This window comes from Lygodium microphyllum, chromosome 12 (genome assembly GCF_053477565.2).
Source record: "Lygodium microphyllum isolate KBCC chromosome 12, Lygodium_microphyllum_v1.1.10, whole genome shotgun sequence".
Classification (NCBI taxonomy): Eukaryota; Viridiplantae; Streptophyta; class Polypodiopsida; order Schizaeales; family Lygodiaceae; genus Lygodium; species Lygodium microphyllum.
This window is the reverse complement of record NC_141146.1, coordinates 153,514,793-153,639,885: the sequence shown is the minus strand read 5'-3', so window position 1 is coordinate 153,639,885 and position 125,093 is coordinate 153,514,793. Positions and strand designations below refer to the sequence as shown.

The window sequence follows — 125,093 nt, the reverse complement described above, 5'->3', positions numbered from 1 at the left end:
ATTTAAACTTCCAAAAAGTGTAGTTTGTACCATCTAACTTGCCTTCGTTAAAGGTTGGTGGAAGAATCCTCAATGTTTGAATTGTTGTAGTAGTAGCACCACCTGATACTCCAATACCACTACTTCATGCAACAGATGATATTTCTTCTCTTCGTTGTTGACGCCCTTGCCTCTCATGTACTCTTCACTCCTAATAGCCCCCTAGGTTCTAATACCATGTTTTAATTACATGGCACAGCGGACAAAATCTGAGCAAGGAGTAGAGAACACACAATAAATATATAAAAAAAAGAGACTAATTTAATTTCAAATGAACTAGTACAAATATGGCTCTATCCACCCATACACTTCCACTGGGAAACTTAGATGGCGATCTAGATAGATGATAGGCAAAGAGCTTAAGGGTGGCTAGAAGAACTCTGACTAGGTGAAAGATAGATTGATGATGGCTATTGAGGGGTCTTTCTTTTATAGCATGGGGAAAGGTAGTCTGGTTGGCATGTCTGACTATATTATGAACCTATTCCCTTTACCACATACAAGTCAAGACCCATCCCGTACTCACACATGACTTCTCCTCATAATGGAAGCTTTACTTAGAGCAACATGGATCATTGGTGGCACCTTACAAGGATGAGACATTTAGCATATCTAACACATGCATCATAATCAATAATGTTAGGGGACTTTATACCAACAATAATAGCCAAGTGAGTCTCAAAGATGGCTAGAATCGAGCGTTTGTCTGTGGTGACAAGACACTGATTGCGATCCTCCATGCAGCTAATAGTATCTTTTTGTTGCTTGGACTCAAGAGCTTGTTTGGTCCATTATTAAGGCTATCCCACTTGTCCTTCAGTTGAAGTTTGGTAGCTATTGCTTGTGTTTGGGTTCATCTGTTGAGTCAAGATATCCATCAGAGGATGATTTTGAGCCTTGCTATTAGGGGTCAAGTGTCACTATCGTGGGAAACATGGCCAATTAGTGGGTCACTACCTTTATTAGGATGCTACTCCTTCTTTTGAGTAGATGTTGCAAAATCTTCATTCACCATTAAAGTAGGGTGCTATTATAGGGGGGATCCATCGAAGCCTTGGTAGGGAAATCCCTTGCAAAGTGTCTCCTCCCTTATAGATATAGCATGAGTCCAGAAAGGGAGAAAACTGGACACTAAAGATGATCTCATAACCTTGAAGTTCTTGATGGCACATAATCTTGATAAGTAGGGGCATAGAGGACCTTGTCGAGTGTCACAGCAATGCCAATGGTGAATGCTGAATTGACTAGGTTTTTTTGCTGATCTTTGTTGTTTTTGAGGGTTGAATGGTTGATTTTTTATGGATTTTGTGTGATGATTGGTTTTTTTGAAAGCGTTTGAAAGTGTTTTGGATGAGGTTGATTATGTTTTGGAAGCTCATGATGATTTTCAGTAGAGATATGAGGCTCTGTGAGGTTCTAATACCTTTTGTATGGTCCTGTTTTCTTTTGTTGAGCTTCTGATTAACTTCTATTTTGTTCTATTTTTCTTCTATATGAAGCATGGAGTAATGATTGATGGAAGTTGAGAATGTTTGAAAGCTCATTGAATGGTTTTTGATAGTTTGGAATGGTTTTAGTATGAGTTATATGGTTCTAATGTTTTCTATTGACCTTCTGTAACCCTTTGTAGAGCTCTGTAGAGCCTCTGTTTCTATTTTGTTCTGTTCTGTATGCTTCTATAAGTGTTATGTGGAATGTATGTGTGACTTTGGGAAATTTTTCTAGCCTTGAAAAAAGGTGAATGTAAGTTCAAAAGAGCTCAAGAAAGTGGAAGAAGCAGTTGTCGAAGATTGGAGTGAAGTGACAGTAATGAGCTATGAAGAGTAATGACATGGATTCTATGAAGATGATGGTTGATTCTATCAAATCTGTGGGAGATATCTACTATGATGTTGCATGAAGATTTATTCTTTTTCTTTGTTGTGATCATGTAAAGAACATAAAAATGCTTGTTGATGAATACAAGATAGATTTTATTGCACTAGAAAAACATTTTCCTTGGTGTCTCTCTTGGGGCTCCATGTTTTTGGTGTGCAATTGGGGAAAACTGCCATCAATAAGCATCAGAAGAGGCTAAAAATGAAGGAAATGGCATTGCCAAGAAGAGAAGAATTCAATGGATGTTTGCAAAGTTCCTTCTACCACTGAAGAATTGGAGATTCTCATTGCCAAAGCTACTTTCCACAAGAATTTCATCCCACAATGGTGAAAACATGTCACCATCATGATGCAGGCTCTATGTGGTGGACTATTTTCTCTTTCAGTTGAAGCAATAGAGATGTGCATCTTGGTGGCAAATTGTTTGGGAACAAACTGAAGTACAAAAATAGAGAGAATGACCATCCATGGAAGATTTGGAATTTATTGATAAGTTTCCAAACATCATCAAGTGGGAGATTGTGAAGAAGATTCAGGAGTTGTGGTTAGTGGAGGTTCACGAAATCAAGAAAGAAAAGAGTTGGAATTTGTTTGTGGATGCTCAATAGCAGGACATATGGGATGCATGGTGCACTGACAATCTCCTGTTTATCCAATTAGCAACCCACTGGAAGTTGGTGGATAGAGTATTCTTCACAACATACACTATTGAAACCTCAGAAGCTGGCATTACTATGATGATAACACAACAACGATCCTCAGAAGAATGAGTTTTGATACCTTCAGAACAGTATATCTCCCCCTCTGTAGTGGGTTGAAGGTTGAATTCAAAGATGTAGAAAAGAAGGAAGTAGAAGAAATATTGGCCAGAGAGTCCTACAAAGACTGAAGCCGTCGTTGATTCTTCTCTATTGAGTACAGACCAATTGGTTGGAGCCAATTCCCTGATGAATGATGCAATCACAAGAGGCAAGCACTAGAATGAGTCCAGAGGTACATGAGACGAGAGAAGTGAAAAATCAAGGCCAAGAACGAGCTTGCACAATAGAAGCCTCCTTTGACTCCTTAAAAGTACTCTTTATAGAAGTCCCCATGGCAACTCAAGGTCCCCTTCCTAGTCAAATCCATCCTGGAAATATTGATGACATGCCAACAAATGTAGTTCCATGGCAACTCAAGGTCCCCTTCCTAGTCGAATCCATCCTGGAAATATTGATGACATGCCAACAAATGTAGTTTCATTGCCAATTTTTAAGGGAGAGTAAAATGAAGATCCCGATCTTCATGTAGCAGAGTTTATGGTAGCATGTATGGCTAACAATACCAGAATCCCTGAGCATTGGTTAGCAATATTCCTACTACTTTCAAAAGCGTGGCATTTCAATGGTACGAGAGATAAGAAGCATAAACTTTTGGCACATGGGATCCTGAAGTTGGCCTTTCTCACTAAATTCAAGCGTAAAGGTTTTGAAGAGTGGATGCGAGAGGAGTTCATGAACCTAAGTCGGTCCTCTGGAGAAAGAGTAGAAGTTATGTCTTGCGAATGGAATCCATCTTAAAGAGATGGACCAACCATCATTTGGATGAAGGCATCCAGAAGGGAGTGTTCCTCAGAGGCCTACAACCAAAAGTTTGCAAGTTCATCAAATTGAGGAGACCAATTAATCTGCAAGTTGCCGTGGAAGGTGCAAGATTGTATGATGAAGTTGAAACAAGGTTATCAATGACTTCAGGAAGAGGAGTCTTACCTCCTCCCATGCCAGAAATGGTATATCCACTAAATGCAGTCCCAGGAATAGTTCCCTACCCCTACCTCCAGATGCAAACAATGCCGCAATACAATGTACCTAATCCACAGTGGCCACAGATGACAATGCCATCAAATGATGGTTCAACCACAACAACATTGGCCTGAAATAGTTTCTCCAATGGCGACTCAACAATAGTAGAATCCTACCCACTGGAATCAACAAACCCAAGTCTCAACAGGAGCTTTGAATCAGAACCAGAACAAAGTACCCTCTGAGGCAACCCAACTAGTATATGCAATAATCACAGAAGCTTTCCAAAACCCTACCACAAGTACTCCTAGAGGTGAAAATCTGAAGGATTATCTATCCAATTCAGTTACAAATATCAAGAAAGAGCTTATGGATGTGATTACATAACAATTATAGGCACTGAAGGTGAATATTACCAATGTATCCACTCCTGCAGGGAGAGATGATGTGATGCATTCTAATACATGGTGTGGAAAGTGCCATCAAGTAAGACATTTAGCCACCACTGAATGTACCCGAAAACCAACCATTCTTGGAGCCTTTTATTCATATTATTTAAGGAAGAACCATATAGAGGATATCTGCTCTCTGAAAGAGATGAACGAAAGAAGAAAGAAAGATGAAGATGCAAGATTCAACTTGTTGAAATTCAAAATGACAATGTAGGACATTGGACAAAAGCCTAGGGAGTTTGGCCCTAATTTTGGTCCAAGAAGGTTTCCCTCTTAAAGTTACAGAGGATGACAGTCTGGTGGTGGCCAAAGATCAAAAGTGGAGTGTTACAGATGTGGAGAAAAGGGTCATATCTCACCAAATTGTCCAAACCCTAGAAGGTCTGTGGACTACAAGCTCTTATGTAGTCAATGCAAAGGAGAAGGCCACACTGCAAAAGATTGTCCAAGTCCAGCTCCTGTGAAATCTACTTTTGATAAGTAACAAAGGACCCAATAACCTGCTTCCAATTTTGTGGAATTGGAAGTGGACACAATAACGTGGGCAAAGAAAGGAGAAACCATAATTCCAAAAGAGAACATTCCTTTTGGCAAGACTGTGAAGTTCAACCTTCCTTGGGAAAAGTAGAACAATGCAATCCAAAATCAAGAAGTACAGAGCACTACAGAACCACAGAGAGCCACAAAGACAATTGTAGAGACAGGACCAAAGGTTTAGGAAATAGAGGATGTCAAAGTACCTTCTCATGAAGAGGAAGCACAAATGTTACCACTCCTAGAAGAAAAAGGGAAGATAAAAGTAGGTGTGGCTCCATTTCCTAGCCGATTGGAAAAGTCAGTGGATCCTATCAAAGAATATGATTTGGTCAAAGACCTAGATACTTTCAAACCAAACTTAACATTCCTACAATTGCTGATGTTATCTCCTAGTTGTCAAAAGAAATTCAAAATCATATTGATAAGAAGAAGAGGCCCAAGAATTGTTCCCTTCGTGGCAACCAAGTCCAACAGAGCCTCAGAACCTTTAAAGGAAGTATATGTGGCTAACATCTTCCTGGATTGTGGAAACCCAGAGATTGTTGTATGGATAGAAGGATGATTTATTGCAGATGCATTGATTGATGGAGACTTATCAGTAAATGTAATGATGGATGTGACAATGAAGGGTCTAGGCTTGCAAGAAATGCAACCTACACAGCGGCTTATCAGATTGGCAGACCAAAGCAGAATCAAACAGTTGGGCATTCTCCTGTACGTAAAGACAACTCTCACAAGAAGGAACTATTGGCTAATATATTTGGTGGTCAAACCAAACTCCTACGGGACCTCATACCCTCTGTTGTTGGAAAGACCTTGGCTTTTTGAAGCAAAAGCAAGGATGGACTGGTTCAAAGGAACCTTATCCCTAGCAAAGGACCCAATAAAGTGGTATTGAAGTTGTATGGATCACAAGTAGGCAATGGATCCACATCCATTAAAGTTGTAATAGACTCCTCCAATGAAGTAATGGATGGTACATCAAGAGACGAAGAGGCTATCAAATAGATCTTTCCTAAGAAAATAGAGGCACAGTCCCTAACAGTGGGCAATGTAAGCCAACTACCGAAGGAAGCAAAGTCTTTGTCCATGGGATAATACCTCCTGCTTGAACCCGAATTGACTTCTGAAATCACCTCTGATAGTGAGATAGAAGCATGGATGTACTGTTCTCCTTGTTACATGGCAGTCGCAGAGATAGAGCTAGAGATAGAGACATACACAAAGACAGAAGCAGAAGCAAAAGTAGAAGACATAACAGAGAGATTGTTTTTCTCTCACAGAGCACCCCACATATATAGAAACAGAATCTGAAGAGGATGAAGGTGATAATGTAGAAGAAGATTATGAAAGTGAGCTAGAATGATCTATCCTACTCACATAAGTTAAAGATGATGATGAAGTTCCTGAAGTCTCAGAAGCAAGAGATCCCTTTCTGTTTGACAGAATGATTATGGTACCTTTTGGATTGATTAATGAGTCATGCCATAATCAAAGCCTTTATAAGAAATGGATTAAGAAGAATAGGCCTTCCTTTAGCAATGGATCTTGTCATCCAAAGTTACTTTTTCTCAGGGAAGATGATGAGATGATACACCTTACCAACAACCCCCAGCTTTGCAGTTCAAATAGAACATAGAAGGTTCCTGTTATGTGACATTCTTGGATGCATCTTCAGAAGACGAATCCTTGATCCAAGAAGTAACTCATCCCCAACCCAAACCCAAAACCTCAATGATACCCTTTCAACCTCCTAAAGAGCAAGCTAAACCTCCATTAAAAGAGAACAATAGTTCTAGTGCATCATCAGAAGATGAGACTACTCCCTTGAAGGAGTCGGATCTCTACCTTAAAGCAGTTCGTGGGACATTTATCTGTGAAATGGAAGGTGAAAAGCAATTGACGTTCATGGATGCAGAAGGTACTGAACGTCACGTGAAGGTGGGTCTAAATCTTCCCGAAAAAGAACTACTGGTCTTGCAAGACCTACTAAAGGAGAACTTAGACGTGTTTGCATGGTTGTACAAAGATCTAAAGGGGAATGATCCCATAGTATGCCAACACCACATTGACCTAGAGCCTAATGCCAAACCTATGAGGCAAAGACAGAGGCATATGAATCCAAATTATTCTGCCCTACTAAATGCCGAATTATTGAAATTCCTTGAAGCTGAGTTTATTTATGGAGTGGCTAACGGTGAATGGGTTTCACCCATTGTGGTAGTATCCAAGAAGAATGGGAAACTGTGAATATGTGTGGACTTCTGAAAGTTGAATTTCAAGATGAAGAAGGATCGTTTCCCTATCCCTTTCAAAGATCAACTGTTGGACACAGTGGCAGCCCATGAGCTCTATTCTCTCTTGGATGGATTCAGCGGATATAATCAAGCCCAAATTGCAGAAGAATATCAATCCAAAACAGCCTTCACAACAGAATGGGGAACCTATGCTTACAGAGAGTGATGCCATTTGGGCTCTGTAACGCTCCTGCTACTTCCCAACGAGTAATGATGGCTGCCTTCTAGAACCATCTACATGATTTCATTGAGGTGTATCTCAATGAATTCTGTGTCTGTAGCCTAATCCGTGAGCATTGGGGACACCTATATTAGTGTTTTGAAAGATGTCAAGAGTATTGGATTTCTCTCAACCTCAACAAATGTGTCTTTGGCATCTCATCAGGAGTTCTTCTAGGTAACATTTTCTTTGCACAAGGGATAGCAACAAATTTGCTAAGATTGAGAAGAATGCTGCCTTAATAGCCCCAACCAACCTTAAACAATTGAGGGGATTTGTTGGCCATGTGGACTATTACAGAAGATTCATTGCAAACTTTGCGACGAAGGAAACCCCTTTACATAAACTCCTCAAAAAAGATGCTGAGTTTACATGGACCAATGATTGTGATGCGGTGTTCAATACCTTGAAGTAGTGTTTGATTGAAGGACCCATCATGTAACCTCCTAATTGGACAAAGGAGTTCCATGTGCACATTGATGCATCAATTGAAAGCCTAGGTGAGGTCCTCTCTAAGTTAGATCAACCAATCTATTATGCCAAAAGAGCCCCTCTAAGTTAGATAAATCAATCTATTATGTAAGTCGGAAAGTAACCGATAGAGAGTGAAACTACATAGTGACGGAGCTTGAGTGTCTAGCAATGGTGTTTGCTTTGGAGAAGTTGCGACATTATTTGTTGTCGGTGCATTTTAAATTCTATGTGGACCACAAAGCCCTATTCTTCCTGATGAACAAGACTGACGTGAAGGGAAAAATGATGAGATGGCTCCTTTTGTTTCAAGAGTTTGACTTTGAAGTGGTTATCAAACCTAGTCGCTCTCATGTCCTGGAAAATCATCTATCACGAATCCCTCAAAGTAATGATGAAGAAGAGCAAGATGATCCCGACCTTCCTGATGATTCCTCGTTTCTAGTCGAAATAGTTATCCCATGGTACATTGATATAGCCAACCTCCTGGCAACCCAATAGTATCCCCCAGATATCTCGAGCCATGAGAAGAAGAATCTTATGTTGGAATCAGCCCCCTACACCCTATTAGGAGGAGCTCTACACAAGAAAGGCAAAGACGAAGTCTTGCGAAGATGTGTTATAGGAGAAGAGATTTGCATAATATTGAAAGTATATCATGATGAGCCCTGTGGTGGACACTTCGCGGGAGAGGCGATAGCCAAAAAAGGCCCTACTGCAGGATATTGGTGGCCGACCCTCCATAAGGATGCCTATGATTACTGTAAACAGTGTGATGCTTGTTAGTGAATGGAAAAGCCTACCAAATCCAGTGCCATGCTCATGCAACCCATTCTTTCTCTAAACTATTCAAGAAGTGGAAAATTGATTTCATGGGCCCCATTGATTTGCCAACCAGAAGGAAACATGATAGATATATCTTGGTCTATATAGACTATGTAACAAAGTGGTGTGAAGCTAAAACTCTGAAGCGGGATGATGGCAATAGCATAGCCCTGTTCCTATATGAGAATACCATCACCCATTTCTCGGTAGTCCCCTAGAACTCGTTAGTGACTGAGGTACTCATTTCCTCAACAAGATCATGGAAGAGTTGACATAACTATACAAGATCCATCATCGTAATTCTCCACCCTATTAGCCCAGAGCCAATGGCCAAGTCAAAGTTACCAATCGCATCCTCTGCTTGATTCTGACAAGAATGATAGTGGCACATCGTCATGATTGGGATGATCGACTTATAGAGGCCCTTTAGGCATATAGAACCTCCCATAAAGTGGCTATAGAGGACAAACTCCTTTCCAGTTGTTGTATGGAATAGAAGTTGTCTTTCCTGTTGAACTTGAGCTACCCTCTCTATGCATGGCCATCAAAGAATGCTTGGGAGGTAACGAGTCCCTACAACACCATCTTTGGCACTTGGAGTGTCTCGATGAGATTCACAGGATGGCCCTATAGTGCATGGAAGCCACGCAAGCTCGCAAAAAGGTCTTGTTGAGATGACAAGCTCAACACATGCAGACATTGATGATGGACCTCCTGGTTAGATGGGTCCACACGTCTACACTTAGCACATCGGTGGTCATTATGACTCTCACATGGCCACTGACTCATTACTTATTATATTCAGGTTGTTACACCTATTTACAGCTGGCATAGTTATAGCGCCAGTCGACTAGTGTAGTTGGTTATGCATTGTTTGACTTAGTAGGCCACTTTCCTTTATGTTGTATCTTATCTATACTTTGTGTATATTGTAAAGTGCATGGAAGAAGAAAAAAAACCAGCAAGAAAACGTTTTGGCATCCATCTCTCTTCTTGTCTCTTGAGTGAGCTTCTCCTTGTGCATTCTATGTATGTTCGATGCAGCATCTTGAGCAACTCCCCCCACCACGCGATTCTTGACATGGTATCAGAGCCGTGCCACTGAGAGAGGCTGATTTCGAGGGCCGAAGTGAAGGAGAAGAAGCAAGGTTCGAGCAAGCAAGGCATGGGTAAGAAGCTCTCCCATCCTTCCACTCTTTCTCTTGGATAGTGCCTGTGCAGGCACCGGAAGCAGGGCAGAGTAAAAATCTCAGATTGCAGTGAGATTTGGTGTGCGCGAAGAGCGCTGTGTATTCTGCAGATAAGCCCTTTGGAGCTTGCCCGCAGTTATTTTGGGCATCTGAGGCCGTTTCAGGGCCCGTTTTAGAGCCGCAAGGTTGCGGACAGCATTTTCAGGGTACACTGTGACTTCGACTGTATTGACGTAAAGTGGGTGCGCAGGTTACAGATTTCAGATCTGTAAGTTCAAAGGTGTTTACCAGCAAGTAAACACAAGGTTTATCTGCAAACAGGTTGTAGATTGCATGTATTGTTGAGCAAATAGTGAAAAAGGTTGTCTGGTGTATTGCTGTGCACTACAGGTCGAGGGTTGCAGAAGATTTGCTTGTTGTTTGGTATTAGTTTTGTGATAATGGCAGAGAACAGTGGAAGCCCCATCATTGAGAAGCTCGACAAGAACAACTACCCATCGTGGAAGTTCCGTGTCACAAACTTCCTTATTGGAAAAGGCCTCTACGAGTTTGTTTCAGGTGAAGAAAAGGAGCCGGAGGTGAGTGATCCTTCAACTGCAGAAGAGACAAAGACACGGAAGGAATGGAATGCAAAAGACAAGAATGTTATGTATTGGCTGTCAGCAATAATTGACAATAATATGCTGGGACATATCAGAAATGCAGAGAATTCATATGCATCTTGGACCATACTTGAAAGTATGTTTTCTGTAAATACAAAGGCACGAAAGATTCAACTCAAGCAAGAGTTGAATACATTAAAGAAAGGGAAGATGTCTATCAATGAGTATGCACTGAAGGTAAGAAGCATTGCAGATGCATTGGCAGCGATTGATGCAATGCCCGATGATGATGATTTGGTGTCGTCTACCTTGGGTGGACTTAACAATGAAAAGGCTTGGAAGTCTTTTGTAACTTTCGTATATGTCAAAAAGCCATTTCCAGATTTCGATGAGTTGGTCTCTCTTATGATTATTGAAGAGATCAACATGCAGAATGAGACATCTGAAAGAAGTGGTGAACAGGTCCAAGCTTTCTACTCCAGTTCAGGAAGGGGACATGGCAAGTTCTCTTCAAAAGGTCGTGGTACAGGACGCGGTAGTGACAACCAGTAAAATAGATTGAATCAACAATTTGGCGATATGCAGGTTTCAGGAGGTCGTGGTAACTTTAGAGGCAGGGGGCTTTAGAGGAAGAGGTGGATGGCAGAACAGAGGTTCTAACAACTCTGATATTGTGTGTCACTACTGTGGCAAAACAGGTCATATTGCAGCCCAATGTTAAGCTAAGAAAGATGATATTTGCAGTGGTAAGTTGCAGCAAGGAAACTATACATCGTCTTCACGACAGAATGAAGACAAAAATGAACTTTTGTTTGTTATGCAGCATATGCTGAATGCTGTTACAGGAAAGGGAACACATGAAGATGTTTGGTATGTTGGTTCATGTGTATCCAATCATATGACCAGCCATGCAAAATGGTTTGGAGAGATGCAGGATTTGCAAAATGCAGGTTATGTCCAGACGGGTGATGATTCATGCCATCCAATTTCACATATTGGAAAAGTTTCCTTGTCCTTGCATGATGGTAAGACAAAGAATCTTTCAGATGTATTACATGTGCCATCTATTATAAAGAACTTGGTGTCAGTGGATCAGATGGTAGAGCAAGGGCTGCAAGTTAGATTTAATGCAAAGGGCTGCTTTATAGAAGACTTCAATTACAAGTGCAGGTTAGTTGCAAAGGGAAGTAGAGTTGGGCGTATGTTTACTCTGGATGTTGGAATTCCTACTATGAATGCTGCTATGTATGCTAAAGGAAAAGGTGTTGTTGCAAATATTGAAATTTGGCACAAACGCATTGACATGCAAATGTACAAAGGCTGAAATTAATGCAGTCCAAAGGGTTGGTTACAGGTTTGCCTACATTTAGAGTTGCAGAATTTCATAAGGTATGCGAAGCATGTCAGTTTGGTAAGCAGGCAAGACAACCCTTTTCACATGATAGAGATGTAAGCAGAAATATCCTTGATGTTGTGCATACAGACATTTGGAGGCCTGCACAAATGTATCTCTTGGAGACAGTTCATACTTTGTCACATTTATTGATGATTGTTCTAGAAAGCTGTGGGTATATTTTATGAAGGAAAAGAGTGAAGCGTTTGAGCACTTAAGAACTTTCAAGGCTGCAGTTAAAAGAGAAATAGGCTTGAAAGTAAAGTGCTTGAGGTTAGATGGAGGGGGAGAGTACCTATCAAATGAGTTTAGTGATTTTCTGAGGTCTCATGGGATAAAGAGACAGTTCACATGCAGGTATACCCCACAGCAAAATGGGATTGCAGAAAGGAAAAACATGCATATTGTAGAAGTTGCACGTGCCTTAATGGCTGAAAAGAATATGCCTAAGCATTTTTTGTCTGAGGCTATTCATACTGCTGTTTATATTATGAACAGAACTCCCACAGCTGCAGTTCATGGTATGACCCCCGAAGAATGTTTTACAGGTAAGAAGCTTGATGTCTCACACTTGAAAGTGTTTGGCTGCATTGCGTATGTTCATGTGCCAGATGAGTTGCGGAAGAAACTGGATCCAAAGGCTAAAAAGTGTGTCTTTATTGGATACTCTTTAGAGCAAAAAGGGTATCGATGTTATAACCCTGTCACATGTAAGTTCAAAGTGAGCAGGGATGTCATCTTTGATGAAATGAGCAGTTAGTATGCATCTAGTGGTGATGCATTAGATAATGATGATGATCATGACACTCATGTGCAGGCTAAAAAGCAAGAATCACGGACTCTTAGTGGACCAGAGACATCGTCTGGTAGTTCTTGGTCTAGGAGACTAAGGAGTAGCTCTACATCTTCAGGTGCATCTACTAGCACTACATGTAAAGACAAAGGAAAGAGTAAAGTGTCAGAAGGCATTGATGCAGTTCTTGATGGAGACTCCAGTGGCTTAGAGAGCTTGGATGATGAGCTTGGCATTCCTTCAGTGAGGACTCCAGGTGTGCAAAGAGCACGCGTTAATGCAAAGACTCCATTGAGTGATCCAGTGGTACGCAGGTCTAGCAGGGTGAGATACCCTGTTAAAAGATTTGGTTTTGAAGATTATGTAGCTCACCATTATGCTTATATGGTGAAACTAGTTGAGGATGTTGAGCCCACATGTTTTGAGGAGGCTATTGGTCATGCTCATTGGGATGCAGCAATGGATGAGGAGATGGCTACATTGGAGGCCAATAAGACTTGGGATCTAGTATCATTGCCGAAGGGCAAGAAAGCCATTGGATGTAAATGGGTTTATAAGATTAAGCACAATGCAGATGGTTCTATTAGTAGGTACAAAGCTAGGCTGGTTGCAAAAGGCTATGCCCAAACACATGGCATAGATTATGATGAAACCTTCAGTCCAGTTGCTAGAATGGCAACTGACAGATGTGTGATTACTTTGGCAGCAGCCAAAGGTTGGAGATTGTAGCAAATGGATGTGAGGAATGCCTTCTTGCATGGTGATTTGTAGGAAGAAGTGTATATGGATCAGCCAGCAGGTTATGAGGATTTAGAGCATCCCACGTATGTGTGCAGATTGAAGAAGGCACTCTATGGGCTCAAGCAAGCACCTATAGCATGGTCTAACAAGATCAGAGAGTATCTTGTCAATATTGGCTTTTATGTTTCTGATGTTGATCACTCACTTTATGTGAGAAAGGGAGATGCAGGTTTGGTCATCATAGTCATCTATGTGGATGACTTGATTATTACATGTGATAGTGATAGTGGGATTGCTGAAGTTAAGGATTTTTTGAAGAAGAAGTTTGAGATGAAGGATTTGGGTGAGCTAAGGTACTTCCTTGGCGTTGAGGTGATCAGATGTGATGATGGTATATGGCTGTCCCAAAGACAGTATGTCTTGGATATGTTTTCCAAGTATGGTATGACAGCATGTAAAGTTGAGTGCTGATGTTGGATCAGAATGTAAAGTTGAGTGCTGATGTTGGGGATGAGATAGAAGACCCTACTATGTTCAGGAGGATAGTGGGGAGTTTGATCTACATGACCATTACAAGGCTAGACTTAAGCTACGTTGTTGGTCTTGTGAGTCAGTTTATGGAAGTACCTAGAAAGCCACATTTGGATGCAGTCAGACGCATATTGAGATATGTGAAGTCCACATTACATTATGGACTTTTCTATGAGGCAGGTACAGATGTACAGGTATTTGGATACACAGATGCAGATTGGGCTGGTAGTATGTGTGATAGAAGATCTACCAACGGGTACATGTTCTCTCTTGGTAGTGCAGCAGTTGCTTGGAGCAGCAAAAAGCAATCTACAGTTGCTTTGTCGAGTATAGAGGCTGAGTATAGAGGTGTTGCTGTTGCAGCATGTGAGGTAATATGGCTACAAAAGTTAATGGCTGATTTGGATGTGCAGGTGGAAGGTCTAGTTGTCATTTATTGTGACAACATGAGTAGTATACAGTTGGCTAGGAACCCTGTGTTCCATGTCCGGACAAAACATATTGAGGTACACTACCACTTTATGAGAGAGAAGGTACTAGCAGGTGAGATTGACTTGGTGTATATCAGCACACAGGATCAGATAGCTGACATCTTCACGAAGGCATTGGGTACAGAGAAGCTTCAAAAGTTTCAGAGATGCAGTTGAGCTTGCAGGGGAGTGTTGAGATGACAAGCTCAACACATGCGGACATTGATGATGGACCGCCTGGTTAGATGGGTCCACACGTCTACACTTAGCACATCGGTGGTCATTATGACTCTCACATGGCCACTGACTCATTACTTATTATATTCAGGTTGTTACACCTATTTACAGCTGGCATAGTTATAGCGCCAGTTGACTAGTGTAGTCGGTTATGCATTGTTTGACTTAGTAGGCCACTTTCCTTTATGTTGTATCTTATCTATAGTTTGTGTATATTGTAAAGTGTGTGGAAGAATAAGAAAAAACCAGCAAGAAAACGTTTTGGCATCCATCTCTCTTCTTGTCTCTTGAGTGAGCTTCTCCTTGTGCATTCTGTGTGTATTCAGCGCAGCATCTTGAGCAACTCCCCCCACCACGCGATTCTTGACAGGTCTATCATGACAGCTTCATCAAGTAGAAAGAGTTCAAGGAAGGCGACTTAGTCCTCACTTATGATTCCTAGTTTGGCAAGTTTCCATCAAGCTTCAACAATGTTGGATGGGCCCTTATAAGGTACTTGCCGTAAATCCTAATGGCTCAGTCTAAGTCCAGATAGTTGATGCTTCAGATGATCCCTTCCTTATTAATGGCTATCATCTTAAGAAGTATTACCCTCCTTGGGGATCCTGACCCTCACCATCAATAGCTTTTTCATTCCTTGCACAATGGCCGATACGGCTTTACCTAATGCTCCTGCTAATCCTCTTGTTGCTGACCTTGATGATACGGTTTCATTCTGATAGCCCCTTGCAGCCACCCTCTCCTCCTCCTTGGCTTTCCTTCCTCCTCATATATCAAAGGTGGCGAGGATGGTTCTGATACATGGCGATCTTGCCATTCAACACTTCAAAGACAATACGAAAAAGAAGAAAAAAATAAAAATAAAAATATATCGGTCATGGGAGAAAATGACTTCGGTCCGTGTCATGTCGACCTGTTCTTCGAGAAAAGGTGAATACACCCTCGGAGTAGGGTAAAAGAAAAGAAAAGAAAAGAAAAAGATAAAACTATTCTGGAAGAAAAGGAAGCAATTCCATATCACAACACGTCTTGCTCCAAGAAAAGGTGGCACACACCCTTGGATGGGAAGCTGGCTATGGAAAAGGTGGTAACACCCCGTAGTCTAGGATCGCCAAATCTCTAGCCGAACTCTTACACAAGTAATTTTCGAGCCACCTCCCTTGGTGCATTGAATCCTATAACCTCATCAGTACTTCTGATTCCTACAACAGACTAAGTTTCCAACATGCAATCCAAGCGCCAAACTTGTAGGCTACCTCCCTGGGTAGCCCTCTTCGTCAACCAATCCATGTTGACACTATCAACCAGGAAGCTGATCTTCATCGACAAACTAAGAGCATCATGAGCTTTCATCCTAACGAGATGGGGATGTGAGTATGGGCTACCCTCTATATTCATCAACAGAGCGTGAGATAGAGGGTGGGGTGAGTGACCAGTCCTTGCTCTTTATATCCAGCAGAAAGGTGAGATGTGTGAATGGAGAGTTGCACGCACGGGATGGGCCTCTCAATGCATAAAGAACAAAATTATTCCTATGCACAACACTATAAGGCTCTCTAGCCATTGTTCTTGCACCGTATGCCAGCACATGGCAGGATGCACAGTGCACCATCAATTGCACACAAGGCATACACCCTCTGCACAAGTGAAAGCGAGGATAACATCAATGGGGTTCAGGAATAGGCTATCCTCCTATATCTATCAACAGAGCATGAGACAAAGGGGGGACTGAGCGTCATTTCCCTATGCACACACGGGATGGGTTTTTGCCATCACCACATGACATGTCACTCTGTTATGAGCACTGCACTATCAGGCTCCTTGGCCTGCCTTCTTACACCTATGCTAGACGGGTTGGAACACACTATTGCACCATTAACCGTGCACATTGGCATACTCCCTCTGAATAATTTTCCCCTTGTTCCATTCTAAATTGGGTGTAAGTTATGGGTTTCCATGATTATTCATTGAGAAATGAGAGAGTTGGGGCAAGCGACTATTCTTTCATCCTCCTCCATGAGCGATAGAGAATTGAATGTTAAATCCTTCATCATCACCGAGACGGACTTCACCGACACACAGAGCTACCTCGCTGGGTGCTGTTGCATGGTCCCTCCCATGTTGGACGTGTGCTGTAAATATGCTCTAGTACCTTCTGCATACGACTATGATATCATGGGTGTCATCAACAATCACCATCAATTATCTACAAAATCGGGCCAAGTGTTTCTAACCCTATTTCTTTTTCTGTTTTCAAGTGATGGTAATGTTTAAGTGTGGGGATGTCGGTGTCCAGTCTAATGTCTAGTCCTAGGTCCTCGTTTATTTGTACACCCTACTCGGTAAGGTCTTAAGTGTGGGGATACGTCCGTGTGCATCTACGATACATACCCTCATGCATATCCTGATTCTGATCATGCATCTATCACCCCACTCACCCATCCTCTCTCATCCCACTCTCGAGGACGTTCCTTCCCACCCATCCTCTCTCACCCCACTCTCAAGGACGTTCCTTCCCCGTTTCTCTTTATCCTTTGTTTTGTTGTTTTTCTAGGTGAACGTACCCTACGTTCACCAGAACCCACATCCAATCTTATAGCCTTGTTAGTCCCTTCGAATGGTACACCTTTTCTTTTTGCAGCCCTTGTTGCAATCAACAATTCCAAAGTTATTAATTTTTGACGAATTTTACGTCACCTTGACATGTTTCTATGTGAACATGGCCTTTTGCTTCGAAACACCCAATGAAGTGACAACCGTAAGTTATACCTTCCACCTGACAATCTTCCTTTTTACCGCCAGTCATTCCAAGGCATGGTTTGTCCGTGATTAATTTTTGCAAGTTTTCGTCTTTTTTTCATGCATATTTTCATTCTTTTTCCATGCGAACATGCCTTATTCTCCTTTGAACTTTCTTCAACTTTGATAGCCTTGTTCGACCCCTCTTCTTGCCCATTATTCCTTTTTAGTTTGCCCTATTTCGACCTTTGGATTTTTCGTTATTAATTTTTATATGTGTTTTCGGGCCTTATTTTATCATTTTTTCCATGTGAAAGCCTCTTCATGACCTCGAAAATGCATTTTGACCTAATTGCCCTGTCCTTCACACTTTTCTTGACATTTGTTCCTTTTATTGCCCTTGTTCCGATGTCCGAATTTTCCACAATAAATTTTTGAGTCTAGTTGTGGGTGCGTTGTGCTTGTTTTTTCCATCTAAATGCGCTTTACCTCCCTTAGAACCAGGTTTTCCCATATCCATCACGTCTGACACCTCCCCTCGTATTAAATTTTATGTCATGTTTCGGGTGTATTTTTATGCGTTTCTCCACGTGATCGGATCCTATCCCCGTCGGAACCACGTTCTGAAGTGATAACCCGATTCGACACATCGTCTTGCACACTTTTCCTTCTTTCCATAATTCATTCCAACGGACAGATTTTTTGGTATTAATTTTTGTGTGTTTAACATGCCTCTTTTTTCTTCTTTCGCACGTGAACATCTGTGTTTTCGATTTTTGACGTGTGTCTATGTGTCCGTCACATCGTCCTTTATTCGTGGGTGCACCCCGCCTACATTTTGATCCTGACACTGCAAATGTTTTATCCCTGTGCCCGCATTCATGTGTTGGACAAGAGGGCAAATGCCCTATGCTTTTTATTTATTTATTTATTTTAAAAACCCCTTTCCCCCTACCCGTTCCCGTTCCCGTTCCCATTCTCACCCCTCCCTCTTATTCTCCTTTATATAGATAAATTAAACTTATTTAAAAAACAACAAAAAACCCCCTCTCCCGCTCGTAACCACCCCACCCTTCCCTCCTCTCTCTCCTCTCTCTTCTTCTTTCTTCTCTCTCTCTCTTTCTCTCTCTTCCTTGTTTCTCTCTCCCCGACTCACCCCCTTCTCTCTTCTCCCTCTTTCTCTCACCTCCCCCCTCTCTACGTACCCTCCCCCATTGCCCCTCCCTCTCCCCCACAACGCTCCCTCACCCTCCCTCTCTCCCATTGCCCCTCCCTCTCCCTCACAGCATCCCGCCTCCCCTTCTCTCCCCCTCTCCCTCCCGCCGTCCCTCTCCCTCCCCTGCCCCTTTCTGTCGTCCCTCTACCTCCCGCCATCCCTCTCCCTCCTCCGCCCCTCCTCTCCTCCACCAGGCCACCCCCCCTTAAGCCCCCCTTCCCCCCACCCATAAACCCCCCCCAAGGCGCCCCCCCCCCCCCCCCCCCTCCCCAAGCCCCCTTTCCACCCCACCCCCTTGAGCCCCCCTTCCCCAAACCCATAAACCCCCACCCCCACAAAACTCCCCCTAGGCCCCTCTTCCCACCCTTCCCACCCTCTCGCCCTTCAACCCCGTAGACACATCCCCCTCTTCCTTAGCCCCTTTTCCCACCATCCTCCTAAACAACAATCCTCCCACAACTGATCCTCCTTACCATCATTAAAAATTTTCCAACCCACCGCTTGCAGGAGTTCACGGGCATTGCGGGTGTGTTTGTGCCGTGTACGAGAGCTGTCAAAGAGTGTTCATGTGCGAGGACACACGTCTGGATTTTTCAGTGTGGTGGTGTGTGCTTAGTTTTTCCCACACAGTTGTTCATATGCAAACTCGAGTACTTATTTTTTATTTCAAAACTCGAGGAAACACACTAAAAACACTAAAAATTTCATAAAAACTCAATTTAAAAATAAAAAAATAGTTGAAAATTTTCTTTCACAAATTGGAAAATTTTTGGGATTATTCTCTTGGTTGAAATGCAAAGAATTATAAAAAATTAAAATCCATTGAATATTCAATAAAATCCATTAAAAATCAATGAAAATCACAAATAATTTTAGAAAATTTTCAAAAAATACCAACAACTCATTCGAATATTTTTGGAATGTTCCATAAGCTGAAAATGCTTTGCCAAATGGTCAAACTATTATTTTAAGGCAAAAATGCTAATTAAATGTCTATATTCATAGAAAAATTATTTTATATTTTGAAAAATACTGAATAAATTTGAAAACATTGTTGAAATTTGATGATCCAATTTTCATCCATGGTTGATTGCTAAAACCTCACCATTTAAATTTTTAATTTATTCATGTGACCAATTCACCTTTATTTAAAAAAATCAATCAACAACAACCAAACGAACCAAATACACCTATACTAACCTTAACTTGATATTTGAAAAAAAAAAGGGTGTTGATTTTGGTTTTTGAATGCTTACTCTACCATATCTAAAAATGAACCAGTCGTCACAAGTGCATGCACTAAATAAAAAGTGCTAAATACACACTTAATTTTTAATCAATGAATTTGCATTTAGAGACCTCAGTCTGGATAACGGAGTCCGTGTTTCATTTAATGCACTGCTTCACTCTAATAATTTGTAATTAACCTTTTAAGAAGGAACCACCGTTTTCTTTTTAAGGTTTAACACCTAATAGAAATTCCTTGATTCTTAAATAATTTCTCAAATTAATGAACCATTCATTAAACTAATTTCCATCACTGCACTTTTTCTCCTTTTCAATAAATGTGCTTCGTGGGGTGGACATGTGCACTCCTTTGCGTTGTTTCTATTGTCAAATCTAATTATAGAAGTTCTGGTCATGTTATGTGTGGGTTGTTGTTGTATTATGGTTCGGTTGCTATGTCACGATCGCAGGTACAATTTGTAGTTTTCTTTTCTGCTTGATATGGGGATCTAGGGTGTCTAATTGTGTTGCATAGCATCATGAAGCTTTCGATCGCACGTGTATAGAGGTCATGTCAAATTTTTTCTAAGATGTGGATTGCTTGGGGTCGTCAGTCGATCAGTTACGTCTGTGTGTATCTATTCTAGTCGATCTTATTTATGGTTATTCTATTTTTTTGCAGGCATTCATTACGATTGTCTGTGTGTGGTGTGTGTAATCCATCTGAATGGTGCCTCGTGCTCCTCCTCCAGTCCAGTACATCCCATTGGTGTCTCACGACTATTCTTTACTACTGGAGTCCAAACTTACTAGCAAAGCAAGCTTAACCAAGTTCATCGCACTCTCATTGCCACTTATCTTGGAGGATACTAATACTTGTGATCAGTTTCTAGCCTCTTATAGTAAGAGGTCTGGTCATCAGAGGAATATTTGTCCAACTGATGCCTAAAATTTTGGGCAAGGCTCTGTCTTTACCCTATCAGGGAGACTCTTTCCCTACTACTAGACAATTATTCTTGAATGAGGATATCCTTAAATTGTTGTAGAAGTAGACACAAGATGTGCTGGATCCCAAGAAGGTTCTTACCACTTCTAGCATCAATGTCTCCATGATCTCCAATCCTCTGTGGAAGCAGCTATGCCAATTTCTCCAGGACAAGTTTATGCTTGCCAAGACACCCTCTAACTACCTTTCAAAGGAGTTATTTACAGCTTCCAAAATTATGTTGAAAGACATAACTATTGATTGGAGTTCCTACCTTTTGTCCAAGATGGATCAACACTTTGTAAGAGCCACAAGGGGTAATGTAACTACTGCTACATTTGGTTCCTACGTTTTTGTCTTTTTGACATATGTTGCCCCTTCAAAAGAAGTTCCTACGTTGATAGTTGATCCACTAGATGCTCCTCCCCCTACTGAACACTCTGATGTTGTCATTGAGGATCTTGATCCTATCCCTCCTGTGATAGTTCAGAAGAAACACTTAAAACGAGTGGCTAAATCAGCCCCAGGTCCTCCTCCAGTCTCCATTCCTATTCAATCTAGCAGTCAACTACCAGCTTTCCTTACAATGTCGAATCTTTTCAGAGCACTAGATGGAGAGCACTACCAGATTGTCGAAGGAATCTTGAGAGCTTCAGGCTTTGACAGCTGCCTAGATGGAGGAGCTTAAATTAGCACTACCTCTATAGAACAAAGTAGCATTCGAATTCAACAACGTAATGATCAACTGGTTCAGTCATGTTCTTCTTCACTGAGCCCTACTGTACATCTAGTTCCTTCTTTGTCCCCTGCTGACTTGGCAGTTCTCCAAAGATAAGCCATGTTATGTCCTTTATTCTAGGCTAAAGTGGAAAGGCTTTAGTCCAGGATGGACTTATAATGATCTTCATTTGAGCAATTTCAAGAGTATGTTCCTCCAAATCACTCATTTTTTGTGCCTCAACGATGGATCTACATCTTCTAGAGTATGGTTGGATTGGAGCCTTGTCTTTTGATTTGCTGATAGAAGTAGTCCGCATGGTCTTTGAAGACTTTGTTGTGAAATACACGGGATCTAGAGCATGGCAGATGCGGAAGCTATGGAGGTTGAAAGAGGAAAAAGAAACTCATGAAGACATTGACCCTAACTAGGTTAAATTGTTACACAAGTGAATTAGGTTTCAAGATTGAGACTTGGACTCATAAACACAATCTTGTGTATTGACATTGACATGACACTTTACTGGAAAGAAAAGAGTACTATCATTGCGTTAGAAAAAGAGTGCAAGTACAATGCTTTATAGGAATTGAGTGGTGGAACTTTCTCCTAGTGTGCATATGGGATTCTGGTCCTGAGCCCTCACTACTTCTCACAAAGGAACTAAAGTAGGTGTGATTGCAAATATATCAACACCTCTCCTCAATCACAACCAAAAGTACAAAGTGTGTAAAGGCTTTAGTGAAAGCAACACCTGCAAAGTGTGGGCACACCATAAAGGGTACCACAAACATGATGGACATCTAGAGGCTGTAGCAGGGACCTCACAAAGTGTATAGAGGCTGTAGTGCAAGGATAACTAAGGAGTTTACAAATTTATATTTGAGGCCAGGGCCAGGAAATACAAAACTAAAAAAGTCTATCTGAATAGAAGGACCGATGAGATTTGTCCTTCTCCTAGTGGTCTTCTTCTTCCTTTGCTCCATTTTCTTCTTCTTCTTTGTCTGCAACTAGATAGGCCTTTTGGGACCTCTTTCTGGGATGGCAAAACTTCTCGGTGTGTCCGATCCTTCTACAGAAATCACAGAAGAGCTGATCCTTCTTGCTGTTGTACCTGTTGCCAACATATAATGCATGCTCATCTCTAGAGATACTTGGTTCTTCCTTAGTTTTTAGCTTCTTTTCCTCCTTTAATAGTGATGCCTCGATATCAACAAGTTCAGGATTTGGCATGTTGATTAAAGTTGTTGATACATTATTATATTCAGGAGGCAAACTCTTAAGTAGAACACTGATGCAAATATCTTCTTCCATTTGAATGTTGATTCCTGCAAGTTGGGTTAGAAGTCCTTCAATGTAATTTAGATGTGTGGCAAGTGATGTGCTAAACTTCATTTCAAGCCTGAAAAACTCAATCAGGAGACCATACTTTGATGATTTAGACTGTGCACCAAACAAGGTGTCAAGTCTCTTCCATGTATCCTGTGAGGTCTCACAGTTATTCACATGGTGGATATAGCTGTCGTCTAGCTCCAATTTGATAATGGCTTGAGCCTTATCATCGTTCTTTTACCAAGTGACAGCAAGATCCACATCACGAGGCTTCTTTTCTTTTCTAGTGGTAATGGCCCAGAGGCCCTTCTTCATCAGGATTAGTTTTTTATGTAGGTCTGCCAGGTATGAAACCCGACTCCTTTGAAACGGGCAGTTGGAGAATCTTTGCCCATGTTCGACTTGAGAGACCAGTAGCAAATCAGCTTCAAATGACTGAGAATAACCAGCAATGAGTTGATCTTTGTATGTGTCAAAAGACACAAGCAATGGCAGTGAAGTATCAAAAGATACTAGTTTGAAATTTAATGTTTGTTGCTTGAGTTTGACTTGATGATCTTCAAAAACTCTTCATAGCTTCCCCTCCTTGCTGATTTGATAGTTGAATACTTGCTGAAAACTTTAGATTAGAGTGGCCTTGGCTTGGTTTAAGTGGCAGGAGAGAGAAAATGAAGGAAAAATGAACTTGAAGGTAAGTGGCTATGGCTGTCCTGCCAAAACAGGAACCAATGACTAGTAAATGAGCTCCCACGAGCTCCACATGTCGAATCTGCTCAAACCCTTTGAGATGGAGGACCCTCACTAATGGGTCTAACTCCCCCTAAGAGGATTTATACTCATTGTTTCAAGTTGAGAGATCTAAGCCTTCAAAGTGGTCGCTATAAAAACTGCGCCCAGATTTGGAAAAATGCAAATGCCGAGCATGGTGTGTATCAATCTCCTTAATTTTTGTGCCAAAAGTTGCACCTTGACCTGAAGAACAACTCTTGAGAGAAGAAAGCTCGAAGAGATATGGCCTGGTTGATGAGATATGGCTGCTCCAACAGAGGTAGATAGGTATTGTCCACAAACACAGTGATGGCAACAACTCTGAAAAGAGGCAATGTTGAAGCTATAGTTGCCCAATCTCAATGATTAAGGTGCCAAGGAGGAGCTCTAGAAGTAGAGAAACACTTCTTTAGAAGGAAGTTCAAAGAGATTTGGCCTGTGGAGAGAGATATGAAAACTTCAAGCTGACAGGGTGGTGCTGGCTATGGCTGCCACGGAAGCTTCATTGAAGGTAGGAATGCAAATGAAGTTGGAGATAGGGTCCAATACTCAAACTGAGCTGAGAAGAGATGGAAAGGAACTGAGAGGAGTGAAAGGAGATTTGGGCCATGCTCAACTGATCTTTGATACCATGTGAAATATGTGGGATCTAGAGCATGGCAGATGCGAAAGCTATGGAGGTTGAAAGAGGAAAAAGAAACTCATGAAGACATTGACCCTGACTAGGACAAATTGTTACACAAGTGAATTAGGTTCCAAGATTGAGACTTGGGCTCATAAACACAATCTTGTGTATTGACAGTGATATGACACTTTACTGGAAAGAAAAGAGTACTATCATTGCATTAGAAAAAGAGTGCGAGTACAATGCTTTATAGGAATTGAGTGGTGGTACTTTCTCCTAGTGTGCATATGGGATTCTAATCCTGAGCCCCACTGCTTCTCACAAAGGGACTAAAGTACATGTGATTGCAAATATCTCAACATCTATGACTTCGGACACAATGCTGATGTCTTATATGTATTTGAGAGGTGATGTGTTGATTTCATATGATGTAGATATAGCTTGGTATGTGGGGGATGTGGTATTACAAGCTGCCTTGTATGTCAAACATTTGGAGTTGTTGATTGATGAAATGTTCCAGTGTTATTCAGTGGCTGCTTGCCTTGACACTTTATGGTATCCAATGATTGATTCTGTAATCCTGAACCGAAGACAAAACAAAGCCAGTAATCTTGTGGTACAAAACACTAACCAACTAAAGGTAGATCTTTTAGCTTATCTTTCCAAGAAACCCCTATTTGATACTTCATTCTTTGATGCCTATCATCACCGATCTGCTTTAGGTCCATCCGTTCCTAGCCTATCCTATTATCAACAAATGGCCCATCAACATGATGCTTATTTTTCCCTTTATAAATCCAACTCAATAGTTATTTTACCTCTCCTTTTCCAACCTCAGGGTGCTCCTCAAATTCCAATATTTACTTATTGTTCTTTCATTGAAGATCGAGTATTTTTCCCTTCTTTGTCTTATCCTTTCCCATCTATACCTATTCTTTCTACTTTTCCTACCTATCAGTTAACACCTTTCTTAGCCAATACGCCTAAATTCTTAGCTAATCCTTCTTTAACTCACTCCTCATTTTATGATTTTGCCTACCCATCTCTTCACCCTCTTTTACAAGTTCCTCTTCCATCTCCTACCACTTCTATTCCTTAGCCCCCTCGGTTAAAGGATATGAAGGGTTTGATCAAAAGATTCCAAGATAAAGAGGATGGAGCTCAACTGATTCTCTTACTGGACCACAACTTAATTGACCATTAATTCTAGGGGAGTGGACAAATACTAGTCAAGCCTATCAAAATTATCTCCATTTTGCAAAACAATATTCACAATCTCCAGATCCTTCAGTGAGATTGACAGCTGATTTTGCTTGGTATCTAGCATATATGCATAGGCATTCCCATACTGATCAAAAGGCCATTCCAAAGTTATGTATGAATGTCAATGTGAATATTGACTCCCAACAACTGGATATCCTATATTTCCATGCCCTTTGTCTACTTAGTAAATACCTTGTTTTGCTAGAAAAAAGGATATGCTGCCTTCAATTCTTTCAGAATCCTCCAAAAACTTTTGTAGATGAAACCTTGTCCATGGATCATTTTAATAATCATCAAGCCTTCAAGAGAGATCATCTTTACTGAAACCTCTAGATGTATCTTTTGTGCTTCTTAATGATATCTCTCTCTTTTGGAGGTGCCGTTCAGATGGTTGTTTTGTGTTTGTACTATGTTAATTTCTATGTGATGAGTTCGTGGTGGTTGACTATTGGATTTGTTCGAGAGCTCTCTTTTGGACTATTTATTGTGATGGTGATGGTAGATGGAAAGCTTAAGATGAAAAGCTACATAAACTTTTATATCCTTTATGAATTTGTTTTGATTTGTTGTTGTGTATAAGATATGTTATTGGATAAATGTGTTTTCCTTTTGTTGCATGCTTTCTCAGAAACAGATTATAAGTTGGGGTCGTAGTTGCGTGGATTATTGAAGAATGATAAAGAAAATCGAGTTGAGCTCTTTAGTAAACTTATATTCCATTTTTCTTAGGTCGTGAGAGCGCTTCCTTATTAAGTGTGGGGATATGTTGAATGTTGAATTGACTAGGTTTTTTTTGTTGATCTTTGGGCTGAATGGTTGATTTTTGATGGATTTTGTGTTATGACTTGTTGTTTTGGAAGTGTTTGAAAGTATTTTGGATGAGTTTGATTATGTTTTGGAAGCTCATGATGATTTTCAGTAGAGATATAAGGCTTTATGAGGTTCTAAAAGCTTCTATATGGTCATGTTTTCTTCTGTTTGCTTTTGTTTAGCTTCTGATTTGTTCTGTTTTTCTTCTGTATGAAGCATGGAGTAATGATTAATAGAAGTTGAGAATGTTTGAAAGCTCATTGAATGATTTTTAATAGTTTGGAATGGTTTTAGTATGAGTTATGTAGTTTTGATATTTCCTGTTGAGCTTTTGTAACCCTCTATAGAGCTCTATAGTAGAGCTTCTATAGAGCCTCTATTTCTATTTTGTTTTGTTCTGTATGCTTCTGTAAGTGTTCTATAGAATGTATGTGTGACTTTGGGAAAGTTTTCTAGCCTTGGAAAAATGTGAATGTAAGTTCAAAAGAGCTCAAGAAAGTGGAAGAAGCAGTTGTTGAAGACTCAAGAGAAGAGGAGTGAAGTGACAATAATGAGCTATGAAGAGTCACTGTAGTGGCTCTTGTGACATTTCATATCAAACACACCTTTTGGAAGGAGCATCCATGACCTAAGGAGGATTATTGAGAGTCATTATTGAGTAGTGTAGTGAGGAGATGATGTATTATTGATGGATAGAGAAAGAGAGAGTCAAAGATAGCCAATTCTATACAAAAAAATGTATCTATCTATGAGAGATTGTGTTGTTGCATACTTATTTAAAAAGTTATTTATTAGAACTTAATAATTAATTATAAAATAAAAATATAAAATAATTAGTTAAAATTACAAATTTAGTTAGTTGTAAAATTATAAAATTTAAATATATAAAGATAATTATGAAAATAGTTTATTGTAGAGAGGGGAAGAGGGTGAAAGAGAGAGAGAGTAGAGGGAGAGAAAAAGAGGAGATAGAAAGAACTAGGTACTCCATACCTAAATTCTCATAATGCTTCGTATTGGTGTTCTTATGGTGCTTCGCATTGAGGTTTGAAAGCATGTTCCATATGGTAAGAGGGTTAATGGGAGGTTGATATAAGGAACATAATCCAAATTTCAAAAGCTTTGGCAACTTAGATTGATACAATGTTGAATACACGAAAAAGCAATATATGGGGACGTAGCACTCACCAATTTATAGGGAGTGCAGGATTAACATTAACAAGATTAATACCAAATTGTATCTCCAGAGAAATCTTATTATTATCTCTAAAAGTTTCCCAAAGACAAACACATTTAATGGTGATTTCTATTAATATTGAGCCTATCATTACATACTAAGCCTAAAACAACACATAAAATTTGATAACTTACAAATATTGAGAACTCCTCCTCCTCCTCCTGCTCCTCCTCCTCCTCCCTCCCCCCCCCCCCCCCCCCCCTCCCCCCATTAAGGTCTAAATTCGTTTGCAATGCTACCTAATTTCCTTGATGAGGAGTGCTTGAGATTCTAGCAAAGAAAGTAAAATCAAGGCAAAAATAGTCTCGAACTTGATTTTTATTCTCTAGATGCATATGAAGATTGCCACTTAGAATGTGTATGGAGAGAAAGTAAAATCAAGGCATATACTTACTCAAACTCGAGGCATACTCATTCCATGTGCTAATGCATAACTCCTTGATCTGCATACCTATTTGCATTTGGTTCCAAACTCTTCAACTTCTCAATCATGCGATCCATACCTTCCTAGATCTTCCCAATGCATGGATCCATGCCATCTGCAAGCCTCAACATGTGTATAATCAGATCAACCATTTGGTTGGTGCGATTCATCCCATCCCAAAAGTCTCTATCAGAGACAAATGTGTTACATAACACAATAGTAGCAGTTGCAGCCCCAATCCAATTTTCATACTCATCATTAGCATATAGCTCCCTAGTTGCACATTTGCAATAGTGCAATTGACCAAGCATAAGAAAGTTATATGCAAATTGTGCATCCGAGTATTTGAGAAGTTCTTTGTCACTTCTCTTGCAAAACTCAGCATGCAAGTACTGATGATTACATATAAATGTGATAATCTTATTGCATTTCCCAACAAGAGATGCAATCCATGGCAAGTCCCCAATATCCTTCATCAAATTATTCAGGCGATGCGCCATGCATGGACTAAAGGTAATATGTGGATACATTGCCATTAATGGTGTACCCTCAACTAGATATCATCGTAAGAAATGGCAAAAATGGGTACTTCACATCATATTCAATGAGATTGCAAGATAGAACAAAAAGAGACTTTGGTATTGCTATATTAGTGCGAGCAAGTACACACATGAACACACCTTGTGAGATGTGTTTGAAAGGTGTATGCCAATCTTGTGTTATGTGCTGAAAACCCATGTGCTATGTGAGACTGGAAAGAGTGTGTTGAAAGTTGGTCACAATGTTGAAGGTTTAAAGGCTTGCTAAGAAATGAAGAGAAATATGACTAAGTCGGTGAGATTTTGATACCAAAGAAGACGAGAAAGGAGAGGATCATGAATGAACAAGGAAGGCAATGTATCAAGCAAGCATATACAAGCATTCTTCCACAAGAGATTAGATATGTGCGCATGGGATTTCATAAGAGCTTAGATGCGTTTGACCACATCATGCTCATATGATATAAAATACTTGGAATTCTGTGTTCACATGACACTAGACGCATGCAAATTTTGGCAAATACATATATTAGGCCAAAGAAAAGCTACACTTTATCCTACACTAGCACCAATACTATTGGTATATTTATTATAATTGAATTACAATCACTTTTTTCAACAAGTATTCTAGACAATTTGAAATGTTGGTATTTTTTGTGCTTTTTTAAAATGACTTAATGATAGAGCCTTCAACCCAAGGTCTTTCAAATTTTGAAAAGCTCAATTTGAGAAACTTCTATTTCATAGTATTTACAAGATTGATGTAAGCCCAAAAAGGCTCACCTAATTGAACACAAATCACTTCAAAGGAGGTCTTTCGACTTCTTGATCTCTTCTTCATCATCAATAGCCTATCATGAATTTATGAGAGAGAGTTGTTCCTTTCCAAGCTCAACATTGAGGAAATCAAGTGGAAGACTAGCTATGCTACCAAGGGACCACACTCTCCTTGACTTACAATCTACATATGTTACATGAAAGGAAAACAATAGTTTCTAATGCTCAAAAACACCTTTGAGATGTTCCTCTATAGTTCTCCAAGCAATAAAAGGAGGTTAGAGTTCTATCATTACCTTAGGTTGTTGGAGATCTTATTGATTTACCTTAAGAGAGCTTATGATGGACCTCTAGATGTCGAATATATCAACTTGACTTTGAAGTGAGACCAACTAAGCCCATACATATTGGAGCAAATCTCTCTCTCTCTCTCTCTCTCTCTCTCTCTCTCTCTCTCTCTCTCTCTCTCTCTCTCTCTCTCTCTCTCTCTCTCTCTCTCTCTCTCTCTCTCTCTCTCTCTCTCTCTCTCTCTCTCACACATCCCCATAAAGAATGCATGTTTGTACCTTAATCCATGAATAAGGTTTGATGACTCTAAACCTTATCAAAAGTTTAAAAATTTTCACATAGAAAGTACTAAATTCCATACTATCCCACCTACATTTTCTCATTTATAATATTCATTTTTCATCCATGCTAGATGTTTATTGATGTGCCATTGAATTGGTTTTCAAAAACTTGTATTGTTGTATCTAAGTTCTTAGATCTCTCTATTTTTTTCTCAAAATAAGCATGTATTAAGCTAAATCAAGATAGCTTTAGAATTCCAAAAATTTGTTCATAGGATATTCTTAATATTCCTCTCTTTAGCCTATGGGTTAAAAGAGTAGTTAAGTTGGTAGCTATTTAAGGCACACTACATAAGAATAGCAAGATGTGAAACCTATCAATGATTCCTAGTTTGGATCCCCATAAAAATATTGTAGAATATTTCTTAAGAGTAGATTCCTAGAATCATGAATATTTAGAACATTCCTAGAAGGAACATTCTTGAAAAATCCTCAAGGAAATATGCTAGAAGATTTCTTAGAAACAATTTCTACCCTTTGCACCTCTAAAAAGTGATTCGTTCACCCAATCAATAATCATCATCTAGAAAGCTCTAAGCTCTTCATCCAGAATCTAATTTGATCTCCATTTTAGCTTCATTATAGAAGCATACAAGTGGATAGAACCATCATTTTGTAACACTGATTGCAAATAAAGAGATCTTAACTCTTCTCTAACACATCATCCACACTCTATTCTTTCTCATATTTTGTTCATTGCACTAGCATACTTTACGTGATAACAAGTCAACAAGGCTATAATAATTGAGGAGTAGAAGGAAGATTAGTATACTTTATGTGATATCAAGTCAATAAGGCTATAAGAATTGAGGAGTACAAGGGAGATAAGGGTTGCAACTTCAAAAGGATTGATGTCTACATTAAGAGGAGTTTTGGCATATTAAGCATTTTTGGTGCTCAAGAAGCAATATTGCTACACAAATGATTCTAACATTGAGGATTTGTCCAATATTCAACAAAGGCAAGTTAGATGGTACAATTATGCTCTATGAAAGTTCAAAATTACAATTATTATTTTATGATTACGAGCTTTTACACAGTTGTAGGGATTGATCAAAACCATAGTCTATACCCAACCCATCCAATTGGAGTTAATGGTTCCTCTAAATATTGATCTATTATGAGCTTCAAAATAGAAAAATGTAAAGTTATTTATGTACCTAGTATGACAAGCACTTTTAGTAGTGTTTTGATCTTTATTTGTCATATCACAAAGATATCACAAACTTGAAACATACTAAAGAAAGAATCATTATGAAATGTCAAATCAAATGAGGATCCAAAACCTGAAATACCAACTAGTAGTAGAGAAGCTTATTAAAGAAGGGATAGAAAAAGTAATCATCATCAAAATAAATATTCATAAGCAAGGACTATAGAGTTCTATGCAGCCCCTTAGTTGGTAGTGATGTAAAATGCCTTACGGAAGACACAAGTATTATTTTCTTTGTCTTTCCTATTGAAAACTGTGATTTCCAAAAGTTTTTGAATGTATTGTTTGTTCTAGGGATCAAGAGGAATCTAGTATCAATTGCTTCTATAACTCATCTTGGTCATGAAGTGAGATTCACAAATATAGCTATTCTAGAAATTCTCGACAATATTAGCAAAGCTTGTTGGCAAAGTAGAACAAAGAGCAACTTGTATGATCTACTCTTACAACCATTGGTGGAGTGGACACAAGAACAACTTGGTTGTAAAGGTTTTCTCACATTTGCAGTATTAAAGAAGATGCACAAGCAAGGTATGATTTCTCACATACTTACACCTTAAACTTGTAGGATGGGCAAGCAACACAAAAATGCATTTCCACAACAAAGAAAGTACAAATGACCTTTTAGAATTGGTGCATGCTAACTTATGTGGTAAAATGCCTACATAAGCCTTGGAGGGATCTTCATATTTTATGTTGATTGTCAACAACTACAATAAGATGTGGGTGTGCTTTCTTGGTTGTTAGTCTCAATCTTTTGGTAAGTTTAAAGAATAGCTAGAAATTGTTGAAAATGAAACAAGAGTATGAATAAATTCAAAACATATGGTGGTCAACTCAAAGCAATTCAAGACATTTGCAAGAGCAAAGAAATCAAGCCTCAACTTACAACACCTCATATATCTCAATAGAACAATGTTGTTAAACATCAAAATTGAGCCATTTTAGGACAAGGCTACTAATACAACAGTTTACATTTTAGATCAAATCTACACAAAGGCTCTAAGAAAAGGCATTGCATAAGCCTACAATAATAAGAAACAAGTTAACTAAAATACGAAATGTATCTTGTTAGGCTATATTAATAAGAAAAATCTTATAAATTTCATGGCCAAGAGATAAAAAAGACCATAGAGAACTATAATGTGATGTTCAAGGAGTTGTCACATGCAATAAAGACCAAAGTAAATCCCCTTCACTTTATCATTAGCAAAGTAGTATACTATGAATGCATCCTAAGATCTCTCCCTACGAATCATCATCTTTTAGATGATGAAGAGAGAGTTTATCAACCTACCATCACATCCCTACTAAAGCCATCAAACCCACCATCACACAACTCGAAAAACCGTTGCATTGATGGATGAAGTAGCTTTATCATAAAAATAGTACTATGTTTATGGCTCTTGAGGAAAATGTAGATGGTCCAAGGCAAGGTCTTGGAGAATAAAGGAGCAAATGAAGGATTCTTCTCACATAGTCAATAGAGCCTTAATGGCTAAGATTATGTAAATAATACAAGCCAACTAACTTTAAAAAGTAACTTATAGATCCAACACACTTAGTATAACACCATAATGAAGTATATCACTTGGGAGCTAGTGGTTATCGAAAGGAATATTGTTGGCAACCAAGTTTGTGAGCAAGGTAAAGTACAAGGATGATTGTACCTTGCAAAAATAAAAGGTTGGATTGGTTATATAAGGATCTTTACAAGTTGAAGGATTTTACTTTCAAGACTCTTTTGCTCCAATTGACCATTAGGAAAAATAGACTTTCCTTCATACAACTCTTTTAGATTAAGAGTTAATGAGTTTTGTATTCCAAAAGATTTGAAGTGGACCAATGGGATAGGGGCTGGTGATCACATTTTATCCACTTTCTTTTTTCCCCTAGAGTCACCAAAGTAGCCCTCCCCCCTCTAAGCGCTTTGTAGCTATACCATGGTATTGCTATACTGAACACACCTATATAAGGAGTAGTAGTGACTCTGAGCCTTGCTTTGTTTCCACTCTACATGTGACTCCCTATACCCAGTGGTGAACCCTCTTATGTGCACTATCACGAGGGTATAGTCTTGGGATGTGCCTATGTTGTACCATTTCTTTGATTGATTAATACAAGAGCATACCTTGATCTCACATATCATGTTACCTTTCTATGCTGTGTTGAGTGAGTGAACGAGTGCAAGTACATCACCTGTGGTATCAAAGCAACTCTTCCTCGAAGTGAAGGAGTGCTCACGAAAGTAAGAGAGGAGATTCGGTGCCCCAAAGAAATCGTGCCGAAACGACCCACATCATGTCACCCCACATTGCGACCCTCCACGTCACGTCATCCATGTCGCCCCTCAACCTTGTCATGACGACCCTTGGTACGGTGACCTCGATACCAACCAACATCTGAAGAGATGACGTGGCTTCCCCGCGGAACGACCATCACCTACCACAGGAGACTAAATGCAACTTCTCGCATCAACAAACCCGAAAGCCAAGGTACAGCTTTCCACGATCACACCGAGGATGACAAGGAGAATGCACCCATCCCAACAATGGAAGAGAGCAAGAAGAGCAAAGGACAAGAATGGAGAGTAACTTAAGAGGAGAAGGTAGTCGAACTAGAGAGGCTATTCGAGAGCATATCGTCGGGCCTATTGGGCTCAATTTGGAGGAACACGTAGATAAAAGAAGAAGAAGAGGAAAGGAGAAGAAAACTAAAAGTGAAGCATGGTGACAAAGAGTAGGTGTTATAGCAACAAGAAGAGAAGAGAATACAGTGGAAGCATGAAGCAAGAATAAGAACAAAAGACACAACCATAGGAAGAGGAGAAGAGCGACAATTCAAAAGATGACTACGGCAAGTTCAAAATGCCCTAACCCAACAAGTACAAAGGAGAGAGAGACAGATTGGTTCTGAATAAATCAATCATCGAGGTAGACAGATACTTGAAGTGCGCCAAGATCACCAAAGACAAGATGGAAGAAGTGGTAGAAATCTACTTAAAAAAAGGCATTACTAGTTGGTATCTACTGCTTCGAGCAAGAGTGAGGACGCACCATCGTTTCATGGAAAGAACTCCAAGAGGAACTCAATGACTATTTCGTTCCAAAGATGGAGAAATTCAAAGTTAGAGATGACTGGAGAAACCTCAAACACACACAAGGGAAGATGAAGGAGCATGTCAGCAAATATAGGCAACTCATGCTAGAGTTACCCAACATGGACACTGACATTAAGCTACATGGATTCCTATTTGGCATGCAAGAATGGACCAGAAGAGATGTAGAGAGACATGAGTAAACCACTTCAATTGAGACCATAAGGATGGCCGAAAGATTAGTGGACTAGAAGGGAGGAGGATACCAACCTCAACAACTCCTGGACCTCGAGATCCAATACCCTTAGAAGCCCATTCCTAGAGACGTGGAGTCAAACCTTAAGCATAACCCCAACCATGTCACAATATGCCTTAGTACCAAGAGAAGTTGGCCGATGGGGGTAACCACTACAGACCAACTCCGAGTGCATCATATGGGCTCGTGGAATCAAATACATCATGGTGGAGACCCCAAGGCTCAACCACATGGATTAGGTGTTTCAAGTGCGAGGGGCCCCACTCTCAAAATAGATGCCCCATGGACAGCACAACCTCATCAAGTGGGTCTAGAGTGGTAGCCACCACTAGTGCATATGGAGGAGCGGAGCCACAACCCCTCAAGTCACTAGTAGTCATACTTACATCAAGAGGCATCAACATAGATGTGATCATGCTATGTGAAAAAAAATATCCATATAACAATCATACAAATCATATTAATTACCATGTGCTCTATTCATTAAACAACTTCAAATGGTATAAGAATCAAAGGAGAAGATTATTAATAAATATCTTTGATTCTCATGTGAAATATGACGTAAAATTATAGTTTGTCCTGCAAAACATTAATGCCTTCAACTCAACTCTAGAAATTTTCAAGTTGGAAAGCTAATCTTCGAGTCTATTAAGTATGACCACAACTTGATAAGATTAAACTAGATCATTACTTTGATGTAGACAAAACAATTTCCTTAATAAAATTGATGCATGCACAAAAAAATAAGAACTAACAGATATGTGCTCTCTCTTAAGCCATAAGGACCTCTCTTTTGCTTATCTTTTCAAGCCAAATGCTAATATATATATATGTGTGTGTGTGTGTGTGTGTGTGTGTGTGTGCTCTCATATCAAAAATAAAAAAGGAAACAACACATTATTTCCTCTCAACCAATTTTTTTTCATTGAACACTTCTATTTAACCTTCTCTCCATATTGTTGAATCAAGAATAGCACATATTTTGCCTCTGGACATTTCTAAACGGAATATATTGCTCACAAATTGCCTACTAAGTCTTACACCTAGAATCCCACAAAAAACAAACCTCACATTTATTCAAATCAATTAGGTTTTTAGTATCCTTGTACCTATTTCTCATGTATCATTTGGATGTATTCTAAGAAAAGCACATTGTTAAGTATAAGTGCTCAATTTTCTATCCATGCTTTTGCCTCTACATCAAATTAAAGCAAGATTGTTTTAGGTTTCCAAAAGCTACCACTCAATGAGGCTTCATAGCGTGATTGAATGGAAAAGATAACAAAAATCCTATTTCTAGAATCAACAAGGCTCTCAACAATCTTTTGATAGACAAAGGGATGAAATATTTTAGACAATTTAGATTGAGAGGAAACCAAATGAAAATTGGTGCTCATGAGAAAGGAATGTTTATTCCCGTAATCTAATCATGATAAACAAAAAAAAACCTTGGAAATTTAAGGCAAAATTGTACCCAAATGGTCAAGATTGGAAAATAGGCCCTCGAAGAATTTTCACCTTTATTAGTGTGAGAAAATCAATTGTCAATATAGAATAGTCGATTGATGATCAAGGGAAAATTTTTGAAAGTATTCCCAAACTAGTTACGAGGATTTGTCAATATGAAATTTCATGAAAAATGTATGGTTTCAAATTGAATATGTTGCTTAGTTGTGTGAAGAAATGTAATGCTTGATGACGCTTTATTTTTAGCAAGACGTTTTACTAGAGATGAATATTTTGAACCCCAAATCATGTAAAAATAAAGAGCACCAAGCCTTGATTGCTCTTCCTTGAAAACTCTTTCACAATTGAAAGGCATTACTAGGGCAACATGATGTAAATTTACAGTTGGTCAAATCGATCCTTGATTATACTACATCCATATGAACTACAAGCATTGAACAACCACATTACAATCAACACCCCAAGTCAATATGATTGTGATAGGTGTAAAATCCAAGAGATAACTGCTGCATAGTGTAATGGGAAACTTATGCATGCACCAAGTCATTAGATTTGTAATAGGCAAAAAATGAATGACTAAATTCTCTAATGGAAATTTTAATGAGCATATCAAAACCAACACAAAAATCAATCAAACATAACTAATTTCAAGGCTACCAAAAATCTAACCACATTAACACCAACATAATTCTTTTGACGTTTGTATCAAACAACATTCAAAGATGGATTATTGTTCTTAAAATATCATGGAGAAGCTTCTAAAGAGCAAATTAAGAACTAATTGCTTTATTCAAAGAATACAACTTGTGATAAAAAATGTTTATAATTGCTAGTTTTTTTTCTAGTGTTGGTTAGACTTTCTTAAATTGATTTCATTTGGAGCTTATTACTAAAGAGTACACAATCCGATTGTCAAGGGTACAAAAGTGTTTCGTTTTGCTAGTCTTAGCCCCTCCTTAGAAGTGAATTTCATCAAAGTATTTTAACTATATCAAGTCAATGTGCTCTAACTTTTATTTAGTGTAACACAATACTACTTCATAGAGGCAACTATTGATAATATCAAAATGACCTCCATAAAGCATGTCTTTTTGAGAGCATAGTTCTATTGAAAGTAGAGGAAAAGAGAACTGAGATTGATGTCTAAGTTGATGATGGCAATGTGGCGTACGAGCTTCCACCAATACCAGACAATGTGTCCAATGAAAGGTATGGAGCAAAAGTACGATGGCCATTGCTGGACAAAGCCCGCGTCAACATCGATGGCATTTCTTTGATATTGTTCGCCGAAGCAAATGTGTCAAAGAACTAGAGTGTCCCAATTGCAATTGTGCTAGCAAATTGATTTTTGGCTCCCCAAACAAGGTGGCATGGATAGGTATAAGATTCTTTATTCGCTCCAGTATCATTAAAATGATTGTAGAGTTGCATGACATGGTTCTAGAACCCTATTGTAAGTAAATCATACTAATCAAATCCCAATACATGCCATGCAAGTAAACTCAATACAAGCATATAGACTTTCAAAATGTCAACTGATGGTCTCGAAAGCCTTGGATGCTTCTATTGTAAAAACCCCCCCATCCTACTCTCCAAGTGCGAGTGTGTAGTGTATTATGTGATGTTAGTAAGGCCAATGTCAAGACTATTCATCGATCAAGGCACACATATCCATGAGGTGCAAAGAGACATGTGCAGGCGAATGTCAAAGAGGTGCGAAAGACCGTAGAGGAAATGGTAGAGGGCTAGTGATGAGTGCCTTGGTTCGTAAGCAATGTGTCTCCATGTCGAACACTGAACTCTTGACAATGCTTAAGGAACTCCAACCACTCATTCAAAGGAACACGTAACATATTATTCCATTTACAACACATTCCAAAATATCATTAAAAAGCCATGCATATGAAGATCAATATTCTGTGCATGCATGTTCAAACACATGGTCCGCGTAGCACTTGCTGAGAGCGATCAAGGAATGGAATCTTGTAATCTAAAGTTAATGCAATGTTGTGTATACAAATTTTTCCATGTCAGTCTATTTCCTGGGCAAGCTTTTGACAATGATAGTAGGTGCTTTATATTCAAAATGTCAACCACTGGGCCAGCGTCAAGGATTGACTTAGTGAATTCTATATGAAGGAATGGCATTGGACACCTACGCAATAGCTCGATATGCTTCGACCACGTGCATCGCATTAATGATTGGACCACCATGGCAGCACATGTGTATAACCCAATGTAGTTTCTCTTAAACGATTCTACCGTCACAACACAAACTTAACATAGTTCTCCTTACTCTTGCCGTGTTTCTATAGTGTACAGGAGTTGATGAATCTAGTAATATGTGAGATGAAGGAATAGGATATATATGCACAAGCTCTTTTTTGGACAAAGATGCATAAACTCATAAAGAAGTGCACGCACCGAAGCGCTAATTTTCGAGGATTCATGGTAGTCAAGACAACCACCAACTAGAGGGCCATCCACACAGTATTCAATGGTGGTCCAAACAATGTAATGCAAGAAAGGGAGAGATCTTGCTTATTTCATTGGAAACAAAGTCTCCAAATACACACATTGGAGTATGTGCACAAGACTTTCTAAGATGGGTATAAGTGCTTGCCACATGTGGAGGTGTGCAACCACGAGAAATAATGCAACAATGCAATATCCGTTCATTCAGGCTTGGTGGGCCTCAAGGAACGTTACCAATTACAATATACCAACAATGGATTATTAGCTTAGTTGGTGGCATATCATATATCCCCATTGGAGGCAACACTTTGTCGAGGTAAAACTAGTTCCTAATAGTAGGATGTGACGTGTGCTGCATTTGTTTTCTCACACCCCATACCTTCTTATACTGTATTTTTGTCCAAGTCGTGGAGGACATTACTCATATGCCAATCACAAACCTAGTAGAGCCAATGCATGCAAATTGATTGGCAGGGAGGGATTCAAGGGATCTATCAGCTTGTACGATGCACGTATCAGTGATTTGGTCAATGCTCTATTATAGAGCACAAAATGGCATGCATTCATTGGCAGAAAGTTTCACAGTGCAGGACCTAGTGCACAGAAGCTTTTGAGTTGACTACAATAAGGAATTAGTGCAGGAGGAACTAAATTGCATCGTTCTATTTTTCGAGGGGACAATGTGACTGTAGCAAGAAAATGCAAGGTTAATGAGCACCTCACAGGCTAAAGTATGTGACTAAAAACATACATAGAAAAAAGTATACAAGAAAACTAAACTTTGAGGACCCTTCGCCTTCCAACCAATCAAGGGCAGTATCACCAAATTATTCAAAGGAAATGGTGGTGGAGAAAGTCCATAACACCATTTGGGCTATCAGAAGGATTCCAACTCGCAGTTGTGTACAATATTAAGAATGGTTGGGAGTTAGAGAGAGAGAATACAACACATGGGATACTTGCACCTTCATTTTGGGGCATCATGGAGAGGTCCAACTCAAGAGGAGAAGCTACCAATCAACATGGATATGGCACCAGTTCATGTGATTTGTAATGACAGTGTGGATTATACATGGAACATGTGTTCTTCCATTCATCACACATAGCCCAAGGTTTCACAAGTATGGCCAGTGGTAGGAGGCACAAATTTGACCACAAAAGAAATCCACGTATTGGAGAGTGGCGGATTTGTTTTACAAAAGGCATCACAAGAGGAGGATGCTAATAAGAGCTTGTGTAGATATCGAAGAGGTGTTTCATAGGCTATGGGGAAAAGGATAGACTCGGCATTGGCTCTAGATGTAACTTTGAAGGGCAACACAGCGGTGAAACCCTTGAAGCATGAGGTTTCAGACTAGAGACACCTAACTCAATTGTCATGTAAGAGTGTTATGATGTGCACATTGCAAAGAATCCAACATGTAATTACCAAGATTTCATGGACCATATCGCAGAAGGAAATGTGTGTATTTGGCATGCAAGCACCTATACTATATATACCTTCGAGTGTTTAAAATGGATGCAAATGCCAACATGTTTATACGCCAACCCACACTCACTAAAGAAAACATGCACATTGTGTTTGGAAACAAAACTTTTCCAACGCCACCTATACTATGATAAGTAACACAATGCCAACACTACCTCTCAGCACAACCGCATTTTATTTTGCCAAGAAAGTTTTGTTATACAATCCAGTTGGATGGCTTGTGTCAAAATTTTGACAAGCCTTTGGTGACCTTGTCTCTCTTAATTTTGTCAAGCAAAAGCACTTTTTCCAAAGTTAACACAATATAAATGTATATTTGGATTGCTTGTATGAATTGTTTTGTATCAAATATGTTGGGGGAAGGGGGAAAAGGAAGAGAGCAAAGAAAGGGGGGGAAGGGAAAAAAGGGAGAGAGGGGAGGGAGGGGAGGGAATTATCAAGTCATCGCAATTAAAGTTTTAAGAATATAGTGGCCGCACAAGCCTTTACATTGTGTGTGTGTGTGTGTGTGTGTGTGTGACGTATTTAGGATTTTAAAAAAGTGTTTATCATAACACATGCCAGAATCTGATGTGAGGCATTATTATACAATGTGGATTGGTCGCATGCATGAGAGAGATGGAGATAAACATGGCGAGTAAGTGAGTGACTGAGATTTATATATGTATATATATAGGTGAGGGAGAGAATGTAGAGTGAGGGAGAAATTGCATATACAACCCTAAACTAAGTAAAAACATGAAGCAATTTGTGTGAAAGACATAGAGAGAGAGAGAGAGGTGTGGGCCGTGGTGTTCCGTTTGAAGGTGATCACATGAATGAATCCACGTTATGTACTAGAGAGAGAAATCGTTTACACAAGATGAAGTGCTATTTGATCAAGTGAATATACACGAGATGAATATACACCTAGAAAGAAACTGAGAATGAAACGAGAGAGAAATAGAGGTACACAAAGTGAACGTAGTGGTGGCAATCATGGAGGTGGTGAGGGTAATGGTAGTGGTGGTGGAGGTGGTGACAATGGTGGCGGCAAAGATGGTAATGGTGGTGGAGGTAGCCGTCGTGGTGGTGGCGACAGTGGCGGCAAAGACGACGATGGTGGTACTGGAGAAAGCCATGGTGGTAGTGGTGTTGATGGTGGAAGTCGTGGTGATGGTGGTGGTGGTGGTGGTCAAAAAAATCTAGGGGTGGAATAACTGGACTATGTGGAACAAGGAATGGAGGTTGCCCAAAAAAGCTCGCTCAAAAAGGTCACTTCTTGCCCTTCCCCCACCTCACATCCACAATGGCTCTCTACATAATAGTTTACATACATTGAACTTGAGCAAATCATTGGAGAAATGTACAAGGGACTTAGCAAAAGCCATACATAGATCAACCATGTATGCATTCCCATGCAACGTGTCCCAATATAGACCCCCACTCTCTACTACTCCCCAAAATAGTTGGTATGATGATGAGTGCAGAATTACTATGGCTAGTTTACAGAGAGAAGTCGAGCTAGGCACTCCGATACATGGATATTCTTCAAACAACTTGTGCAAAAGAAGTGAGACTACTTGCATGGTAAAAGAAAAAGCAAAGATATATTATTTATTTTTGGAACAAGATAGCAAGAGTATATGAAAGATGTTTCGTGAAAGAAAACCCCCCATACAGATTACATCACAAAATGCTTGGCTTGACTACACAAGATAGTTGTATGATCTACAAGGACAATCACCTATGCAACCCCTACACACCTGTAGGTCAACACAATGGTCCTTCCTCACCTTGAAAATGGTTAGGGATACAATTTATAGATTACAAAATGGGAGGGCACAACATGAGGATGGGCTAGTGACAAACATTTACACATGCTTGCAACATACTAGAATCCATACTAGCATATATGTTCAATAGAGCAATATGTGAAGACTTCAATACGAGCTCGTCAAACAATACTATAATTCCACTCTTTTAAGGGTGGTGATCCTTTGCTCCCTAGCAACTACAAGACTATCATGATTAACCATACTTTGGCCAAGATATATGGATCTATATTGGAACATCAACTCTATGAGTGGGCTGAGATGCAAGGCAAGAGAGCACAAGGACAAGCAAGTTTCAAACACAGATGTACCACATTTAGACCATATACTCGCACTAAGAGCCATTATTGAGGATCGAGCTTGAGACAAGTGGATTAATTGCTGCTTTGTAGATTTCTGCAAAGCCTTTGATACTGTGCCATAGGAATGTGATAAGAATGCTTGCTTTCACTCACATTGTTTGGTTTATATATAGATGAAGTGTCTGATTACATTGACCAAGAGGTAGAATCTAAACTAGCCTTGCAAGGGTACTGATATTTGTATATAAAACTAATATTATTATATACAAATGACATTGTTCTTATTTCGGATACTAGAGGGGTTGTAGCGCTAGTTAGATACTTTATGCATCTTTTGTAGAGACAAAGACTTCATAGTAAACCTTGAAAAGAACAAAACCATGGTCTTTAATACTTCAGCAACATGGGTAACTAGATCTATATACCAGTTCACATTTGGAGGAGAAATACTAGAACATGTGAGGGAAAATGTTTCTCTAGGAGTCACCTTCTCTAGCCTATGATTTATGTTGAGAGAGGCATCACAGGCACATCTGACACGAGGCTATACATTAGGGGCACTCAAGAGTCAATGTTCTCACATATAGTTCCAAGAGACTCGCACCAAAACATGGTTGTTTGACACTCCTCACACCTACACTTCTATATAGAGCAGAGGTATAGGGTTGTTGTTTGTACCATATGTGTCAGCCCAATCATTGATCAAGCCAAAACATAAAGAGATTATTATGATGGCTGGGATAGCATGGAAAGGCCATTGATCATGATGATAGCACATATGATTAGGAGTAAGCCCTCCCACCCACATCCCAACGTCAAAGCAAAGTTGGAGGTAGCACCTATAGTCACGAAGTTACTCTTCAAGCCAGTGACCTTTTGGCACTAATTATGGGATCTCCCACATCATAGATACTCCAGGGATTGGCACTAACTTCATCTAGACAACTAGTAACAAAGGGCAAGAACTGTTGATTTTCAATCAAGATGAGCCTATATGGTTCAAATATCCACCTTTTGCCTATAGCCTTGACTACCATATACTTTGTCAGAGCCAATTACAACTGAACCAGCTAATTAGAGCCGATATCTTTAGGACTACGACAAGGAGGACATGGATCCACCCACCACTCCCTCTAGGATCGAGAATGGAGTTCTACCGGAGTCACTTCTTGTCTCTTTGATGATAGATTGAATATTTGGCCAACATAAATGGATACCTATCTCTCCCACAGCATACAAACCACTATCAAACAGATTCGCATCTCTCATAGACTGCAATAGAGACAAATAGATAGACAAATACTCCAACAAAGGGTAGGAGTTGCCAACTTTGTGGTTGAGAGCTCGAGACAGAGGAGCATTACATAAGCAAATGTACTATATACTATGACATATGAGGATAATATCATTGCATCTTCCGTGATAGTTTGGACCTCTTCTTCATGTCATGGAGTACCGAGGACCAAATATGCCTGGATCTTTTCCTCCCAGAGCTCCATAGGCGCCACGTGACACTACTGTGAGTCAGGAGGCTAGCTCACCCAGAGGGACCTACACAAAGAGTAACGACAAATTTTTTTCATAGATCCAACCGTATTGACAGTACTAGCCCTAAAAATCAAGAGCCACCCTGCCAAACATCTATTCCACACCATGGAGTCAAATTCGATAAGAGCCATTTCACTTCGTCGAGCACGACCCCCTCGCCTACTAGAACCATGTTTGAGGATACCACACCACATTGAATATAGCCATTTCACTTCATTGAGCACGGCAACCCCATCTACCAAGACCATATCCGAGGAGGCCGCCAGTAAAATCAGAGCCATTATCATGAGACCGAAGAAGATTCACCATTAAGCACACCAGTGGAGTAATTAGGGACCAGATCATAGCTAAGATCATGGGCAAACTTTGAGGTCAACCACAACCTACAATCTCCACTATATTTTCAAGTACATAGTTCTGTCAGATTTGGGTTTCCTTTTCTTTCTATCGATGGGACAACGCTAGACATGGTTCTACTCTAGTATAGTCCCATCATAAAGTTATTCTTAGCATTCTTTCATAGGCCACTTACTTATTTTAATGTTATCTTTACCTTACTAATGAGATGACATTAGACATGGATATACTTTGGATTTTGTCTCATAGGCCACATTGACCTTATGTGGACATTAATATTTCTTTCTTTCTTTCTTTACAAAGTGAATTTTCTAGATACAACATACTTGAAACTTTAGTACATAGAAAAGTTGAAAATATTCACAATAAATATAATTTTATTGTGTAAACAATTGTGTTTGTAATCTATGAAGAGCAAAAATATTTCAAACCTCGAGTGTGTAAAGCCTTCTTAATTTTTCAATTACCAAGTAAACATACACTTACAAACCAATTGTAATGAATTCAATCATTTTGCCTATCTACAAGAGTTGGAGAGCATGGTTAATAACCTTTTTTTTCCGACGCTTCTTTTTACAAATTTCTTAACAATGTATGTGGTTACAATCGAAGAACAACATGCAATATAATATTAGGCATGTTGAACCCAAACAAGACCCAATTAGGAAACTTTCTCACCCTATGGTACATAAAACTTCAAAACTTTTACTAACCAATATCATGGAACCAATTGTGTTATAACAATTGAGTATTACTTAAAGGGACACCTGTAACTGTAATCTCTTGTCCTGGCAAATGATATCCTATACCAAGATCCTCAAGTTGTTGCTTAAAATACAAAATCATATTGCTTCTCCGTTGGAACCTCTCTCCTCCATCCTATCAAATATATTATAAAACCACAATTTCTTATGGGTTTTGTCTATTTGAATTGTTTAAAACTTATAATGATCTAATTTTCAAGCATTGGTCAATCGTGTATAGTTATATTTAAATACAATGTTTTGCTATCTTTATCTTTTATTCATTTTGTGGTAAGTTACTATCCACACAAACACAAGCAAAGGGCTTGGGAGGAGTTTATCTTCTAGATCAAGGGACAAGATGCTTGGTTCACAGCATTGAGTTTGGTAGATCTATGGGCTCTCTTCAATTCTCTAGAAGATATTGTTAGAAGATTAGTCAGTTCATATGTGAGTGTGCTTGTACTATGGGGTGGACACATTATTATTGTGTGTTTCTTTTTTTTGGAATTTGATTTATGAGTTTTTGCTCATTAATTTATGGCTGACCTGATTATTTTAATGGCACATTAGCTAGCCAACTTTTCCTAATGTTTGGCCTATTTATAAGCTGATTGCTCTCCTCCATTCATTCATTACTTTTGCAAGTCCTATTGGAGAGAGGGAGCCAATATTAGTGCCCACACAACCAGTGACTCATTGTTTCACACGACTATCTCATCTTGGTATATGGATTCCATTTCTCGAGGACACTTCTGAGTTCTCTCTTTGCAGTGTTCTTGTGTTCTTCTATTTCTCTCTCTCTTCTGTTATGCAGTCAATTACAGCAGCCTTCTACGCTTCCATCACTGCACCCACTTTGGACATGGTATCAAACATGTTAGGTCCTGGAATGTTGTTCTCTACTGTTGCAAGTCTGCCAACTATTGCTGTTCAGTCTTCTAGGTACTTTCTGCCTGTTTTCAGCCTTCAGCCCTCTACATTTTTATCTTGCAGTCTACAGTTAGGGTTATTGCATTCTGTATGACTGCATTTTATGCTAACTCAGTCTGCATTTTTGTGATCTGCATCTGCATTTTCTGTAGCTAATGCTCTTGCAGGCTGCGTGACAATATTTGTAGGCCTTCTCTGGCTGTTTTTCACCTATCTAACCTCATTTCCCCTATTTTCAGCAATTTTTTTGTGATCAGCTCCTCTCTACAGTGTGTGTGAACTTGTGCAAGTGCAGTCTATACTGTGTTCTGGCTGTACTCTCTCTGCACTTCTCTTGTTTGCTTTTTTTTTTCTCATCCTATCCTCTCCAAGTGGCATCTCCTTGCTGCTCTACTGATTATAAACTTCACGGCCTTGACTCCTAACATGGAGTGCTGTTAAGAAAGTATTGCTTGTACAAAAGCTTTTATGGTATGTGGTTTCAAGAACTATTGTGCTGCCTTAAACTCTAACTCCTCTTGCAAATGATTGGAAATGTGACAACTATGAGGAAGATGTGCTTACATGGGATTTAGATGATGCTCTGCGTATTCGACTCTTATCCAATGCATTTCTAAAGAGGTCCTTCTAGGAATTACCTCTTGCGGGACATTTCAGAGGTGTGGGAAAAGTTGCAGATGCTCTATGAGACTCCATCGACCATGCCTAGAGTGACCCTCTTAGCTCTAGTAGGTGAGGTTCGAGCCGAAGGATACTATCTAGCCTGTCTTACTTCGTGTTACACATGTATATGCTTCCATCGCTGCACCCACTTATGACAGATACATGGCAGGACAACTGGAAGCTTTCCTAGGACAGATAGGTTCTATGTAAATGATTGGAGTTGTGGGGCAGAGGAGGCTTAGTTGGCATTATCCTTGCCCCTACTCTTTTAGATAATTCTCAATATAACTAAGTGTCAATATCCCCAAGAATGTATACCACAATGATGATTGTAGAAGCCCATTGCATAGCTAGGCTATTCTCGGATAGTCAAGTAGCAAGAGATTGAGACCTATGAGGCTTAAGTTTGTGGTACATTTACAAATGTAGTATCGTAATGAGTTATTCAAAAGATGAGATGCATACAACATGGAAGTACAAATTGTTGAACAAAATGTCAAATAAGAGAACTACTCTAATCTAATCTAGATCTAGAGCTGAAAAGTAAATTTGTTTCAATCTGACTCAGAATTCTAGATCTGAATCTAACTAAAGAGACAAAATTGCGGGCTCTGAACTATAAGCATCCAGCTATCTCATCTAGTGTCAGGCCACCCCTTTACAGTAATGTATAGTGGCCATTGGATGGCATTGCTGCTGCTGCTCTAAGTCGTCTATGCTTGAGGATTTGGGTGGGCTTATCCTGTGTCAGATGATAATCGATCTAATCTAGTAATAAAACAGCTGGTGAACTCGTCTCCCTGGGAGCCAATGGGTATCTCATGCAACATAGAGAAGTAGCTCGTTGTATGATACCCCCTCATGAGGGTGGTCTATCCAAAGCTTTCAAATGTGGGGGAGGAGGGTGTGGTAGTCACTGATGGAGGGGTGGGTATGTTAGCAATGGCTGCAATGAAAAAAATCTCCGAGGGGTCTTTGGCCAAGTGGACTCGAGGGTGGTAAAAGCATGTCTCAATCTCTTAGAATTGTCTCTCTGTGTCTTCTCAGCTCCAATAAGAATGAACCTAGATACCTGTGGTCCTCCTATTTGACTTATCTATCAATTCCACATGTGAACACTACTTAATGTATGCTAGCCCAAATACACCTTAGTGTGTGTACGTTAAACCCTCTCAGTGCGTGCAAATTCAGGGTTAGCTTTTGGCAGAATCCCCAGGCCTATAAAATAAAGCCCTACCTTACTATCAATATCAATCATCTATCACATCAATCTACTTAATAGTTTGTTGTGTACTTACAAGACCTCTCTCTCTCTCTCTCTCTCTCTCTCTCTCTCTCTCTCTCTCTCTCAATGGAGTTTAATCCACTTTTCCTGCTACTTCTCACCTCATGGGTTTCACCAACCAACATTATTCCATGACCACCGTGATAGGCCAAAGCCCTCATGGAAGAGACAATAGTATCTCTGCGTAATCTCATAATAAGTGGGGCAGCAGCAGATATAGTCCTACTTTGTTCAGTTTCTAGCCCACAATACTTGGAATACGGTCCTCTATTGCAATGGCCTTATATCTCTGAGTCTTTATCTTAAGCCAGTATGCTGGAATGCAGATCTAGATGATGGCACATCTAAGGCCATGTGATACTCGTAAAGCATGTGACAAATTCATCTTGAAAGAGGTTTGGGGAGTGTGCCTAACACTGTCACCTTGTGCCCAGCTAGTGTGCAGGGCTCCACAATATTCTCTCAATATCCAGCTTGACAATATCCATTTTGATCATTTGATTCACTTCTTACTTGCTGAGTTCAAGGTTTGGATAATCTAGACTCGGGTGGGAGCTTATCAATACTCATTCCATGTACACCTATCCTTGGGCACCTTTGAGGCTACTAAGATAATTATGCCTAGGGCCTTCACAAAAGCAGGTCATGATGGAAATTGACTATTATGGAAGAATGGATTACTAAAACACCATTCAAATGCAAGGTCTTTATTTAGAGAATGCTGATTGGTGGATTGCCTCTTGCTTTAGCCCCCTCTAAAAGGCAATTCTCCTATTCAACTACTGTGGAGGCTTCCTGGCACAAGTTTATCTCCTATCCATTAGCCAAGCAGCTCTAGTCTCTTCTATCAAAGATTTGGCGAAAAGTAGTGGTACCTTTTATGTGCCCCTCTCATTCGGTTTCGGCAAGGCGAAATTTTGTACTGCATTGCCACACATGGAGATAATGTTCCATTTACTTAGATTCAGGGGTTGTTGGCATAACTAGGTTACCCATATTACCTTTATTTTTTATTCCAAATCTGGTGTTCAAAGTCACATTGCCAGATATTGAGAGAGAGAGAGAGAGAGAGAGAGAGAGAGAGAGAGAGAGTGTGTGTGTGTGTGTGTGTGTGTGTGTGAATCATTTGTGCCTCCTAGTGGCATGTGCTTAATTCCTCAAGGCTTGTTAAGATCACCTAATCTTTTCTCCTTTCTCATTTGATTGCATCCTGGTAGGAGATCTTACGTTTTTCAATTTGGTGCCCTCCTAAGATTCACAACGACACAAATTCGTTGCAAAGAGAAGTCTTGGCCTCCTCCAGGTTGTTAGATTGGCCGGACAAAGATTTGCACAGACTCAAGCTTAATCAGATGGCTCGTTTGGGGTTGCAGACAATTTTTTACGGTGTTATTCCTGGGTAGTCCCGACTTTACTCTTTTCGGCGTATTCGTCAACACTTTCGGGTACCCCAAGGATATTGTGACATCTGGTCATCCATATAGGTTGAACTTCAAAGGTTCTCTCCTTTACCAATGCTACAACCATTGTATCCATAGCGTGACTAGAATTTTGTGATAGCTGATGATTTCGAGAAGACGTCTGCTAACCAGATATATCATCAAATGGTGGAGGCCAACAGATGGGTCACTACAAAGGTGAATAAATTATGGCATATTAGGGATGCCAAAAAGAAGTGGCAGGAAAGATTCCTTCAGCTTTGGAAGTCTAAGGTTCCCTATCACAGAAAAGTCTTCTTGTGGAGACTGCTAATTGGTGGTCTTCCAACTGGAGAGGTGTTGCGTGCTCGAAAGATCTCTGCTGGTCGTTGTGTATTCTGCACTACATGTGATGAAACATTGCTTCATCTTTTTGCCTCGTATCCAATTGCGCAACAGATCTGGTGTTTTATTTCTCACATGTGGCTCTCGGTGACTCAACTACGGATAACAGCCCATTCATGGATTATGGGAAAGCTGCCCTCCATGCCTTCTTTGCATTCTAATCATTCCTGCCTGTTCCAATTCCTAAGATGGACTGCCTTGTGGCATATTTGGCGTACTCGGAATGCCTTTATTTTTATTCGGTCTCGAGTATCCATGATCATGTGGCCCATATTCGAGGTTTAGTGCTACGGCAGATTTCTTCTATGATATCAGCTGACCTGGTTCTTCCTAACATTGCTGCCCCCTAGCTGGCTATTGTTTGCTCTACACCAACAATGTGATTTTCTCTGTCGGTTAAAGTCTTGATAGTCTTTCGTCTCTTTCTTTGATGACCTGATGGTCTGTTGTAATAGAATGTAAGAGATTTAGTGAGAATGCTGACCAGATGGTGTGATGTATATATTTTTGGAGAGAGAGTACTAAGCTGACCTGATGGTCTCATGTAAAATATTTAATACTTAATTCAATTATCTTCACAAAAAAAGAGAGAGAAAGTGTGTGTGTGTGTGTGTGTGTGTGTGTGTGTGAGAGATGAGAGATTTATCCATTTTAGTTTTTGCAAATAAAATATGACCAAATATATACTAGAAAAGTGTATGAAGCGATGCGTAAAGATATATAAACCATGAAACGACATTTACCTGGTAGTTGAGCCGGTGTCTCAGCCAGATTGCCATAAACATTTTGTTGGAGTCTTGAATTCTGTCACAAACAATTTTGAAATCTGGATACCAAAATTGTGGCAGGCTTTCAATATATCTTTGCATCCTCTCTTTCAGCTGTCCAAGCTTTTCCACAGGTGTATTCATATGGATTTGGAATTCAATAGCATCTCCTTGATCAGGACTGCGATAGTAGTTGGAGATTGCTTTCATAGATAGAAGCGAGTTTGGAAAATATACTTTTTCATTCGCAGGTCTGAACTTGGAAAAGTAATAATAAAAGTAAGTAACTTCTAGCTTCGATCACAATGGCATATGCGTACAATTTACTTCTGATTGTTAGTTAAAAAATAGCATTTTTCTAGCATGCATTACATGCAGAGCTCATCAGGGATGAGGGTTATTACTTAGTGCCATAGTTGTCGGCACCGTATTTGGATGCGCTCAACAATTCTCCACCACCACACTATGATAGATTAAAAATTAGAGCAATTTAAGGCACAGAAATCTTTCAAGAAGCAGCCATCTGAGGACATGGGCACATTCTGCAACAACTTTACAAAGTCCCTCCTCATGTACCCCGTTTCTCTGACTATCACTGCCATTGTGTCAAAGGTTTGAACAATTTATATAATTCTACCACCTCTAATGTGGAGACAGGTGAGCACCATATAAGTTCAGTGGGTCTCCAAATTTCTTATTAAGAAGGAACAAGTGGTGATGTCCAACAAAATCACCATCTGGAGGTTCAATAGCAATCATGATGGCAGGCTTGCCTATATTTGGATGATCGAGGTGAATAGTGCCATATCATGTGGGATTCAAAATTCATCCTGGACAAAAAAATATTATAGGATGTGTGGCTCTCTGGTAAGAGCTGTACTTACAAGCACATAGTCTGAGGACTGAGATGAGATCAGCTATTCTCCAGCACATCAAACTAATGGATTACAAACTGCACTAATCCTAAGACTGGGAGTCCTTCAAGCAAAGCTAGGACAAGATATGGATACCAAGTCTACAAAGTTTCCAACCTATGTACCCTTTTTCTCTTTCTACTGTGATGACATTGTGTTGAAGTTATGTGTACACCCCACATCATTCTATCACCACTGATGTGAACCACACTTGTATCTACGTTGGAGCCGGCAAAGGAGTTGGGCTACCACTTATGAGAAGTGTGAGAAATGAAAGAAGGCTGAAAGTGTAGCAAAGGATAGTGTAGAGCATGTCTTCTTCACAAAAGAAACTACTGATGAGGGGAGAGAGCCGATTCAGATAAGAACTCACATCTCAGGTGCAAAAAAACAAAAGAGTCACAAGCATCATAAATGTCCTTAGTGAAGGCAAAAGGGCAAAGTTTAACAGATAAATAAGTTAAGGAAAGCAACAGTAACTCAATATCAGTTTCAAACAGTGACCAAGATGGTGACACATCAGAATTCTTGGGGTTCAAGATCCACAGTTGTGGCCTCCTTATGCTTTGGGTTGAGTTTGAGTGTTGCCACAGTTTGCGATAAATGATCATTAGCTTTGGTCTACGATGAGTCTTCTTTGCAAAGGACTCACAAGGGATGGGGAACCACTAAAGTGCAGTTGATTGGAGTTGTTGTAGCATAGCCCTTGTCCAATAGAGATTTCCCTTATCATGGACTTCTTGGGTGGTAACCTACTAGTTCATAGGACGTAGAAAGAATACAAGGAAACATGTGGAATATGCAAATATTCAAGTTGTTCACTCTTTTGAGGGTGTGCCCAGCAGGGAAGACGACCGGATTTTGATTGTGCTAACCATGGGGAGTGTCCGGAACTGGAAATCTCTAGCCCACACTTGCTAGCACCTATTTAGACCTGACTCAACAAGATGCAAAAGTAGTTTTAAGTTGCATTTTTTCTACTTGGGCTTCTTGTGGCATCAGGCACAGGACCTGCCTAGATAGTCAAGCATACAGAAGCCATCTGGGTAGAAGTGCAAGCTATTGAAAGACCTCAGGCTCCATGTGCATTACCCCCGCTTTGCAAAGCCAAGGAGCAGGTGGGGAGTGCTTCAGCATCTCTAAGAGAAAAGTTCACCCCTTGCATGCTGCTTCTTTGGTGTCCAGGCTTGGGGACAACTGAATCCACAAGTGAAGAGCCACTTGAGGAGTCACTGTTGACAATGGAAGCGTTACCCACTAGGCAAGTGGATCCTACCAAAGGTACCAAGCTGGGTAGAGCCATTTCCTACAAATGATTGCCAGGGAGGTAGAAGAAAGCTTGACCTCCCAGATAAGGCAACCAAGGAGTGACAGCAAGGGAGGTAAAATGTAGCCTAGAGAAATATGATGGCATCGACAAGGATGAGGAAAGTTAAAGCCAACACTAGGGTAGGACAGGCTGAAAGGGGCCAACACAAAAGTGCAAAGCTGGAAAAAATTTAGCAAGACAAAGAACCCAAGAGAGCTGGGCCACAAGAAGAAACGTGGGAGGAGTAATTTGCCGGAGGCTGAAAGGAAGGGAAGGAGTGACAACTATGCAGAGGACAGGTAGTGATCAAGAGTCTGGGTGGCAGCAGACAGGATGTGAGGCATCCAACAAGGCTGGAAAGAGTAGAAAGCGTGAGAAAGAAGTCGAAGCAAGGAGAGCTAACTGATGGGAGGAATTAGAAACCACCCTCCTTTCCCAGCCCGTATCAGCACCCCTTCTTCTAGCCCCAGCAAGCTTCCTCTAGATAGGTACAATAAAATGTATTTTTCTTGTCTAACTGGAGATAGTGTGACCTTGTTTGTGGCCTCCCCAGCATTGTGCACTTCTCCATGTGACTTTCATCAGAAAATTGTAGTTTACCACTACACATGAAAGGACTACATTGGTATCTCATGACACTAAGAAATATTATAAACACTCCACCAGCGGAGAGAGCTGGCAAGGGACATGAGAGCAGGAGGAATATCATGGTTGAGACTGGCAGGGCTGCTGGCACGGGAGAGAAGGCAGACTAGAAGATACTGACAGAAGGGGGGAGGGGAGCAATGTGGCAGAAGCTTAAAAAAGGGAAGGGGAGGGTAAAAATGGACTGGCCCTGATGGAAGCAGGTTCAACAGGTCAGGGAGAGGCATTCGCAACAGGTCTAGCTCAAAATTCACATCCTGGTTCCTTAATCTTGGCTCATAGCAGCAGGCCTATATCTGCATCTTAAGGAACATGGAAATCCAACTCTTTGAGCGAGAGCCCATAATGATGATCTAGTAGTCAATGATCCACGTTACACTTAGGTCTCATTTCTTCTACCATATCACGGCTAAAGACCCTGTTGTCAGAATCAACAAAATCACTGAGTCAGCTGATGTCACGATATTAAATGCATGGTCATCCATATACTTTACTCTTTTACCAGATTAGAGTAAGCAGTGGAGAACCATGCAGCAGCTGCCAAGTGATTATCATCTCTCCATGCAAACCTACAAATAGCATCCTGAGAATGCTCTGCAAAATCTCAAATATTGCACTCACAAATGCAATGCCGCTTGTTCTCATTCACCTCAAGAGCAATACAGATGATTTTAAAGCTTGACAAGAATTAAAACCTCCAAGACAAAGAGTTCTCTCATGAAAGGTGTTTGACTAAACCCTTCAAGAGTCAAAGCACAGAAGTGGCATTTGAAGGGTCACATTTTGGCGAGCTATTTCATTTACAGCTACTTTGGCATGAGATATTAAATAAGACAAGGTGTTTCATTTGTGCATGCATTATATGTTGTTAGGTAATGAATCCAAAAGGAAAGTAATCATACCCCAAGAAAATGGTGTTAAGAACATTCATCTCCTGCAATGACAGCAACAACAAGCAGTCAGTGTGACTAATACTAATGATAATTTCCATTCACCCAGCATCTTGGACACATGAAACAAGCATACTGACCTCCACCAGCATATTTTGCCCATCAACTAAAACTCTGTCTCCCACATCAAAGGGGTGAGTGACGAACAAAAATATAAGGGATTCAAACGTAGTTCTTGCAGCATTCCCAAAGACAAAGACTGAGGGAATAAACACAGATGAGAAAAAGACAAGAAGCTTTGAGGTTTCCACTCCAAAGACAAGGACAAACACTATCACAAGAGCCAGGGATAGAATCTGCCAAATAAAAATGCCAGGTAAGAAACATCAAGCATGGAGGAAAGGCAAGTCCATTGATCATGCATGTCAATAATCTTACAACATTCAAGACTTTGTGTAGCTTTGCAACAACAGTTCTGTTGTCATTCAAGGTCAAAGCGAGAGCCCGCCGTTCTTTATAAACAGCCACAACCCACTTTGTGAGTGCTCTTTTGGTTATCTCTCCTGGTTCATTGGTTTCAAAAAGACCAAAGGCACGAGCTGCTTGATCTTCAGATAGAAAGTAAAGAAAATTTTTCATCATCAGAGATTTCTGTCCAGGCCTTGCCATGTTATAGAATATCTGAAAGAACCACCAGCCCTTCAATGATACTGGCTGATAAATGGGGGCACAACAAGACATTATAAACAATTGTTGTGTGTGTTACATTTTTGTGTGTGTTATATATTTGTGCTTCTGTGTGTGCACGAGTGTATATATGTGTCTGTGTCTGTGTGTCGCTCGTTTCTGTAAATCTAAATTGCTTGTGATGACAAAACAGCATTAGCATTACTATCCATTGGGCTGAAATCTCATGCTTCAGCAAGTCTGAACAGGTGATGCAAAAATGCATTAAAATTTAGATTTTTGGAAATTGTTCACCTAGGCTCTTCATGTGAATTTTCAAATTGCCCAATCCATTGTAGCAGCCTACAATTAGTTCTATCTTCCACTCATTAACATCCAAGCTGATTCATTATCATGAGTTGGCAAGAGAAGCTATATTATTGTTGAAATTCATGTGCTTAAAACAACCTTGGTCTATATACTTGTTGTTGGGCTAAAGGCCAATGAGCAGGCACCCCTTGTATATATACACAATGTACAAACATATATAAGTGGAGATAACACAGAATAAGGGTATCATTCATTTGGTACCTACATCATTCTCTTGCATTCTCTCTCTCAATCCTCTTTTACTAAGCTTCTACCTCGGATCCACCATTGCTTCCCTCTCAATTGGTATCGTAGCGGAGTTCAATGTTCGTGGGAGCTCCTACTAGGATCAAGGATCGCAATGAGTGAAGCTTTGTCACGAAAGTCGAGGATTGAAGCTTCTTCGACATTGGTGATTGCTATCCACAACTTGATAGGGGTACTATTCTAATCACTGAGCTCTACATCTACAATAAGCAAGTGCTTCAGCTTGAGGGAGGCTTGATTTGGGGGCTCCCATAGCCCCATTTGGTTACATTTAAGCAGCCATTAGTGGCTGGAATTGATGTAAAACAGCTTGGCATTAGATGCTTGGAAAGAGTTTTCAGATGCTTAGAGAGATTCAGCAACAGTGAAGCTTTCCAAGAGAAGAGACCTCAACATTGTCCTCTAATTTTTCTCCTCTCAAATATATGTGCAACAGAGGAGAAAGTGAGAATACCTTTGAAGCATTCAATTTGGGAGCCATTCTACCCATTTTAAGTAAATACAAAGCATGTTGCAGAGTCATGGACAGCTATGGCAATTTGATAGCACTATTCAATATTTTGGCTGTAACTTTTGCATTTGATATTGGATTGAGGTATTCTACAGCTCAAAATGAAAAGCATGATGAGAGCTACACATCTATGTGATCACACAGTTGATTCTACGTAGATTTCATCTCTTCGTGTTACACAAAACAAAACCATTTTAGTTTAGACGACAATTTTGGACAGTACCTTAAAATTTGCTCATTACAAATATCCAACCATTTGAGGTGATTAAGGTTTTGTTTTGAAGCTTACTGAGCAGGGAATAAGCAGATAAGGTGCTATTCTACCTTCAATATCAGTTTTTGTCTATTGATGCTACTTTAGCCATTGTTTGGTTTTGTAGGATACTTGTATTGTAGCCACTTGGTCTCTTTTGAGCTTGCAATTGAGCATACCTTGGACATTTAGTGTGCAAGACATATTGTTGTCATCATGGTTTCTTCATCAACTCCAAAAAATGCATTGTTTAATATTAAAAAGCTTAATGGTATGAGCTTTTCATATTGGAATGAGCAAATCTACAATGTATTGATCCAAAAGAAGAAGGTAACCCATCAAATGCAATGGGGTTAAGCTTGAGGGCATGGATGTAAATGTATGGGAGAAATTGGATGAGCTAGTACACTCTACTATTATGTTAATACTCTCAAAGTCCGTGTATGTTAATGTGAAAAGTACTGAAGGTGCATATGGTATATGGAAAAAGCTTGGTGACTTATATGAAAAAGAAAGTGCAGCCTCGCATATTTATTGGCTGGAAAAACTCATTGATCTCCGCATGGAAAAGGGGGGTTCGATGTCTAATTGCCTCAATGACTTTAACACTATTTTCAATCAATTAAATTCTGTGAAGATTGACTTTCATGATTTGGTGAAGGTCATATTCTTACTAGTCACCTTGCTTGAGAGTTAGGATACTTTCAAGATAGCCATTAGTAACTCCGTATCTATAGGTGGTCTTATGAGTTGTAATGTTGAGAGCAATTTGCTCATTAAGAAGATAAACACAAAGAACAATGTAGGATCAAAGTACTCCAGTGCACTTATAGTGAAAGAAACGTCAAATGCTAGGGAAAACTCTCATGAGAGAGACAAGTCAAAAAGTCAATTAAAAAACGGATGTGGAATGCTTCTTTTGTAACAATAAAAGATACATTAAAAAGAAGTACTACAACTCAAAGAATAAGTAAAAGGGCGAAAAAAGCAAATCAGGATGATGGGAAAAAGAAAGAGAGAAGCAAGGCTGAGATAAATATATACAGCAATGATGGAGCAACTAACTTTGAAGATGGAGAAAATAGAATTGTTTCTTCAATCTACAAATTATTCACTGTAGTCAAGTCTTGAAAAGCTTTTAGAACATGACAATACAAAACAAGGGCTAAAAACTACCTGGAAAGACATACAAGATGCAATGTCTATGCTTGTGAAAAGACAAAGACGGAGCAATGTTGACTATTGCAAGAATCACTTTGGTTCCGCAAAAGATGGAGAAACTAAGTAAATATCCAATTACATATGAGTTATAGTCTGAAAACAGACCCAACTATGATCGGTTGCATTTTCTACTGTGAGGCATTCATACATATACCTAAGGATAAGCGGAGTAAGCTTGATCCTAAGTCCAAGAAATACAAGTATGGAGTTAGTGCAGATGGATGTAAAGTGCTTTCTTGCATTGGGACTTGCATGAGGATATTTAGATGTAGCAACTTGAGGGATTTGTTGTGAAAGGCAAGGAACAATCAGTGTGTAAACTGCATAAGAGCTTATATAGTTAAAAATAGACTCCCATGGAATGGTGTTATATTGATGCCTTTATGCGGTCTTAAAGGAGAGAGAGACCAATTACTACCTATACACTAGGAAGGCTACGGATGGTAGCCTTATGATTGTGATTCTTTATGTGGATGCCATGTTGATTTTTGGGAGGTCAGTCATCGATGTGGATGCTTTAAAGAAAAGGTTGCATGAGCAATGGAGAGAACCAAGAGATTGCACCACCTATGAAAGTGAAAACAAAACCTATAGTAGATCTCTTAGAATCTATACTCCCTACAAAATCAGCATCTATATATCCAAGAACAAATGCACCATTACATAGGCAATGTCTAGACGTATAGCAATCATGCCGTACATCAAGCCACCAACTACGGAGGCATATGGAAGCTTGGGCATTTCAGCTTTCTTACTCATTTGACTTGGGGCTTTTGCCTTGGCTAAGTTTCAAATGTGGAGGCAATTAAACATTAATAGCCTTTCCTCTCTTCATATTGAAATGCTCCAATACCTTCCTAATGTATTCCCTCAGACAAATAGAGTATCTGCATGTTATTCCTTCATCATGGATAATATATCATGCTAATGCTCTCTAGTATTTATCAAAATCTGTCTTGGCGAAGGAAACTTTTTTGAATTTTATGGAAAAACAAGCTTCCTTTAGATTGAGACTTTTCCTCTAGAGATGTTTGGTGGCTCTGCTAACCTCTAGGGTAATTCTTGCAAGGAGAGAGATTGTTTGTTCATCTTAGGAATGCTGCAATCCACCTATGGAAACAATCTCTCACATTTCATGGTTTTTCCTATCAGCCCATGGCTTTCTAGATAGATTGTTGACATATCTCAGAAATGGTTTCCCATTCCACAGATTCAGTAAAAATTTCTGGATGTTTGGGATCTTGCCTTCTATTTTGAGGAGCTCTTTTCACTTCTTTGATTAGGTGAATTTCTTGGCTCTCTGGACCATTTGAGGTCATATGGTCTTCGGTGGCTCTGCTATTGATCTTCTTGCATTTTTAGGGGATCTTTACAATAATTTTTGTGTGGCTACCTTAGACTCCATGATATTGATCATGATTAGTACTTTCTTTCCTCAATGTCTTTGATATCAAGCTATCTTCAAACTAACATTTTCTTCTTTGCACATTACTATAAAATAGTCCAAATATTTAACCCAAAAAAAGCACATGTATGTTAGGTTAAGCTCTTCCCCAAGTAGCCATGAAATGTCTCCAATTGAAGAGTAATGTTGATGCCTGTCATATACAAGTTGGTGACAAAAATGATAATCAATAGAATTAAAAGTTATTTTCATTACCGATTACAAATGAAATAGCCACCAACCCCTTACACAAATATCTACATCATTTGACAGCTCAAGCTGATTTAGATGGATTAATATTGCATGATGGTTCATTACCTTGTGCTCATGCTAACGATTCCTTCTTCACGCCACAAATGGTATAGATGTTAGGACTTTAATCATGTTGGAATCTTGGGAGAAATGCTAGAAATTGTGGAACTCACACAGGGAAAAAAACTCAAGAACGAGTGTATCTTGATAAAGTGAGAAAAAGACCATGGTATATGGCCTTGTTTATATAGGCCAAACAAGACACTAACTAGCTTGACCTTTATTGATGCACCCAAAATTACTCAAATAGTGTGATATACATGCACACTAAAAAGACGTGTTAACACAAAGGAAAACATTTGTGATCATTTTCCCCTTGAATCAAGGGTCACCAAATGCGTGATATGAAACATAAACGTATCCTAGCAAGGTCTTACATTTTCTAGAACAATGTCTAATCTTGTATTACATACAAATGCATTAGAGTGGACCAGCTGCTTCTTCTTTTTTCAAGATAAGAAATTTCTATTGATAACACCATAGCAAAAAGCCCAAGGCAAAATACAAACTAGAAGTAACTCTGTGAAGAGTAACTGAGTACATCACAAATACAACGGTAGTATGAACAACCAATCCAGTGGGTTGTAATGCCAAACCATATGAGGGGTAGTATGGAAGAAAGTGCCTAAATTCCATGTGCACAAAAAAGCCTCTCTTCTCTTCCTTATCCTCCCAAAGCCGCCCTTTATTCTCCCCCACCTCCCGTGAAGAGTATGAATGATCTTTGTCCTAATTATTGATAGAGTCTCTGCTGTGAATACATCCAGAAGGTCAACAGCGTAGCTGTATCTCACAGTCCAAATGTGGGCTATCATACTAGCAATCAACTCCGATTTGTGGTAGTGTCCCCCTTGAACATTCTCATAGCTACACGCTAGGCCTCTATCAGTGACTAAAACTAGCCTTCCTTCTTGAAGAGGGTCATAATTCCTTGATTAAGCACTAATTACAGCAAGCATAAAATTCACATCAACTGACAATGCACACTTTACCACTTTAATCTTGGATATAGGACATCCCATTGGCCCCAAAACTAACAACCTTTGCGGTATTTCTTTATCTTGTATTGCAAATGAAAGGAGTACAACTGAGATCCTCCGATCTCCTCCGCTAATCCAAGTGCCTCTTGCTGTCAAAACTGACCAATAAGCCTCCAAACCAATTTGCCCCTTGGTTTGCTTGGAGATTGGCCTTCACTCTACTCCTTGAAAAACAAATTCAAACTCAAATCTGATATTGGCTCACTAGCCTCTTGAATCTCCTTGAAATTCCTTAATTTCAATCGATGGAATTTGAACCCTAAGCTCTCAATTTTGAGCACGCATCCCGAGATGGCTGTCAGATCCTAATTTCTGCTGTAAATTAAGGTTTACAGTCGAGATTGACTAAAATTTCTTTCTCTGATGGCTCAAGCTGCTAGAAAATGCTAAGATAACTTGAGAAGTGGCTGGGGGATAATAGAGAATATTGTAGAGAGAGCAATTTCAGAGTTTCATCGCGAGAAACATTGAAAAACTGCTGATGCCCTGCTCAAACAGCCATGGAAGCCATCACCTACACCTTAGGACCACCGAAAAGACTGGTGCTTCATCTTATATGCTGACATCTGCACCAAAATAACCTTGGTCTGCTGTCACTTGTGCCTGGAGGGCTCCAAACTGTTGTCACATATAGTAGACTGATCCTTGGTGGCTGCAAATCACATTAGCAGCCTCTCTTTGCTCTCTAATAATCTCATTCTCTCTCACAATGGCTAGAATAAACTTCCACCAACCCCTAAAAACGTTTTTCCTACTTGCATGGGCAAGTTTTGCTAAGTGGTAGTCTTTTAATCCCATTTTTCAATATTATCTAGCTTATTAAATTAACTTTTAGAATATTCTAGTACTCAAAAAATAAATTTCATAGGCCAATAATTAAAATGGCTAGGTCAATTTATCTTCCAAGTATCCCTAAGCAATTATTGACCCTTACATCGACATTAATTAATTAATTACTCCCTAGTCTCTAATAATCACTAACATTAGTGGCCAATAAATTGATCTAGGCCCAAATCTGGCATCAAGTGCCACCTAGTATCTGTCACACATAACTTATTACAACTTTTGCCTTTAGTACCCACTACATCCTTAGGGTCCTTGGCCAATAACCATGAAATAACTACTATATGCATCACATGTGCTAAACAAGCTTACACATTTGACTAATAACTTAATCAAATGTTATCAACAAAATTAGAGCATCTCAAAATTTTACGTCCCCGTAACAAACCTTCCCCTTGAAATTCCTACAATTATCCTCGATTGCAATGCATTGTGCCAAAGAAAAAGCATACTGCACTAGATTTCCATAAGGCATCACAATCACAACGTTGGCCACTATTATCCAACCAAGCTATATGTCCCAAACCTATAGAAAATTTTCAGCTAGCATCTACAAAACATAAAACTGAAAACCAGTCCAACATTGTTGCTAGAAACTCATTGGATGCATCACAACTCATGTTTCCCAATTGTTCTGACTTCAAAACCATAGTAAAGCATATTCTCAACATAAAACATGACTGAAACTATCAATGGCATTTATAACATGCTATTGTCCATGGAACCAACTGTAAACCATTGAAACTGAGAATAAATTGATCACTTGCTGATTTGAGAACTGATTACAAACTGCTGCAAATGTGATCCCAAATTGATTGCAAAAACTAATCAACAATTGATGCAAAAAACTCATGCAAAACTGATCCTAAAAGTGACCATAAACGGTTCTCGATCTAATCAAAAACTAAGCTAAACTGATTAGAAATTTATCTTAAAACTAAGGCAGAAGCTCATGCCCAACTAATCCCAAATTAATGCAAAAGTATAGTCTCAAAGCCATTGTAACAACCATACTCATTTGCATACATCTCACAATGATTAGTATACTGAGTAGTGACCTCATGATAGACATACGAGATCACTACATACGAGAGTCGTCAACAAGTGGAGGAGTGGAAGTGCTACCTTCCCCTTGAGCATCATGCAATGTTTCCGACCCCTCCTTTGTTGAACCTGACTAAGCTGAACTGAGATTGAATGTAACTGAAAAGGCATCTAGGTAAAGCTACAACTAAGGATGGTCTGCCAAGTCATCCACTTTGTATCTATTGGTGAAACAATGCTGAAGCTTCACCTCTAACTTTACTTGCCTCAAAACCTCCACTAGGTTGTAGACCTTTCTTCCCCTTAAGCATTGTGATGCTTTATACTTTTACATTGTTGCAATTTCAACTTAACTAATATGCAACATTGCATCCAATTAATTAGCCCCTCATGTGTACCTGACATGCTAGGAGCACTAAATCCATTAGAAAACATTCTTGTTTGCATACTTTGGACCATTGCAATGTGACTATGCATGGGAAGTTGCATACTACCAACCATACCAAGATACATTTTCCTATACATTGCATGCATTACTAGCAATATTTTTCCCCATGACCAATACAATACGAAACACTTGCATGACCAACATTAATACCAAGAGTCGCAAACACAATGGACTCCATATATACATTACCAAACTTGCCACTTTGTGTCCCAGCATCGTGCCAACATTGTTATACGTGGGGTTATGCATATTATCAGCCATATTCACATACATTGGGCCTTGCACATCACGCATTGGTTGTTGCATATCATAAGGAGTTGTGCCCTAGATCCCCTTATACAGTCCTTGACCCACCATAGCATGGAAACTAGTGCCACTATCAAAGTAACCTAGGTGCCCCATGATTGCATGCATGCCTTGATGTCCAAAAAGCATTGAATTGGCACTTTCAAGTTGCCCTTGCATATGCATCAATTGCCCCGCTCGCATCATTTGCTTATGCTCACTATCCACAGTTGGAACATCATGCTATTGTATTGGCTCTTCCGTCGGTGCATCTTGCTACCCCGAAGCTCTCGAATATGATTTCCTCTTCTTGCCTTTGCTGCCCTCCTTTAAGGGTTCAAAAAGCACATAAACTAAGAATCATCTACTAATTGCATAAATATTTCAGCTGCTCTTTAAACTGGTCATCAAATTCCTCTTTCTTTTGCTAATATTGTGTGCCTTGTCCAAGATCAAGCATTGCATTTTCACCAACACTTCATGAATTTTCTGGTTGAGAGGCGTCATCCCTACTTGATTCTATCTCACTATCTAAAGACATTTTTTATGTAGTACTCAACTGACTACAATTTCAGTACTAGAGCAAAGCTTCTGACCTTCAATCAAGTGCCCTGGGCCCACTAAATCAAGGGATTGAGTAGTATCCCTGCAAAGAAACCACGAAACCAATCTTCCTTCTTGGAGAGGGTCATAATTCCTTGATTAAGCACTAATTACAGCAAGCATAAAATTCACATAAATTGAAAATGTATACTTTATCACTTTAATTTTCAGAATATTAATTCTTAAAATTAATTTAATTAATTATTCTAGTGCTCAAAAATTAATTTCACCAACCAATAATTAAATTGGCTAGGCCAATTCGTCTTCCAAGTATCCCTAAGCAATTATTGACCTTACACCAGTATTAATTAATTAATTAATGCTTAGTCTCTAATGTCACCACTAATCTTAGTGGCCAATATATTGGTCTAGGGCCAAATCTAACACTGGGTACCACCTAGTACCTGTCAAACATAATTTAATACAACTTTTGCCTTTGGCACCCACTGCATCCTCAAGGTCCTTGGCCTATTACCATGAAATAACTACCATGTGCATCACATGTACTAAACAACCTGGCACATTTGATTAACAATTTAATCAAACGTTATTGGCAAGATTAGAGCATCTCAAAATTTCATGTCCCCGTGGTGACAATGACCCGTGATATAGTCCCCCCAAGTCGCCACCATAGTCTCTATTGTGTCGTGAAATAGCATTCTAAGGGCTCTTCTCCAAACCTCATGGATACTAGGGCAGTCCCATAAGCAATGTCTCCATGTCTCCACTAGCTTGTTACATCTCACACATACCATTGGGTCCCTGTCATATCCAAGCCACGTGTCAATTAACATGGAACGAGGGACGTGAACAAGGATAGGGGATGGCCAAAAGCAAGGAACGGGGATGCAGGGTGGGATGGGGGAGGGAACAGAATACATAAATAGCATTTTGAAATGTATGCATGCGATGTGGCGGGTGGATGTATGGGTGAATGTATACTACCAAAGAACATATACATGTGCATGCATACATGTATTTTCAATTGTAGAAAAACTGTATGTGTAATGTGGGCTGATTTGATATGACTTCATACAAGAGTATGCTGATTTCGTATGTGTGACAAAAGGGAAAGTCCTTGGAAGACTCACCCACCAAAAAACCACCTCCCAAAGACCCCCCAACCCAATCCAACCCAACCGCCCAAAAAAAATAAAAATAAAAAACATCCCCTAACAAGGGACGTGATAGGAAATGGCCGAGATGGGGGAACAAGACAAGAGACATCCCCCATCCCATTTCAATAATCCCTTCGCACATCCATCCGAGACGGCGTTTCCTCGTTCCAGAGGCCCGAAACAGTTGTTTCCTCTATTACTATGCATTAATGGCTAATGAAACTATTTAGACTAAAATACATTGTCAAGTACAGCCTAATAAATATCAAGTACAACTTTTTATAAGTTTTACCTTTGACATCCATTGAGATCTCAAGGTCCTTGGCCCATCATTGTCAAATAACTAACTAGCACATCACATGTGCACCTCACATTGCATTTGATTCACACTTAATCAAATGCTAAGGAAAGCATCAAATTTCACATCCTCATAAATAGTGTCTATCTTTGAGCCTTCTACAATAACTCGTGCAATGCAAACCAATCTCCCATTGATATAGCAACATGTAAAGAGAATCTCCCCTATGATAAGTATATCCTATGTCCAAGAGTGAGGCTAGAGTCTAATCTCAAAAAGTGATTGAAGAGGAGAGGTTGGCTTATGCTCAAAAGGAGAGGTGCCCGCTACTATTTCTATGTAATGTCAATCCCCATACGGCATTCAAGATATCGCACTACGGTCCCACAAGAAACCCACATGAAATCGTTATACAGTCGCCACTCAAGCTGCCTAGAGTCACATCCAAAATCCACAAGACTTGTGCCAATTAATTAAGGCACATGTTGCTCTACAAAATATCTCCATGGACAATGGTTGTTACAAAGGCCCTAAAGTTACTCTCATCCCCATTTAGATAGACTGCTATGTCATCCGCAAACTCCAAATCCAGAAGCTCCTCAAACTCAAGGATGGGTAACTTGATACCTCTAATACTTGTAGATCTCTCTCTCAAGAAAGAGCTCACGGTCTTTGCTACAAACAAGAACAAGAAGGGGGCCAGTCGTCAGCCCTGTCTGTGAATGCTGAATTTGTCTCCTTATGCCCCACCAGTCATACCTTGCCTATGTACTGAGGAGCAAAGAACTGATATTCCCTTGACCCACTAAGAAATCCCATCCTTAGCATCATGCCCTCTAAGAACTCCCAATTAACAAGGTCATATGCCTTCTCAAAGTCAAGAAGCACCACATTGAGATCCTGGTTCCTAGATCAAGCCAAAGCTATGGACTCCCGGAAAGTGAAGATGTTGTCCAAGATGCTACATTCTTAGACAAAACCTGTCTATGTGGGATGGATGTTATCCGGCATCAATGGGTGTAATCTAAGATTGATCAGCTTTGCAAGGATCTTATGAGTAGTTCCAAGCAAAGTGATTGGACTCCATTGTGTGATCTCCAATCTATCTCCACTTCCTTTGGGAATGAGATGAATCAATCCCTCCGAAAGTCTCTCTAGCAAGACCCCTAATGCCATGATCTCCTGGAAAGCTGAGATGAGGCCTATGCTGATAAGATCCCAATAGCTCAAAAAGAAGTTATCCAATCCGCCTTCTGCACCTCCTACTTTATAAAATGGGCCATCAAATATGTGCTCATCCTGTCTATAATCACCTTTCTAGTGCTTTGCCATATTGTCTCTCTATCCCTCTCGTAGCCTAGCAGCCTAGTAGTGGACCCAAGCTAAGCTGTGTAGTACTATGCAGCCACATATCTCACCTCCAAAGGGGCCTATGCAATGGATCCATCTGCTCTCCTAAGTCTCCTAACACCCTGTCTAGAGAGTTCTGGCCATGCAGTGCAGAAAAAATCTGCTCTTTCTCCTCTAATGATCACACCATTTAAAGTTTATAGGAATATCTTGCCCCAACCTTTGATAGACAAGCATGGTAATGCTTTTTGGCACTTGGATGAATCATTGAAATGGTGGAAGTAGAGTCTTAGCAAAATCAAAAAAATAAGTTGCCCTTGACACAAAGGCTATTTCTTTGGAGATGCATCATTGGAGTTTTTCTAGTGAGGCAAAAACTTGCAAAACATAGCATTGCCTCTCACTGTTTGACATGCTCATTTCCTTTGGTATGGCCTAGTGTTATTGGACCAACTTTCTCAAGAACTCCACGCTGCTTTCCTACATTAGGTTTTGGTCAATTCTTCTGGTTGTTTGTCATATTTTTGTCTCAGCTAGTTCCATATACTAATTTCCTTACTTGGGTCAGGTTTTGGACTCTCTCCACAATTTGGAATCATGGGAACCATGTGTTTATGGAAATTCAATGATTTCAGTGCTATAACTATTTTCACTACTCATTGTAGCAATCTCCATATTATAGCTGTCAGCTTGGTGATACAAATAGTTCTCTTTTGGATGTGTTTTAGAATTGTTTCTTTTTGTCAAAGAAAAGAAAATTGTATATTGATGAAGACCTAAAGGAACCTGATACAGAAACACGATAAAAGCCCTATACAAGACTTCAACATAACTCGAAAAACTAAAGGAAGTCTTATACATAGGCTGACTAAAAAACTAATTTTGGCAGTCTAAAATGCTAGACCATGTGTGATTCTAGATGAAAGAAGGCGCCTGAATCCCAAGTCCACAGAAAAGCTATGCAGTCTACTCTCTTTGAATATTTATGACATAATAAACAGTGGTTTCTTAAAAACAAAGTTTGCATGGACGTGTTAGTAGCTTCCGCAGTTATGTAGCAGAGGCACACAAAAATAAACGGCACATACAAAGCTGAGAAACCATGTAGCTGAATCCTCACTCACATTTATTGAGATGCAACTTTGGTATATAATGTTTGGGCCTACTTTTATGGGAATATAGTTGCATCTGACTTCTTCACTTTATTCGAGAAATGTAACTATGGTTTGCTCTATGAGCTCGTGAATAGAATGATGATGATGTAATTCCATGTTTATGCCAAACTGTATCTAACACATATCAATTGTGTACCTAGTGTTTATCTCTAACATTCCCCCCCCCCGTGACTCCCCCCATAGGAACTTCCCCCCCCCCCTTTAGATTTTTTTTTTAATTTTTCTGAAATTTTTTTACTCCTCTCCCTCTCCCCGCCGACAGCACGTCGGGGAGAGAGAGAGAGAGGGAGTGAGGTGTCCAATGTGGAGGGGGGGGACATGCAGCCCCCCAGATGGCGGGAGGCGCCATCCTCCCCCCACCTTATAAGGGGCACGGCAACAAGCCCTCCCGCCGGCTCCGAGCAGCAACAGCGCCCCCCCCTCCGGTTCTGCAGCACGTTCTCCCCCCTCCCCCCTTGTCAGGGATAGTGCGCCCCCCCCCCCTCCCCCCTCCGATCAGCAGCCCCCGTGTGATCATTGTGAGGATGAGAGACTAGAAGAAGAAGGAGAAGAAGAGAGAGAGAGAAGAAAAGGAGGAGGAGAAGAAGAAAAAAGGGGGAGAGAGAGGAGAAGGAGAAGAAGGAGAAGAAGAGGGAGAGGGAGAAGAAGAAGAAGAAGAAGAAGAAGAAGAGGGAGAGAGAGAAGGAGAAGAAGAAGGAGAAAAAGAGAGAGAGAGAGAAGAAGAGGAGGAGAAGAAGAAGAAGAAGAAGAGGAAGAGAGAGGAGAAGAAGAAGAAGGAGAAGAAGAGGGAGAGAGATAAGGAGAAGAAGAAGAAGAAGAAGAGGGAGAGAGAGAGAGAGAAGAAGAAGAGAAAGAAGAAGAAGTAGAAGAGGAAGAGGAGAGGGAGAGAAGAAGAGAAGGAGAGAGAGAAGAGAGAGGGAGAAGAAGAAGAGAAGGAGGAGAAGAGAAAAGAAGAAGAAGAGAAGAAGTGGGAGAGAAAAAGAGAAGAAGTGAGAGAGAAGGAGGAGGAGGAGAAGAGAGAAAGAGGTAGAAGAGAAAGAGGAGAGAGAGAGAGAAGAAGAGAAAAAGAAGAGAGAGAGAGAGAGAGAGAAAGAAAGAGAGGGAGTGAGAGTTGGTGAGTAGGATCGAGAAGTCCCGTTCGTGAAGCCATCTTTTTCAAGCCACCCCCTTGGCAAAGGACCCCCATCTAACAACCTTTCCTACCCAAGCCTATCGTCCTGAAGGCTGTTAAGGTCCGGTCTATCCAAACTCCGCATGGAAATGGCTCCTAAAAAGAAAGTCGCGGAAAGCGTAGGTGCCAAAGCTACCGTTGGCACCGGTAATGCAAGAGAGGCAAGTGGAGCGACCAACACAATGAATGCCCTTACGATCACGAATCAAACCCAGATTCTTTAAGCTTTATAATTAATTATGTATTATTTCTCGTAGAAGAAATAAAGGGGTTAGCTACGTGCATGGAATAAGGACAAGTCCTAGGATTTTTGTTTACTCTAAGCGCTAGGTTGCATGCGTGAAATGGTAAGAGTATGGAGTTCGCATAAGTTTATATGCATGAAATGATAGCTTTTACACACATAGAATGATAAAGTTTTCGCATTATTTCACATAAAATAATAGCTTTTAAACCAGTTCAGTGCATGAATAGTTATTTAGAATTCATGCTTCGTGATCATGACTAAAAGAAATACATGAAATGATAGTTTCCGTTCATAGGATGCAATTGCACCGATGGATAGAAACCGAGACCTTCATGAGATCCGGTGCATTCGGGATAAGTATAACTGCCTGCGAATTGTTTTATCGATCTTATTGTGGACTATCGCAAATGGATACGCTCCTGGCTTAATTGAAGCTAGTGACCTAACCCTAAATGGATTGTTGATCCAAGTTATGCTTGGTTGTTGAAAAGGTTGTAAATCCCTTGGGCAAGTGTTCTAATACATCCAAGTTAAATTCTGATTGTGCATGCAATGGGATTGCGATGCCTTGAAGCAAGAGGTTGTGCATTCAACTGTTTGTTAATGTGGTTTTGGATGTTAACCCAAGTAGGGTGTGATTCATGATTGCATGGCCGGGTCTAAGATGACGGATTGCCATGGAAACAAAAGGAATGTTTTCCCTAGTAATTGTTTTTAAGCTAGTTGCTTCAGCTGTGGTTGATTTCCTAAAGGGATAATTAAGGAAGGATGGCGCTAGCTACCCCCCGCAAACCGCCAAACCCTAACCAAGGGGGTTATGAATCCGCGCCGGGAATGTGAACCAAACCCACTGCGAGAGGTCTCTCCGTGGAAATTACTTGGCGTAGGAGGACGCTTGGGTGCCAGTGGGGGCTCTGGCCGTAAATCCCAATGTGTCCGAACCCTATACAAGAGTTCTACGTGACTCAAGATGGGATCTCGAGGCCTTGATACTAGTTACAAGGCGGAATCTTAGTAGGATAAACCTTCAAGTTTTAATGCCGGGAGATGGAAGGATTTTTCTGCGGAGGCAGAAAGGAACACTTAATTCTCCTGTATGGGCGGGAGACAAACATTAATCTGAAGATAAGTTAAGGAAGTGTTTGATCTTGTTTTATCTTGTCTTCGTGTCAGTGCCCTAAATTACATAAAGGAACCTGTGATTAACGAATTAATTAAGGACGCAGCTTTTACGTGTCAAACATAATGTGGTAGGTAATTGGATAACTAAAACAACCCCCGAGGGAAGCGTGGTGGATGTGACCAATGGGTCTATCCTACGGCAGGGTTGTCTCGGTTAGCCAAGAGCTTTCCTCAAAGGAAATGTTAACGGGGAATATTAGGAAAAGTTGAATGATGACCTTAGACAATGTTGGTTAGAACCCTGACATATCGTTTTAGGGGACCGGAATGGAACTATGCCCTACGGACAGAGAGATTGAACGATACACCCCTCTCGTTTCCCATTCTCTTTGAACCAAGTGCAGTATGAGTCTGCTTTGGCCCAGTTGTGTCTGCGCAAAGTGGAGCAATTGTAGACCGACGCTAGAAGGCCGTTAGGAAGACCCGATTACAAGGAACCAGGACTTCAGGTCGATCCTAGTGGGAACAGCCGGATAAGTTCCGTTGCGGGGCAGACTCGAGAGACCCTAGTTGGCAAACCCCGTGTCATTCCTTGGGAGTGTCGGGCGGAGTCTTCTAGATATATCTCTCGATGGACTGCTAAGATGTGTCACGCAAATTGAGGAGCGGACACGTTACATTATCAGAAGACTCTCATTATTACTATTGATAAAAAAGGGGTGGTCCCTCAATCCAATTACAGGGTTCATTGGGTGAGGAAAGGAATTGGTCAAGTTGGGAGTGCTCACAACTAACCAAGGGTGATGCCTTCGGTACCTTTCCAAAGTGCTGGTTTGCAGAAGTTGATTACAAGGGTGCATAATTTACCTTAAGAATTGCTGGTATGACAGAAGGAGACCTAAGAACGCAACAGGACGAGAAAGTACATGAATTATGAACTTACTGAAAAAAAAAAGAACTCCTAACAATCCCACATTATTAGTGGGAACAAGATCTATGAGGAGTTTCCGAACCTTTATGCCTCCCCCCACGACCATGGTCTCTGTGGCTAGAAAAAGCCGTAGACTTGCCAACCCTTGAGTTTTTCCCAATCTAAAGTTTTGCTTTGACAGGAGTGCTTAAAAGTTTCAATAACCAACTGTGTTTCCTCCTTAACAAGATTTCTGTAAGAACACATAGTTCAGTTACAAACAACAAGACTCACCTGTTTAGCTGCAGCTTTTGCTTGCACCTCACTACTGATTTCTCTATCATCTGTCTCCTGTGATATGATTGAAGAATAAGTTGATATATTTGTCTTGCGTATGAGTTTCATCAATCTTTTGAGAGTCCACACAGAAACAGTCTGCAAGGCACCATTATAAGATAAAAACCTCAAAACCTGGTAGAAGAATCACAATTTCCTGATGAAAGAAAAAAGAAGCAGGTTTCAAATAAGAATAAATGTGTTTCAACTATATCTGATCATTCATCATGCTCTCTTAGCGGCCAAACTTTAACTCATCAGTGGATCGACAACCAAGTTTTAGCATTTTCAATTTGACTTACTCATTGTAATCGTTAGATAAAATGTTTGGATAAGTAATTACTTTCCAGTGAGAAATAATTCACATGCCAGTCTATGGGGAAGAAAAGCTCAGAGCTTAGAGTTGTTAGCTTCAACATGATAAACCCTAGTCTTCATAAGGCAGCCACCCCAAAAGAAAGATTTTATAATCTGCTGAAATGGTCAATGGGCTAAAAGATTAACTGAATGGGCAGCAATGAGGACATGAAGAGGGGGTGACTTAGTGCAGCCATGTTTACCACTCTTCCTTTGAGGGGAAAAAGGTTGTGTCAAAATCCTGTCAGCAATAATGATTACAAGTTTAAAAACCAAACTACAAAATACACAAACAAACATAAGCATAGGGAATAGACAATCCCTAGGTTGGCTACTCTCAAGGGAGAATGCCTAGTACAGGACTATCAAAAAATTGAACCGTGTGTCTATAGTGCTAAAAAGGAGATGCCTCCATCAAAATCCTCACATTTACAAGCAGTTCCTGTGTCTAGAGTCCAAGTTAATGATCGTGAAGTCACTATCATCTCTCCCTGAGTGCCTAAAGACCATCCTAAGATTCTCCTCCGCACCTTCTGGCTCAGAAAACCTAAAATGCAGTGCCTTTTTGTCTCAGTCATAATACATCTCACATGTAAACAGGATGCCAGAATCTTTGTTGGCCTAAAGTTCTCCTCCAATCACTAAAATTCAGTCAAGAAAGGTTCAGTGATACCCTGTCTGTACCGATGCTAGAAGCAACCAAAAATAACTCTAATCCTTTTCACATGCATCCTCCTCCCATAAAGGGAATGACTAGTGCCTTTTCTAAGATAGGATCTCCCCATACCCCCCTTTCTTCGGTCCCAATAACTCAGCCAATCACTCTGCAAGGGTAGATGCCCACAAGCACCTTCAGCTGCCAAAAACCTACTCCTATGTCAGTGTGCTCTTAGCTCCCTCTCAGCCTCACCCTTCTGCTCAGCTTGCCTCTCCCCTATCTCCTCCCCCTGCATGCACAAAGGCAGTAGTCCCACCTCTCTTACTTCCTTTCTCCATGTCCTGCAAGCCTGCTATCACCTGCCCTAGAACTCTTCTCCATGCTGCTTTCTCGTGTCTCACTCTAGCTGCCTCACTTGGCTTCTGGCCTGCCCCATCAGTAGCTCCAGCCACCCTACCCATTTCAACCTCATGCTTCTTGCCTACCTCCACCCCACCTCTCTCTCTCCTGCCCTCTCACCTACTTCTCTAATTCTACCCCACCCTCTCCCTCCACACACCCCTCCCCTCCTTTCCCCAAACTCCCCCTCTCAACCCATACCACCATTCTCTTCCTCAACCCAACTTCTCCTCCCCCTTTGCCGCTCTCTCCCTCTCCATCCCTTAGCCTTTTCCTTTTCAGAGAAAATATGATTCCATTAATAAATCCCCTTGGGACAAAGTATCCCAAGATAAAGTACAAAATTAGCCATGTAAGGGACTCCCATAACCAAAAAATCTATGCAACAAAGTGAAAGCCAATTACAAGGCTAGTGTGAATGACCAATCAGGAATTGTATAGTGGTAAACCATGTGAAAGAGTTCTATCCCTTCTGAGTCTTTGTCGCATTCGTATGCATAGGCTGCTAACCACTCTGATGATTCCTAGGACTTGGATTGGGTCGGCTAGAATTAGCTAATTGTTTGCTGGGTGAATATGTGCAACAGAATCATAGCAATATTCCAAATCGAGTCATCCTTTTTTCATGACCAAGTTTCTGGTGTTGCCTTGGATCCATTGGTGGTTGACTTCTATGTTACCGTGTGATTGTGTAGAAGAGATTTTGTAGGCCCTAGGGGCTTCTATGACAGGAAGCTTACATCAGCCGAGGATCAAGATGACCATTTGGGCAAGCTGCCCTCTTCTTTGATAGATAATTGATACATGTGGTGCCATGGAGACCCATGGCTGATTTCCAGCGCTTGCTAGTGTGGGTTGAGGTGGAAAATTGCCCTCTAGTTTATTGGCCTCTGTTAAGAGATGCAATGGCAGCCATTGATACTATTTTAGTGCCTCCAAGTATGCGATCGGGCAACAGGAATCTATTGTGCATGTAGTGGGATACTACAAGGAAAAGACCCAATTAGTTACTTAATTGCACTTGCATTCATCCATTATGGTTAAGACTTAAATAGGGCACCTTCACAAGCCATTGCTTCTCTTGTGGCAAGGTAGTGCCTAGATAAAAAGGATGCTTCTGCTACTCACAAAATATGGATATTGGTATGATGGTTGATGCACCTATAATGAGAGATTTTAACTAGTTTTGTGAAAAACTTTATTTTGGTCATTTTTTGGTGATTGATATTATAGTTGATGACAAGATTTTACGGCTGGCAGATCTCAATTCACAAAATGATTCCTGGCATCATCATGATTTACGGGCTCATTTGAAAGCACACCCGTCCCTTGGTAGACGAGACTTGATGATGGTTGCATAGCAAGGACTTGATGATGGTTGGTCCTTGATGATGGTTGCATAGCAGCTAAGAAACATGTTTCTTTCTATTTGAAACTTCACGAAACGTTTCTTAAAGTACAAAACATTTCTGAGAGTAAAAAACATGGGTGTTTTTTTCTTTGGGTGAGTTGGAACCCAAAAGATGGTTTTTTTGACAAAATCTATTGGGCAATGTTAAACATGATGATGATGATGTGTAATGACTCGTGAGGGCTCAAGATTTTGAATAAGAGACTGATTTTTTTGTGATTTTGTTTAGTTATTGGACTTTGTCAATCTATTATCGATTCTTGTCTTAAGAGTTGATTATTATACAACTTTAGTCTCACTTATGAGTTATTTATGATATATTATGATTCATTCTCGATTTTGACATTTTGTCAGTCTGTTTTGAAATGAGAATCCTGATTTTGCAACTTGACTCAGTCCATATTGTAGATAGGCTATTTACATGTTTATTTCAATTTTCTTTGTATGATATATATAAATCATAATGCTTGAGTTCTAAACCATAGTATAGCTTGTCCAAAGACTAACTTTGATATAGCTAACAAGTCAATAATGGATCATGGATATGTAACGTATTATTCTCAATTGACTCTATTATCACTCAAGCTCAATTGGCCATTCTTTGTTCAAGAGAGAATTCCATAAACGTTTAGAACCTCTTTCCCTAGTCAAAACTATTAAAATTCCTATATAAAAAACCTCGCGTTTCTTATTTTAACCCCTCTTGAAAGAAACTTACGAAACACGTTTCTGACATTTCGTTTCTAACGTTTCTGGCTACTATGGATGGTTGACTTATAATGTGTATTCCTTCTTCACAATCTATCTTTGATCACTCAATAATGGATGCACCAAAACATAGTGCTTGGCATGATTTTACGTTACTTGTTTTTGAACAAGATCTTTGGTCGTGGTTTTGCCCATTTGCTTCGAGATTTACCTTTCATTCAACATAGCATACCTCAACATGAAGCTGTTTGGATCACATATATATTATACGGGATGGTGATTTCTTGCCAGAGATTCTAGCGATAAGGGTATAGTAGCAGTAAGTGTTATCCGATGACTTTCCATTGCAATTTCAGATGCTTAGACAACCTATTGCAATCTTTGCACAATTTCTAGATTGGCTCCCTTTGTGTTTCAATTCCCCCTTTTCAGTCATGCAATTTTCAGTGACTACATGAAACATCTACTTGACATGTTTTTGCTTGACTTTCATGTGTGGGCAGTGTCTCTTTTGAGAAATTAGAAGGCTACCACTTGGTAAAACTTGCCCATGCAAGTGGGAAAAAACATTTTTAGGGACTAGTGGAAGTTTATTCCAATCATTGTGAGAGAGAAGGAAATTGTTAGAGAGCAAGGAGAGGCTACTGATGTGATTTGCAACCACCATGAATCAGCCCTATAGTATGTGATAGCAATTTGGAGCCCTCCACGAGCAGGTAACAGAAACCCAAGGTCCTTTTAGTGCAGATGATAGCATACAAGAGGGGGGCAGCAATCATTCTGATAGTCCTAAGCTATAGATGACAACTTTCATGGTTGTTGGAGCAAGGCAGCAGCAATCTTTCAACATTTCTTGCAATGAAACTCTAAAATTTCTCTCTACAACATTCTCTCTTATCCCCCAGCCATCCCTTAAGTTGCATCAGCATTTTCGAGTAAATTGAGCCATCAAAGGAAGAGATTTCAACCAATCTCTACCGTAAACCATAATTTATAGCAAAAATTAGGGTTTTGACAGTCGCCTCAAGATGCATGCTCAGAATTAAGGGCCTAAGACTTAAATTCTAGCACCTGAAATTGAGGAAATTCAAGGAGATTCAAGAGGCTAGTCAGCCACTATCAGATTTGGAACCAAATTTGTCTTTCAAGGAGCAGAGTGAAGGCCAATCCCCAAGCAAGCCAAAGAGCAAATTAGTTTGGAGGCTTGCTAGTCAAATTTGACAACAAGAGGCACTTGGATTAGCAGAGGAGATCAGAGGATCTCAGTTGTAATCCTTCCCATTTGCAATATAAGATAAAGAAACACTGCAAGGGGTGTCAGTTTTGGGGCCAACAGCGTGTCCAATGTCCAAGATTAAAACAATAAAGTGAGCATTTTCAGTTCTATGAATTTGTTAGCTGCTGTAATTAAGTGTTTAATCAAGTTATTTACCACCCTATCTAAGAAAGAAGGCTAGTTTTAGATTACCACACAATTAGGATTCACCATGCTTCTCTTTGTAGACAACATATGCATGTTGTAGAGGAATTGTTTGTTAAGCTAAAATATGTGTTACATGCTATTATGCCTCTTAAACAACCCCAAAAATGCTTATTTAATGTTTAAAAACCCTAAAATGGGAAGCTGTTTGAGATAGTTAAAACGAGAGGTTCTAAACTATTGATGACCTAAAACTTTCTATAAATAGGCATGCTGCCCTCCATTCAGCCTTGATCTCATTTTTCCAAATTTCACATGATAGAGTTTTGCTGTCTACATGCCATTCGCAAAGAATACCTCAACTGGAGCTACCCATCATCACCCTCCATCATCAAGCACCTATGTCCAACCATTTCTTACTATTCTTGATTGTTTCTAGACCTCTTTTTGCTACTATCAGCCAAATGACCTATTGTTGATCTGCCCCAGCTGTCAACCTGCCATGTCAACAAACTGCTGCGTTTTCAAGCTCTAGCTGCCACCCAATGTGCAGCACCTCATCTCCAACTGTCACCAACACTTCTGTTGCCTATGTCTGTTGCCTTCTCACTCTTGAGAGCTGTGTTTGCTGCATACTCTCTCTCTTCTGCCTCTCTAGCATCAATTCCAAATTCCCCAATTGCGTTTGCTAGTGTCTAACACCTTCGGAGGCTGCCATCTGCGTTTTGGGATCCATTGGGAGTACAACACACTCTCCAACTCATTATCTTTGACTCGGTCCTTGAGACACGAGAGTTCAAGATTCAGTATTCATTCCCTACACGGTTTGTTTGCCGCATGAGCATTGTATATTTAGTATTCATTCACTGTGTTCACTGTCTCTGAGTTACCCTAACCCTAACTGTGTTTTGTGTTCAATTTGTGTTTTGTTGTACGATTGTCTTGTGTGTTTTGTGTTCAAAGCATTTTTTCACATGGTATCAGAGCCGATACTGTCAAAGAAACCTTGGCCTTGATCTGAAAGCTCCTTGCAACAGCCAAAATCATGGAAGGGAAGATGACTTCAAACACATCTTCACCACATCATGATACTCCCGAGCCTAGCTTATCAACATTCAAGCCAAAGTGGACCACACAGCCTGCTCCGCAAAGATCCAACCTAGCCGGAGAGTTATTGGACTACCATGGAGTCCCTCGACCTTACAAGATTACATGTCGAGTACAATCTTATCTTGTTGCATTGTCACCAAACTAAAGGTAAATTTGAGTTCTTCTCTTTAGATTTGATGCACCGGTCTAATGATTTTGCAAGAAGGACGAAAGCTCCACAAAGGAGTAGCCAACCTGACCTGGAAACTGGTATGGAGTACAAACCTTTCATCTCTCTACCACCCACACCTCCATCTCTACCTCTTTCATCTCTTCCGTACACATCTCCACTTTCATTCACTTCTATGTCAAGTACGCAAAACAACACTTCTCGATCTTTTGAATTTACTTCCTCTTTTCCACAAGATATAGGTGATACTCAAGATGAAGAAACTCTTCAAACTAAGTATTGGTTCATAAGTCTTGTAGAAGATAGATTTATTCATTTGAACTCAAGAAAAGATAAGCAAAAGATACAAGATTCCTTGCTCAGTGCTTCTTCTCCATCTTTTCCTTCCACTTTTACATCTCATGGTCAATTTGATTTTAGTGAATCATCATTTGCATTTAATGGACACTTCCACCCATCCCTCCCTCATCTTCTGCCAAGAAAATAACTTTGTGAAACAGATTTTCTCATAGCCCACTATGCCCACATTCTATGAATTTGAGAGTCACCTATTGCATTACGCTGGGCTATTCAATTAGTTTTATGGGGCATCTCCTATAGAGGGGGCTCTTGTTGCTTCTTCCTTAGTACTCCTCCTAGATGCAGACTAAGGCTGCTCTTATGTCTCCAGTACTCCTCATGGAGAAATCTATAAGTTGCCTTTGAATAGAGCCTCATTGTATTGCTCCTCTATCCTTGAGGAGAGTTGAACTACAAAGTTATAGCCCATGATGTAGTAACCATCCTTACAAAATCTCGGTACAAATATACAATGAGATCGAGTTGTGAGATGATAGGAGCTGGTGTGAGCCTCATTATTTCAATATTAAGGATTGAGTCAATTCCCCTTGTTAAGTCTATTTCACAATGTACTTCAACTATTCTAGTTCTATTGAGTAGTGCAAGCTTCTTTTACTTCAGTCTCATTGTTTCAATTCAATCACTCTCTTCTATTCATTGATCTTTGGCAAACTTGTGTTAGTTGAATTTAACTAGAAGTCAATGAGTCATTGCTAGAACTCAATCTGAAATCATTCATAATGTGGTTTTCATGTAGTGCTAGTTGAACTGCAATAGTAGTGATTGTTTATCGTGATAACTACTCTATGATCACTTTTCCAATTGTGCCAATCTCCTCTCAAAACAAAAGGCACCTTGTAGTTGTTTCCATGTCTTCCTAATTCTGTTTAAATGCTTGTTTCCTTGGCTTCTGCAGGCTCACTAGACCTGATCCCCAACATTATTGGAGCTATGCTATAATGAACCTCTGGCTGCATTATACCTGTCAAAGTTAGGTTGACATGGGAATGTGGTTGCAGAAGAAAACATTACAAGCCATTTGGAATAGCCCTTGATAGTGCATGTCTCATCCCAAAAATTGCTTGATTGGATAACAGATTGCATTGCTAATATAGGCATGGCCATTTCATGTGTGTCTCAAGGTTGCTCTAATAATCATACTACCAACGATTTCCTATTACTTACCATTTTTTTTATAGCCAAAAAAGAGCTGATGGATAATCATGCAGCCCATCCACTCCATGTTATCAAGAAGGAGAGTAGTAGATGTGGAGACACACATGAAAACTCTACGATGGTCTTTAATGGGCACGTGCCGCAAGTTTTCTCCGACATGTTCACCTTTGCTTTCCAATCCAAAGTTCAAGTAGGACACCATACGATAGGACCCAAATGAGAGTGCATCAAGTGACAAAGGACAAGAACTAGTCATCTAACCTATAAAAAATCCAAAGCCCAATGCACTCTGATGTCCCCCAAACCTAGTGGGTTCACAAGTAGCAATACCCAAGAATCTCACATGATTCCAACAACCCCCATAGGTCAACAGAGCCAGAAGATGATGAACATAAACAAACCAATTAATGTACAAATCACTATTAAGTGCAAAAGGTCTTGGAAAGACACCTATAGGATCACAAACACACATCAAATGCCAATGCAGATTGCTAAACATTATAGGAGTTGCCTCCACTCCTATTGGACATGTTGCAAGATCACTATCCTCGACTAGACCTTGCCTTGAACCTTGGTTGAGAAGAAGAGAGCCTGCAAAGTGGTCTTCCATGGTACAACTAAGACTACCATGGTGACCTAGGTGCACAAATAGAGGTCCAACATGTGGATATTAGAAGTTTCAAGGGATTCAATTATTTATCATTGCCACTAAACACTTGAGCATGTTCCCAAGCTAGACTTCTTGCAGATAGAGTGGACTTAAGGGCACTGCCGCAAATGGATATTAATTCCTAGTACGACCGCCTTGTTCATTTGGAATAGAAGATATGGTCATGCCATTGATTTGCAAACATTTGTACTTGAAAGATTCCTACTAGGATCTAGACAGAGATTTTTCATATACTCTGTGGGAGATTGAAGAGATCATGGGATCGCTCTTAGCCAAGGTTGTCGAGTATGAAAGATATGATAAAATATGGTACTAATTGGTATCTTAATACGGTGCGATATTAGTACAAAAAAAAAAACTTGGTTATTTGGACTACAGATGATAGAACACGTGTTTAGAGCTAAAATAGCAATGTCACTTGAGTTAATAGAATGAATACATGAGGATAACAAGGCAAAACCTCATGTGCAACGTGCTACAAGTAGACGAATGGGAGTGTATACGTAATACATCATACATCATACAAAAAATTAAAGCGTAGGGTGCATGGACAAAGAGGCTCTTCATTCTTTTGTGCATGTGTGTGTGTGTGTGTGTGTGTGTGTGTGTGAGTGAGAGAGAGAGAGAGAGAGAGAGAGAGAGGCTTGGAATTACATATTCATCTTGGAAGTTGGGAGAGAGAGAATAAGAGAGGCTTGAAATCATGATAAGAAACATAAGGCTTGGAAGTTGGAAGATATTGTATGGTCCAATCTTCAGGGGCAAAAAATAGCCTATTTTTTTGTATGAATTGGTATGGATATGTCTCCTACGGTAGAGAATGAACCGTAAGGCACAAACTAGTCTATAGATAGTACGAATGCAACTATGCTCTTACACATGCATAGGAGGAGAGATGCCTTTATTCATTCTTAGCATTCCAGCAACTTCTTCCACTTTAAGTCAAATATAGTTTGGCATTACAACTTGCCAAACTATTCATTCTCAGGATTTCGGTACCTTCTTCTGCTTTGAGTCAAATATAGTATAGCAATACAACTTGCCATATTGGGTGTTTACTCAGCCATTGGAATTACATGTCATATTTCTGGTGTATCTTTATAGTCCTATACATGGCCGTTTTTGTATATTGACCTCAGGAACATTTTTTTCCTGAGGGATTCATTAATAGCAATTTCTCTTCTTTGAAAAGGGAAAGGACTTGGAGTTAACCACCAAGTACAAAAGAACTTCTGCATGCTAATAAATCTCCACAGAGATTAACAATAGTTTCATTTGGGTTCTATACTACTCCAATCTAGGAGTAAGACCCTCCCAATGCTTTATTGTTAAGTGAAAACTAAAATATAACTACCTTTGTTTCTAGCTCAGATGTTTACTACATGACCATTCGAATAACATTCCTAACTACCTTTGTTGCTAACTCTGATTATTACGAGATGAGCATTCAAACAACATTTCTAAAATAGTGTTTCCAAAAGTATAAAATTTTGGCTGTGCTCAGCTTACATCAGAAGTCAATTCCTGAAGCTTTTCTTGCTCAATAGGTATTGGACTTCTTGCAATCAAAGGACCTTGATTGATTACACTAATCCTTCTTCCTCTTGTGTCTGCACAAGATGAAATAGGTACCTCATCCACTTCCACTGTTGTATGCCCTGGAGTTTCTACCACAACCTGTTTTGAGATTCTTCGTGACCTTTTCAAGCCTTCTTGCATGGGCTTTGATTTTGATGATCCCAGGTTTTGTGGAGCCAAGAATCGACTTCTATGTTTTCTTTTTTCTCTGTGGGTCATCTGCTTTTTGTACCCATCCTGATTATCCCCGTCATCCACAATGCCTGCCATGGTTGGAGGTCCCGAGAGCTTTTCCAATAGGTACTGATTGAAAATGCATTCTTGTATCCTTTCAAAATAAGCATTGCGATGGAAGCTGCTTGCAGCAACTTTTACAGCAAGTACCTTGACCATCCAAGATACTGCGGCAGTAAATAAGCACCAAAGAATCTGCAGAGTGAAACCAATATTTCAAAGTACGAAGAGGATAGAAATGTTGGGTTCAGAAAATTGGGAAAGAGAGAATTTTTGCATCATTTACTTACTTTTGTCAAATAATTGGCAGCTTTAGTCTCTTCAAGACCTTGGAATATGGTTTCCCAAACACCTAAAACTAGCACTAGCCAAACACAATTCTTTACTGAGCGCCTCAGACCATAAACAAAGTATAGGACTCTTTTTTTTAAAATGTAGTGCTTTTCTACCAACATGACCAGCAACTGCACCAGCACATACATGTAATCAGTTTTTATTAAATTTTGTCTCAGAAGAAATCAAGACATTGAAAAGCCAAAACGTTTTGGAAGCCTTCAAAAGACACTAACAAAGCTTTTACAACCAACTTTCAATAACAGCAGACAAAGAGACCTATAGCACAGATAACAGGTATCTCTGGTCAAGAAAACAAATTAAGCCAGTCGGCAATGCATTCAGGTTTAAAGACTAGTGCCCCCTCATAACGTCACATGTCCCTTTTTTATTACTAAAGGGATGAGTTTCTAAAGCTGCATTTTGGTTGGAAATCCTGATAAATCTGCAAATGTTGAAATTTACAGGATTCACAAAATAATACCAACCCCAATATTCCCACAAATGTTGACATTAACAGGTTTCACAAATTACTATGAGAAAATGAACTGCAGCTCCATAAAATTTGGCATTATCACATCATTGACCTTTGCCTTGGTCATCAGTTAAAGGCAGCAAAATTTACACAGTTTCTACAAAGTGTCACTGGACCAAAGTTCCCTTTCATAATGTGGCATCTTATGACTTGCGCTACCACTAGAAGCATACCAGGTTTCATACATGAAACTGACACTTGGTTGGTAGCACACGAGGAGACAGAAATGTCTTTGGATTTGAATACTAAGGCTCTTAGCAGAAAAATTCAGACATCACACAAATGAGCATATCAAATCAGCACCTAGTACCAGGGTGATAATGCTGCAATTTGAGGTCAACATGCTGTTCATTATGCATGTCAGAAAGTGAGAGACAACTCCATCACCTATGGAGAGTATATGTACCTCCCCATTAGCAAATGTACAAACCTTTAACACTGTTTGCAAAGTTCCATGTTATGCAAGCATAGAAAGAGGAAAAGGGTATATGAAAAGAAATTTTGTAAACTTGACAAGGAAGCATCCTACATCTTCGTCCTGACTATCACCAAGGAAACACTTCAAACTCCTCGTGTTCCTGTAGAGTTTAGTCCATCAGAATGAAGTAAAGGAGCATCACTGATCACATTTAACCACACAAAATAAGAAGAAAATGACAAAAACAAAAATATTTGGACAGTAGAGAGTCCAGACAAAACAATGCAAGAATGCCCATTGTGCATGTAGCCTCTCCACTCAACTGCAAAGGCATCAAAGGATTTGGAGTATGCATTGAAGTTTGTGGGGCCAACCAACAGTAAGAGGTGGTCTTTCAACTTGGCTCAGAATCATTCTCTAAGTGGCAATGTTTCTTGCAGTACTTGACAAGGATAGCTAAGCATTACTCAAGAAGCTATGATTTCTATATGTTGATGGACTGTTTCTATGTCTTACCAACAAGTTGATCTCTCTCTCCCCTCTTTTTTCATGAAGAAGTTTGAATTAATGGATAGAAATATTTACATCAGGCCTCCTAGCCATCCAAGCATGATCAAAGACCAGTAGCAAACACGCATGAAGCCATACGGCTATAAAAACACCATGCTACAAGAACAAAAGAAGAGGAACATGAAGTGGGACCAAAAGGCCACAAAAATACAGCATGCAAATATCATGTGGGCAGCACAACACAGAAGAGGCACAAATGATTTAAACAGCAAACTGGAAAAAGAGGCATCTTGCCCATGATTCAAGAATAGATGGGTGTCCATTGCTAAGTCACTCAGGTCCACACACAAGAAACAAAACTCCAAATCTGTCTTGCAACAGGGCAGGAGATGAAGAGATGAATCTTTGACCTGAATTTAGTCATCAGGGCCAATGTCCTAAGAGTTGAGATGGAGTGGACTTGGATCCATCCACCTCTCCCTCTAGGACCAAACGTGGAGTTTTACTAGAGCCACTTCCTACCCCTCTTTGAGGATGGATTTATTGACCAACCACAATATATGGATACATCAAACACACCTCTCCCACAGTATGTGGCTGCCATTGGACAGATGTGCACCTCCTCCCATCAGCTGAGGGTAGAGACATGTAGATGTGCCAGCTGTGTCATAGAGAGCCCAAGATAGAGGAACACAAAATATGTAAATGTACAGTGTACTATGATATACAGGGAAGATATCATTGCCTCTTCCATGAGGGCTTTGGACCCCTCCTCAATGTCATGAAATATGAGGACTAGAGATGTCTAGGGCTTTTCCTTCACTACTCTCTACCCTATTCCCTCTGGGTGGGCTGGTATCTTGTCTCGTAGCAATGCTGTGCAGCGCCTCTGAAGCACACTAGACAAGGCCATTGCACTTTGCCAAACACGGAGACCTCAACCACCCAATCGACGATGATTGAAGGATCCACACCATAGTCACATCAAAGCCATCATCCCGAGACACAAAAGACTCATCCCTTGCCACATTAGCAAAGCGACCCTGACCACATCATAGCTAGGATCATGTGCTAACCTTGAGACATAGAGAGGAGCTATTATAGCTAGATATTTTGTACATAAAGTTGTAGACATTGAGATCTTTAGATTTTAGATATTAAACTATACTAGGATGCATTTTTCTTTCACTTTCATGATGAGATGACACTCGACACAAAAATATCCTTTGATTTTGTCTCACTGGCTGCATTGGCCTTTTGTAGACATTAATATATTTTCTTCTCACTCTCTTTTTTTTTCGTAATGAATAATTTATACTATATCAAATGACTACAAGATTATAGCAAATCAGACGACTAAAAGACTATAAAAGTCACGGCAAAGATGCAACATAAATTACTATATGCCAAGGGACCAAGTCCTCCCTGGAAAGATCAATGTGCTAAATAAGGTCCAACTGCTAATGTAGGAGACCTTTCAACATAGCAAGGTTTCTCTACACCCAAATGTGGATTCAAAAACAAAAGCATTCCAAGTTATACAATTATGCCAACAGCCCCAAAAACGAACGAAAGGAAACAAAATCTTCATACAAGGCTGTGTCAGAATGGGGTATTTGGGCCGAGCAAAGACCCAATCAAAGAGGTGCAATGACGTGCCAACCATAATCCTCCAAATATCAAACAAAAGAGCCGAGATTTTCCACACCAGGGGGCACAAAAGAAAACAGTGGCGAGAAGATTCCACACTGTTGAGACAAAAAAAAGCAATCCATTGAAAATTCGGTGTTTAGCAAGTGCCGCAACAAGAGGAAGCCCACCAATCATGATGCCAAAGGAAGGTTTTACATTTTTATGGAGTCTTATTGAGCCAACCCTCCATGACAATCATTTTCCACCAATCTTGAGATTTATGCAAGCTCCAAACAATATAGGCCTCGACGACCAGTCGATGGTGGTCATAAGGTGATACACTTTATTAGCCGAAGCCTTTTCCAGATGGAGACCTGCAAGGTCCCAATCTAGCCATGGACGATCAAAATCAAGGGTAGGGAAGGGCTCTTTAGGTTGCAATGCCATCAAAAGCTCGTTCCACAAGTCCCTATATCTTCAAAGGATCCAAAAAAGCCTCCTAGTGGTGCAGAAAGACATCAACCCCCTACAACTCACCAAAGTGGCATCAGAAACAATAGATACACCTAGTCGTGCCATGCAATTAAAGACCTTGCATTTAAATTCAGTTTTATCAATCCATCCCTCCATACATGTCCACCATGTTCTCTTACAAAGACTCCAAACACAATTACCCTTAGCTACGAACCAATGACGATCCCTAATAAGCAAGTGATAAATCTGATTACCTAAAGAACACTCCAAACACAGCTTGCCCCATAAGTCTTCAATCCTACCAAGGATTATCCGGAGAGAGTTCAAAAAAAGCCTGCCAATCAAACACAACTAAGGAAAATGTGTCCCATAAGTCATGGTATCCTCGAGGGACAAAAAAATTTCATCAAACTGTGCAAAAGGACCCTCTCTTGCAAGATCGATCTGCAATGTCTCTCCATAAGGACATAGCCCATCATCAAGATCTTTTGAGTTGTGGTTTTGAAAGCAAAGGGATCACCACATGCACCTTCATGATTGGCTTCTAATATTTGCCTCAATACCAAATCTGCACCTTTCATATACAAGTTGTCATCCACAAGCATATACTTTGTTGCCCTCTTTCCAAAAGAAAAAATTCTGATTCTTCCTTGGTCCATCCAGAAGTTCACCTATCAATAGAAAGTTTTCTTCTTTTCTAAAGTTTCAGTACCATGAAACAAGTTAGGAGCGTGTATAAAGTTGCTATCCAAGAAACATTTTTCTCCGCTACAGCATGTGCCTCTTCATTTTGTGTGCAATTGATATGTTTTATGAAACCTTTTTCAAAAGCTTTAGAAGCCACTTTACCCTTCCACATAATTGTTTCAAGGTTGCGTTTTTAGCCACATCACAAGTACTTGTCTTACAAAAAGCAAAGCATCACCAAATATCTGATATTCTTGATCCCTTTTTCAAGGACAAAAGACAATCCTATCATAGAGAACAATACCTCCAAAAGACTTTTTATGAGTCCTACAATAAAATCCATAAAAAGTAACACATATGCATCTTTATCACATTGTGTCTCCTCCTCTTGAACTTCCCTTTGTGATTTTATATGCCTTACGTGTATTGGACCATCCCTATATGTAAGTAGGTCAGCTAAATTGGCTCTTATTGAGGTACCAAAAACGAAAACTCAAATTCTTATAGTCCAATCACCCATTTCATCATTCTTTTGGATAGGTTGGTGTTATTCAAGAGCTATGGCAAGAGGTCATAAAATGTAAGAATAACAAACGGCTTTGGCAAAAGATAATGCCTAAAATGTCTACAAGCAAAAAAGAGGCTTGCCATGATCTATTCTGCTTCTTCATATGCACTCTCTATAGCTATCTTGATTCTTCTAGCATAGTAGACAGGCCTCATACATAAACTCAAGTTTTTTTGTTAAAGAAATATTGGTCCTAGAGCATTCTTCTATCCAAATGGATTAACATAAAAAGGTTTACCCATATCTGGAGTTTGCACAGAACAAACTTTACAAAGGATCTCCTTGACATTTTCTTCAGACCACTTCAATGTTTCATTTTTAGCGACTTGTTGAACACGATAAAGTATCTTAGACATCATCAATATGAACCAAGCCATATATTTTGCCTTTTGGATGGAAGTAAGCAATTATCTAACATCTTGAGGAGGGGGTAGTAAAGCTTTGATCTTGTCATCATCAAGCTAGATGCCATTTTCTAAGATTGTGTGTCCCAAAAGTTTGATCTTCCTTTTGGCCAGAAAACACTTCCTTGGATTGAATTGACCTCCTTGTGTATCAAGCTTCCCTAAAACCGCATCAACTTTTTAAGAATGCAAAGCCCTACTTGAATATACTCAAATGTTATCCATAGAGACCTTCAAAAATTTATCGAGAAACAGAGCAAACACTTGATTTGATATCATCTAGTAATAAGCACGACCATTGGTGAGAACAAATGGTAACACCTGATAACAAAAGCATCCCCATGGAGTGATAAACATGTTCTTCTTTTGATCCTCAAGTGTTGTCCCTAGCTAGAAACACAAAGTATCCGTCAAATATACTATAACACTCAAGACCAGCAACAAAATCCAAGACATCATTGATATACAGTAAGGGATAATTATCCCTTTTGGTTACAACATTAAGTGACTAGTCGTCAAAATATATATGCCACCTTCCATCCTTCTTGGGTTGAACTACCACTCAAATTACCCTATCCTTGAGTAACTTTTCAATTTTTTCTCTCAATGAATTCTACTGCTCCATGCTTAGAGGTCATGACTTCTGACAAATTATTCTCAATCCTTCTTTAACTCAATTAGAAGGTCTTCACCCTAGAAACCCTAGATTTCTTCATATAAAGTGATAGCCAAGTAGGGTATTCAACATCCTTGAAAATTTTTCTTACTCATCAAAAGACAAGTCAACAAGTAGCATTCTTAAGACGTAATTTTCTTGTGGATCCTTTTTTGGCTGCATAAAGGACTCCATTTCTTCCATGGTTATTTTCTCCATTGCCTCAAGTTGCCCAATATTCTTCTCCCTTTCCTCTTCCTCATTTAGCAAAAGCATACTTATATCATCACTACTACTACTACTAGATACATTAAATTCGTCTTCACTACTCTCTTCTTCTTCATTGGTTGTTTCTTCTTATTCTTCTTGCCCTCTCCTCTGCAAGGGCGCCATCCATCTTGAAGTTAATACTTTACTATAGGGATGGTGACACAAGTGATTCATAGATTGCAACATGGAAAGGCACAAGATCATGATGGCTTAGTTGGGAACATTTATACATATTGTGAAATTCGTGCTCCTTTGTTGAGAGACATTTTTTAATCGAGCCATGTGTGACGGCTTTGCGACAACTTGGACCAAGCATACCATTGTACCACTCTTTAAGACTAGGGATACTATGGTACTAATGAACTATAGGACAATCATAATTGGTCACTACTTGGCCAAGATATATGGTTTCTGTCAAGAGGATGTGAAATCATGGTGCTTCACTTAGCATTTGATTAAAGAGTTGATCAAATGTGCAAATGAAAAAATTACCAAGTTAAAGATTTACCTTGAAGGGATGATCAAGCAAATTATTGTTTACAAAGTGATCTTATCAATGGGAAGGATGATATCACTTATGGCCAACTTATTAACAATAATGTGTGTCATGCACAGTTATCTCCTGCCTATGAGCCTCATTCTGAGTCAAACAAGCACATTAGAAGCTTTGGTACTGAGTTTGTCATGTATTTTGACAAAGGAAGGTGCTCTTTATAGAGCATGCACTTCTTTTCTAGTTCACTTTAGGTGTGTTTATACTAGCTAAGGTTTATTTCCAGCCTTGCATCTCTTTTTGAGTGACTAGAGAGTGTATTCACACATTTTCTCATGGCAATTGCAATCAGCCAGTTTATTTGTTGATAGGCTATTTATCGACATCACATAATTACTAGTCATTATCTTCTTTTGTAGGTTTCTACACACTCCGACATTCAAGGATTGTCCTCCATCTCCTGGAATTGCCTTTTGTCATTAGCTTGATTTAGTGCCTTCACTGATGCCTTAGGTTGCGTGCAAGGACTGATCAATCCTCATTGTATTCAGCTTTCATTCAGAGTTCAATGTAGATTTTCTTCTTCCATTCTCTTCTTTCATCGCAATCTTTCTCTTTGCTTCTCTCTCCATGTTTGTGTTTCCTCTTTCATTGTGCACTCTCACAATTGATGAAGCTTTGTCCTCATTTAAGGAGGGATTAGAAGAGACTTGTCAAACCTCCTAAAGAAAAGAAAGAAAAGGTATTGGTAAGCTACATTCTATTGCAAACATTCCTAACATTTGCCCAATCATAGATGCTTGGCATGATAAGCAGTTTATTGGTGAAGCATATATAGACGCAAGAGCTCAAGTTGTATTATAACTCAAGCTTACATGGAAAGATTGAGACTTGAGTTGAATGGAGAACCAAAGTATAGAATTTGTCTAGCTAACTACTCCAAAGTAAAATACCTGGGTGTTCTAGAGCAACTAGAACTAAGAGTTTTTGGTGTTAGTACCAAAATAGATTGTCATGTAATGCCAGCTAGATTGGGTGCTTTTCTACTTATTCTTGGTAGATCTTGGTTAAGCAAAGTTAGAGCTGTCCAAGATTAGGATAACGAAACAATTACCCTCATGGATAGGATGGGGGTATTAACATGATCACAAAAAGTCTTATAGCGGGGAAAGAAAGAAATAAAAAGGAACTATTTACGTCTCCAAAAAGCCAAAAATAGTCTATGAGACAAAGAAACAAGTACATTTGACCATGTCATCTCAACTCCAGAACAACAATGAAAATAAAGGTAAAAATGAAAAGCAACTAACTATGACAATTACAAATTCAGGCTACCACCATATACAAAACGATCTCTCAATGATCCTTCAACTGACATGTAGGATCCCAACCTAATCAATATGACTATCTAGAAGCAATCTACCCTTCGCGAGGCAAGAATATTGGTCATGGGGTGGTCCAACACATTGAGTCCACTAAGGGGAGGTACTTGTCTTTTATGGCGAGCAACAATGGAGCCAAGCTGGCAAGAAGCTTGATTGGCAGGAACAAGAAAAGACAAGAAAAGATCAAGTTGGGGATGTAGGGACTTCAGGCATACAACTTCCTGAATTGCAGGACCAACTTCTTGAACTACAGGACCAACTTCTTGAACTGCAGGATCAGGTTCTTGATCATCAAGAACAGTTTCCTGATAGTAGAAATGTTAAAAAATTACAGCAATGAGGTTCAAAAGATTTGTTTCAAGCTTTGGCTAAGTGTTCCCTGCAGTTGACTTTGGAGCAAGTTTTGGATTTGATACCAGGGTTTAAAGAGAAGTTGCTCTTGAAGATCAGGCAGAAGCAACAGGAAGTTCTTCAAGGTACAATGGATCAAGAACAAGCAATTCCTGATTGTAAGCCAATCATACCAACTCAGCAGGAGGTTGTGGATTACCAAGTACCTACTATTCAAGTTGAGTATGCAGGAAGAAAACATGATGATGTCCTGTTGGATGGAGGTTCAGGAGTTAATATACTTCCTGAACATACATATTTGACAACTAAGCAGGAGGAGCTTTTACCAGCCCCATTTCAGGTCCGGATGGCAAATCAAAGGAGGTTACAGCCTTTGGGTATCTTAATGAATCAACAAATTTTAGTGGCTGGTCTAAAGTTCAGGGTGAGCTTTGTTGTACTGCGAATGTCAGAAATTGGAGCATCACCTTGTGGAGAGGCCCAAACCCCTCTTGAGAAAAGCAATGAAGTCTCCATCTAATCTTATAAAATACAATACATCTACAAATAAAGTGCTTCTCAAACTCAAAACTCCTGGTTACATAATAGGCAAATGAGTGCATCCTTATTAGACATGTGTATGTACTATGTATCGTTTGATCTCAATCTTGAGCTCATGTGATGAAGTACATATCTGTCCAATAACACTACATATCCCATAGGAGAGATGGATGTCCATATACGCTAGTCTCACAATGAATCCCTCTACCAACATGTGTAAGAAATGGTGATGATATTGTGCCATCTTCAATGATATTGTGCCATCTTCAAACCAAGGGACTCTAGGGGGTGTACCCATGTATGATCTATATCAATCTTTACAATATTTGACCTGATAACTCCATCTCCCTCTGTATGAGTGAGATTTCACTACAAGCAATCCAAACTTTACTATAGTGGTGGGAGTGCATCCATCTCTAGTCCATGTGTCCTAAACCACGACTGCATCTTTGCATACGAAGAATGTGTATCCCCACTCTCTGCTAATTGTCTCGATGAAGTCAATGCCAAACCCAGATACCTATATCTAGGAAGGTCCCATATTCCCTATAAGCAAGTTATTGACTGAAATAATGCCTCCGTAACCACAAAGGTTGCTTCAATCTCTGCTCTAAATAATCTCATGGGGTATTAATGGTTTGCTCCTTATCATGCAAGCAATCATCATGACTAGTAGCCTCTCAATACTCTTCCAAGTCTTTTTGCAACAAAGACCTTGGCTCCACATTGGGGATCCATATAGCAAGGCTGGGGTAACCACTGCATCAAACAGCCATAGTTTAGTCTGAGGTTCCTAGAATTGAGCATATGCACATTTTCCCTCAAGTGCATAGGGTGTGTTTACATAGACACCAGCCACTTGCAACTTTTTTTTCAATGGCTGCTCAGGCCAATTTTCATTGCCAGAGAGGGAGTGGCCTGCACAAACATTTTCGCCGGCATTTTTCATCATTATGGCAGCTACTTGCAGCATTTGATGCTGCCAACTGCATCAACATTTTTGTCCAGGGCTGGTCATCCAGTTTAAGGCTGATTTGGCTATTTATAGCCAGCCTCCACACTTGGCAGATCATCTTCTTCCTTTTGCATGTTCAGCACACTCCGTCTTCGACTTTCCTTCGTCTCCAGTGCTGCCACAATCATCAATCTGATCCGGCGCCCCCACTGACACCCTGGGCTGTGTGCAGGGACTGATCAGTCCGCCATTGTGTTCAGCCTTCCATTCAGATTCAGTGAAGATTATCACTTCATTCTCTTCTCTCTTGCTATTTCCCTTCTCTTTCTTCTCCATGTTCATGTTTGTCTTCCATTGGACACTCTCACAGATTGGCAGATCTGACTTCATCCCATCCTTCCACACATCGTTCATGACACAGAGGTATGCTTAGTTAGGGATAAGGGTATTTTGGACAACATCTTCACCTTCTTCAAGGCCATTTTTTGATTGCTTACCTAACATGACTATCAGAACATTCAGTAATCAACTAGAATTGATGTCTCCAAGATCCCAACACCCTCTCTTGCCAAAAACAACAGCTTTTATTCTCAAAGTTGAAAAGAAAAGTCAAATTTGAGATAAAAATAAAAACTTAAATTGAGGTATCATAATTTTTTTAAATGTTAGAAAAAATCATCTAGACAAAAGGAATTCTTTTAATGACATCTCAAAGAAAACTCCCAACATAAAACACAAGGTACAAAGAGGCCTTTTAAAGAGCAAGCTCAGTACATCATAACTACAATGATTGTGTGAATAACCAATCTAGTGGGTTATAATGCCAGACCACATAAGGGGCTGAAAGAAGCTGCCAAAATCCCATGTCCACATGAAAGCAGGAAGAAGCCTCCATATTTAGTGGTACCACATTCATGCATGAAATATTTTTCAAGCATGTACAACTTCACATAGTAATCTGCCTATGTTGTGGCGTGACCCATGTATGTCGAATCCATACAAGAATGTGATACTACATTGATTGTTATTTCCATGTCTTGGCAGCCATCGAAACCTAGCCTTTCTAAAATCCATTGACTTTGATAAAATTTGGATTGATATGATTCATCACATCCATAATGGTACAGATTTGATTACATAACAATTCAGAAGGGTCCGCATTTAAGTGGGTACAAAAGAACTCTCTTGCATTCGGGAGATCTATAGCATGGCTACAATGTACCAAGCAATGATACTAGCAATCGACTCCCACTTGTGACTGTCCCAAAGTCCAATGTGCCAGTGAGTAATCTGGAGTGGGGATCCTGCTCAAATGCTAGCCAATGATTGGGAAACAATAGCTCCCCCAAACATCCTCATATCTGCATACTAGGCCTTTGTCTGTGACCCAAGCTGCTGCCTCCAAGTCATAACCATATGCTCTGTTATCCCACGAAAGACCATCCTAAGGCCTCTCCTCCATGTTCATGGGATTTTCTTGAAATGAATTTTTCATGTTTCATGGTGTCAGAGTGCAGCGGTGCGGAAGCATAGGACTGAGAGAGAGAGAACGCAGAGAGAGAAGGGAGAGAAAGAGACAGTGGACAATGAAGATCTGTTGTATAAAGAATGCTGAATACAAAGATATACAATGGCGCAGTGCGCTGGACTGCGTGTCTCCACCTCGACGATGCGACCTGCTGTCCACCTTGAAGTCTGCTGCAATCTGCACTGTCTGCTGTCTGAAATCTGTGAACAGAGACAGAGACCGCGTCACCGGTCTGTAATCTGAGTCAGAGAAGAGTGTGTCAGACTGCTGAGAATGTAGACTATAAATAGTCGAAATCTGCCACGAAATGGGGCGCCAGAAACAGGGCGCAGCCTGGAAATAAGTCGGCTGCATTAAATGCAGCCGACTGGGCTGCAACCAGTCGGACTGCCACGTGGCAGTCTAACTGCACAGTCCGACTGTGCAGCTGCCCTCCAAAACAGGCTATGATCTCTAACACCCCCTCTCAGAGCCTGGACAGGGCAGAAGCCTGAGGGATCTGGAATGTTGCCGAAGTAGAGCCTGAGGAAGCGCCTTCGTAAACAAATCCGCAAGATTGTCCTCCGTCTTGCAATACTCCACAGTGATGGTCTCATCCAGAAGCTTTTCTCGGATGAAGTGGTACTGAATCTCAATGTGCTTCGTCCGGGCATGAAAAACAGGGTTCCTTGCCAAGGCAATGCAACTTTCATTGTCACATCGCAGCAATGTAGGACGAGACTGGGGGCACCCAAGCTCCTCCAATAATCTCCGAAGCCACACAACCTCGCATGTGGTGGAAGACGCGGCCCGATACTCCGCCTCAGTAGACGAAAGGGCTACCGTGGGCTGCTTCTTGCTACTCCATGAAATAACACCTGCACCCAAAGTAAAGCAGTAACCTGTAGTAGACCGCCTGTGGTCCACGTCACCGGCCCAATCCGAGTCGCTCCAACCTGCAAGTACAAGATCTGACCCATCTGTCCCTGCGGGGTAATGAATCCCCAAATCAGACGTCCCCCTCAGATACCGAAGTATCCTCTGAGCAGCTTGCCAATGCACCGTCTTAGGTTCACTCATGAACCCTGCCAAGAGCCCAACAGCAAAACATAGATCAACCCTCGTGTTGAGAAGCCAAATCAAAGACCCAATCAACTGTCGATAGCGGGACACATCCGCCAAAGGAGAAGCTGAATGGGAAGTGGCCTTCCAGTTCGGATCCATAGGAGTAGAGAGGGCCCGACAGTCTTCCATCTCAAAAGACACCAAGAGCTCCTGTACATATCTCTGTTGGGAGAGAAAGATCCCCCTCTGAGACTGATAAATCTCATGACCCAAAAAGAAATGGAGTAGACCCAAATCCGTCATCTCGAATGTCCGATGTAAAGCTGACTTCGTCTCCTGGACCTGCTGTGCAGCATCACCTGTGACAATCAAATCATCAACATATAATACAAACAACACACAACCATCCTCGGAAGTGTGAACATACAGCTGCAGATCGGCCTTGGACCGCCAATATCCCAACTGAGACTGGAGGAACAAATCAATCTTCTCGTTCCAAGCTTGCGGGGCCTGCTTGAGGCCATACAGGGCCTTCTTCAACCTGTAGACTTTCCCATCTGAAGAACCAAAGCCAGGAGGCTGCTCAACGTAGATCTCCTCCTTCAAATCACCATTCAGGAAGGCCGACTTCACATCCAACTGATAAACAGGCCATCTCCTATGGCCAGCCAAAGCAAGAACAGCTCTAATGGTTGCCATACGAGCTGTGGGGGCAAAGGTGTCATGACAGTCAATCCCTAGGCGCTGTGCAAAACCTTTAGCAACAAGGCGAGCCTTGTGCTATCCAAAGTACCATCACTGAGATATTTGGTCTTGAAGACCCACTTGACTCCAATCACCTTCTTCTTCGGGGGGCGTGGCACGAGTGACCAAGTGCCATTCCTCTCAATAGCCTCCAACTCAGCTTCCATAGCTTTCTTCCATGGGGCGGACTGTAAAGCCTCCTTCACGGAGATGGGCTCTCGATCCTGCATAACACGGGACATCAAACAATAGTTGGAGCAAACAAGCTCCGAAGAATGCGCCTGGTGCCTCCGTGACCGCCGCGGACCATCCTGCGGTCCCCACTCCTCAGGAACCCCCTCGATCCCTGAATCACGGAGTGTGTCACGGACCCAGCGCGAGGAGGAGGCCGAACCTCCCCTCGTCGTTCTCCATCAGCAGAAGACTCTGGAATATCCACCGGTGGTAACTCCTCAGAGGGGTCCGGTGGAACAGTAGACTCTGTGTCAGAAACAGAATCATAATCAAAAGACACGGGCTCCAATGGAACTGTAGAAGGAGCCCAACTCTCCCCCGGATCTCCAAGAACGGGATGCTCCTCACCCGTTGAAGTAGCCGGAACCTCCACAAACCGCACATCACGGCTAGTGTAGACATCCCGCTTGACGGGATCATACAGTCGGTAGCCTTGGGACTGGGAGCTGTAGCCAACAAATACCTGTTTTCGAGAAGCCGCTTCAAATTTATCACGGTGAGCCTTGGGAATGTGAACATAGGCATCACACCCAAAGACCCGAAAGTAAGAAACATCTGGCTTCGTCCCAAAATAAGCCTCAAATGGAGTCATCCCTTCCACGGCCGAAGTAGGGGATCGATTAAGGATGTGGACTGCAGTAGCCACAGCCTCGGCCCACAGAACCTGAGGGGTCTGTCGGTGCTCCATCATGGTGCGCGCCATCTCGATCACACTGCGGTTCTTCCGTTCAAGAATACCATTTTCTTGAGGAGTATTGGTATTGGCAAACTCCTGGTGAATTCCTCTATCTGCACAAAACCGAGCAAACTCATTAGACACAAATTCACCTCCCTTGTCGGATCGCAAGGTCTTCAACTTCCGGCCTGATCGGTTCTCCTCAAAGAGAAGCCAATCCTTGAAGTGCGAGAAAGCTTCTGACTTTAGTGCCAAAAAGTAGGCCCATGTCATCCTGCTATAATCATCCACGATCAGCATGAAGTACAAGCTCCCACGAAGGGACTCATTCCTCATAGGGCCACATAGATCCGTAAATACTAGCTCCATCGGTGAAGTAGACCATCGCGAAGCTGTGTGGGGAATGGCATCCCTATGCTGCTTCCCCCGAATGCAGGAGACACATGGCTGCTGGCTCACCACTATATCCGGCAACCCTCGAACAAGCTGTCCACGGGACGCCCTCCGAAGATAGTCATAGTTCAAGTGACCAAACCGAGCATGCCATAACTCAGACTGTGACTGTGAGGTAAGAAGAAGAGTAGAGAGGGTAGTGGAAGACTTCAGTTTGTAAATGCCGTTCTCCTCATATCCGGATGAGAGAACCTTCCTCGATCCACGATCAAGGACTCGCACAGTAGAATTGTCAAACTCCACCAAAAGACCAAGGGAGCAAATCTTATGAACTGAAAGGAGATGGTACCCTAATCCTGGTACATGCAAAACCTCTGAGGTATGGGTGCCACGTCGTCCATCCGGAATAAGCTGCATCTTACCCCGACCTACAACAGAAACTGAAAAGCTGTCTCCAATGAGAACCTGCCCACGCGAAGGTCGCAGCTGGGCAACACCATCTGATGAAGGAGTCATGTGCCGTGAGGCACCACTATCAACAATCCACTCTCGAGTTTGGGGAGCCGTCATCGCAGCATCAGAAGCATTCGGTGAAGCGTCCTCAATGACAGCTAGATGAAGAAATGCAGCTGATGAGGGTGCAGCCCCTGCTCCAGAATCCTTGGTTTCCTTCTTCTTGGTGTCCTTCGTGTCTTTGTCAGGGCAATCCTTCTTCCAATGGCCAGTCTTTCCACAAATATGGCATGTGGAGTCTTTGTCCTTGTCTTTCTCCTTATCCTTCTTGGACTTGTTATCCCCCTTCTTCTTCTTTTGGTCCTTCCCCTTCTTCTGAGAGGCTTGACCTGTCAGCGCCTCCGACTTGGAAGCATTCTGTCCCTTTAACTGTTCCTCTTGGTCCAAGACCATAGGAACCAACTCTTCCCACCCAAGAGTAGACTCTCGCCCAGAAGCAATGAGGGCAGAGTAAAATGTACCGAATCGTGGCGGCAACTGGGACAATAGTGTGATCGCCATGTCTTCGGAGGAAATCGGCTTCCCCGCATTCTGAACCTGCATCTGTAGCTGCCTGAGCTTGTTAATGTGCTCCCGTAGCGAAGAAGACTTATTTACGGACAAGGTCCGCATCTGTACCTCCAAAGAAACCCTCTTCATTAGGGTCATCCGATTGTACATTTGATCAAGCTCCAACCATATCTCACGAGCCACCGTCAAGTGCTCGATGTGAGCGATCACGGCTGTAGTGCATGATAGAAAGAGAAAGGATCGAATCCTGGCATTCAGTTTGTCCCAATGAGACTGGGCCCTGGCCAACTCCGCACGAGCATCGGAAGAGAGTTTGGACTCATCTCTTACCGAGGGCCGGTCAATCTCCTCCTGTACCAACTCCGCCAAATCATAGGACTCAAGGATGGCCAACATCATGACATGCCAAATGCGGTAGTTGTCGCCGTCGAGCTTCTGATCTGTAGGAAGAGCCGGTAAGACAGGCACCTTCCGGTCCATAATCGCCTGGAACTCCAAGTCCATCTCTGTAGACATCTTCACCTGCAATGCCTTCTCAAACGCAAAAGCAGCCCCCTCTGACTGGATAAACTCAGCCTGCTAAGGCTCTTCCGCGTCCTGAAGCTTCTTCACCCGCCGGAGGCGATGAAAAAGCAAAACCTGCACTTTCAGGCTGAAAACTCAAACTTCCTCTGCGTCAAACAGCAGTAAACAACAGCAAATCCACCACCTGTACTCCTTTCCTGTGCGCCCACACTCGTTTCAGCCTTGTTCCAAGGCGCAGCCCTCCTGTCTGCCCTTAAACGCAAAAAACGCAAATTTGTGTCGCGATGGAAACTCCTCTTCAGGTTGATTCTGCGCTCAGTCAGCCCTCAAACACTGCTCTGATACCATGTCAGAGTGCAGCGGTGCGGAAGCGTAGGACTGAGAGAGAGAGAACGCAGAGAGAGAAGGGAGAGAAAGAGACAGTGGACAATGAAGATCTGCTGTATAAAGAATGCTGAATACAAAGATATACAATGGCGCAGTGCGCTGGACTGCGTGTCTCCACCTCGACGATGCGACCTGCTGTCCACCTCGAAGTCTGCTGCAGTCTGCACTGTCTGCTGTCTGAAATCTGTGAACAGAGACAGAGACTGCGCGTCACCGGTCTGTAATCTGAATCAGAGAAGAGTGTGTCAGACTGCTGAGAATGTCGACTATAAATAGTCGAAATCTGCCACGAAATGGGGCGCCAGAAACAGGGCGCAGCCTGGAAATAAGTCGGCTGCATTAAATGCAGCCGACTGGGCTGCAACCAGTCGGACTGCCACGTGGCAGTCCGACTGCACAGTCCGACTGTGCAGCTGCCCTCCAAAACAGGCTATGATCTCTAACACATGGTGCCACGTCTGTGGAATTTTCCTATATGACCAAATATCTAGATTGCATTTGAGTATGATTATCTTATTAAGGGATTAACAAATTCCTTGGCTTCATCCAGAGTTAATGACAATTCTCTTGTGAGAATTTTCTGCTTCACATATTCATGTGCCAAAGATCATCTACTGAAGCAACTTCATAATCGAAGAGAATTCTACAACACTTCCAAATCGCCATGCAGACTTCCAGATTAGAAATTCAGAGCTCCACGTTCACTTTCTGCCTTGGACTTCCATCACCTCATAAAAGAGTGTGCTAAATTTCTGAGTTTATTTAAGATTTGGAACCAAGTGCCTTATATAAACATTAATTGGGAGATGGCAAAAAGCTAACCTTAACAATCCATCCAGAAATAAGACGACCACAGAGAACAACAAGGGTAAGAGCTGCCCAACGCCATAGGTGAAGACCCAAGAATGTCACTGTGGTGAGGACTGGAATTTCCAAACAGCAAACCAGAAAGGCCATGATAAGGATTAGACTGAACCATTCAGTAAATAGTATCCATCTATTATCTTGGGTTTTCCTCTTCTTGCTGGCTGGAATATTTTCATCATCCAAAGGGTCATGATCCTCCTCTAGAACTGGTGGCACATTTGCAGTCACCTTTGAGGTAGAAGGGTCTGCTGGAACACCACCGACAGGCTGCACTACTAGTGTCTCAACCCCATCAAAAGATGCTGTGCTAGTGGATCCACTATCTAGTCTTGCAGTCTGCTGCTCAACCGGCACAGCAAATGCCAAAGATGATCTTCTGTGTAGTAAAGAAGAACTACAGTGAGAAAGTTGATTTTGCACACCTGGGGTGAGAGGTGGAGGATCCTGCAAACGTGTCTTTAAGCGCCCCTGTATAGATATGCGCCTCATCAATGGAGGGATAACTGGTGGACAGGCTCCACTGCTATCACTATCACTTGAAGAAGCACCAGTGCCACTGGTTTCGATCCCTGAAGGTTCAGGAGAGGTAGGTACCGTAAGATCAGTAAGCCCTGGCATCTTTTTCTTAATGTCTTGCATGGGACCTGCTGGAGAATCATGACTTGTAGTGTCATTTTTTCTAGCATCTTCAGTGTTCCCAACACTGTTACTCTCTTTCTCTTGAGGTAACAAGTTACTGATATGAGATTCAGCATCCTCATTTGTGCTATTTATGGATGGTTTTTCAGACTCCAGAGGTGAAGCATTTGTGAGTCCAGACAAAATTTCATTCCTCAAATCTGTAGATTGTTCATTGTTCTCTTGCACCCTTATTAGTTCTGCTGACACTAAATTTTCTGACAAGTCTGTCATGTTTCCATTCAAAAGTTCCAAGTTTCCTGTTGGACTTGACATGTCTTCCAACTTGTAAGCTAATAATTAGCATTGGCAACATGAACCTGGAAACAAAACATCCTGGAGGTTCAGTATAGTAGGTAACATAATGCCAAAGTCTGTCCTTAAAAGTTAATTTGAATCAATATTAATCAAGAATGATATGTGAAGAAAAGCAAGTCCAATGCAGGAAGCATCCTGCAGCTTAAAATACCAATGATCACACAGCCTGACATGTCTGCATTGCTAGAAGCTGTAGTTTATGAACACGGACTGGTCATACTTAAGAAAGAAGAAAAATACTGAAGTTCTCACACGAATTAAGCTAACTTCTGAGATCTGTTGACAATAAGCACAATTGAAAAGTAAATGTGAGGGTCTTCTGCCAACTGAAAACATAGACGAGTTTTTCCAGGCCTAAAAGCCATCCAAAAGGCTGTCGAGAATATTCTTATGTGTGATCAATAATAACCAAGACTTCAAGTCTAACTTGCTGGAGTAGCTCCGGCCAAACTAACCTAGCAGCTTGTCTTGAACAGCTCAGTCTCCCTAACACTATCTTCGGAAGGCCATAAAGTGAGAGGAGAGGGAAGCCAAAGCATGGAACATGTAGGGCCTCAAAAAACGGAGCTCAACGGACAGTACAGTAGAGGCAAGGGGCCAACACTAGTAATAGACACCAAAGAGAGGTCACCAATAGTGACAATACCCTCTAAAAAAAACAAAAATCCTACAACAAATCACCTCACAAAGTCTTAGACTCCATGCACCACTCTCAAAGAGCCAAGGCTGCTCAAAAGACCAGGCGAGTGAACAAGGCTTCTCCAACTGATAAATGTGTAAAAACACTAACTTGATGGGAATAGTGGGTGATGAAATAGAGGTAGACGAAGGTTCCAATGTAGATCCACCCTTCCCTCTCAAACAAAGGTGAGGGTATTTCCTCCAACACTTCTCCTAAGAGTGCAAGGTCTCCCCACAATGAGGACGTTTGGGATATCCTCTACACTTCCCCACAAAATTTGTATCAAAGTTGGAAGATAACTCCAACTTTTTTATCTTCCCATTCTTTTGCTTGGCTTTTCCTATACCGAGAGATAAAGCCACATAAGAATAGCCATGTGCACAAGCTCCACAAGAATCTAGCTCACTATGATGCGCACCTTGCTCAAGCACCAAGGAGACTAGCTCCTCCCAAGTGAGAATCTCCCAACTACAAGAAGTGAGAAGACTAGTGTAGAACACATCATATGTCGGGGACGAAAGATGTGAGAGAAATGTCATAGCTAGGTCCTCTGAAAAAATGTCCGTACGAAGGGATGCAAGCTCATCCCGAAGCTCCTCCATCTAGTGGATGTGACCCCTCGTCGTAGAGGAATCCATGACAAAAAGCTATCATAGCTTCAACTCAAGAGATAATCTATGACCAAATATTTGGATCTGGTAGAGAGATGCCAATCTCTTCCAAACCTCTCTGGCAGTGCAGATACATCTAACATGCACGAGCACAAAATCTATACAACTTAAAAAGAGAAAAGAGCAGTCTCTCACATTCAACCAATCCCATAAAGCTTCCGAATCAGTAGTTGCTCCATCATGGGAATCCACAGTAGACCCCTCAACGTAGAGGAATCCACGACAAAAAGCTATCATAGCTTCAACTCAAGAGATAATCGATGCCCAAATATTTGGATCCGGTAGAGAGATGCCAATCTCTTCCAAACCTCTATGCCACTGCGGATATATCTAACATGCACGAGCACGAAATCTATACAACTCAAAAAGAGAAAAGAGCGGCCTCTCACATTCAACCAATCCCATAAAGCTACCAAATCAGCAGTTGCTCCATCATGGGGATCCACAGTAGATGGGGGTATAAGGACTATGGCAAAATTCCAAAGGTCATAGGTGTTGAGGAGGCACTCCATTCGGCACGACCATGGAGGGTAGTTTGCCCTATCCAACTTGTCGGAAGCGGGTAGAGAGGGTAGGATTGGCACCTGCTCAGGTGATGCCATCAATGCCAATGGGGGACTCAAATCCCTCGAAGAATAGAGTGGGAAAGAGAGAAAGGATGGTGGTCAGTCTGAATAGTCACAAACCACACAATCCCCCAAAGCATACACGTCGGCCACAAATGTCCTTCAGTAAAGCACTTACAAGAAAACAAAAAAGATGTTGCAACTAGTGATATCCTCTACCTATACGAGGTCCATTGGTGTGTTGATCAAAAAAGAATTGCTAGATAGCAATACAGATGGGGAGCATCCGAGGTGGGAGATGTGGCTCAATGCTAGGCATGAGGGGTAGATCTGCAAAATGCAAATATGGCTGCAATAAATGCCGTCAAGCAGGGCAAAAAACCTATCACCTAGCTATAAAAGGGGCTTCCTGACAAAAAGAGTACCTGTTCTAGGAAACAAAGCAACAAGTAGATCTATCCACACATATGTACCAATGCAACCTGCAGAAAAATAGCCTATGAGAGCTGTGAAACAGGCCGCTCTGGTCTGGAAATGTGCCACCCACGTCTAAATAGACCCTGCCTTGGTCTGAAATCTGAAAATAGCTGCCTGGTCCAAAGAAGGGACTCCTACAGCAGAATAATGGCTGCACTGGCTTGAAGATGGCTGCCCAAGATAGCTGACGGGTCCCTCAGTAAAACACAAGGTGGAAAACAGTTGTTTTTATGCAAGGTGGACTGTCTAATGCAGAGACAAACATAAGCAAACCTGTAACGCAGCCTGACCTACAAAATGCAGGTTGGAGAGGGCAGGAAATAGGCCGCCCAGCACTAGCAGGCTTTGATGCAGAACGCAGCCTATCCCTGCAAAACCCATCCTGCTATGGGATGAAAACAGGCCACCCATCACTATTTCATGCCAAACACAAGATCTTCAGCATGTGCGGATGGTGCCCAGCTGGATTTGTCGCGAACAACATGCTCCTCTTCCTAACCTCCGGCTCCAACACATGGCTCTAATACCATGTGAGAGTGCACAACAAAAAGAGGAAAGTGAACATGAAGAGGAGGAAGAGACAAAGAGAGAAAGCAGGAGGGAGAAGGAATAATGTGATTGCAACGGCTAAAGGTACAAAGCTGCAACAATCAACCCCAACATGCAACTCTACATGTCAATGTGGGTGCCAGACGGTAGTAGGGGGATGAGAGAATGAGGAGGCTTGGCTGTTTACAAAGGATCAATGATGCATAATGAGAGTGGGAGGGCATGCCACCTATATATAGGCAAATTGGGGCCACAATTGCTAATAAAGTGGCTAGGCCCAAAATAGGGCACCTAGAATAGCCAAATGCGCCCAAAAAGAAATGCACTAATGTGCCCTCCATCTAGAGTGCCTAAAGCATATCAAATGACAAACAAAGACAATGTCAAAGATCCTAATGTCCTCATCTAACTCAAATTGAGGCTCACAAACAAGAGATGACCACACAAGACACACATGACTGCTAACATCTTCATATCTGCCACAATCGGCCTCACATAGTCATAGTTTATATTCTGTTGGAAACATGTCTTCTTTGGCCTCTTGGATCCATGAGATCAATGAAGATGCAGTCCTCATGATAACTATAGCAATATGTGGTATTTTTTTAACTTGTATTGATCCAATTTGAAGTACACATAGATATACGTTAATCTCTCTTCAAATCCCAATACAATAGGATGTCACAAATCACCAGCAACAATAAAAATCAATTTACCCCTTGATTTGACTAAAGATTGGTCACAATTTGATCCTTGGACTCTTACATGCAAGACAAATCAATACCATTAGATTCCTGCAGATTTGCCATTGCAGAACCAAATTCCGATCACAAAATTCTCTCTCTCTCTCTCTCTCTCTCTCTCTCTCTCTCTCTCTCTCAATACAGGGGCAGGTCTGCTCTCTTTATCAGGGCACAGGGGCAGACAGATTGCACGTGGGATAGAAGCATGTCTGGACAGCAGGCTCTGTATAGGGTCACTCACAGGGTGCGCTGAAGACTGCCTGGACAGCAGGTCTGTTTCTGCCTAGGGCAGAGCTGTCCCTTCTCCCAACATGGCGTCTGTGTCTCAGGAACAGATCTGGGCGCCACACGAACAGGTTGCAGGCGTGCACGGGCAGAGGTCGCGGAAGGCAGGTACAAACGACAGGTTGCAGGCGTGCAGGAACAGAGCTCGCAGGAGGACAGGGGCAGAGCTCGCGGAAGGCAGAAACGGCGCAGGCGAACACACAAAAGCAGGGACCCGCAGTACCTGGTTCCGTCTACGCCCAGGAAAATAGGCCGGAGTGCAACGGCAGTATGGCGAAACGAGACGGGGGCCGCCGTCAAGCGTGGCGCAGTCCACAGACAGTAGCGGAACAGGAACAGGGGCGAGGCGGCTTCCGATCACGCTCCATCGCGTCGCGTCTTGCCCAGGATTCGTTTCTCTCTCGCCATCGCGAGCAACCTCTCTCTCTCTCTCCTCTATTTTTGTGATTTTTTTTGCTTACTTCTCATTAGACTCTCTTTAGTGGACAATTTTTTGCCAATGGTTGATGCAAGTAGTGACAACCAATATGTTGAATGATGGGCTATGTCTATTCTTCTACTTTACAAGCTTGAGAACCCCCCAAGTCTCCACATTAATGGTAAAGGACTAGTTGGTTACTTCTTGAGGGATGTGCATAATTGCAAGTTGAAAAAGTGTACGAGGCACTCAAAGAGAAGAAGATAGAAGGGAGCAAGTCCAATTGGTGCATGTTTATTCATGGTTCTTGCCATGGTTAGGGGCTCTTCTTTGGTCTAGAATTCTCATAAGGGAGCTTCCGTAGAGAAGACTTCCCTAGCGATTGTGTTAGTGGTTGAGGGTACTCTTGAGGAAGATGCGGTGGATGAGATAATGGATGCAAACTTCCAACTCTACAACCTTGCTAAAAAAAATTGGCACTTGGAAAAAAAAAATCGTCACAATGTGGATTATTTTGGGTTGCAAGAGGATGATACACTTTTGATGCTTGCCCTGTCTTATGACTTTCTGTTGGATATCCTCTCTGCCGCTACTTGTCCCAAGCTTGAAGAGCAAGAGCATGTTATTGGTGCCTTAATGTAGACACTTGATATCACAAAGCGTGTTATCTTGGTCATTAATGAGTTTGAGGCAACCCAAGCTATGATGGATACCATGAGGAAACCAACCATGTAAGGTAAGAAGCGCTTCCTCCTTCCTTAGCACACTCAACAAGGCCAGTTCTAATTGACTTGACAAAACATGCAAATAGCACAATCGATGAGATTAAAGAGCTACCCCCAAGATCTTATATAGTGTTGACTTTGATGTCAAACGAGGTCTATGTAATGGAATGGTAAAAACTTGCGTAGGTCTAACATATGAGTTAAATAGAGCAACTAAGTTTTCTAAAACCACTTGAGGCACACTATATTAAATTGTGGAGTGCAGGAGCTATCGAGGATCTCTACTTTGGATCCTAATAAATATTCCTAAAACATTTCTTAATAGTGCATTCATAGATTATTTCTAAAGAGAATATTCTACAACATCTCAAAAAGGAACATTCTAAGACATTCCAAGGGGGTTATCATACAACATTCCTCAAAGCAACATTCTAGAACATTACCAAGGGACATATTTTAGAATATTTCAAAAAAAACTCTCTATGTTTTGCACTTGTAAAAAGGTGACCCATTCACCCACTTAATCGTCATCAATTGGCAAGATCTAAGCTCCTCACCTAGGACATATCTAGACTACCATAGAGTGAAAGCAACATGTTGGACAAACCCATCATGGTATTACTTTGTTTGCAAACAAATAAACCTTAGTTGTTCCCTATTTTGATAGTCCTCCCTATTCTTCCCTTAGATTATGTTCTCTACAAGTATGATTTTACATTGTTGACATGGTATGTCTACCTCTCTCGTGGGATACATAATGCTATTGGACAAATACGGACATTATCACACTAGCTCAGGATTGAGATAGGACAATATACACACATGTTTGAGTATGCATGCATTTGCCAATTATGCCACCAGAAGTTTATCTAAAGAGGGAGCACTTTATTTGTACATGTATTGTATATTATGAGATTCTAGGGATTTCATTGCCTTTTTCAAGAGGGGTTTGGACCACTCTACAAAGAGTGATGGAGTAAGGGCCATAGATGCCTAGGACTACTCTTATTGGAAATCTAGGCATACGTGGAGAAGCTTCTAAGGAGCAAGACAAATATAGAGGCAGTCAAATGTACTCATTTCTTTGTCTCATTGGTTGTTTCAACCTTGTAGAGAGGTAAAGTCATATTTTTTTCTATTTTTCTCTCATTATTTTCATAATTGGTAGTTACATTGTCTCAAATCACATGAGTAATATAAAAGTCACAACAAAGGAGTAGAATAAACTGTCGTATGCCAAGGAACCAAATCCATCCTAGGGAGAATGTCAACGTGCTGAATGAGATCTAACTACCAATGTAGAAAACCCTTGAGCCTAGATATATGTCCTTGGACACCAGAGGCTAAATAAAAATGAATGCATTTTGGATGATCGAGTTATTCCAATAGCCCCAAGATCAAAGAAAGCATAATAATATCTTCATATGTGCCTACCCAAGACTAGGAATTTGTGCCTTAGCAAAGACCCACCAATCAAAGGGGTACAAAGACAGCCCAAGCTCTTCAAATATTAGATAAGAAGGACCTAATTTTTTTGGCCACATGGTAAGAAATATATCTATGATGAGAGGATTCCACATTGGTACTGCAAGAGAAACAATTGTCGTTTTGTTATTTGAAGCTTGGAAATAGCCAAGGCAAGGGAAAGTCCACCAACCATCACTCTTCAAAGAAAGACTTTACATTTGAACAAAGTCTTGTTTACCCAACCTTCCATCATAGTCATTTTCCACCGAGTCTTAGATTTGTGCATGCCCTAAATAGCACATGCTTTGGTGACTAGCAATGGTTATCTTTGATCATGAGATGATACACTTGATTAGCCAAAGCATTTTCAAGATTTTGCTATCCCATAAGATCCCAATAATGCCAAGGATGATCATAATCAAGGGCAAGAAAGGGCTACCTGTGTTGCAACATCATCAAAATCTAGTCCCATAAGTCACAATCTTTGTGATGGATCTAAATAAGCCTCTTGGCTATGTGGAAAGACATCATCATACTACGGCTCGCTTGGGTGGCATCTACAATAGAAATTAAACCCCAATGTGTCATTGCATATTTTGCAAAAGTACCTCCAATGAGCATACCAAATGATTCAACAAGAAAGAGGAAAATGTGGAAAACTAATCAGTAGTGTTAAGGATGTGCCATCACAAGCCTCGAATGGTGGTATTACCATGCATAAGTCCTGCATCTTTCTAAAAGAAACAAACAATAAAGACCAAAGGGTGATGATCAATGCATAGAGCTTAATAAAAGAAACCAAAACAAAGAGGCACTATATGATTCTCAACATTAAGAATACCTCCTCCTCCCATGTTGTTCAGGGTGCAAACGTGGCTCCAAGAAAACTAAGAAATACCCACATGCAATGAGTCCTTTTTCCATCGCATGAAGTGGATGTTTCTCATAAGATCATTCAAGGTAGTGATAGTCCATGAAAGAAGCGGCAAAAAATAAGCAAGCACAGGTAACAAGATAGTGTGTGCGAATTTGAGACAAACATGGAATGGCCAAGCCTAATAACTTAGCCTTCAAATTGTGTGAAATCTATTCTAGCAAGTGCTTTGGATAAATATCAATACCCAAGGATACCTTAGATGCCTGGTGGCATTGCCATAAGTATTACTATGCCTTGCCATCCCAATGTTTTAAGTTTGATTTAGTACAATTGATAAGGGAGGATTTCAAGGCATTAATATGGGGGCCAAAAGCATGCCCAAAAAGATTTCAAACATCCAATAGCTTGCAAAGATCGTCCCTTTCCACTTTCAAGATCATGAAAATAGCATCAGCCAATGATTGGCTATCCCTTTCCACTTTCAAGATCACGAAAGTATCTTAAACCAATGATTGACCAAAAGGGAAGGGATAAGCCAACCATTTGTAATAAAGGACTCAAAATGATAGCCCTATTTGACTAAGCATGCAAGGGAAAAGGGCTTAGTGACACCACAATTCAACATTACCTATAAAAAAGCATTAGTACTAATAGTGCGTATGGAATGAGACATACATGGATGAATGCCCATGTTGTCCATAAGTTCTACAAGAAAAGACCAGTCTAAGTAGTTTAAAAGCTTTTTCCAAATCTAACTATACCAAGATGAGCTCCTAATTGGAATGCTTTGCATAGGCCATGCCCATTTGCACACTAAATACTTTGTGCAAAATATTTCTACCCTTGATGAGTCCATACTGATGCAGATGTGCAATATTAGGGAGATGCTTATGGAGACAATTAGCCATTACCTTCGAAAAAAAATTATACATGGACCCCGACATATAGATTGGCCTCTAATGCTTTAACATCAACATAGAAGGTACTTTTGGAATCAATTCAATAACCCCTTCCTTCCAAGATGCAAGCATGATCCTCGTCTCCCAAACTTTTGACACATGGTTGTGAGGGGTTTAATCAAGTGAGTACCAAGCCTTTAAAAACTCATTAGTGAGGCCATCCCAACTAGGAATTTTATCCATGGGCAAGTGCACCAAGACATCCATAACCCTCACAAATGTCAGCCTCCACGATAACTTGAATGTCAAGTGAAACCTAATCCTTGACCAAAGCATAAAAAACCTAATGGGCATACAAAATTAGCTTAGCAGGTGCATGTGTGGAACTTAGAAATTTCAGAAAATAGCTTCTACACATATGCACAATGCTTTGTGGATCTATAACCATTTTAGGGCAATGTGTCTAATAAACTTGTTTTCAAGTTGTGCTTAGGAGTTTTTTTTGCTTTGCCTCTGCATTTGGCTGGTGACTGATGAGCACGTGACATTTGGATAGGTTCGATCACTTCACATGTCTGGATCATGTGCTCTCAACCTATCTAGAATAGCATGTGGAAGGCTTCATCTGCTCTATGAACTTGGCTATTGGGGGCCATGGTCAGTTAATATTCCATTTTTGCAAATCTTTTCATTTGAAGCAAGGTTTTCCAAGACTTTTGAAACCTTCTCAAACCTTTGGGAATGTGCTTCCTTTTTGAAAGGGATGTTGCTACTGGTGTGGTTATTGTAAAGGAAGCACATGGCCTTATTTTTGATCCATGAGTATTAAACTCAATCAATTTATGCTTTTTTATCCTTCCTTTTCCACTATCTTGTAATGTGCATGTGGGCTTATGTGACACAAATCTAAAGATGCTTTTGGCCTACAGTCACAATGCATTGCAGCAACAAATGGGTTTTTGAAAGATGCATTGGTCGAGGCTTTGTAGGAAAGTGAGTGACCTTAATATTTCGTCAAAGAGGAGCTAAGCAGTTGGAGACTAAAATCAACATTACGGCTTCCAAGGCATGAAATTGTATTTCTGAATTTTGACAACGATTCTTTCATGTACACATCCCTAGTTAGCTCAAATGTCACGATGCAATATTGCAAGGAGAGAGCGAGCAAAAATGTTCTCATAGAATGTTGGTTCATAATAGTTTTGTAGTGACCCCTACAGATAGAATGGCTCACCTTGAGAGCTCACTATGCTTTCTCATGGGCATCTTAAACAAATGAGGTGGACATGATGAAAGATTGGATCATGGGCATCTCAAACAAATGAGGGGGACATCGTGAAAGATTGGATGTCTTAACTACTAACGATGTTAAATTTATTAAGAATATGGTTAAATTCTATGACCTTTGATTTATTAAATCATATGGTGATGCATGTTGGATTTTCTATAGTTGAGTAAGCTATCCCAATGTAAGAGCATGATGTTACCATGCAAGGGTTTCAGTGTTTTTTTTGCTTTGTGTGCATTGGCAAGGTCTTGTTAGCATCCCAATTTAAGGGCATAATGTTGTTAGCATGTCCAAACTCTAAGCTGCTCTCTGCAAACTACCTCGACTATAGCAGCTGTCGTTCATAAGTATCATGTTCTAAAAGATCCACATGACTGGACACAATTGGACGATAGTCTAAAGATGGAAGAAGCCATTCCCTAGGGTATGGCAACGCATAGTCCCTATTGTAATTTGGTTGATGGACAGGCATAGGGACCATTTGTGCTGGTGGGACTACCCTTGTTGATGGGACTACCCTTGCTGGTGGGCCTACCCTTGGTAGAGCTACAACCTAGCATGGTGCTTTGCCATTGGCAAAAGTTTTGGGACTAGTACTTTTGACAGGTGGTCAATGAGTTATTTCTTTCTCAGGCTTGGGCTTTGATGGGTTACGAGAATCAAGTCGATGGAAGAGCTCCATCAGTTTCTGTACCTGCTCTACATTAAGCTCGCATTTAAACTTCTTGTCTCCAAAGAAACTTCTTAGAAGACTCCTTGAATGCATTAGGAACCAAATTCATACAACCAGCTGAGCTTGCCCTATACGCCCCATGAAAAATCCTCTTGTCAATGTCAAACAGTAATAGCTTGTTCCCTTTCTTCATCTACTTGACAACACCTTTCTTAGAATCTGGAAGTCCAAAGACCCTATGCTTGAAGCAATCTTCCTTCATACGCTTGTTGCACATGAATATTAAACCAGCAAGATTTGCGTTTGTGAAGACGAATGCCACGAGGACATGCCGTGGGGTGGTGTAGGAAATTGACGCCATGAATGGCCACTAGCATCTCACGCTAATTTCGTTTGGATGAGGCTTATTAAGCCTTAAACACTAAGGCCTACACTTGTTTTGTGTTCACATTGGAACTTGAAGAAACTTGCTATTTTTGTGGAGCTGCTTTCACATTGGAAGGAAGACATGAACTGGTTATTGCCCAAACTAGTTCACAGTCAATCAGTTCATACTGCAGAGAAGAAGAACTAGTTGGTTTGAAAATTGAAAAAGGGCAGTTTCTATGCAACTTGCGGGAGGCTATTTAGAGGCCGATTTTTGCTCAAAAAATTATGGATTTTTTTTTTTTTTGCATCAACTTGATAAGTACTTTTAGCTTGGCACAAAAAATTGCATAAAATTTCCAGGAAAAGTGGTCAATTTTAGACCCGTGCTTTAATGCATTTTGGGTGATATGGACATCATGTGGGATCCGATTTGAATGTTTCTTGTTGGGAGCTGAATGTATGACATGTTGGGATCATGGATGGATGCATATTAAAGTTTTTGGACACATCTATGACAGTCATATTGCTGGAAACTATTTTTACATGCATTTTTTTGGGCTATTTTTTATGCTTTTTGGTCTCGGATTGGACCATTGATGTCCCAGATTGGGGCATGCTTTTGAATACCATTTGTGGATAGTTTGTATTGCTGTTTTTCCTAACTTTGGAGCAGTCATAATGTCTAACATGACACAGATCACTCATATTGTGGGAGACAAATTGACCAAAGACAACTATAGTGTTTGGTCTTACAAGATGGAGAATTTTTTGATGGGTAGAGGTCTATGGGACCTCATAACAGGTGATGATGAATGTCCAGAAGTTCCTAAACATCCAACTGAAGAGAAAAAGAAAGCATATAAGGATTGGACAGGGAAGAACGAGAAGGTTTTGCATTGGATCTCCATATGTATTTCAAAAGCCTTGATTCCTCATATAAAAAAGGCAAGTACTTGTAAGGAGGCATGGAAAATCATAGAAAAAATGTATGGAACATGTACAGAGGCTCGTAAGATACAACTCAAGTAGAGATTACATGGTGCATGGAGAGGCAATCGCAGTATCAGTGACTATGTGGCAGAAATCAAGCAAATTGCAAAAGACCTTGCATCCATTAATGCACCTATTGATGATGATGATTTAGTGTCAATGACACTAAATGGAATTGGACCAGCTTTTCAAATATTTGGATACCTCTATTTAAGTTAGAGGAGGCTCTATGCTTGACTTTGAGGAGCTTATTAGATTGCTACTTAGAGCTAGAGGCTCTTCACTTGGACGTGGTGATTATGGTTTTGCTCGTGGAAGAGGTAACTTTGGTCATGGTGACTTCATGCATAAAGGCAGGGGGAGATCTTTTCCTAGAGGTAGAGACAGTCTAGTCCTTCACAGAGAGATGGCACTTATCATTATTGTGGGCAGTTTGGTCATTTTGAGAGGGATTGTTATCATAAACAGAATGCCATGTCTAGGGTCGTGGAAGGACACAATATGACCACTATGCATGCACTTATGGTGGTACAGGTTATGGACCTAGAGGTGGATTGCCTAGAGGTCACCTATTTGTTATGGAGCATGTTCTTGGGAGCATGACTCACTCTCCTCGTGAGAATGACTGGTTTTTGGATTCAGAAGCTACAAACCACATGACTCATCATGCTGAGTGGTTTCACAGCAAGGAGCAGATGCAGAATGAGGAATATGTTGCCACTGGTGATGATACTTTACATAAAATTACTCATATTGGTAGTGTGCCACTTGTTACTAAAGATGGGATTGAGAATAAGCTTGGTGATGTACTTTATGTGCCCACAACAACTAAGAACTTAGCATCGGTTGGTCAAATGACAAATCAAGGATTGTAGGTGAGATTCAATAAGTTTGGATGTTTCATTGAAGAGTTCCATAATAGAAGAATTGGCAAGGTGATTGCTCATGGTAGAAAGAAAGGGAGATTATTTGCTTTGGATGCATGCACTCCAGTGATTCAAAACTCTATGTATGTTGAGAAAGGACATGGGCAATATGAGGATGTGGAATTATGGCATAGAAGGATTGGTCATGTCAATTTGCAAACATTGAATCAAATGCAATCAAGACAGATAGTTCGTGGTCTACCGCATTTTGGATTTGTGAATTTTGATCATGTATGTGAGGCTTGTCAATTTGGCAAGCAATCCAAATTGCCATTTCCAAAGAGGGAGAGAATAAGCAACTATCCTTTGGAAATGGTACACTTAGATATCTAGTGCCCATGTCAAAATATTTCCATGAGTGGAAGATGTAGATTCTATATCATCTTCATTGATGATTTTAGCAGAATGACTTGGGTGTACTTTATGCAACATAAAAGTGAAGCATTTAAAAAGTTCATGGAATTTAAATCTATGGCTGAAAAGCAAATTGGATGCTACATAAAATGTTTGAGGTCAGATAATGGTGGAGAGTACATGTCATATGAGTTTTGTGACTTCTTGAGAGATCCTGGTATCAAAAGGCAACTGACATGCGGGTACACACCTCAACAAAATGGTGTGACTGAAAGCAAGAATTGGATCATTGCAAAGGTTGCAAGGGCAATGATGAACCAAATGAACATGCCATTGTCATATTGGGTAGAAGCAGTGCATACTGTAGTAGTTCACATTATGAATAGAACACCTACAGCCTTGACTCATAATATGTCACCATATGAGAAAATGTATGGCAAAACACCCACTGTTGCATATTTTAGAGTCTTTGGATGTGTTTGTTATGTTCATGTTTCGAATGATTTGAGAAAGAATATGGAACCAAAGGCTGTAAAATACATTTTCCTTGGATATCCTGATGAGAAGAAGGGATAGAAATGCTATGATCCAGCGAGCAAGGAAGTATACATAAGTAGGGATGTCAGATTCAGTGAATATGAATCATGGTACAAGCCCAAAATTGTAGTGGATGTTGATTCCTATGAAAGCAATGATGATGATGGCTACGGAATGAAAATTTCAGCAAACAATAAGGCTGAAAATCAGCATGTGGAATATGCTTCACGACCTTAAGAGAATGTGGAAAGGAGTGGCAGTTACAGTCCATGGAGTGGTAGATTGAGAAGTGCATAAAGGAGTGCAGAAGTTGCAAAAGGAAAAAGACCTATGGCTGAAAGTTCAAACGATGAATCTATAGATGACGAGTATGGCATTCGGCATGTTAAAACACTTGGCACTAGAAGTGCAGGAAAGTATGTTCCACCACATGCTAGATCATTTGAGACACATGGTAGTGCACCTCAATTGAGAAGGTCAGAAAGGGTAAGGTATCCAGTTGATAGATTGACTTATAATGGGTTCATGAAGATGCATTATGCATACATGGTTTCTGATGTACAACATGTGGAGCCTACTTGCTTTGAAGAAGCAGTAGAGATCAAAGAGTGGAGACAAGCAATGGATGAAGAGATGGATGCACTAAGAAAAAACAAGACTTTGGATTTGGTAAAATTACCTCATGACAAAAAATCCATTGGATGTAAATGGGTTTATAAGGTCAAATGTAAGTCATATTATTCCCTTGAGAGGTATAAAGCAAGGCTGGTTGCAAAAGGACATGCACAAACTTATGGTTTGGACTATGAAGAAACATTCAGTCCAGTAGCTAAAATGACGACAGTGAGATCGGTGATTGCTTTGGCTTCTATCTATGGTTGGAAACTTTATCAAATGGATGTGAAAAATGCATTTTTAAATGGTAACTTAGAAGAGGAAGTGATGGATCAGGCAGAGGTCTATGTAGATCCAAAATACCCACATTGTGTATGCAGGTTGAAGAAGGCTTTATATGGACTGAAGCAAGCACCAAGAGCATGCTGTGGTAGAATCAGCAAATTCTTATGCAGTATGGGATTTCAATAGAGCAAAGTTGATTATTCACTTTATGTGAGGCATATAGAAGATAGTATGGTTGTTGTTGTTATCTATGTTGATGACCTCATTATTACAGGTACATTTGAGAAAGAGATTGCTAAAGTCAAGCATGGGTTACATAAAGAGTTTGATATAAAGGACCTTGGTTTGTTGAGATACTTCTTGGGTATTGAGGTTATTGACACCCCTCATGGTATATGGCTGATACAAAGGCAATATGCATTGGAGATGCTGGAAAAATATTTCATGATGAGAGGATGCAAACCGGTTGATACACCATTGGATCAAAATGTCAAGTTGATGGATGATGGATCCTATGTTGAGAATGTCACTATGTTCAGAAAGATGGTTGGTAGTCTTATCTACTTGGCCGTTACACGACTAGACTTGAGTTATGTTGTTGGATTGATAAGTCAATTTATGTAGAAACCATACAAATCACATTTGGATGTAGTGAGAAGAGTTCTTAGGTATGTGAAGAAGACACTTGGCTATGGCTTGTTATATGAAAAAGGAATCAAGCCTACATTGTTTGGATACTGAGATGTAGATTGGGTAGGTAGCTCTATAGATAGCAGATCTACTAATGGCTATGCATTCTCATTTGGTTCAGCCATGGTAAGTTGGAGCAGTAAGAAGCAACCTACAGCTGTTGTATCAAGCACTGAAGCGGAGTATAGAGGTATTGCATTGGCAGCATGTGAGCAAACATGGAAGAGATTGATCTTATATGACACGGGGATAGAGATTGATGGTGGAGTCATTATGTATTGTGACAACTAGCGTTCCTGGCGCGCTTCGCTCGCAAGGAACGCTACGGTAGCTTCACTTCCCTATCGCACAGTGGGTAATGCTATCACAAAAACATCACATGCTTTACTCTCCTCTACTCACAACCCCTCTATCTCTCATCTCATTTACACCTCCCCCCTCTGTATCCACACTCACTCACTCAATCACTCTCAGCCTCTCTCTCTCTCTCTCTCTCTCTCTCTCTCTCTCTCTCTCTCTCTCTCTCTCTCTCTCTCTCTCTCTCTTACACACATGTATAAAAGGCCAAATATGCATTTGCATCAAGGAGTACATAGACTCATATATACATGCAATGACCATACACCAAACTTATAAACTTGTATCTATATTTGCTCTGCACAACAATTAGAAACAACTTGTATCCTTGGATGCTACAATGAGAAATAACATTCCTACGGTGAAACGAACCACAAATGAAAGATGCATGAACCACACCACAAATTTAAGTTTTTCCAAGCATTGCATGCAAACTCTCAGTATTAATAACCCACATAGGTGAAGCAAAGCCTGAAACCAAAGCTTCTTATAGAGACTGCACCAATAACCTTGCACCACAATTTCAAGTATCAACAAACCACAAAGTGTTACTCCTTGATTGTGCATATGCATCTACATCCAAATGTTACAAAAAAATTTATAGTTCCCATTGGGTCTAACCAAAACGAAGCTTTCTTTTCTTTGAGAAATAACTGGGAAATTTTCCACTCTCCAATATAGCATGGCCAGGCGAAGCAAGTCCGATCGCCACTCTTCGTCTTGTTGATGGTCCAGGGGACATAATAGTATTCCCTCTCTTTCTTGCACCTAAAATTTTAGAAGCCCACAATGTTAATGTAAGCACATCTAACAACCAACAAAGACTACTTAACATTAAAACAACAATACCTGCTATGCACAATAGCTAGAAGTAGCTCTACATGATCATTCGATGTTATAATCAGAAATAACATTACTACCCTGAAATGAACCACAAAGTGTAAGCATATCCAAGCATCAAATACAGATAGGTGAAGCAAAGCCCAAGTACCACTTCTTGATTACACCTATGATAAATAGATATAGATACATCTACATCCAAATGCTACAAAGATGTTAAAACTTTCCATGGGGCCTAACCAAAATGAAGCTTTCTTTTCTTTGAGGAATCATTGGGAAAAATTCCATTCTCCAACACAGCATGCTCAGGAGAAGCAAGTCCCATTGCCACTCTTCGTCCCGGTGATGGTACAGGGGACATGATAGTCTTTCCTCTCTTTCTTGTGCCTAAAATTTTAAAAGCTCACAACGTAAACATGAACACATCCAACAATTGACAAAGATCACTCAACATTGGAATACCAATACCTGGCTTAACACTTGCAAACCACTTGGCAGGCATTGTCACAGCTTGATGTAGCGTCACAAAACAACTGAGGTCCTTAAATTCATACGCCGGCCACCCCCTCGGTATTCTATCAGCGTGAGATTGCCAAAACCTCTTATCCTGCTCAGCTTCACCTATATGCACTCAAAAGCACTGAGTATACCCACAATGCACCACCTTAATAAAGACTGGAAGTAAAATCTCTATGTTGACATCATCATAAAAATGCTCAATGACCCTTGCAAGCGTTCTTCTTATAATATCATCCGTTGTCACTGCGCGTAAGTTACACTGCAGTTCCTTTTGATACTCAGAAGCTGGATAATAACCCCAGCTTGGAGTAGGCATCTGCAAAAGTCAAGCAAACACTTATATACAGTGTAGTGAATATATACTCAATTACCATCGAGTATATGCCAACCGAATACAACTTTGAGGCTATCTCATATACACACCAAGCAAAGACTACAAACCCATCAAAATTCAATAGATACATCTTTTTAAAAATGCAAGCATATCTTCCACTCTCCAAAAAATTCATCTCCGTATGCATCTTTGCAAAAAAGCAATGCACCTCATTGCATCTTCTGAAGTACCTCCTTGTACACAATGTTCGTCGTGACATTCACAGTGCTTCCATCCTCATCCAATAACACCCTTACACCGCATGAGGATTTCCCCCTTGAAAATGCAACATACAACTGTCCATGTGTAAATACTGGTGTCTTTAAGTAAAGACCAACAACAGACAATGTCTGACCTTGCGACTTATTGATTGTCATAGCAAACGCCAATTGAATAGGAAATTTCCTCCGCTTCATAGCAAATGGAAATTGCAAGGTGCTAGGAATAAAAGTGATCCTAGGAATAAAAACTCATTCCTCTACATTTGTCCCTATTATTATTTCAGCATCTATCACCTTTTTATTGAATTCTTTACACATCAACCATGTACCATTACACAAACCTTTTGCTGGATTTAAGTTCCTAAGCAGAATAATAGGTGCATTCATCTTTAGCAACAATAGATGGGAAGGAAATCCACCTCCAAGATCCAGTGTATTTAAATACTCTACAGAGTATAAAAATGAGCTATCACCCGTCTCTGCAATTGAATCCACTTTGCTTGGCATCGATTGCAATGCACAATGATTCAATGAAGCCACCTCTGTATTCCGCGTTGCAAGTATAGCACGCTCACTAAAATATGCCCCAAAGTCTCTCACCGCGGACACTTCACCGTACACACTGTTAACCAAGGTTTCAATAGAGCGCCCTTTCAATACCATGCTAGATGGAATATGTAACTTATCACAATTCTCCGTAATACCCACTCCATCCCCTATCCCTTGAATCCAAGCAACAAATCCATTATCCATTACACCACCAGCGGTTGGCATCCTCATATTCCCAGACAACCTTAGCACCTTAACATACTGCCATAAATGAGAGCAACATAGTGCTACATTAGCAATATCTTCACGGGAGCCCTTCATCACGATGGGTAGGATTTGCCTCAAATCACCCCCAAGCAAAGTAACCTTTCCACCAAATGGTTAATCACAGCTCATAATATCTCTTAAAGTTCTATCAATAGCTTCAAATGCAAACCTGTGCATCATGGGAGCCTCATCCCATAAAATAAGATTCGATTGTCTGAATAGTTGAGCAAGATCGCTCTGAACAGGATTATTACATGTGGATCGATTACATAGATCCAATGGAATTTTAAATCTTGAGTAAGTAGTACGACCACCCTGCAGAAGCAAAGCAGCAATGCCACATGATGCCGTTGCTAATGCTATATGACGATCATTGCGCAACCTAGCAAGCAAACACTTGTAAAGAAATGTCTTTCCAGACCCACCGGGACCATCCAAAAAAAAAAATCCCCAAAGTTTCCACCAATGGCACCTATAACTGCATTATATGCAACCCTCTGTCCATCATTCAACATTGCCTCCATACAAACACAAACTCTACGTTGCTCCAGTATATCATATGCATATTCGTCTTCTAGAAGAGGGTTAGCACACAATTGAGAATCTGTTCGATGAGGTTCCAACAATCCATCAAAGTCAGACAATCTTCGCCCATGTCGTTGCAAAAGATCCTGAAGATGCAATAAACCCCTCTTTGATGCCTCTTGTTGTAGAACTGTAGAAGATATATGCACATGCTCTAGCTGTAACTTATACAAAATATTCTCCACCATCGGTGACATAAACCTATCCTAGAGCTGACCAGGTTGCGCACGCTCACTGAAGACCAAAATTGCAGCAAAGAAAGCACGCAACTGGGCACCAATTTGTACAGATGCAGCCTCTTCCAAGCACACAACACACTCATCATCACCCTCTAACATGCCTTTTGCAATGCAGTCTTCCTTAAAGGTATTGTACACCACGTTGCCAACAGTACGCAAATCATCAAACGACATACATCCTTGAGACACTGTCAAGAGCATTTGCAAGTAATAACGCTCACCAGATGTGGGCGGCACAAAGTATATTCGACCACACATATTTCCACGCTTTCTCTTCGTCCATACCTTTTGTTGTGCATTCCATACCCAATACATCGGGAAGTCTTGATACCGAATAGCTCGAGCCTCTAGATTATACGATTGCACACAAACCATTTCGTAAGAGTAGTTTTCATGATATCTTCATTCTGCATAACATTTGATATATTGTCTATATCTTGAAACACCACATAATTCTCATCAGGCAAGTGCACCTGCAACCGCTATATATCAGGCTTCTGATTGTGCAATGCATAGTCATATATTCGCCAACACGCTTCCGAAAAGCAGAAACATACCGTGCATCTAAATAACTCTCGATCTCATCCACTTCACGAAAGGTCGTACCATTTAACCCTGAGTTTCCAACAAAAAATTTAATCGTTGCACGATCATGTCCCGTGTATATATGCTTATACAAATACTTAATAGCTCTGCCACCATTGAGCATACCTCAACATTTATATGTGCATTGTATTTTTTACTCAAGTACAGATTGTATGGAACAATCCATCGATTATCAATAGTATTACCCTTTATTGTGATTGTCTTTCCATCATCTCGTCTTCTATAAATAGGATAGCCAGAGCTATCAACAGTTGTTACATTCACAAACCTCTGATGAAATTTTTTAGTGCATCGACCATTGCGCATGCAAGGGCTCTTGGGATTCATTACACCGCAAGGACCATGGACATTGCATTTTGAGATAGTTTCAAACAAAACTGAAAACTTTGCTCTATCACGAAACTTAGCACAAACAAATCTATCATAATGGCATGCTTCAGAAGGTTTAAAAGGGTGCTCCAAAATTAGCAAAGTGTGAGAATGCGGTAGCCCCCGCTTTTGAAACTTAATCACACTAACATAGCCTGCAACATTTCCAAACAGATTCCTTTTCAACAATGTATGCATCATATCAGCATGTTTTTTATGGAATACCCGAGCAGTCAAATCAGGACGATCATAAGCATTCTGTCCAGGTAACAAAGCATTAGTTATCTCTAACCACTTTGGATTACATGTCATTGTTATAAACATATCAAGTTTTCCCTTACTTTGCACTATAGCCATGGCATCTTGATACAACTGATACATGTGTCTTGGCCCGGTAAAACCACTCTTTTTCCAATAGAGGCACCAATAATCCCCATGGGCCCATCATCCATCACTCCCACCATATCTGCTAAGCCCTTATAAACTTCCGAGCGTAAAACTGATTGATTTTGATGACACCAAGCTAACGTGCATTGCTCTATACTACAATAAGCATCAATAATAAATTGTTGCAACAATCGGCCACCCCGCAACATGCACACCTCAATGTCCTCACACACTTATAGTCGAAATGCATAAAATTGCATCTGAGTAACACAGTCCTTATTAGACAATCCATGTATATTAATTGGAATATTAACACCACTATAAGGCACCTTTACATGCCAACCATCATCACCCATAGGAAAAAGAAGAACGTATAGCATTGGCATATATGCCCTATGCAAGTTTGAAATAGCAATACATCGTCCATCCCGACTATAAACATGTATGTCTCAATGATCAAGAGTATTCTCATCGCCTTGTCCTGGCATGATAGCTGCAACCTCAGTTGCCACGGGAGCTGAGTATTGTCTATTAGCATGCTGAACCCCAAAAATAGTCATTCTCAAATTATGCAAGGGATTGTTTTGCAATTGCATACCCACGGATCTAAAAGCTTGTGCATATGCATTGTGTTGATGCATCATAGACTGAAGCTCCCCAAGCAAGTTTGGCAATAAATTAGGCATAACATCCAACCGATTAGATAACTCATGCTCAGTATCATAAACATAAAGTTGTGCAAATCTTGGCCTTTCGTGTCATTGCACATTAGGAATCAAAGGGCCTATACGATGATAAATGGAGCCATGCACTCTAAAGGTATAAGAATTTCCCACAACATACAAAAGCTCATCAACATTGGCACCAAGCGACACAAATGCAAGAGCACTATTATATGCTCGTATATTATTTTTAAATACTCTGCTTTGAGGATGCATACCATGCAACAAATCATACAATAGTTGTGGTGGATATTGCAATCGTGGCAACATTACTTTTCCATTTCGACAACAATGTCTACCAAACAAAACCGACCCCTGCACTTGAGCCTCACATCTCCACAATTTAGCCGAACATCACTCACACATCTCAGAAAGACTCCCCATGGAATGTACAATCGGGTCTTGAAATAGCAATATTGTAGTTCCAGGATGAATATCCATTGCAGGCAAAGCATGTAAAATGGAGCAAAAACCCCCCATTTCGAGCACTAAAGGTTGGAGCATTATTGACACGTGACTCATTAATCACAGCATTTCCTAGGTTTTGGTGATTTTCAGCATCACAATTATAATCATTAGCAAACTGCTGCTCAATCAAATTGTGAAGTCCCTCACGAATCAAGCTATCATGATTTAGAGCCCCTCCTTGCAAAACGTTCTGGCACTCAACTATAATAGAACACATCTCTTTATACCCCCTCCGGTCATGTCTTGCCATTTGAGCCCTAAGCCCTAGCAATCTGTAGTCATCTATATCGTGTAGAGTTGAGTCTATGCCTATGAATATGCAACACATAATCCCTGCTAGTTCTCTGATTATTTAATCCCATATTGTTTGGATTCTCACAAAGCCTGCACATCAAGAGAAAACATGCATTCTTTCAAGCAGAGACTTGATTGGGATTAGTATTTCCAAAAAGACTTAAAAGTAGAATCAACCTAGAATCACATAATCAAAAAATAGTACAACAATTTAAATCAGCACAATCCTCCTACGTGCAAGGAACAATAGTAGTCAAAATTAGAATCATCATATATTTTTATATATTCTATACAATTAGATATATCTAACCCAAAGATTTAAAAAAAAAACTATATCCAACCGGTGCGTGATCCCCCAACCTATAACTCAAACCCAAACATCACTCTTCAACATGAATGCGCAATAAACTATAAAATGTTAGGATTCTTAAATCAATGAACTTTTCTCTGTACATTGGAAGACATAATAAGTATTTCTATAGATCAAACCTTAAGAAAGAGGCAATATACTTAAAAATAAAAATGTATTTAATATTTACAAACTCTTGAAAAGAGAAAGAATACACAATCTTATTCCAATCCATAGCAAGTACCTAGACATTGAAACGTATTTTACAGAGAATATTACTCTTTGATACGTACTACATTGCAAGACATAATAATTATATCTATAAATAAACTATAGATCAATGTTTACAAACTCTTTAAAAGAGAGAAGAATGCATCACCCCCAATAAATTGAACCAAACATGAGAGAGAGAGAGAGAGAGAGAGAGAGAGAGAGAGAGAGAGAGAGAGAGAGAGAGAGAGAGAGAGAGAGAGAGAGAGAGAGAGAGAATATTACAATTAGACCATAGAATTAGAAAATATTACTCACATGCATTACACCATAAAAATGAATGAATAAAGTTATATATCCACATTGTTTGATATGATATCAAGCGTCAAGAAAGAGACATCACACCACATTGTAAATACCCAATATAGTTTACTCAATCTAGTCTCGTACAAAAAAGATAGCACACATAATTAAAAAAAAAGCAGTGGCCCAAGCATTTCAATATCTTCATAAGCGAGACAACAATAGATCATAACCTTCATCCAAATGTTGAAGAGAGAGACAGAGAGAGATCAAACCTCAAGAAAGAGGTATCACATCGTTACATTAAAACCAATATAAGCTTCACAAAAAGGAAGCACACATCATCACAAAAAAAAATATTGGTCCAAGCACTTTCAAGTAAGATATAAGCGAGACGATAATAAATCATAAGCCTCAGCCAAGCAAATCCTTCTCAATTGGGACCGTTCATTTGACGACTCAATTGTTGTAGCAAGGCATTGAACCTATTAACGTTCATTTGGAACTGCAAAAATGGTAGTCGACAACCCCTCTGGCAAATCACAGGCTCGTGGTCATCTCCAAGCCCCCAAAATGATGCCCACATATCATTCAACAACAAATTCATCAACCTACTTGTCTCAGAGACAATTGATGAAAGTTCCCTCACTTCACCACCCAAACCACTCGAGACTTGTTGAAGAACACTCTGTGCTTTGTCTTGTACACAACACCATACAAACCCTTAGCTTGTTCATGCAATTCTGTAGAGTAAATAGCAAGTGATCGACACCTGTGGATAAACTCATCTGCAATTCCATCAACTCATTCATCTTGGTCTCGAGGCGTTTAAACTCCAAAGAACTTGAAGCAGTCATTGGGTTTCTTCGGATCGTTGATGTCCTTGTGGATTTACTAACATACCCTCCCTGTTGCCTCGCCACTTCTTTCATCTTTCACAGATTAACTTTATTCACTCCATTAAACTCCACATTTTGGCTGCAACAAAATACACAAATGACTATCTCCCAATAAAAAACACAATACCTTGGTGAAAATACAATTATTAGAATAACTATCTCCCATACCCATGCGAACGGCTCCAAGCAAGCAAGCGTCGAAGAGATGATCTTGTGGCTGTTTTCTTTGATTCAACCAAATCAATTGCATTCAATGGAGTCGAATGCACTATGTTTGGAACATCGCCCATAGCTTTGCTTTGTTCCATGATGACTACACGAAACTTTCAATAGAGTATAAGAGTCCCAATAGAGAAATCTCAATGCCATTGAAGACAAACACATTTCCAACCGAAAACCCTAAATCGAAAGTGTATTGGACTCAAAGACAAAAGAATAGTCATGCACAAACACGTGTAAATAATCATGCATGAGCACATGACACTCACCAAATATATAGCCATGCCTTACCTCCTCTCCTCCGACGCACGCTCTCTCTCTCTCTCTCTCTCTCTCTCTCTCTCTCTCTCTCTCTCTCTCTCTCTCTCTCTCTCTCTCTCTCTCTTTCTCTTTGTGCAAGCCCTACTAATGGATGTTCATTCGTCTAGATCCATACATAGGTCTTGCCAAAGGCTCGAATGTGTTAAAGATCCAAAGATGTTCGACGCTCAAAGATGAATGAATACCAATGTGAAAATATGAAAATATAAACTATTAAAATGAGATTTAAAAATCTTAATAATTTGAAAGAGATAGACAATGCTTTTTAAAATGGAGATTTTCATCAATCGAATAAAACACAACTCATTTAAAAAGTCTTGCAAATATTATATATATCAAGCATGTTGCGATTTTCAAATTGGAAGAGATAGACAATGTTTTTCAAAATGGAGATTTTCAAGGACGTGCTTATGCAATGACGACTCATCCAAGTTAACATTGCCAAAAACCTATCTAGATAAACTTTGAAAGAAGCAAATCGCACATCAAGGGCAATGCTCTCAAGTGAAAGGGAATGTCCCCACACGGTGATTCATGTGGGTTAACATCGCCGAAAACCTATTAAGGGAAACTTTCAAAGAAGTAAGTTGCACATCAAGGGAAACTTTTTCATTCTTGTGAGCAATTAACTCACATACGCCATCCTCTATACGACTAGCACTGTCAATAAGATCTTTCATCTTCTCATCATGATCATCCAAGGATCCAATACGTGGCCAATACTTTCGGACATGTTCATATATCTCCCCTATGTAACCCTTGATTTCTTTCAACTCATCCTGTATCCTCACCCCATCACAAAGGTTTCCTTCGTATTTCTCCTCCAAAATTCTCTCAATCCTTTGTAGACGGTTATCAATGCTCTCACCAAGAGAATTTGAAGCCCTTTGACGTCGAAAGAGTGCCTTTACTTGCTTCTCAAGCCCATCCAAGCGATGAATGATTCTAAAAAAACTAACAGAACTTTCATATCCTCCAACATGCCTGAGTGCACGACGAACTGCCTTCTTCCTTATAACCCTTTTCCCTTTGCACACATTCGTTTGCACACTGGGAGCGCACTACACAACATTTGCTACAGACACATTTTTTTCCTCCATGCTGCGCAAAACACATGCATCAACATTAAGGTGCATATCAACTATTCTTATCTTATATTAAAAATTGGAAATAGTGAAAAATCCTAGATGACATTAGATTAACTTCCAATGCATTAAATTTAAACATATGTGCATTAGACCATATGATTGACTACAATAGAATTTGCTATAGTAAGTAGCATCTAGAG

General features: G+C 40.4%; 1 protein-coding gene across 7 annotated transcripts; it reads right to left on the bottom strand.

Annotated features, from left to right (window-relative positions):
- Nucleotides 1-22,319: 22,319 nt before the first annotated feature.
- LOC148028463 (mechanosensitive ion channel protein 10-like) lies at nt 22,320-104,059 on the bottom strand. 7 transcript variants are annotated; one of them, XM_087690273.1, is made up of 10 exons: nt 103,552-104,059; nt 98,582-99,624; nt 81,286-81,459; nt 80,693-81,190; nt 70,725-70,865; nt 54,172-54,414; nt 53,874-54,089; nt 53,746-53,777; nt 49,952-50,228; nt 22,320-22,453 (listed from the first exon to the last, which is right to left on the bottom strand). In XM_087690273.1, the coding sequence occupies exons 2-10, from the start codon at nt 99,578-99,580 to the stop codon at nt 22,421-22,423; spliced, it is 2,613 nt and encodes an 870-aa protein (XP_087546399.1). In that variant the 5' UTR covers nt 99,581-99,624; nt 103,552-104,059; the 3' UTR covers nt 22,320-22,420. The 7 variants fall into 7 exon arrangements, with proteins under 7 accessions (XP_087546399.1, XP_087546401.1, XP_087546398.1 ...); XM_087690275.1 differs by lacking the exon at nt 22,320-22,453 and adding an exon at nt 29,118-36,200; XM_087690272.1 differs by lacking the exon at nt 22,320-22,453 and adding an exon at nt 40,927-41,036.
- Between the last annotated feature and the right edge of the window lie 21,034 nt (nt 104,060-125,093).

Bases quoted from the DNA above. Each gene is read 5' to 3' on its own strand.
- LOC148028463 (XM_087690269.1), bottom strand. From the start codon at position 99,580: ATGTCAAGTCCAACAGGAAACTTGGAACTTTTGAATGGAAACATGACA. The intron at 81,460-98,581 runs GTTAGCTTTTTG...GTGCTGGTGCAG, and splicing joins TTTCTGGATGGATTGTTAAG to TTGCTGGTCATGTTGGTAGA. The intron at 81,191-81,285 runs GTAAGTAAATGA...TTCACTCTGCAG, and splicing joins CTGCCAATTATTTGACAAAA to ATTCTTTGGTGCTTATTTAC.